General features: G+C 39.2%; 2 protein-coding genes across 4 annotated transcripts; one reads left to right on the top strand and one right to left on the bottom strand.

Annotated features, from left to right (window-relative positions):
- Positions 1-30,708: 30,708 nt before the first annotated feature.
- ck (myosin-VIIa ck) lies at positions 30,709-110,958 on the bottom strand. Of its 3 annotated transcripts, none has more exons than XM_065222149.1 (11): positions 110,875-110,958; positions 108,641-109,033; positions 68,278-68,324; positions 38,930-39,190; positions 34,735-38,864; positions 33,767-34,030; positions 33,567-33,706; positions 32,291-33,509; positions 32,079-32,225; positions 31,893-32,013; positions 30,709-31,828 (listed from the first exon to the last, which is right to left on the bottom strand). In XM_065222149.1, the coding sequence occupies exons 3-11, from the start codon at positions 68,293-68,295 to the stop codon at positions 31,622-31,624; spliced, it is 6,507 nt and encodes a 2,168-aa protein (XP_065078221.1). In that variant the 5' UTR covers positions 68,296-68,324; positions 108,641-109,033; positions 110,875-110,958; the 3' UTR covers positions 30,709-31,621. The 3 variants fall into 3 exon arrangements, with proteins under 3 accessions (XP_065078221.1, XP_065078229.1, XP_065078213.1); XM_065222157.1 differs by lacking the exon at positions 110,875-110,958 and adding an exon at positions 109,360-109,378; XM_065222141.1 differs by lacking the exon at positions 110,875-110,958 and having other exon boundaries at positions 108,641-109,330.
- Positions 110,959-127,505: 16,547 nt separating this feature from the next.
- On the top strand, positions 127,506-136,094 carry LOC135700945 (zonadhesin-like). The gene is made up of 5 exons (XM_065221616.1): positions 127,506-127,637; positions 129,149-129,723; positions 133,844-133,909; positions 134,074-134,244; positions 134,312-136,094. The coding sequence occupies exons 2-5, from the start codon at positions 129,411-129,413 to the stop codon at positions 135,868-135,870; spliced, it is 2,109 nt and encodes a 702-aa protein (XP_065077688.1). The 5' UTR covers positions 127,506-127,637; positions 129,149-129,410; the 3' UTR covers positions 135,871-136,094.
- Positions 136,095-137,928: the final 1,834 nt, after the last annotated feature.

Here is a 137,928-nt window from a genome sequence, read left to right as displayed (position 1 = left end):
CCCTTTGCTCTTCCCAGCATTTGAGTTCCATTTTAGCCTTACAGTATGGTTCTGGGCCAAAAAACTGTGAATTGTAACCTAACTTTGCCAGGTCGTCTGCCCTTCAATGCCACAGTGTTATGGTACCCTATTTAAGTTTGCTGAGTTCCGTTGGAACAGTTGCCGAAGCGAGACGATCTTTGATGTACGTTTGTAAGCACTCAGTGCTTTCAGCGCTGCTTGACTATCAGAATATTTGCACATCTGTATTTCCTCCTCAGACAAAAATGTACACATTCAAGTATTGATATATGGCTACAATTTTCGCTTGAAACACTGTTGGAAAATGTCCCATCGCAACTGAAATATTTGTCCCGGGGCCAAAGATCCCTGCACCTGTTCGTATTCCAATTTTTGAGCCATCTATCTAAAAATATGATTGAGCCTTGACGAACGTTAGGACCACCAGTTTCCCAATCCGAACGGGCCGTTTCACATACGTTGAAGCGAATTTCATAGTTGTTCTCTGGGTTCATCGAGTCTCCATTCATACTCAACACTGGTCCCATTTGGAAGTATTGTAAGATGCTTAGATGACCAACAAGATCACCTGGCATGACTTTTTTTTAGATCTTTTGAGCCTTAGAGCACTTCTTTCCGCTTCTAGTTGCACATGTTCATGCAAGGGCCGCAGCTTGAAGATAGCAATCTAATGCTTTTTATGGAGTGCTACGCATAGCACCCGTTATTGCAATGCATACTAGATGTTGAAATTTTGCTAGTTCCTCTTTTGATTTTGGCCACCACACTAACGAAGCATACGCTACTTTCGGACGGATTGTTGATGTGTAAATCCACATTGTCATTTCTGGTTTTAAACCCCACTTTCGTCCAATAGTTTTGTAGCCTGCCCACAGGGCACTGGTTGCTTTGTTAATCACATAATCAAGCTGAGCATTCCAATTCAACTTGGCGTCCTAAATAACTCCTAGATATTTGACCTGTTCACTAAGATGGATCTGCTCTCCTCCAAGGATGAATTTTTTTAGGTTAATCTTCCTCTTTCTAGTAAAGGGGATGATTATGGCTTTTGATGGATTAATACTTAGGCCCTCTTTAATGCACCAAAACAGGGTAAACTTTAGAGTCTCTTGCATTCTTTTAGAAATGATAACGTCAAACTTTCCACTTACTATAATGACTACACAGTTCGAAAAAGTAGTGTAAATTTCTGTTTAGTATGATGCACATAAATGGAGCGTCACATATCATATAAGCTTACATTATATATCATGTAAAGTTCTGAGACATTTCATAAAATGTAGCGTATATTGTATACAAAAAACCATTGTTGTAAACAACATTGTTTACAAGTTGTTCGGTTGCATGAAATGAAATACAAGTTTACGTGAATAAATGTTTACATTACTATTAAAATTCAGAATTTTTGCAAAACCCACAACTTCGAAGCCTTTTGATTCCAGGCTTCTTAGAAGATCATCTACAACTAAAGATCACAGCAATTAGGGACTCTACGTCACTGACATTTAAAACCTTCAGAAATCCGACAAATACGAGACGAGTTATACCAAACACTTCCAACCATTCTCACGAACATAAAGCGGCTAGATAAAACGGATACCCAAGAAAAATCATCCAGGCTATAATTGAGAAACACAGAAACAACGAATACAAAAGATCATTGACTACCTTAACACCTTAAAGTGTCTGTAGATTTCGATCATAACTCCGGAACCGGTTCACCGATTCCAAAACCGTTCAATAGCGTTCAATGGGACCCCAAGACCTATCATTTGGCGCCGAGTTTGTCCAAATCGGTTGAGCGGTTGCTGAGAAACGTGAGCGCATTCATTTCGTTACACACACACATACACACATACACACGTACACACACACACACACAGACATGTTCCGATCTCGTCGAGCTGAGTCGAATGGTATATGACAATCGGCCCTCCGGGCCTCGGATCGATGGTCGGTTTTTCAAGTGATATCTATACCCTTCTTTGTAAGAAGGGTAAAAATAAACATACACAATGAAAAAAAAATCACCAATTGTCATCGAAAAAAAAAGCTATAAAAAACTTCAATATCATAAAAGCATATTATTAAGATTTTTAACTTGACTTAAGCTTTCAAAGCTTATAAAAATGCTAGCTTTTCAGAAATGAACACTTCCAAATTTGACCTAAATCGTAAAACATAAAAACTTTGAACTTTTTTTTGTCATGCAATATGTATGTGATTTATGTTTAAGAAACAATTTTCTGGTCTTAAACATATGTTTTCTGCATAAAAAACAAGACACAATTATCTGTGGAAAATAAGTTCAAAATGTGTACTAAAAGAATATTTGAAGCGTTCATTGTGTCCATTTGAGAAAAGTTAGCATCTTTGATAAGCTTTCAAACCAACATAGATTTAAAAATCTTTAAAATGTCTTCAATAACAAAAGTTTTTAAATGTTTTTATTTCATTTTTGAAGAAAGTTTGTCCTATATTTTTCAATGTGTATTATACTTTTCACAATAAACAGGATTATCCAAAAATGCATTTCTATAATATCAATTATATTATATTGAATCTGTTGGAGGGTAGAGCCCTACTTCGTCGTAATCGTCCATTTCCGTTCTATCGAGCAGAAAACATCAGTATAATCAGGGTTGCTTCCACTTAGATTTTTAACAATATCTCAACAATCTGTGGCTTTTTATCGAATTCAATGGTACTTATGGAAAGGGGAATAAATTTAAAGTCATCTTTGATAGAAACATTCCATATATTGTTAAAAACCGTTCAAGAAAGAGAGGTGAAGCGTGGGTTGTGATTAGTAAGACGGAAATTAGACCAAAAACCCTATTATGTTGAATCTCTTCTGAAAATGTTTTGTGTTTAACTGAATACAAAATATCGAGAAAACTGGCAACTCTCCCGTTATCTTATCCAATGATGGTAAGCTCCAACCAATATTATCCTCGGATTAAGTCCCGATCAATAATGTCCTGCTGGTTGAATGTCGACATCAGAGTTAATCAACACGACTCTAAGCAAACACTCGGCAGATTATCCAAACAGGGTCGGTATTAAAAGTTAATCCGAGTTGGAGAAACAAGCACAATTGCGTCACCTACAGCTTAAATCAATACCATCATGTGAAAAGGGCATACAAGCTTTTTGTTAACAAATCTCCTTATTCCCTATTCTCGCCACCCAAATGGATCCTACGCAAACCATCGACATCAACGGCTTGGGGAAATCTTTCCCCTTCCCGATGATGTTGGTGGTTTGTGTGGGGGACCTTCGGTTGGCACTTTGAAATTATTACCGAACTCGGTAAATTTTTACCGAAATTTCCACAGCTGAACGTTCGGTAAAACTTTGACCTTCATTTCTAAAGTTGTTTCACTAAATTTAAATTTCAAACCACCATTGTGGTGATGTTTTACTAGTTTTAAAGGTTTAACACTAATGAATTAAACTGTCTTATTTTTACCGAACAAACAGATGTTGACAGTTCGAAAAAAATTACCGAAGTCGGTAATCATTTCTAAGTGTGTACAAACCTTTGTATACAAAAAAACTAGTACCGTAAAACGGGATATCTTTGATAATGCGGGTAACTTTGATAGTATTATATAAAGAATAAGTTTACTCGCTGTGCTTTTTCCAAATAAGAAACATTGGTTCCATATTGTAGCTTAGGGTATTTCCGTTGATATCGTATATAGTTTTTACATAGTATGTGTTAGATATTTAACAAAAATATTAAAAAACCATTTTCATGTTTTTCGCCTTTTTGAAAAAGCACTCAAACCATCACTTATGAAATGTATTTCCGATACAGCCATCATAAATTCAATGTTGTATTCTTATTGCTTATGAATTTTTCTGATTATATACTCATTCAAAGTTTCATATTTAAAAAACTAAATTGTTTGAGTTTCACTCACTTTTTTCTACATTCATCGAGCATTATCAAAGTAACCCCAAATCAAAATACTGAAGTTCGGCCACAAAACTAAAAAAATAGTGCAAATGCTTTGATGTTCGTTCAACATATTACTAACGAATTAACTCTTGGATCCTCAGTACTTGTTTTAAAAATATAAAATTTGAAAAACATTCATTGCTATAAAAAATATTTAGAATATACTTTAAAAAACTATCAATGTTACCCCGTTTTACGGTATTCCCTTTTCAGAAGTGGATTTAATAACAAAGATTCAAATCATAGAAGAGGTGTATACTTCCTTAGCAACAATTCCGGTTTTATCATGATTTCAAAGAAGTTTGCAAGGCTTTTAAAATAATGGAACCATTATAAAAGCAGGAATGTTACTTGGGGAATTTTCTCATTTGGCTATGTGCTGGCTCCGGCTTTGTTTCAGCGCAGTGATAATGTACCTGTCTCTTAGATTCTGGCAAAGTTGCTGATGTCATCGGGTTAATATTAGCTTTAACACATTACACGGAACAGTGGAAAATTTGCAATTTCGTGGAAGCTGTGAATTTTTGCGAAATTGGCCTAAAATTGTAAGATTTCCGAAATGCCGCGAAATTGGTTGAATATGCGTAGTCGACCATGACATATTTCGATGAATTAATAAAGTCTAGAATAAAATTTTGCTCTAAAACGTCACAATTTTTAGGTAGCAGTCTATCTATAAGACGGTACAGCTCGTGCATGAGATCAGCGAGCTTGCAACATGGAGGTTCTCCGTGCTCTGAAATACACCACCAAGTATTAGAAATATCACCAAAAAGAGGGTGATCGATCGAGATAGCATTTTCAAATCTTCTAAGCAATTAGTTTTCGAGTCATTTTCTACAAATGATCCGCGAACATCAATAATGTCACATGCTAATGAAGGCAGTAAATGACCAAAGTCGTGAATAATATATCCCAATTTATGAAGAGGGTGGTACCTAGTGGTTGGACATAAGTACATTTTAGACTTTAACTCGAGGGACAACAGTATAGTCAAATATGCATAGATGTATCTGTCCTAGGAAAATTTTTGAAGTTTTTCGCCCAGTGATTTTGCGTCAACTAAGAATCCTTCAAATATGGTCGGTGTTGAGTCAGACCGAACGGAGAAATATTGTTTTAATTTAGAGAAAAACGAATTTATAGGTTGCTTAGTAGCATTGTTTCTTTTGTTTTGGGACAACCCGTTTAGCTTCTCCATTCACCAAATCTGACAAAAGTGGAATGTTAAGGAGATTATCGATCCATTGCTATCATTATCTAATTTTTTTAATGTTGCTACTTAGTCCCCTCTGACTTAACGCCGACCATATGAAGTTTGGTTGAAGTAATGAAAATAATGTTATATACAGGGTGACTGGTAATTCGTGTTACACAAGGCAAGGTAGGTCGAAAAATCATTCCTAACCGAGTTTTTTTATTTTACATTGTGGAGCAACACTACTTCTTTTAGCTCGGGCACTCGCGAATATTAAGCCCACCAGAGAGTAAGCATTGCTTGGCTACTATGATCAATCTTTGCTTACTAACCAATCTCTATTCAATTGGCGCCACAGGCTTACTGTCGGATGGATTTGATCAGGTTCTAACCGGTCGTGCAACATTTTTAATTACTTATGAATACCCGAGCAAAATGATGCACTTTGAATCAGTAGAAAGTTAATTGCTCAATAACTCGGTAAGGAATGATTTTTCGACCTACCTTGCCATACATTTGTTTGCTTCAAATGTGGTCTACTTTCAACTCCTTGCGGGTGTAACACGAATTACCAGTCACCCTGTATATATTAACGATGCAAAATCGACGCGGAACTTCAAGTTTTTCACATTTCTGCAGCTGAATTCCGTTCATACATTTCATCGAAGAGAAAGAATTTTTACCCAATGAGGTATATGTAGAAATTTCTTTCTCATCGATGAAATTTATGCCCGGAATTCAGCTGCTGGTTCGCAAAATTTTGCTTTTTTGCCACAAATTTCCACTGTCCCTACACATTATGTTTTTATCCTTTTAACAGAAGGGTTATAATATTGCTTTTAGCAGCTTGTGTGTACGTGTTATGACATTTTGCAGGATGTTTTTCTCAGCTAATTGGTGGTTATCTACTGCCCACAACCATCTCGGTCACACCCGGTAATGCGACCCCGGTGAGGCACCCAGAATCTGCTTAGAGTCAAACCCCCTTATTCTGCGAGTCACGTGACTCTCTGTCACCGGTGAGGTGACAATTGTCACCTCGTCTGAGGTGACTCTCCATGTAAATCAAATGGAGAGTCACCTCACACGAGGTGACTATTGTCACCTCACCGGTGAGAGAGAGTCACGTGACTCGCAGAATAGGGGGGAAAGTTTATCTTGCGACACATCAGCTCATCTCTAAATTCAATAACATGATCTCATCCGGTAATATTCCGGAATATGGATACAATTTCTTCGTGCATTTCGAAACTATCGACTTCTCTTTCTGAAGACGCATTCGGGAGCTTATTTCTAGAACGTAAATATGTTATTAGATATTCAATTTTTTTTTTTTTTAATAAGAATAGAGATACAGTGAACCATCCATGAGTCGGAGTTTACATACTTCGAATACTTGGCACGTCAGCCACTTCTGCTGAGACATCAGCTTAATGCGATGCCAGGCACTCAGCTGGACCCGTCACATACTACGAGGCTGGTGACGTGTGGCCATTAGACTGATGCAAAATTTGAAATTTTCGCTCCACAGTGCTCAAACGGTTCCAAATTGGGTCCTGCTTAGCCTCCCAAAATTTGAACTTCTTTAGTAAGAAACTGACTTGGCACAAACCATTTCAAGTTTAAATGGGAATTACTATGGGAAAACTTATGTTTTTGTTTGTATTCATCTAACAATTCACCACATCACTGTGCTTTTAAAAATGATAACAGTAATTGTAGCAAATTTTCTCAGCTTCAACTTTGTTCAAAACCACTTTTCAATCAAATGCACGAAACAAAAGTTATTAAAGATTCAAGTCACTGATGTCTTATGATTATGCTCATTCAACTGTTCAGCAGGCAACATTGGTGTTTCTGGTGAGAAGAATACAGCACAAATATCATGGCTACTATGTCACACTGCAGAATACAGTGTTGCTAACAGAACAGCTGCTTGATCATGCCTTAAGATTATCAATCTCTTAAACAATTAATAACTATTCAATTCGACATTTAGCTGAAAAACGATATTGCGCAAAGTTGTAGGCTATTCAGGACCTGATTTGAAGCCGTTTGAGCACTGTGGAGCGAAAATTTCAAATTTTGCATCAGTCTAATGGCCATGGATTGAGTAGAGTGGAGACGACTTCTTCGGACAGCAGAGTACATCTAGGCACAACAATAATTGTATAGAAGACCGCTTTTGCAGACTGGGTTGAACCAGAGCTTGATTAACCAGTCAATTCTTCATAGCTAAATATTGATCATCGATGAATTATCAAGTGAAGGAGGATACAGAGTCACGAAGGTAAATTTATGAAATTTGTGTGGGAAAAGTCATCAAGCTAATTTTTACTGAGTTATGAAACATATACAGTTGTGTTTAATATAATAGCAGCGCATGCCGATTTCGATACAAAATGGTCAACTTTGACATGATGTAACTTTGATAACTTATGATCAATTGAGCTGAAACGTTCAAATATGTTCAAGTTTACGATTACAAAATACCAAATTTTTCTAAGCACCTGTTGGTAAGTGAGACACTAGGTAAACTTGTTCAAAATAATAGCAGTATTTGATTTGAATTTTTATGTACTGTAAATATTTTAAACATTTTTAACTATTATGTACATTTGTTAATTGGGTGCGGATTGTTATAATTGCGAGAAATGCAAAATTTAAAATCTCAAAATTGAGCTGAAATGCAAATTATTAGTACTGCTATCATTTTGAACAATTTTACCTATTGTCTCACTTTCCGGCAGGTGCTTCCAAAAACTTGGTATTTTGTAATCGTAAAATTTAACATATTTGTAGTTCTGCGGCGAACGTTTCAGCTCAATTGATCTTAAGAGAACAAAGTTACAACTTGTCAAAGTTGACCATTTTGTATGGAAATCGGCATACGCTTCTATTATATTGAACACAGGTGTATATTTAAAGAAAATATTTATAAAAATATGTTAATGACAGTTTAAAGTTATCAAGATCATAGACATTTTGAAAGTCATGGAGCTTGGAAATTTAAATTGAGATTTCAGATTTGTAGATAAATATAAATACAATACAACCTGGCTTTTCAAGAATCTTAAACTTATTTTTTTGTGATTTTGCACTTAAACTCTTAACTCTGAAATTTCAATTTAATAATTGTACATAGTGGTTAAAAACAGTTTTTAATTAACCAACAAATACGAACCTTCCTGCCTTACCTTTTCGCTCTAAATGAGTACAATCCAATACCAAAATCCGCTTACTTTTTAACTTCAACTTCATAATTACAGATTCAGCTCATTCCAAATTTCCCGAGACCCCCGGTCGCAGCTTAAAAATCCCATCATCAGTTATGGATTAAGATCACGCATCGTGACCCCGGTGGGAAAAGTCACCCAGCCAGACAGAAGATAGCACAGCGCACGAAGGAGAAAGGAAAAACGGCAAGGCCTTTGCTTTCCTCACAAGACAGACATACAAACAGCAGCCGAACGCAACCCGAACAAGCGTTGATAGCGCCCGCAATTCTTCATGTCTCATTCACGCTGCTCTGATTTTCGCGGGAATTTTCCCCCCTGGGCACACGCTCCTTCGTCTCGGTAATTTACCCTTCCCGATTGAACTGCAAACCCGAAGAAATGCATCGGACAGCACCCACGACAAGGTGAGGTGCAAAAGAGGGGGCATTCAACAGGCACATAATACATAAAAAAGCACGAGGTGATAATCATAATGAATTGGAAAACAAAAGCCACCAAGGCGAACCAAGGGAGAATGGTTATGTATAGCGCAGAGCAGAACTCGAGGGGTGGTGCTGGCAGTGAGTGAACTGAATCGGAACACGATCGCCGGATTCACCTGAGCAGCAGTACAATCAAAGGGGAGACCCAAGAAACGCACTCTGGATTAAATTATTTTTTTTTATTATGCGTGGGAACTGATCTCGTTTTGCTGCTTCCTTTTTTCCATTCAACACTTTTCTCTTGGACCTCCCGCGCTCGACTTGGCAAATTTTCCCAAGAAGGGGATCTTCATTGCTTTAACTTTTTTGAAAAAAATATTTGCGTTATGTAAATCACCGTTTCATGATAATTCTTCCTTTTAAATTTTCTTATTGTTCTTGCGTGTCGTTTTCCCCTTCGCCTCTTGCGCTATGTGTCTTCCTATTTTCTCCCTCGGCTATTACCTTTCGCCCATTTTTTTTTTGGGGTGGTGTCGCTTCCTTGTTTCTTCTGCTGCTACTAAGTCTACTTCTTCTCCGGCCAGGTGGGATGGATGGAAAGAGAAAGAGATGCCACCACACTGATACCACGGGGAGACAGACGGGTTCAAGAAGTTACTTCCGACCGCGATTGCTCGACGGATGGCAGTAGATCGCCGGATCGGAGCGAGGTAAGTTCTAGTTCCGCAACAAGCCGGGATCCCTATCGAGACTGGAATTTGCCTCGAGTGGAATTGTTGCACATACAGCAATTAGTCACTTGGTGTAATTGGATAACGAGAGGAACGTCTTGTGGTTTTCGGAGAAATTTCTGTTTTGTGAATGTGAAGTGACATCTTGGTGATACGGCGGTTTTATGAGCACTACAAAAGTGAATATCTACTTACGGCTAGAGCTAATTGGAGAGTTCTTGAATTGAGTTGTGAACTTTCATGAAATCTTTGATTAGGTCTGGTCGTGGTGATCACTGTCAACAATCGGAGATCGAAGCATCTGTTTTAAGCTGAAACGACATAAGCTTCTGTTGTATTATGTGATAAAAATGTGTTTCTTTTGTGATATAATATTATGATTCAGTTCAATAAAACAGTTTTAGCTTCAAATGTTTGCAGGCTGTTACATTTCAATCTCGAATTCAACCAATGACCGTGTTTATAATCTCAAATGCTTAACATCATATTTTTTCGATGAAGATCGTTCAATTAGCAGAGAACACTGATTTAGATGGAAGTTTTACTTAAGTTGTTCAGCACATTTCTTGTTGTTTAACTGTATCCTCAATTAGAAAATAGTATCAAAAACATGGTTCAAAGTCGAGTTTTTTTAAACAATGATCCAACTTGCATATAAAGTAAGCGGCGAACTCCGTATGGGAATGCAACAAGCTTTTTGAAGTACTATATTTCTCACTTCAATCACTATAACAAGTGAAATTTCTTCTTGAACGTGGGCGTCTATAGTGGAATACTTGTATAAAGAAAGAGAGAAGGATTAGTAATTTCATGTTAATTCCACTTACTTAATTGCTTATCCTTGACAGATATGCGTATTTCGTCTACAATGTAGAGACTTCTTCAGTGAAATTAGGAGACTGTTCGGAAAATCATGATGTCCGCAGCTGTCAGTTGGTGGTCCTCGATGAAGATGTGTTCTGCAACCTTTGATTTGAAACCGGTTTTGTCCTGTTGTTGGTTTTTAGCCTTATTAACCTCCGCTTTATGTTCTTTAAATCTAGTTGCTAAAGTTCTCCTAGTTTGTTCTGCAAACATTAATTAGGTCTTAAATGGGTCCTAACCAAGAATACAACAGGTTATGTCTACAAATAAAAACTAAAGGGTGATACGGTCAAAATTTGGTCAAGGGAAAACGCGTGTAAATCGGTGAAATCGTTTATTTAAAAAATCAAATTAAATTTCTTTTTCAAGTTCAATGAGTATAAAATTCAGGAAAAATATTCAGTTAGGCTTCCGCTTTTCCAAATCCGAATTGCCGGGCCTTACGCTTGACCCCTGCCATCAGATTTTGTACAGCCACCTTGTCCACCTTCTTCGCCGCAGAAAGCCAGTTTGCCTTGAACTGCTGCTCGCCCTTAGCAGTTTTTTGGTCTTCTTTAGGTTCCGCTTGACAATAGCCCAGTATTTCTCAATTGGGCGGAGCTCTGGCGTGTTGGGAGGGTTCTTGTCCTTGGGAACCACCTGCACATTGTTGTCGGCGTACCACTCCATGGCCTTTTTACCGTAATGGCAAGATGCCAAATCCGGCCAAAACAGTACGGAACAACCGTGTTTCTTCAGGAAAGGCAGCAGACGTTTATTCAAACACTCTTTCACGTAAATTTCTTGGTTGACAGTCCCGGAAGCTATGAAAATGCTGCTTTTCAAGCCACAGGTACAGATGGCTTGCCAAACCAGATATTTCTTTGCGAACTTTGACAGTTTCATGTGCTTGAAAACATCTGCTACCTTTCCCCTTCCTTTTGCCGTATAAAACTCCTGTCCCGGAAGCTGCTTGTAGTCGGCTTTGACGTAGGTTTCGTCGTCCATTACCACGCAGTCAAACTTCGTCAGCATCCTCGTGTACAGCCTCCGGGATCGCGCTTTGACCGTCGTATTTTGTTTATCATCGCGATTTGGAGTCACTACCTTCTTGTAAGTCGATAGTCCGGCTCGTTTTTTGGCTCGATGCACGGTTGTAGACGATACACCCAGCTTATTTGCGGCATCTCGGAGAGAGAGGTTAGGGTTTCGCTTGAAACTACCGGCAACTCTCTTTGTCGTCTCAGCGGCTTCCGGTTTTCGATTTCCCCCCGATCCAGACTTCCTGGCTGTCGACAAACGTTCCCCAAACACTTTAATTACATTTGTAACGGTTGATTTGGCAACTTTTAGCGATTTTGCCAACTTTGCGTGCGAGTAGCTTGGATTTTCGCGATGCGCGAGCAAAATTTTGATACGCTGCTCTTCTTGCTAGGACGGCATTTTGACAACTGAAGAGTGAATTCCAAAATCAAAATAGGAGCAACATTCTACACACACACACCTTCAAAATGAGGAGTGTTCAGGTTTTTTAAATGCAAAATTGAAAGAAATACGTCAAGTTGATATTGACCAAATTTTGACCGTATCACCCTTTAAATCCAAGCTGAGTTTTTTTCAACCGTGGTCTTAACTTACTAATAATATTTCGATCAAATGGTACAGGCACCCATTTCAGGGACTCAGAAACTGCGATGAGGGTTATACACAATATGCTATGTAAATTTTTCACCATTTTATCGATGATAGACTGGATTGTGCTATCCTTATATTCGTTGAGCCTCGCTGTTTCGAAGATATATTCCAATTCCTTATCCTTTCCCGTTTTGCTGAGTGCCCAAGTAACAATTTTGGTTTTATGAGGGTTCTGTAGACCATGATTTAGACTTGTAGAATGCTATAAAACCGAGATAAAACCTGCGATGTTACTTGGGTGAAAGAGTCTAACTCCGATGAATCATGTGATGGCAGCAGTGCTGCAAATATCAATAACAGTACCCAAGTAAAATTGTTAGTTTTATCGAGGTTCTATAGTATTCGACAAGTCTAAATCATGATCTACATAATCCTCATAAAACCCAAATTGTTACTTGGGTACCTACAAAATGCTGAATTTCACTAGCCACCTGATGTCAGTATCAGTTCACACAGCTATAATATCAATGTCATTCGCCTCAAAGTCAGTGCTAAAATGTCATTGACATCATAAAGGAACCATTAATATTCAACTTTCTACCGCATTTTGACGTAGGACTACGTCTGTGATTTCTATATGGAGGTACACTTTGTAAAAACCGAAAATGGAACATGTAACAAAAATATGAAAGATTTTGAACGTTAATAACTCAGCTGACATAATTTCAATAATTTTATCACCAGTCGATCAGAAATATACCTACGTATCTGTTAAATTTAGGACTTTATCATTTTTCAAAATGTCACTATTGAAAATTGCACGCATGTGCAACTGTTGCTATGATCATTAAAATTATCACCGATTGCCTGCGAAAAGCGATTTCCCTAACACAGATTTCAAAGTTGAATTCCATCCGGTCTCACCAAACGGTGTTTATTCAATCACCGCGTGGTGAGTGGTGGTTTTCTCCAGTACACAACGAAAGGCTGCCTGCAAGCAGCAAGCTGCACCCCACATGAGCATCCATAGAAGGAGGAAGAAGCCGCACCGCTATTGATCGGAATCAGTAGCTGTTCGTGAGTCGCTGTGGGCTATCTATGTCAAGCGCGTCATACTAAAGGATATAAACAGAGAGAACCCCGCTCAAATTCATATTCCTACACGAAACGCAAGCTCCTGCTGTAGTTAACAAATAAGATTTATTATATAAGACCACGTAGTTCTACGTCACCATTGCGTACAACCCCATAGGGCTGTCGCTTGTAGTTTTTTTTTTATCTTATATACGCCAGCTAATCGAGTACCGATCTTTAGAAAACTGATCAGTAATATTAAAACAATACACGGTTATACAAAAAAAAGTTGATTTGTTGAGATAAAAGTAAGATTTTCAACTTTCCCGTAGGGATATTCATATGGATAGATATCATGCTTACTACGAATATCAATGTCGGAAGTGAAATTCAGTGCTGGACTAATATCTTATGTCAATTGACTTTGTTGACAGCACGCAGCACTGGATGGAAGGCGACCATTTTTTTGCTGAAACCAATGATTGGAAGTATAGGGGAAAACTCTTTTGGTGCTTGTTAGTTTTTCGTAGACTTTGAATTTAAAAGAAGAAGGAGATCATGATGATTCCCTGATGACAAGAAGGTCGAGAAATGCAATTTTTCCGACTTTGTCTACCTCGTGAGTGAACACTATATCCATGTGAATCCTGTTGATCTAATGTCAAATTTGTGGAAAGACGCCTCCTTTGGTCTGTTTGTAGAAACGTCCTCGAAAAAAAAAAGCAGTTCTCTTCCATACAAAGACGAGTCAGCTACAGATACGTCCGAGCCTTGTTTCTTCATGCCGCAATCGCTCGTTGAATTAACAGCAATTCATCCAAAAGGTTGATTACTTCCTTGACCGTTACCCTGGGAAAAAGAACTGTGTGACATCAAAAGATACCATAGCCTCGTATTTGTTGATGTCTCCTGAAGATTGTAATTGCAGGGTGAAATCCTGGCTGTTACTAACTGTTTTACTGTCGAACTGTTTCGGAATGTTCTGGAACTTTCTTATCCACCATATTTCAGGTTTTAAGAGGGGGAACCAACTGCTGAAACGATCTCTTGCGTTTCATTTCCTGGTTTGTGGGGCAACCTTTCTAATTCTAGGTAGAATGGAATTTGACACCCTGTTACATCTCATAATATCGGCTTACACTCCTTCAATGTTTTCTCCACGTGGTTCAGTAGGGGGTCCATTGTTGATCTTCGTTGTCATCGTTGTTCGTCAATCAAAAAATAAGGCATAAAGCTACTTCAATTAGAATCTGGAAGTAAGAAATCAGCTTTATCTCGGGATTGGTTTGACGTATGAAAATATTAAGTAGTCAAAATAAAGCATGTTTATGCTGCTTTCATAAACAAAATATCATTAAAATCATTACATTGAGTTTAAAAAAAATCACGAATTTTTCTTAAAATCTCCAAGATTATCTCTTCCTCAATCTGCTGGTCAACATCAGCATGCCTCAGCGGCCAGTTTTTTACAAATACTTACCGTCTGATGATGATGGTGCCACCTCTACAAAGGTTTGAGCTGGACGATTTATCTTCAAGATAATATATTGTAACATTATCACCAGATAAGCAAACTGGTCACAGTTACAAATACAAATTGCCTCTAGAGTTTACAGTTGCTTCACAGCAATATAAATGTGAAAAAGCGTAGGCGTCCACCAAAAATATTCATAAGTATTACAAGCGATCAGCAAAGTATTCTAATATGCTAGCAACTCCGCAATTGTATGATGCTATACTAATCTTCAGCAATGTCATGAATGTTCACGAACACCCGGCATTCAGCCAGAAAACTTAGTACTAACGCCAGACATCTTCCAAATAAGCTTCAACGTTGCATTTTTGTTTTATCAAATGTTAAATTCAGTCCTCTATATCCGTAATACTCAAATTTTGTCTGTTTTTTTAAACTACTACTATTAAATCAAATATCAAAAATCCATCATCACCATCGTGGAAAACATTAGTTATTTTTGCAACAAGTTACCAAATGAAGATTTTTTCAACACGAATCGTGCATTTATCCAGCGAGACTTACCGAGTTGGAGACAATTCAAGAATATTTTTGTATGTTTTTTTGAATTTTAGTTACTCAAACGCATTTGTGGTGTGCAATATACACTAGAGGACATTAATATATGGACTCTGAACACTACGCCGGGGTCGCCCCTTCCTATATAAGGACACTTTAAAGAGCAGAGTTGCTCGCAATTTTAAGCATCAGACGAATTCTAAATCATGTGTGTTTCGAAGCCTTTTATCACGCTACAATATGAGTATAAGAATGAATCATTTGCATTATGTACGTAGGACTAATACATGAAAATGTGATTATCTCCTTCGGAAATAATGATAGGCCAATTTAGAAGCACGATTTAGCATGTCTAACATTATTTTAGCACCAAAATATTCAAAGAGCTAGTTTGAATAAGCTTTAAACTTGATTTTTGCAAAGCTTTAAGTAGATCCTATCGGTAGAAGTTCTCAACATACACAAAAACCATTAGTTCTAGACCAACAATTGAAATAGGCGAAACAACCGAACGTAAACAATGGCTTTAAACGGAAATTCCTCGAGAATCGAAGCACATCCAAGAAATCTAACACCATCATCTGATAGAGCAAACTTCATTTATCAAATGGCTTTGTTATTTTACGTGGGAGGGTTTTGATTCTCGAGAATTTTGTGTTTTAAGCCATTGTTTACGTTTCGTGGTTCTGCCTATTTCAATTGTTGGTCTAGAGTTGTTCATCAATGATGAGATACATACATTTAGGCGATTACCGGGATAGTTTCTGTGTATGCTTGTCGATTAAATTCGAATGTTCCGAAAGTTCTGTGTATTTGATCTCCAAATAATTTTTCAAAAATCAATCCAAGGATTATTTGAAAAAACTAATTGTTTTTTTTTTTTTTGCGTGCAACAATAAGTTTTGATATGATTTGAAAATGACTTAACTCCCGTATATGGGTCATTTTCAAACTATAATTAAGAATGTCTATTATGGCTCCAAAATAGCCGATGAGCTAGATCAAATTATCATTGAACTTGTTGTAAAAATTTAATAATTGATTGTAACTGATATGGATACTGATTAGCGTAACTAGTATGTTGGGCTGGGGTGGATGGGTTTCATGTCCCTAGCTGACAAGACTCATCGATAGTATGGGGATGGAGATTACTTTATTCTAGATAAAGGGTGATACGGTCAAAATTTGGTCAAGGGAAAACGCGTGTAAATCGGTGAAATCGTTTATTTAAAAAATCAAATTAAATTTCTTTTTCAAGTTCAATTAGTATAAAATTCAGGAAAAATATTCAGTTAGGCTTCCGCTTTTCTAAATCCGAATTGCCGGGCCTTACGCTTGACCCCTGCCATCAGATTTTGTACAGCCACCTTGTCCACCTTCTTCACCGCAGAAAGCCACAGGTACAGATGGCTTGCCAAACCAGATATTTCTTTGCGAACTTTGACAGTTTCATGTGCTTGAAAACATCTGCTACCTTTCCCCTTCCTTTTGCCGTATAAAACTCCTGTCCCGGAAGCTGCTTGTAGTCGGCTTTGACGTAGTTTTCGTCGTCCATTACCACGCAGTCAAACTTCGTCAGCATCGTCGTGTACAGCCTCCGGGATCGCGCTTTGGCCGTTGTATTTTGTTTATCATCGCGATTTGGAGTCACTACCTTCTTGTAAGTCGATAGTCCAGCTCGTTTTTTGGCTCGATGCACGGTTGTAGACGATACACCCAGCTTATTTGCGGCATCTCGGAGAGAGAGGTTAGGGTTTCGCTTGAAACTACCGGCAACTCTCTTTGTCGTCTCAGCGGCTTCCGGTTTTCGATATCCCCCCGATCCAGACTTCCTGGCTGTCGACAAACGTTCCCCAAACACTTTAATTACATTTGTAACGGTTGATTTGGCAACTTTTAGCGATTTTGGCAACTTTGCGTGCGAGTAGCTCGGATTTTCGCGATGCGCGAGCAAAATTTTGATACGCTGCTCTTCTTGCTTGGACGGCATTTTGACAACTGAAGAGTGAATTCCAAAATCAAAATAGGAGCAACATTCTACACACACACACACCTTCAAAATGAGGGGTGTTCAGGTTTTTTAAATGCAAAATTGAAAGAAATACGTCAAGTTGATATTGACCAAATTTTGACCGTATCACCCTTTACTTGTACTATTCGCAAAGTTCATTGAAATGTACCTATATTAAAGCTGTTTTAAGGTTTCCAACTTCAATAAAATTTACAGATTTTGTTTAGTGAAAAAATACATTTATTTCAGTCCAGATAAAATATCTTGACGAAAGCGTTTTTATCGACTTTCAAGTTTCACACGAGTTTTACTTTTCGGTTGCCTTTAACAATCATGTTGAGAACTTGTTCAAGAATAACCTTTTCTTTCACAAATTCATTTTCAAGGTTTAGTACCGCTATGATGAAACCCGTTTTGTAAAATAGTGGTTCTCAGCCTCGTTTTGATGCACCTCATGGCCGAAAAGCTTCTCTTACATCCTGCTGAACTGACAGGCAGACCAATGGCTGTTTGTAAGAGTTTGTACATCCCAAGTAACAATTTTTGTTTTATGAAGGTTCTGGAGACCATGATTTAGACTTGTAGCATGCTTTAAAACCTCGATAAAACTTGCAATGTTACTTGGAATTCCGCTGTTAGCGTGTTTGCATTTAGCAAAAAAATAAATAAAAGATGAGAATCAATTATCAACCATGAATATGTAATAAATTATCAATTTAAAATCACAGCACAATTTATTCAGAATAATCTGGAAAATAAATTGCTCTGATATTTATTTCTTCATTTTTCTGGGAGGGCAACCCTAGGACTGGGGGGCCTGGTCTGCCTATTTACGCCAATATGGATATATAAGAAATAGCTCGAAAAATTATTTGAGTGCATTTTGAGAACTTCGACCGATTGAATCTGCTTAAAATTATACAAAAATCAAGTTGAATAATTGCTTGATCTAACTTTTTGATTACTTTGGTGCAACAATAAGTTTTGTCATGCAAAATCATGCTTCGATAATGACCAATTTCCCATATTGTATGGCGTCCTTATTTTTATTCCCGAAGGAGTAAATCACATTCCGTTTATTTCTCCTATAAACATGATACAATTGGTTATTTCTTAGGGTTCATATTGTAGCAAAATAATGTGGCCTTGAAACACACATGATTGAGATTTCCTCTGTTTCTCAAAATTGAAAGGAGTCGTGCTTTTTAAAGAGTCGGTATACTAATTTCCAGTAGTGTATAGTATAAACACAGACAAACAGACATAACACTCGTAAGTTGTTCATCGAACAAGCATTTAACGGTTAATTTAAAAGTATCGTAGTTGGTAGTAATGCCACCTGTGGTGCGCATAGTCATTTTCCTTGCGTTTGACGCTACGAGAAGAGGTGACAATACGGGGGCGAAAATGAACCACTTTTCTGTCAAACGTGAACCAGCTGCTGATTGGCCGATTTCATGTGCGTAAGATAGAGATAGAGATAGATAAAGATAGAGATAGAGATAGAAATAAAAGAGCAAGAAGCCAATTGTCACCTCTTCCTCTTAGGTTTGACGTTTACACACTACCGCCATCTGTTCAGCGTACTACCCACCATAGTGTACTCAACAGATGGCGCCAATGTTTCAGCGACGATGTTTTACAGTGAGAAATATTCAATGTGTTATGTCTGTTTGTCTGTGGTATAAATATATGTATTGTGTATCTGAGATTCCATGGATCGCTCATTAAATGGAAAGATCACAAACAATGGAGGAACTACTGTTGAAGTGAATACCTGTAAGTCCTGGAGTATACAAGTGAAAATCTAGGTTTCTAGGAACACTGCCACAAAAAACATGCTCGATAAGCTCTGGTTTTGACATTTTGCTTGGCTCAAAATCATCCGGACCGCTTTTCTCGTCTCGACCAGTGATAAGTCCCAGCTGGAATGATTGGGAAATACCCAGAATATAACTTAAAATGACAATCGAACAGTTACAGCCACCAAAAGGTGGTTAGCTGCCATGGTGTACTGTCCAAGAGCCTTACTAGAGTATATGATAGAGTTCAAATATCAAATAATATGAACTGGTGGCAAATTCTCATGAATCGAGAATGCGTGTTCAGTCCAAGAATATCTCTGAAGGTTTTAGGAAAGTGAAGCATACAGCTGGGTGCAATACGCAGACAATATGTCTGGGACAATGAACTCGTTCCAATTTTATTCACTTTATCTCGCCAAGAGAAAGAAACCATCCTATAGAACAGAGAGCTTTGTTCTTTTTATGAAGCGACAGAGGATACGCATAGGGAGGCAAATTAATCGCAAAAAGATGATCCTTTGTTGACATTTTTGCCTCAAATACTTAATAACCAGACTCTGATGTCAAATACTACCAGTGCACTTTTCTGCCGCGAGAATTTTATCTCTGGATTTTTTGCCCAGGTCTAGCGTTCAGAATCATAAAGGTTCAACTGCGAAGATCGAATCTCTTCATCTATTTTTTTTAGGTAGTTTATCAGTACCTGATGACCATCAGCTTCCTTTAAGGATAAACAATTAAGATTGTTTACAAGAGCTACAATCTCTCGAAGAGTGGGCGGGGTAATTATATCTACCCTCCTATGTTAATCGTCTGTTTTTTAATAAACTAAGTTGATCTTTTGTGTGTGTGTTTATTGCAGGGTTTAATCTAGATTGCTGCAAGACACAGTCTAAAATAGCGATTGTAGATTTAACTGTAGACCGCATTCTTTGAGGGATCGCATCTATTCAGATATGATTCTTTCTTACTACTCTACGCAGTAAATAAATGCTAAAAATTTAATGTATGCCATTCCAGCATACAAAAAAAAATCCACCGAAAATCCAATCCACACAATGAAACCCATTTCACTGCATGCATGAGCTACCATGCGTGACGAAGCTCCTCCCACTTGGTTGTGTTTCGAATGGTGGATTTTCCCACTTGTTTATATTGTTTGCACCTCACATCCTTCACCACATACCATTCTCCTCCATCATCTTCTAAAAGTCAGCCCATCCATCAGGTTTTACTCTAGAAAAGAAATATACCTACATATGTCTTAATTGCAGCTTTGCAATAAGACAGTAGTTAAGAAAAGAAATGAATAACACTGACTCTGACGGAACAATCGAGATAAATGTGGCGAGATTTTCTCACACTGATTAACGGTGAAGACGTGCGGAGGCAATTGAATAACCTCTCTATTGAATCAATGCGATGACGGGTGTTTCAGTGCGGATGAAAATATGATGAGGCTTTCACAGGTTTTAAACGAAATTTTAAAAAACGAAAGAAAATTGTGTATTTCCGGAATTAAGGTTCAAAAGGGTACGCAGATTATTTAAAAAACAGTGCAGTTTTTTCGTTAGTAGTAAAATTTCTGGCTATGAAAAGGTATTTACGCAGAAAAATGGGCTTTAGTTTCAGGGTCTAATATATTTTGTTATTGATTCAAAAAATATTGTATCACTATTCCAACAAAACATATTTTTGAATCAACAAAATGGTTTTTAGAATCAACACACGGATTATTGACTCTATAGCCGGTTTGTTTATTCAAAAATATGTTTCGTTGAATTAATCGAATAATATATTTGAATCAATATCAAAAACATATTAGGTCCAGAGTCAAAAGTATATCCATTTGAATTTAAAAATCATTTCTCTGCGTATTCTACTGTATAATTGAAACACAGTTAATTCATTTGTACGACCATAATTTGACTATCTATCTATCTATCTACTGAAATCAAAAAAGGTATTTTGGATTTTTTGTTGATAAATGATCTGCGTATCTTCGCCTTTGCACCTTAAACTTAATTCTGGGTGCTTAAATGATACATGTGATTTTATATGATTTCACTTTACGTTAGCACAAGAATTATTTGAAATCATAATTTTACATTTTATTTTCTTGTTGGTGAACTTTGCGTTAAAAAAGGTTTTAAACGATCGGTAAGTAATTATCAATGGTTGAAATTATATCGTTGGTGTGGGTAGTTAATATGCCCAAAAAATAAGTTTACTTCTTAAAAACCATTTTTGAAAATCAAGTGAAACATCATTTATCAATCCCAAAGGTAAGTGGAAATTAGTACCGTTACGAGGACATAGAATAAAGTACAAACATCATTAGTGAAGTGATTCTTGATTTTTCCGAACATTCCTTCAACAGCTACAGCACGCTTAAATTGGGCTAAAACATCCGAATCAAATCCCTTTGACTCTTTTACAAAACTCCGCGTGATGTAGTTTCTCCTATCCCTCAACTTCCCAACTAACAAAGTTCACAAGGTAAACGCTTTACTTATTTCATTTATACAGCCTCAAGCTGTATTCAAACGTTATACGATATGAGGCAACCTTTGCTCAACCTCTATACTTAAAAATCTGGCGAACTTAGTCAGCTACTTATGGCTGTTGGGACGGTTGGGACAAGCTCTTATTGCATATCTATTTACGCTTATATACAGCTGCTCTCCTGCACAATTATGTGAATTTGAAAGGACCATATTCAACCTTTTGTCGGTTTTACAATAATCACTACACAGCTTTCTCTTGAAGCCGGATGAAATATTGTTCACGGATTTTTTTTTTGAGGAATTTATTGAGTTTAACCAGCCAAACTTTCAACTGACGTAAACAAATATACATTTTTTTCCTTTATTTGTTTTCCGTCGGTCTTGTTTTCCGTGCTGAGCACCAATGCTACCGACACCAGGGAGGCAGCCCCCACACCTGGACAGTTTATTAGCTGAGTACAGGTTGTTTAGTGGTTGAAAAAGCACTTTTGATGTTTATGTTATTCAGCAAGAGTGGTTGGTTGTGTAGAAGCTATCACATAAGTAATATATTCGCTTTATTAGCTTTGTTTTGAAGCTAAAAGTTAAAAATTGATTAATATTTGCATAGAAGTGACAATAGCGTTTATTGAGTGATGTGAAAAATTGTCATATTGAGAAAATTACAACTTAACATATTTGAATGATTTTTTTTTATTTTTCTGCCAATTCTAGTTATAAAATCTAGTCAAAATAATATCATTGCATCATAAACTTATCGTTGGTTGCTTAAATACATTTATAGCATTGGTTTTTCGATATGATAAAATAGCATAGGAGAGGATACGTGGAAGGAAACCAGATGGCTCTCATGTGCGAGTACATTTTTAGATGAGCGCAAAAGTACTCGCATATACCAGACCCATGGCTCATTTTCGGTTGTTTTGTTACCTTGATCACAATACCACGCCACTACCGTTGAACAACTTTGATCTTGTACATCGATTGGTATTCAAATTAATTCTAGCACCTCAATCTAGGTACTAGATTGAAAAAGTCTGTAACAGCAGTAGTCATCATTTTTGTAGGTAGAGAAAACATGTTCCAATATTTTTCATTAGTTTTCAAATTTTCCTAAAGATTGAAGGAAAAGAATTCACAAAACAGAACATTCCTGAGCCCATATACTCCCGATCATACGTTTGGGGTCACACTAAAAAAACATGCGATATGTTATGGTCATATCTCTGTCATTTTACGTCCAACATTCGTTCTGTTTAGGTCATTTGAAAGGTATTGAATGGATCTTTCCAAACTTTTTTTTTATTTAACGTCGGTCTCTGTTCCGCAATTTAGTGCCAATCACCGACGGACATCGATTGTCATCCATTTTTCAACATTTCAAAGTTTGAAACACTCTAAATTAACGTGTATAACACATCGAGCCAAGGGGAAATACACTTAAAGTAAATGTGATTCTGCATTTAAAAAATCAAGTGTTTAAACACTTCGATCAAACGTGTGAAATTTTTTGAGTGTAGGGTGACCCAAAACTTTAGATCGAGACCACTAAATTTTGACAACTGGAGCCCGTTGGCATTGAATAAGAGTTATACTACCATTTTCATTTCAAAATTTGGCAGACCCAATTTTGAGAGAATTAGTCATGATTATTCAGTGTAAATTTTGAAAAATGTTGTAATTTAAAGTGCTGTAATTTTAGTATACAAAATCTGAAAAATAAATTGAAATAATATGCACGAAGTAAGTTTCATTCAATCCAGATTTCCATGCTCGGTAATGGCAGCCTGTTTGTATGAATAAATGTGGTTTTTGACACTATCTGGATGTTCGGGTTTTGACCCCTCCCTTTCCCTCTCCCAGGAACAGAAGAAAATGGAACAACATACGCCCTCCAGTTAGTGACAACAAGCACAGTGAAGGATACATTTATTCATACAAACAGGCCGCCATTACCGAGCATGGAAAGCTGGATACCTTTCGAATGCAGTAAGGAGAACGAAAAATGGACGTAACTGACAGAGATATGAACATGAACTTGCATGTTTTTTGGGGATGATGCCAAACTTATGATCGAGAGTGTACATTTTAAAAGAAAAGTGTTGATACCAATTTGCATCAATATTACATAATAAATAATAAATTGAGTCGGGTTCATAGCAGACCTAAAAAAAATACGAATTTTAATTTTGAAACTGACTGCTATCCTGAGTTGTTGGTCATCATTGCATTAAATATCCTGAGGATAATTCTCACATTTGGGAAAACCGATTTCACTCATAATTTCCCTGCTTTTTGGTCAGAGAGCGTAACCCAAGTAACTATTTTGGTTTTATGAGGGTTCTGTAGACCATTATTTAGACTTTTAGAACGCATTAAAACCTCGATAAAACTTGAAATTTTACTTGGGTAAGGGCGTCGTTGTGCCAATTTGCTCGTGACACATTTCGAGTATGAGAGAGTGATTGCAGTTAGTTCAAAGGTACCTGGGAAACATTCAAGTACTTTCGCGGATTACCCGAAGTTGTGAATTTGAAGATATTATCACATACAAGCAGACATAACACGCTTAAAATTTTTAGTCGAAATCGCTTTTAACGGCCAATTTATATGTTTTTCCTTGAGTTTCACATTTACTCACTACCGCCATCTGATGAGTATTTTGCCCATCACAGTGTATACGGCAGATGGCCGTAGTGTTTTAGTGACGATGTTTTACAATGCGTTGTGTCTATTTGTCTGTGATATAATATTGAGGTATCGTTAGGATAAATCAGAACATTGAGAAATATAACGCATCACTTTCAGAAATACTTCATTTCGCAATCGACGAATCATTCTGACGGCCATATGAGTACCCAAGTAACTATATAGTCGCAATATAGCTTTGTATGTACTTACTTTGATTGAGTTTGGTTAGTTGGGGAATCCGATGAAACTATCATTTCTTAAAACTAATCCCTGTACGGAGCGCTCATTCCGAGTGCTCGGAGGACCAGCGACTTTAGTCGCGAGCCTCCTCTCAAATGACCATGGCAATGCAAGAAAATTTGTTTTCGTTGAAGGAAGTATCACAGCACAGGTAATTGCTATTAGACATTTTAAGAGACAGTGACAGATGGTGGACGTGAGGCCGATCATACTAACCAGCGAGAAAGGAGTCAACATCGAACCAAGAACGGAAGATTAAATTTTATCTCCCTCGGAAAACAAGAAAAACCCAGAAAAGGCGGAATCATGTCAGAACCGACCAAAGACGATCTACGGAAGGAAATCGCCGGTGGATTATGAAATTAAATACGAAGCGTTAGAGAAAAAGTGCACAGCAGTAACAGAAGCAATAAACCCCTGCAGACCATTTTAACATGGTGAGACCGGGCCAATTATTCATTATAAATAAAATTTTAAAATTAATCTAAATACGCTCCAGGTTTGAAAAGAATATTTTCAAATTTGGTAGTGTGTATGTAATACCAATATCCATTTGATAACGGTGATGCATAAATGCGGGACTTATTGTGAGTGAAAGTAACCTCGGAATGGACGTGACTCTCCAAACATTCTGAAATGGATTGCTGGATTTGCAATAGAGCTTTTAACTCCTGGACTAAAACTGTCCGAAAACAAGAAATTGCAGATGACATTCTTCCATAATACCACTACCGGCCAGTGAATACACACATACCCACACATATATGTGTGTCAATAATTATTGTGTACAGCAAATGTTGTCATCCTTTTCAATAAAATACTATTTATACTGTTGACGTTCACGAAACATGTTCACGACCTTCATGATTAATTCGAGCATAGTTATGATAGTTCATCATAAGTGTATCTTTTGAGACAGCGGTTCTCAAATATTTGTCGATTTCGACCTACTATGAGGAACTTCCTTAGCTCGTGACCTTTTTTTCTTTCTTCTTCTTCTTCTCCTTCTTCTTCTTTTTCACAGGTCCAGTTTATTGCGTATCCCATCTTAGTCCAGACATTTTCCAACCCGAAAAATTCCTAGATCGGACCGGCAATCGAATCGGTTCTTTGTATACATTGCATGCCCCTCGCCTAAATCCCTTTAATTTAAGGTGATTTCATGCCGAGTCCACAAATGGTCGCCACGAGGACTATACATCCACTTCGAATTTTAAAGTATACAAATCTCAGAAATTAGTGCCTCATTTCACTTTAAATTGCTACTTAATATATGCTGGATGCTGATATTTGTGGACTTAAAGTTTCGAATTAGTTACGAGTATTGAGATCTCACAGCGAATCACCTTAAAAGGACCTGGGAGCACGTTTTTCTGCTCAAAAGCAAGCCACTGCAACCGACGATCTTTCAAATCTGATACAGCGATTTATTTCAAATTCACAAATAGATTTTGGTGTTTGCTGCCATCTTATCTTACTGGCCGCCACTGTAAAGGGTGTATTCTATAAAAATGACACACCGAAAATCTTCTGTAACTTTTGAACCGTATGAGTAAAAAACCTGAAAATTTAAGTACAGTAGTTCCAGTAATTGTCCGTGAAAAAGTTTTGTGCACTTACAATCAAAATCCTGAGGCGTCCCACCGATGGATCGCTAAAAAGCTTGGAATTACAAATAAAACTGTGTCTCGTGTGATAAGAACCTTCAAGGAGCATCTGAGTGCCCGAAAAAAGGAAGGGAGTGGTCGTAAAAGTGGTCTAATAGACAGTAAAATGGCCAGAAAAGTGGTGTAACAGTTCAAGAACCGTCCAAACATGTCAATTCGAGCTAAAAAGTCCAAGGTAACAGTCAGTTTTGTGCAGAAAACCATGTAGCGTGCTCGGTTACATGTTTACAAGGTGCAAAAAGCCCCAAACCGGAATGAAAGGCAAAACATCACTGCGAAAAGCCGCGCCTGGATACTTTACACGAAGTTGCTCAACAAATCGTGTTGCATCGTGATGGATGACGAAGCTTACGTCAAGGCCGACTTCCGTCAACTTTCTGGGTAAGAATATTTCGTTGCCAAGTCTAATTTCGATGTTGCAAAGGATGTTCGAAAGAAGAAATGATCGAAATTTTCAAAGAAGTCAACGGTGCGATTTACACGGAAGAGTGCCTTAAGAAGCGTCTCTTGCCATTCATATGGAAGCAGAAATGATCAACTCCGTTTTGGCCTGATCTAGCATCCTGCCACTACGCTCGAAACGTGTTGGACTGGTACCGAGCCAACGGAGTCAATTTTGTGCCAAAAGATATGAACCCACCAAATTCACCGCCGAGTAAAGCAGGTGCATAAGAACGCCTATCAATGGTTGTTGGGTTCTGCCCTGACCGGCGATTTGCGGCCTCTGTGCACCTGAACTCCGATTCTTACCTCCACGCGGTGCCCGGTGGGGTTGCTGGCGGTGATATTTGCCGTCAGTAATGCGAACAAGAACGGGGGATCATCGTGGTCACCAATGCGCTATTGTCAATAAATCGGTAGTGCCCGTGATGACGATGACAGACCAAAAAGGTAATAGCCAACTCTAAGTAGCCTGTGATTATCGCTACCTGGGGATGCTAACCGGCTGGGTCTGGTTACGACTTGACCGTCCTGAATGAACTTTTTCCACCTCCTCAAGGTGGTTCGTTTAAAAGGACGTTAATAAATGGAAGCACCAAATTCACCGGAACTTCGCCAAATTGAAAAATTCTGAGCAATTATGAAGACGGAGCTTCGCAAACATCCCAAAACTATCAAAACAAAACTTGAGTTGAAGAAAATTTGGGTAAAAACAACAAAAACACTGGGTAAATCGGTTGTACAAAATTTGATGGGTGAAGTGAAAAGGAAGGTGTGGGAATTCGGGATGGGAAACAAAATTGAATAAAAAAATAATTTGTAAATCATAACTCATTAATAGTTTTTCATTCCCTGATAATTTCAAGAAAATCCGATAATCCGTTTAATTTTGGTGAGTAAATATGTGTGTGTGCTATTTTTATCGAATACACCCTTTACCATCTACCTGTCACCACTGTATGCGCCATCTACCGGCTGCCTCTGTAAGTGCTATTTTTTTCTACACCCACTGGTAGAGGATTTGTTTACAACTGTTACTGTACCTTTTCTATGTGCTCCATATTGGTATTTGAACCAAAGAACTTTGAAGTCCATTTTATTTTTGTATCTTGCGTACTTTGCCACTGGCTTCACCTGTACTTATTGGTAGAAGATGAATTAGAAACGTAGTGATGATACATACACGCGGACATGCATTTGGGCTTGAAAATCATTAGTTTCCAAGAGTTCATTGTATTTTGATTGTTTCGCTATTGTTTTGTATTGTTCTATTGTTTAGATTTTGTTTTACAACCGTGGACTCCAACTAATCTGAACGACTCTTCATTCATATTATCGTGGATCATTTTTAATTTGAACTTCTAGTAACCCTTCTTCTTCTTCTTCCTTGCATTTCAAGCTTATTGCTAATTGCATATTAGCTTATTGCGTGCTCTCAACTTAGTGTTCTAGATGCACTTCCACAGTTATTAATTGAGAGCTTTCGATGCCTGTACCATTTTTGCATTAGTATAATTGTGTGGCAAGTACGATCATACTCTATGCCCAAGGAAGTCGAGAAATTTTCCAACCCGCAAAATTCCTAGACCGGACCGGGAATCGAACCCAGCCACCTCCAGCATGGCCTTGCTTTGTAGATGCGCCTTAACCGACTGAGCTCAGTCTGGCTCAGACTGATCATTGTATTGCTCGAGCCCTTTAACAATATGCTGTCGAATTTCGGATGATTTCCTTATGGTTGAATTCGCCATCAACTGATGAGCATCCATATGACTGTCCTCCAAATAAAGAATGATATTTATTTGATAATTTGCAGTGAAATATACAGGGCTCAAAGGACAACAATTTAAGGATAGGATGATTTGTAATTACTTAACATTAGATTATTACTTCGATTGTTTACATTTCCATATTAAATAGCCATGAACAGCCATTCATCATGGATACAAAATTTCCTTGTTGGTTGGTAGAGCAAACATGCTCCACCACGAAATGGGCAATTTACGATTTCCACGCTTTACCAATGCTCGTACCACCTCTGATAGCGATGTATATGCTTCCACCTCGTTTGTCTGCTCAGAGCAACAAATGACATTCGATAGAATTATTTGCATCATCGTTTTGAATGATTTGTGTTAAGGGGCTGAGCCAATACCAAATTAATTTCAATTTAAGATGACTACCATTCTGCAGAGAGCATTACGCATTCCAACTGAAGGCCCTATTCTTTTTCATAACATACTCATCCTGTATTCGAGAGGAAAATCATCTGATTTCAAAACAACCGTCATCCGGTTGCAGCTATCATTCGAAAAGGCGATTTCGATGTTTTGATTTGAATGGTCTGAGGTTTCATTCGAACAGAGGACGGTGGTTTGGTACAGTGTAGCCTTATTTGCTGTTTTGTTTGATTCTACGTTCTGTTTTACAATGTTCCATTCCGCTTCACTCTATTCCACTAGCTAAATGACGTTTGAACATTTTTTTGTTTTCACGGCGTACAGATTGGCATGGTTAAAATTAAAAAATGATTGGATTAAATACGGTCAGGCTACCGGGAATCCACGGTATAAGTTTTAATATATTGAAACAAAGCCATAAAACTTATTTTATAATTATTGTAAGAGTTAAATTTCATATTCGTTTCACTAAACCCTTTGATCGCTGTGTATGACTATCAAATGAATCGACTATTTTTTGAAACGAAACATGCAGTTTTCAAAAGATTCACGATACTATAAATATAGAATGAAATTGATTGTTAACCATATTTCGCTTACAATTTGACCCATAAACTTTCACCCCTATTCTGTATTTCGTTTCGAACGAAATTCTCATACAAAAAAAATATTTTTTTGTATGAGAATTTCGTTCGAAACGAAATACAGAATAGGGGTGTTTATCATATATTTTTTACCCGGGTAGGACAATGAACCAAGTTTATGCCGAAATTCGGTCATTACGACTCACACCTAATTTTTCGAAATGGCGTATTCGGTAATTTTTCAATAAATCATAGCATGAAATTTGGAATATCTATTCGAAATGACGTCTGAGGCAGAGTTGTTTTTAAATGGATTGCCTGTAACAGAAAATATACACACTGAAAAATAATAGTCAAAAATTAAAAAAAAAACTTATCAACTTCAATAACATTAAAAGTGAATTTATAAGATTTTTAAACTTATGTTTATAAGAAAGCTTATCAAAAATGCTATCTTTTTTATCTCTATTTTATAAAAAGAAAGATATGGAATCTGAAAACACGGCATTCCCAAAACCTACACCATGTGAATGGAGGGACTTTTTCCTTCATTATGCGATACCAACATTCATTTTTTCTTGATTTGTTTTCCGTCGATTTGTTTTCCGTGCTGAGCACCAATTTTACCGATGCCAGGAAGGCAGCTCCCACACCTGGATTCTACCTATCGACTCATCAACTCATGAGCCGGGGACCAACAGCTTTACTTCCCTTCCGAAGCTTGGGGAAGCAGAGACATAACATCAGAGATGTTATGCCTCAGAACATCCCGGCGGCGCTGACTGGGATTGAACTCAGGCCTGCTGGGGTGGTGAGGTTATCACGCTTACCACTACACCACCGGCGCCGCAACCAACATACATTAAATGATATGAATTATTTGACATTAAATATTTGAATCAGTGAACAAGTATCTTTTTGAAGCAACAAACCAATTCCATTAAACATGGTGGTTATTCTCAAAACAAGTCTGCTAGTACGAGAAACTGTAAGTAATAATTTCAATTTTCTCAATAACCAAAGCTGAAAAGAGACATGCGTATCACTTGGAATTTAACTTAATATCGAGACTATTACTGATTTTTTTTTTCCAAAATCTCAATTAAATATCATTCCAGCAATCCACTAATCGTATTATAGATATTTAAATAAAAAATGTCCATGGCTTGTGCTTTCAACATCAATTGACAAGTTTTGTATTTTTATGAAAACAGATTATTCCTTGTTGCGACATCACTCATTGAATAGGAACTCCCTGTTTTCTGCACAGAAGCGTGCAGTTGTTTTGTTAAAACTGATATTTGTGCTCTTGAAATTTTTGAGGTGATAATGAGATTAATCAGAAGTAAGGTTTCCACAGCGATTCATCTTAAGTTTAATACACCGGGTCATCGTTCGGCTTTCTTGGAAAGAAACTTCATCACTTTATAAGTTTTATTTATTGTATGATTGGTCGTTAATAGATAATAGTTACGAAGGTATGCATAACAAAATACTAATAAAATTACAAAAATATATTACCCTATCTTAGAAAACAAAACACCTGGGATCCTCTTATACCAAACATCATAACAACGATGGACTCATTATTTGTGCAATTCAGCAATACACAAACGCCACATTCATCCAGTCAAAACCCACTCAAACGATGCATTGCAATGTTCTTCATTCAATCGACCACAGTTGGCATAAGAGGAGCTGAAATTTTGACGACTATATTCTTCCAATATTGCTGCACCGTTTTAAAACTAACCACTAACATTAAGCTTGAGACTTCCGACCACGCGGGACCAACACAAAATTTACTCTACAAATCTGTGGGGGGAAGGGAAACTAATGAAGGTGAATAAATAAAAGCATTTTCGGTGTTCTGTGTGAGTGTGCAAGGTTAGGTGCTGTCGAGTGTCGTAAGCTAAAATGGCTTCAAGGAGTTGAACAAAATGTTAAATGTGTTAAATAGATCAGAATTGTAAGAGCACACCTCAAAACTAAGGTTCGCAAAAAAGTGAAAGGCAAATGATGTGAGTAAAAGGCATCGTTTGGTGATTCAACATGCTCCAATGATCATTAATATTAGCGCAGGGAAAAAAATGGGATTCTCTTCTACAGCATCCCGTCGATTGAATTGAATTGGTTCTAACATTCCTATTTAAATATTCTTATGCCTTTGCATGCTAAAACAAAAAGCAAAGCTCAAACAAAATAAATATTCATAAGCCACTAACGAAGGAATCGTTAATTTTTAAAACAAACAAAAAAGTTGTTACAATCTTCGTCTAAGCAACTGTGCTATACTGTGCTGTTGCTGCGTTGCTTCGGGCTTCCGGCGCATCCTACTTAATCCTAATTGTTCGCTGTTTGTTCATATTGGTCAGCATCAGGGAAATGTACGAAGTGAGCAGATCGTCCATTTTGTATCCCAGCGACGTTTCGCACAGTAGCTTCGATCCGCGGACCAGATTTCCGATGGTCATGTGGAAGTAGGTGTTGCCGGAAGACCAGTTGGAAATTCGGGTGAACGGATGAGTCACCAGAATGTCCTGCGAATGAGAATGGAAAGTAAGGTCAAATGTGGTAAAAGTAGCACGCATCGATTGATGTTACCTTTGAGCTTGGATGGATCAGACTGACGCCATGCTTGTTGATGGCAATGAGTAGCATTTCCGGATAGTTGGGTTCAGTGGTTTGTTTCACCTCGAAGAATGCTGAGCCAAATGTGGGCCATCTGGGAAAGCGAGTTTTATTGAGTTAGAAACTTTTGTTCTGTAGTAAACGTTTGTCCTGAATTACCTGTACACTATCTTGAGGAAGGTGACCTTAGCATCTTCTGGAGTCATCCCAGCGTCTTGATTGTACGCTGCCACAATTGATCGTTTCCAGTCATTTGATGTTTGCAGTTTTATAAGATCCGATGGGACCAGTTCACGTAGCATTTGTCTGAAAACGAAATTTATGTTGAGTAATCAGTGAACTCTGTGTAAAGCTTCCTGTATGCTCCTTACGGTATCGCCTGCAGTTCCTGTTTGCTCTCCCCAAATCGCACCCGATATACCAAAGCCGCCAGTTTGACGGCTTCCTCCTTCGAGCACTTGTGATAGCCTCGCAGCAACTTGGGCAGCTCTTGGTGGTAGTGGAATATCAGATCCGCATTCTTGTCCTTACCGGGCACCGTATTCGTCCACAGCTTCTTCATGAAGAACACCTGATAGGTAAACTGTGGATTCGTCCCGTCCCGCGTCGGTCGCGCCTTCTTGATCCAATCGGTTAGATGACGCACAAAGTCGAAGAAGAAGTCTCCTTCTGGCACTGATATCACCTTGTCGGCTATTTTTACAAACAAGCTAAAACCTTCACTGGACCGCAGATTCAGTCGCTGTGAAATGTTCTGGCAGAAATCTTTCGCTCGGGTTGACGAGTCAACTTCGAATGCTTCATCCGTATCGTCCGGGAAGTAGACCTTGTGGAATATCTGGGTAGTTTTGTGCTGGATGGCTTCCACTTCGACCTGGTGGGGTGGGTACTTGCGTTGACCATTCCGGATGGTCTTCTGCAGCCGGTGGAGTGAGTCCTGGGATATGGGATGGCGACGTGTTCGAAGAAAGACAGTCAGTTCCTTCAAAAGCTGTTGACTGCAGGCAAACAGGCCGGTTGAAAGCCACATCAGTTCCCAACCGCGTTCCTCGGACATACGATTGCGGTTGTCGGTCAACTGTTTCATCAGTTGACAGTAGATTTCATCTCGAAGGATTTCATGTTTGAGCGGACCGTCGAAGATGTGGTCGGTGACTTCGTTGCCGATTCGGGGTCGTTTCGATGGCAAATCTCCCATGTACTTCATGATGGCGATGAATGCTAGACAAGACTCTTCAGCCAATTCTTCCTTGGCCAACAACTTTTTTAGTAGAGGTTGCTTTAGAGGTTCCCTCGAGTATCGCCATAGCTCGTCGCCTCCCCGTTTCGAGCTGAGAGTGCTGAGTGCCTTGGACATGGTGCGTTTCGGGGGTGGCCTAAAGTGGTCCAACGAATAGTCGGCCAGGGTGTGCGGTCGTTCACGCGTCTCAGTTCCACCGTTTGAGTGGATCGAGTTCAACCGTTTGCCGTGATGTGCGTCTTCTACACTGAACAGTGCTAGGATGTCTGGTGGGGGTTTGGTAAGCGAAGGCAGGACGTAGACTATTTCGGCTGGGAAGTCTCCACGCTCCTGGGTACGCTCGCAACATCCTGGTAATTTGAAAGATAATTTTGAATTTGTTTGGTATTATTGTGCACACAACTTACCGATACACCAACCGGAATTGAGTACACTTTCGCCAGTACTTTCATCTTCCAGGATGATCAGGTCTCCCTTCAGAAATGACAGGAAGCTGGTTCCTTCGCCAGGAGCTTTGTAGTCCTGCAGTGCTATCACAAATTTTGAGCTAAAATGAATCCTAGCGATTAGAACTTTCTTACAAAGATAGGCCTTAATCTGAGCTCACCGTTTTTTCAATCCTTCCAAGAAGTAAACCACCAGATCCCTGATATCTTCCGCGTTTGGACTTTGGAAGGTGAATTCCTCATTGCGCACCGTTGACAGGGAGAAGGTTTGAGTAAACACCTTGTTCGTCTTTTGGCTCGATACGGCAGTGATTTCCGGGAAGGACAATTCAAGCAGCACCTGTTCCTGATCATCGACCACGTAGACGCCGGTCCAGTTTACAGCAATGATGACGTCGTTCTTGGGTAGATTGGGACCGGAGTTTCTGTGAATTAAGCATAATAAGGAAATCAACACAACAGAGTTAATAATGTACAATTTCGATGAGAATTCCAATGGAATTTTGAGAAGCATGGGAAATCGGAAGAAAACTCTTAAGAAATTCTGGAAGTAATTCTTAATGACTTCTGAGGAGAATTCCAAAGGAGATTTGAATAGAAATCCAAGGTAATTATTGAAAAAATCAGTGAGATGTTCAGGAGAATTTGACGAGGATTCCAAAAAATTCTCTAGGCTAGGATTCCTATTGTGCAGAATTCAAAAGGAATTCTTGTAAAAATGCGTATTCCAAAGATAATTCCTAGGAAATTGTGGATATAAATCTTGAAGAATTTCAAGGATCAATTCGGATTTGTGAGAAATGCTCCAGGTGAATTGTAAGGAGGATTCCAATGCAGTTAATGAGTAAAATCACAAGGTAGTGCTGAGATGATTTCTATGAGGTTTGACCAGAGAAGTCCGTATGAATTATAACGACAACTCTATGAGTATTCTGCCGATAAGTTACATCTGTCAAAACCATTTAATATATTTTCTTATTAAAACAATGAATAATGATTGCAATAACTTGGAGAACCATGTATCCCAATACTCCCCTACTGGTCTCCGACCTGATCCACATCGTGGTCATAAATTAAACATTTTCTTAAAACAAACCCATTCATATTCACATCATCAAACGACCCTTACCTGTACGCCTCGTAGAATCGGGAAAACAGCAGTGGCCACTTATACTTTGCGTAGCTAACCACGTCCTCCTTCACCTTCAAGGCCGCTGCCTTGTCCTTCAGGTAGTAGCTCTTCTTGTAAGCTTGCAGCACGAGGGCAGCCCAACGGTCGATTGCCTTCTCGATCCCCGTCAGGCAGTAATCCGGAATGAAGTTCGGCAAAAGCGTATACAACCGATCCATCGACATGTCCGTATTGTACTCGATGTAGTACTGCTGAGCAGCAATCATCGCCAAGTCCTCCTCCTTATCGCACCGATATTCACCAAACTTAACTCCACGAACCACCTGCTGGTAGATCAGATTCGTAGCCACCTGATCCTCGATGGGATTATGCCACGGAGCGAAAATTTCCTTCCGGAAAAACAGCCGCCACGGGGCGTTCCTTTCTTGAGCACCTTGCTCCTTGGCATATTGTTCGCACTGTGAGATTGCATCCATTACGTGATCACCTCCGCTTCCCAGAGAGGACACCTTATCGAACAAGGCAATGTATAGCGAGAACCCGAACTGGTCTTTAAGGGCGATCTTGTCGGACAATTGGTTGCACAGTTCACGAGCTGTTGTGGCTGAATCGGCTAGCAGAGTTTTCGTGTTACCATCCATGAAGGTGATCGGAAGCATGATGGGTTTCTTGGACTTGGTTGCCTGCAGTTCTAACCACGATGGCGGTTGATTTCGAGTTCCGTTGTTGAAAGTGCGCTTCAAGCGTTCCTCACAGTACGGAGCGTAACCGGGGGGACCTTCTCGGATGAACGAACGCAGGTAGTTGACGAATTTTTCCGATGGAGCAAAGCATCCTACGCAGAGCGACAGAAGGATCCAGCCTCTAGCGTGCGAAGACTTCGAAGGATTGTTGGTGAGTTGTTTGCAAATTTGACAGTAGATTTCGTCCCGGAGTTCCGCTCGTAGAATACCATGGCCTATAATGAAGTGTAGCTTTTCTAGATTGGAGGTCGGTCGAGATTCAAGCCATGACTGGTAGCTATCGGCGGTGTACTCTTCGTCTTGAAGACGACGTCGTACGTCTTCACCCAGTTTATTTTTTCGCTTCAACGTTAACGATACGAGTTTATGACGGATGGATCGAGGTTTTTGCTTAAGGAATTGCTCCGGGTCTAGACCCATCATTTGAGCTTCCTGAAATTCTTTACTTCGAATAAAGTTTCGTCCTAGCGTGGCAGTTACTTTCGACATGACTGATGTATTGTCGCGATCCATAGTGTGATATCGTGGTTCCGGAAGATCTCCGGTAAACCGGAGAATAGTTATCCACAGAGCTTGTGCGGCAAGTTGATCACCTTGTGTGTGCAACGGTAAGAGTGGATGTTTCAACGGCTTACGTGAATAGAAATGAGTGATGTTGCCCTGGAAGTATGTTGCAGCAAATTTCTGGAATTTGAACTCCGATAGGTCTTCCTCGTCTTCGGAAATTGTGTGGATTGGTCCAATAATATCTTCGTGATTATTTTGATTCACCGGTAGGTCATTAAAAACAGAAGTTTCACGACCACCATGCGGAGTTGGTGCTTCACTACTGGAATCTGGCAGGAAATCGAACATAGCTTCTACCAACTTGCTATCATCTACCGGTTCATCCGCCTTTCTAGCCGCGTCATTGATTATGTTCTTCTTGACTTCGACCTGGCGACGTTCTTCCAATTCCTGCTCTATCTCCTTTCTCTCAATCTCATTCAGTCGATCCCGGTAGTGCTGTTCAGCAATCTCCTTGGCACGTCTGTTGCCTTGATGCTTCAACTCTTCTTCTTCCATTCTGCGTAATCTCAATGCCTCGTGATGTCGTCGGTACTCAAGTTTCAACTTCTGATACCTATTCATAGCAATCATTCTCCGCACGTGTGATTGAATCTTGATCACGGCCCACATCTTCAGACCATATTCCCGACGCACCAAGTACCCGCGTATTCTAGCTTGCAGTCGAACGATATGTCCACGCAGATGACGGAAACGATGGCTCAACACGCGCGATCGAATCAACGCCTGCAACCTCATGTACCCGATCCTCATCTTCTTGTACCGCTGTCGTTGTGCGTAGCCCTTCCAGAATTTCTGAACAGTGATTGCCGCTTGTCTCATCCTTAGGAAGCGTCTTCGATACACCCATCCACGAATTGAGCGCTGTAGGATAAGGATCTTTCTTGTCAGCACACGATCTCTTTCCTGTTCCAGGAACAAATCATGTGCATCCTTCAGAAACACCTTCGTGTGACCAAGTTGGTAGTCAGAACGTCCCAGCACCGATGCACAGATCTTCGATGTAGCTAAACGACAATCCGTCCTATGAGCCGGTGGAATACCACTGATGAGAAAACGGTACCGCTCAACAAAGTCTTTGAACTTGTGTCGAATTGGATATCCGGCTCGCCTAATGCGAATGGTCTCCATCATACCGGAGTAACGCAGCTGACGACAACACAGGGCTCGATCAAACATCATGGGCTTCTTTAGCTCATTCGGTTTGATACATCGAATGAAGAACGGTTGACACGAGCTCAGGGTCTTCATGAGCGAATCCAAGCTCTTCTTGAATTGAGTCGACAAAGTCGGAGTTCGCTTACGAGTCTCAGCGCCCATGCCGATATCCTCGGCAAATACCATTTGCAAGAATCTGTTGGTTGAACTTGAAATGAGTTGCAGCAGGTCAGCACTAAATGTATCGCGGTTCTTCTCCAAGAAGCCACGGGTGTCGTAGAAGACGACTCCGGCAAAGTGATTCAGACCGAAGCTGGTATTGATGTCCGACTTGGGTTTCAGGTAGTTTCGGTGAGTTCCGTGAGTTTTGTGCAATTTGGCCAACATGGTCTGATCCGTTCCCTTGGGGAACTTGGACTCCTCATCGATCAAGGCCATAATGTTGAGTTGCTTGATGGCAATGAGATCCAGAGCGTCTTGATTATCGACGAACTCGATGTGTTGCCAGTTGATGCTTTCGTGATTGTATTCCTCCTGTTCTAGTTTGAAGATATGTCGCACGAAGAACTGTTGCAGATTCTCGTTGGCAAAGTTTATGCAGAACTGCTCGAAGCTATTGTGCTTGAAGTTTTCGAAACCGAAGATATCCAGTACGCCAATTGCACTTCGGGTAGTTGACTTTGGCTTGAAGATTGCTGAATTGATTTTCTTCACTATGAGTACGAACAATCGCCCATAGATACCTTTCACAAAGGCATCCCGCACATCCATAGATTGATCTCGAGAAAGAGTGGACACTACCGTTTCACCATGGGCAAATAAGGTCTTTCGAGTCAGTGCATCTATAAACGGCTGAAATGGAACCTCCAACAGACTAGCAACTCGTTCCACGTTGATGTGCTCCGGGATTTCGGTTGCATCCAGGTTGTCAATCACCGTTGCTCGATATGTGATGTTTCCCGTGTGAAGAAGGGCGGCCAACAATTTCAAAATTTCCCATATTTCGTGATCTGAAAAACAGAGCACCTTCATTGCTGAACGAATATCCGCGAATTCAGCAGCATCGTTCCTCCCGTCACATCTGATGCAACCTCCTCCTGTCAAGTAACGAAAGTCGGAAGCATGACCAAGGTTCAGTTTGCGTTTCTCATCCGTGGACAACCCAGCTAGCAAACAGTAGAAGATGTGGTAATTCCGCTCATCCGCATTCTGCGATACTATTCGAGACTTTTCCAACAGATACTGCTCAATCTCAGCACCCTCGATTACCCCGGAGTTGTTGAAGTGAATGTCTATGTACTTTCCGAAGCGAGAGGAATTGTCATTCCTCACTGTTTTTGCGTTGCCGAACGCTTCCAGGATGGGATTTGCTTCGAGAATTTGCTGCTCTATCCATGAGTGCTTCCCGCTGATGGCCGCCAGATATTGGAGAATAAGCTTTGTACTTTCCGTTTTACCAGCTCCGGATTCTCCCGAGATGACAATGCACTGATCTTGGCCATAGCGTCGCATGTTTGCGTAGGAGTTGTCCCCTATGGCAAAGATGTGCGGTGGCAGTTCACCAATCTTGCGCTCCTTGTACAGTTTAATTTGATCTGCGGTGTAGATAGGTAGAATCTGGTAAGGATTGACCGCTACCAGGATGGATCCGGTGTACGTCTGGAAAATAAGATAGCAGTTTAGAGATTTTGCCCTGGAGACTTTTTATTTTGAGCGCTACTTACATAGATCAAATTATCATTGTAGCGGATGAGCAGATTCCGCAAGATGCCAGCTTCATGCAGGTCACCGAGGGAGATCATATCTTCCACACCCTGGACAGACGAGGCGTGCATGGCTTTGATGCGCCGCTCGGGCGTAAGCCATAGCTCGTTTCCGTCGTCATCGCGCACCTGAATGCGCCGTCCCTCGGCCGATACGACCCGAGCCCCGATGGCCACATCGAATTCACGTCCGGACACGGGCTCGATCCATATGTAGTCACCCTGGAAGAGAGCAAATGGAAGAAAAAATAGTCAGATGCACATAAGTAAACTGAAACGGATGGTCGTTAAAAAAGTAAGAAGGTAAGTACATTGAAGGAGAAGCAGCAGTTAAACTCTTAATTGTTATTTATATCTATAAACTGTCGGTTGCATGCTGCAAAGTGGCACTCAATGGCTAATTTCTCATCATCTGAAGGGTAGCCTTTATGGGCTCATTACTGGAATAAAAAACGTTTTAATTTAATTGCGCCTATGTGAAACTGTTGTTATACATAGTATGTAGATAAATTATATTTTAGGGACCGTGCATCAATTGCGCAAGACGATTTTTTGGAACATCCAGTCGCTGCCACATACAATCTATTGAGGTTTGATGTTTGCTCAAGTTCAGAAAATTTCACATTTAGCATTTGCGTCTATGACATATTTTTCTGACCACACGACTTATTTCAATTGACTAAAGATGTGACAGGAATCATAGATTTGCATTTTAAGAATTTGTTAAACAAAAAAACGTCTCTTCACCTTGCTGATAGTATAATTATTGCATGTTACTAGTGTTACAGGATAACAACAATTATTCGACCACTTTAAACTTATCGCCATCTAACTCTACTTCACTTTCAAAATCACAATTGCTGCTACGCTACCTATTGGCAACCATATACACTAAATTCTGTTTTTACGTGATTTTTATCTTTTTTTTTATTTGTCCCTCATGCTTTCATCCTGCATGAGTAGCATGAACTCCATTCTTCAGACACTGAAGAAGTATGCACATTGTAGATGAAATACACGATCTGTCAAGGATAAGCAATTAGGCTAGTGGAACTAAATGGAAATGAATAGTCCTTCTCTCTTTCTTTAAACGATAATTTGTGTTCATGGCTATAACATAAGATACAGATTCGGTTATTTTTTTACACAAATCTGTAAGATCAGAACCCAAGTCTTAACCACTTCAAACTAGAGAACAACAAATAGAAGAATAGGAATCACATAGACGAAGACTAATTCACTTTTTTCTTGTTTTAAGTTCATCCTCAGTGGATAAAGCAGAGTATTGTCACTATCAACAAGGCCTTTGATTACTGAAAAATCCTGTTCCCCTGGTTTGAACCAATCAGGACTAAGATTCGGTAGTAGATCTTACGTACCACGAAAAGGTGATCTACCCACGTTACGAGGAAAGTTGCAGCTTAAGATCACTGTTGATTTTTCTTCGCCGAATTGCGCGTTTTTTTTTTTAATCAATTAACTGATGGTAAGTGTGAAGCTTATATTCAAGTTTCAAAGATCTCAAAGTCACTAAAAGTGGTCGCTGGTTCAACTAGATTTTAAACGTTAGTGGAACGTTAGTGCTACTGAAAAATGAGTATAGTACCCTTGATAAAATGAAACTCACAGAAGAATATAGAAAAAAAAAAAATATAATTGCCGAATATCACAGGAGATCACAGCAAATTATCTACACGGCAAATGAGTATAACTCAGTGACTTAGCCGAATTCGACTCAAAGTGCAAAAAGTAGGGTTACTTATATCGTGATCGATATTGAATTGCTTTGTTCCGTAGTATCTACGAGAAGACACAATTCCATGTAATAGGTTAGTAAACGTACTAACTCCGAGCAGGCAGAATGCAATACAAAGTAACGATTATGGTGTAGAAAAGGGTGTTTGATTGTTTGCCGATTCATATCCTTCGCTACCATGAAACTTCTCAAAATCTCAACACAAAGTAGGGCCTAGTCGAATCCTGGCCAAAAATTGGCTTCTTGAATTATTAATGAGGAAAATCTAGAGATATTTGACGCAGTCTATTAGTATATTCATAGACTGAGTAAAATTTCCGTCGATTTCCCTCATATTCAAGCAGTTTTTCCTGGAAAAGTGAGGAAAATTGTTGCATTTTTGAGTCGAATTCGACTCAGTTACTAAGGGGCTGTTCATAAACTACACAGACAGTTTAGGGGGGGGGGGGGGTTGACAATTATCCACGGCCCATACAAATTTTAAAATTTTTGTATGAACAATTGTCTACGCAGGGGGAGGGGGGATTAATAATCCCAAAAAACTGTCTACGTAGTTTATGAACAGCCCCTAAGCTACTCTCATTGGCTGTGTAAGTTCATAAAATCATGATTCAATGGCCAGGAACGCTACTGACGTTAGTGGGTCATTAACTTGAATTTGAACTTTAAAAAAATGATTATTGGTCCAATTGTTTCAGGCGACGTACAGAGGAGTACCTAGAACAAAAATTTGGCCAAAAAAAAGAACTTTGATTGTGGTTTTATATGATGTTTTTTTTTGTATACTTAAATAATATATTTAAGTATACAAAAAAAACATAGTGGCTATGGTTGAAATACGGTAAATGATATTTAAAATTTTTGGGAAGTGTTTAAAAATTGTCATAATTTAGAGCTATAAAAACAACTATTTAGTAATAGCCCTTCCCAGACGTACACAGAATGATCAATGGTCAATATTTCTCAAAAAATTTGTTCCTTGTATTCAATTCGAACTAGTTGATGGATAATGGCCTACTTTTTACATTATGTCCATGACCGATATCACTCAAAACAGCAGTAAATAATGTTGGCCAGGTTTTTGCCCTAGTTACTTCTCTGTGCGACGGACTAAAGAACATCTTCAAGATTCTGAGACTTATAAAAACCTTTCAAATGTTGACTTTTTTATTAATATAAATATTTTTGAAGAGATTTCAGATTTCCAATATTATACTTATAAGATTTTTCATGTTTTTTCCCTATTTAGGAGATTTTCAGCCGCAAGCTGGTTCAACTCCGGGAGCCCCAGAAGGGGGCTTCCCTAATTACATAGTTGAGAGTTTGGAGAACCCAGAAAGGGTTCTCCTAGAGGTTGGATGGGCTCCAGATGGGAGTCCCCTTAGTACAGAGTATTTTTAAACAGAGTTCATTATAGTTCCTGTCTTGGTTCTTAGCGTGGTTGGCGGATCATGGTGTGAATGACGGTGGTCGTTGTCGAAGGCAGTCAGGTAATCGTCATGTGATATCCAGGCTTATTCCAGTGGTGTCCATGTTCGAGGCGTAGTTATTTTGTATATATTGATTATATTTTATAGAACAGTCCAGCATCATCTAGGAAAACTATTAGGGCTGCTTGCGTGGACGGGTCGTTAGAGAGGCGTTACGTATGCTGTTCGGTATTCCATAGAGGAGCCGGATGTTATGGAAGCAGGGACAGTTAACAATCAGGTGTTCAACTGTCATAATCGTGTTGCAGGAGTCGCAAAACTTCCGAAAAGAGTTAGCGCTACCCATGTTGTGGGTCACTCGGGTGTGTCCGGATCGAATCCGGGATAAGACCTGTTGTTCCCATCGGCTCGTAATGTCATTCCATTTGGAGGTGTCACCCTTTATTTTTCTCAGGAACGGTCCCCTTTTTGCGTACCACTCCCGGGCCCAGGCGTCTCGGAGGGATGCTTTCACCCATTTTTTTTACGTCCGGACTGGGTACAACTGTGGTGCCCAAGCAACACACATCCATCAAAATAGGTTGCTGCAACTTGACTGTGACTGAAATAAGGTGCATACAAGTAACCACAACAGTTAAATGACAAGTGTGCTGCTAGGGTGGCCATCTGGCCGTAGCGACCTGTGGCAGCGAGATGATCTGCTTCACAGTTGCCCCGGATACCGCAATGGCCGGGTACCCAAACAAATGAGGTGTTCGGTGGCGCGGCCTTTTGGATCCCTTGTATCCAGGGGTGTTTGGATGTTGCTGAATTCAAGGCGTATAAAACGCTGGCGGTGTCTGTTAGGACACATATGGGTTTATTGGCGGGTGTCGTGGTGGCGAAGTGGATGGCCGCAGCCTCCGCCGAGAAGACGGAGCACTGATCGGGTAGTCGAAAGAAGTAGCTATTGCATACATCCGCTACTCCGAATCCGACCTTCCCCAAGGCCTTACAGCCATCCGTGTAACGGTGTTGAAAATTTGCGTATTTAGTTCTCAGCAGCTCCGCTACGTGGGCCTGCATGGCACGGGAGTTGTTACCTGCCTTGAAGCGCTTGGCAATTGAAAGGTCAACGCATATGGTTGGTTCTGTCCATCCTCTGGCTCCGTTCCAGTGTACCCTGGACACGGGTGGGAGCTCCTGATGGACCAAGTTTCCGAGAGCTCTGTTCCCCTCCCTGAGGAGAAAGACCTCGTGGTTCCCGGTGGTCTTTTCCAGGTAGCTGGTCGTTCTGCAGCTCAGCGTTTCGGCGACTTGGTATTGAAACGGTAGTACACCGAGTACGACGCAAGCCGATTCAGCCGGTGTTGAAGGCAGAAGTCCTGCGACTATTCTGATTGCCTGGTTATACGATGGGGCTAGTCGTGTGGTAAGAGAGTCATTGGAAAGGCAGAACAGTTCGATCCCGTAGAATAATCTACTGTTTACGGTGGCTTTGGCTATTTTAGTAGAATCTCTCTGTTACTGCTCCGGTGTGGTTTGGAAAATGTCCGGAGGAGGTTTAGCCGCGTGCAGCAGTTGGCTTTGATTTCATTGAAATGTGCGTCGAACCTCAGCTCCTGGTCCAAGCGTACACCATGAACCTGGATGGTCTTCTTGTTGGGTATTGGAATATTGTTCGCAACGATGGCTGTTGGTGGAGGGCGATGACGGAAGTGGCATAGGTGGGAAACCACGCTCTTTTCTGCGGATAATTCAAAGCCGACCCTACAGGCCCATCTTGTGGTGGCTGATGCAGCAGCTTGTAAATTCCTTCGCAAAGCCTTGAGGGTGCGTCCGATAGCCAGCAGGACGATGTCATTTTTCATGTTTCTGAATCCAAGATATTCGAGATAGGGTGAATGTCCCTTGTATCAGCCTAGGTGTCCCTAATATTGAGCCCATATAAAAAAATTTGAAAGAAAGTATCGTTCTGACAGTTTTTTGTTAGCAACCAGAAACATACATTTGTATTGTCCAGATGACGCATTGTTCTGAGAAAAAATGAAGATCGGGACATTTGTTTCGATGGGCCCAATCGTTAGATCCATAGGCCAATATTAGAGTCATTCATCCTAGATCAGCTCAGATTAAATAAATAAATATCAGGATCCTTGACTTGGACTTCGATAAAAAATATTCTCGATTTCAGCAGTTTGTAGAGGCTTGCATAGAATATTTGAGGATTGAATTATTGGATTGCTTAAGAGAACTCCAAATGAGATCTGAGAAGAATTTCAATAGGAATCCTAGAAGTATTTCAATGTAGTTCCAAGAAGAGCTTGAAGGAGACTTTCATGGGAATTATGAGGGACATTTCTAAAAATTTCATCAGAATGATTTCATTGAGATTTTTACGAGAATTCTAAGAAGAATTCTAATAGGTACCTTAAAGAGATTTATTAAGAAAATTCCAATGATAATTCCCAACAATTTGTGGGGTATTTTCCTAGGGGATTCTGAAGGTAATTGCATGGGAATTCCTAGATAATTCCATGGTAACTTGAATTCCAAGGGAATTCAGAGAAGAACGGAATTTCAAGCATATATCTCAAAAATTTTAGAACCCAAATAGGAAATTCTAAGCAGATTCAAATAAGAAAACGCGGCTTTTTTGGGACGATTTCAAAACTATTCTAAGAGAGTGTTGGGATGAACTCGAAAAATGGTTCTGACTTCCAAAGTCATTTTGAAAATAGTTTCATATGAATTGACAATAATTTCAAACGAAATCGCATGAATCACTAATAAGAATTCCAAGAATTAAATGGAAATTATGAGGTTAATTTCGATTGAATTTTAAGAGTTTTTTGATAAATCTAAGGAGATTTAAAAGGGAATTCCAAGAGAATTGAGTTCTGAGGATAGCTCCAAAGGGATTCGAAGAAGAGTTTCACAAAAATTCCATGCGACCTCCGAGCAGTGTTCCAAAGGTAAATTTGAAAGGAATTGAAACGAGAGATTCAATTAAATTCTCAGGAGCATTTCAAGCAAATTCTGGCAGAATTATAATGACAGTTTTAGAAAGAATTAAAAAAATGCTGAGGAGAATTCCCATAAAACGATCAAGAGAATGCGAAAACGATTTCAGAGTGACAACTATGTGGGAGTGCCAAAAAGAATCCCAAGATGAAGTTTGAAAAAATCAGATGAAATTCATATTGAATTCTTATCAAAATTCCTAAGGTAAAGATTTCTAGATGAATTAACAACGAGATCCATGGCCCTGGAAGAATGAAGACTAGTAAGTAGAAAAGTAGACAAGATTTCGGTTAAAGAAAAATCTTCAAAATACTGGATGTAGAAAATATTTTCAACAATATGCGGACTTTAATTTTTTTTTTCATGATTCTTGAATATGAGAAGGGGGCGACCTCGGCATAGTGATTAGAATCCATACCTCTCACGCCAAAGTCACGAGTTCAAATCTCACCTCCAGACAAGTCACGAATGACCCAAGAGCGTTAAAGTGACTATAATACAAAAAAATAAATGAAAATTGTTCAAGCTTCGAAAATAACAGAAATATTCAATTTTTTTTTTTTCACAATAAAGTTATTCACCCAAGTAACCAAAAGTTTCGCATTCAACGATAAAACTCACTTCCAAGTTCCATAAAGTTCAAATAAAGATCCGACAGTACTTTCTTCTCAAGCAACCAAAAGTTCCACATTCAACTGAATAGGTGATGCAGTGCGTGTAAAAACAATAGAACCAGTTAAAATCAAACCATCATTAAAACCGCCGTTTCAATTTAGTTTACCAATACCATTTTATGAAATTTTAATGAATTATGGATAAAGTAGTGTCCCATAGTTCTACAAAATTTCACTCAATTTCATCACAAACTTCAATATTGAACATCTTTCACATTCTTTTTCTCTTCATGATGTCAATTACACACAAAATTTATCATGCACAACCTACAAATTGATAAATATAATCTCAAAATTTGACTATTACTAATTAACGCAATTATTTTTTAAATTAGATCGGACATTAAGGTACACCGGGGAAGTGTACCATCGGGGTAAGTGGAACATTTCATTTTATAAAATTCTACTGTTGAAATTTTGTACTAATAATTGCATAATAAAGATGTATTGGATCCTAGTGACCTACTAACACCAACACTACGATAATATCGAGAGCATACGTACACTAACGTAGCTAATTCCTTGATACGCCATTCTCAGTTCCGCAAAAAGTTGGCTCACATCGTAATAAAAAGCTTCGTATAGTTTTCAACCACCAGTTTTTGCAGTTGTTTCGTATTGCTGGTAACTATTATGATGTGGTTGTTGGGATCACTACAAATATTCAGTGCTTCAAACTACCAAAGAAATTAAATTTGCAATGATACACTTCCCCCAATGTTTCATAGCCCTAGGGGAAGTGGGACATGCTGTGTTTACATAAAAATGGACCATTGTCTGTGGGTTTTTCTCATGCTAATTGTTGTAATTGATTATTTATTTTATTGTTTATCTTATTTCAGCGACAATGACCCGGACATACGTTAGAAAAAGGCCAGTATCTACATATTCTAAAGTTACGTTAGATGTTGCCTTTCAATCTGTGAAAAATAAACAAATGACTTTGTCACATGCTGCAAGATGCTATGGAATCCCAAGATCAACCCTATACAAGCGAGTGAATGGCCAAAGAGGCGTAAAAAGTACTACGGGAGGTAGATCCACTGCGATTCCGATAGACGAAGAAGCCAAAATTGCCTCATGCATTAAAACCATGGAGAAGTGGGGGTTTGGCTTATCCAAGTCTGAAGTACTGCAGGCTATTGCACGGTACTTAAAAGAAAATGATGTTCCAAACCCCTTTAAGAATTCGATGCCTGGAGACGAATACTTTTACAGCTTCAAGAAACGCCATGGTTTGTCTCAAAAGAAGCCTCAAGCTGTCGAGGTCGCCCGCAAGAGATGCATTGATCCTTTTATCATGGCTGATTATTTTCAATTGCTCCAGAAGATAACTCGGGGAGTGCCTCCCGATCGTATTTACAATTTGGATGAGTCAAGCTGCTGTCTTGACCCAACGCGCGTGAAAGTTGTTGGAGCAAAGGGGACAGCAGCACATCGCGTTACAGCAGGACCTGCTAAGGAGAATATTTCTGTATTGATGGGAGCTAATGCAGTAGGTGGGAAACTGCCTCCGCTGATCATATTTAAAGCGAAAAACGTTTGGACCAGCTGGATGGCCTCGAAAAAGGACGAGTTTCCCGGCCTAAGTTACGCATCTACGCCGAACGGATGGATGGATACTGAGACATTTAACAATTACTTCGAGCGTCAATTGTTAAATGCGATCCCGAAAGAACGACCCGTTGTTCTAATCTATGACGGCCATTCGTCCCACACCAGTCTCTGGCTGATTGAAAAAGTGTTGCAAGAGTAAGTGGTGATATTGAAACTTCCACCTCACACAAGCCATTTGCTTCAACCCATGGATCTTTCCGTTTTCAAATCTCTTAAGCAAAGGTATGACGAACTCTTAATTGCTTGGCAGCGCAAAAACTACGGAGTCAAGGCTTCAAAATCAGTATTTTCTACACTTATTTCTCAAGCGTGGAACCAATTCGATAAGACGAACATTATCAGCGAGTTCAAGAAAGCAGGGATTTTCCCCTTCTCTGACAAAGTCATTCCTGATGAGAAGTACGAACCAGGAGCACTTGAAAGGTTTAATCGACTTCAACGTGCCACAACATCTGCTACGAACGAATTAACATGCCAAGTAAACATACAACATGCCAGTGTGCAGGTAGAAAACGCATCTGCAGCTGATGGATCTTTTGAAAAAGTTTTATTGGAATATGTTAAGCAGAGTTCATCAGCCTCGAAAGAAAAACGACGGAAGATCTGCGCGGGAGCCGAAGTAATCACCTCATCAGATGCTTTGGAGACATTGAAAAACTCAAAGAAGACTATCAAAGATTCTGCGAAGAAGCGTATTGGAATGTTCAAATAATAATCGGCACACTATTGCGGTCTCCCTTTGAAGAACATTTGATTTAAGGATAGGATTTTTTTTTATTGTCAAGTTGCTTATCGACTAGAAAAATAATTTGATTTGCTAAAAGTCAATAAAGGTGTTTGGAGATATTTTAATTCTAATTGTATATTATTTCTTCCACAATCTCAATGATAACAAACTCCCGATGAACCAATTACCCCATATCGTCAATGTAAATGCATGAGCAAGTCAGCTTTTAAAAATCTCGTATTTTATGTGTATAAAGGCTTGTTCATAAACTATTTAACGTTGAAAGGTGAGATTTTGAATACTCCCCATACTCGCTCGTCACTTTTTTCATATCAGCTAATTCATGACATATACCCCGTTGTCAGATACCCTTCTACAGCTACACCCTCTTGCGTTACGTAATATGTGAGCAGACCCTAATGCAATCAATGAGATATTGTGTGTATGTTATATGTAACAGTCACACATTAATTTTACAGTAAAGAAACCTAAAATATTGCAATTTTGAAGGTTGCACATCAAGTAGAAGTCGAACTTTGTATTGTATTTTTTCCATCGGTGTACTTCTTAAGAACTAAGGGCTGAAAATCTCGTTAATAAAGTCTGAAAAAAAAATCTTAAGAACTGGGTTTTCTTTCTTTATTTTAATTTTTATTACGTACTTATAAATGATTTCATAAGAAATAAGTCATTTAAGCGTGTTTGAGATATTCTGAATGCATTTTAGATCAATCACAATCGTTATTTCTCAATTATGATTACAAACATATCGCTGTTCCACTTACCCCGAACCACCGGGGTAAGTGGACCATCGAGTCAATTTTTTAAAATCTTTGGTGAGCACTAGCGAGTAATCTTAATGATTTTATTTTTATATTGTGTTATGCACAACACTTCCACATTCATTTTACAATCAACAGAATAAAAATCGATGCATTTTTAAGAGTTGCACATCAAGTTGAAGTTGAACTATGCATTTTCTTGTATCCACTTCCCCCGGTGTACCTTATATGTTTAATTTATTTTGTACTAATATTTTTTTTCAGATCGTATGTTAATTTTTGCTTTAATATTAGATTGTATTCAACGAATCATGTAGAAACATTTGAAAAGCTTTAATTGCTATATTTTTCATAAACTTTCTGTGCTAAATATAACAATGCTGTGATCAATTCCTTTGAAATGTTGAGGTTATATTCATCAGTGTTTTGATCATTCATTGGCAACTTTTTATTTAAGTTTATAACCACCATAAATACAGGCAACTTTTTCAGTTAGGGACATCCAATGCTACATATTCACCAAAGTCTCAAGAAGTTTTGCATTAAAATTACCTGTAAACGATGACATTTTTATTATTATTAGGAAGTCTCAAAAATTAAAATTGTCATGACAAGTACTGTATTACTTAATACGGGGTGCCTTGATATCAGTACCCGTACGTCAAATTTTCACTGAAAATAATATGAATGGCATTTGATATCCAGATAGACAATGTTAAGTAATATCAAGCTGAAGTATCAACGCTGCATTAGAAAGTTTTCAGTTAACAACTGTGTCCGTTCACGGACACTGGAGATGGTGTGGCAATCCTCGGCTCGGAGGATTCCAGCTGATTTGGCCAATTCCCCCTGTGGGAATGCCAACAGGAACACAACGAAAAGCTCGACTGAAATCCAACTCAACTCATAGCCCTGAAAAGGACTGTTTTGGCTTCGGCTTGTCCAAAGAGGAAAAACGAGAATGAATTAAAACTTTCAACGGCGCTATATTTCGGTGTTTGCTTTACAAAGCTTGTGGACTGTATGATCGCGACGCGCAAAATGCGTCGCTTTAAATGTGTTTAGCTTTCTTATTCTTGATTTGCATTCATTCATTTCGCCTTCATTCATAACCAATCAGCACTCGCTGCACGCTCGTTGGTTTGTGGTCGGTCGGTCGCTCGTCGCTCGGTCGGTGCTGCTGCTTGCATGCTCGTGCCAAGCCAGCGGCAGTGTAAGGAAATGATCAAAGCTTGTTTTCAGGGTCTTGATACAAATTACACATGTAGCACATTAGGGTTAGTTTCGGAAACCGATTACCCGCGGTCGCCTCGGGGTTAGTAGAGTTTTAAAGGATTGGGTAAGTGGTTAGGGCGATTACACAAAACAACTACTACTACTACTTCTACAACACATTACGTTCGCTTCAATCGCGAACATTCTCCCCCCGGGCAAAGAGGAACTTGATGAACAACAGAGGGCTGGGTTGAATCAAAGGGTAAAGGGGCCAACTTCGAGATTGGGCGGCGGAAAATACCATGAGAGGTTTGGAGCAACCTCGGATTGGATCGGAAACATGTAACAGAAGACCGAATGATTTTCCTGACAACAGAACGAGCATTCAGAAGCCAGAATCTCTGGCGGACCAACGAAACGAGACCAGACGGACCAATGTGCAACATTTCGCAGTGCATTGCTCTTAGCAACGATTCGACAATTGGGTTTTTGTCAGGGAGTACGGCTTGGTGCTTTGAACCATATGGCAAACATGAATGCTTCAGTCTTCCACCCACTCTCAACACACCATCATTCATAATAACGTTCAGACTACTGAGTCGACGCAAAGGTTCACCTGATTCAAGCCGACGAATTTCGTCAGAAAATGCGACTCCTTGAATATACTTAACAATCGAATTCAATGACTCTTTCAACTCTCGCACAGTTAGGTATTCCGAAGTGATGCGTTCCGATTTGGGAGACCTTGCATTCACAACAAATCTCCTGACGTATCCAATCACTCGCTGAAGCTTTCGGAATGAACTAAAGGCAGTCATAACTGGGAGGGTTTCAGGAACAAGAACGGCAGTAGACGCGGTAGTTTATCATCGGGAAGAGGATTAAGCTCATCAATCGGATAGCAATGACTTCGCAGAAACGGAGGTCCGTTCCACCAAAGTTCGTTCGAGGCAAGGAGTTGGGAGGGTTGACCACGACTGACAACATCAGCTGGGTTTTCGGACGACTTGATGTAATTCCAATTAGCATCAACAGAATGATCAACAATTTCTGCAACTCGATTGCGAACAAAAACGTCAAGTTGAGATAGAGCCTTTTTTAACCATGAAAGAACGATCTGACTATCCGACCAATAATGGATTGAGTGGAAGTTCATCTTAATTGCCGGAAGAACCTTCATGGCCAATCTGATTAGCAACAATGCAGCACACAGTTCGGATCGGGGAATCGTCAATCCTTTGATTGGAATGACCTTCGACTTACTACAGACAAGAGATACCTTTACCCCATCATGGGTTACAGTTCGGATATAAAGACATGCTCCATACGCATAGGCAGAAGCGTCGGCAAAGCCATGAACTTCAACATAAACATCATCAGGGGCACACATATACCGGGGAATTCTTATTTGGTGGATGTGATTTAGAGAATCACGAAATATGGTCCAATTTTGCATCAACTGACCATCCAAAACATCATCCCAATTCAGCTTACTCATCCAGATTTGCTGCATTATCACCTTAGCAACTATTATTACAGGTGACACAAGACCAAGGGGATCAAATAGTTTAGAGATCTGCGAGAGAACATTCCGTTTGGTAGGAGGAGAGTTGGAAAGACTTGGTAGTTCCACGTGGAATCGGTATACATCCTCAGTCGGATCCCAAAGAAGTCCAAGTGTCTTGATGGCCTGGTTAATATTCGCATCTTCAAAAGACAAGAACCTTTCCCTTTCTTCTTCTGGAACTGACTCCAAAATCGCTGAGTCATTCGCACACCACTTATGAATGGGAAATCCCCCTTTTCGGAGTAGCTCCGTGAGCTCGAGACGACATTGGATGGCCCCTTCTATGGTTTCAGACCCAGACAAAACATCATCAACATAAAAATCTTCAAGAACGATCTTGGCTGCAATCGGAAATTGATCACCATCATCAATAGCAAGCTGCTGAAGTGCCCTTGTGGCTAAGAATGGCGCAGAAGATGTACCATAGGTTACTGTCGTTAATTCCAAAACTTGTAAGGGATCATTTGGATTTTCTCTCCAGAAAATTCGAAGCAAAGAAGTGTGGATTCTGGCAAGTGCTATTTGCCGGTACATTTTACTAACGTCAGCAGAGAAGGCGAATCGATGCTTACGAAAACGCAGGTTGATCGTTAAGATATCATCTTGGACCACTGGTCCGATCATCAAAGCATCATTCAGGGAAGGTCCATTACCCTTCGATGAAGCATCAAACACAACTCTGAGCTTCGTTGAAGAGCTCGTAGGCTTCAAAACCGCATGGTGAGGGACATAATACTTCAAAAGCTTTGGAGGATCTTGAGACTCATCAATCTGAATACAGTGACCGAGGGATTTGTACTCATTGATGAACTCTGCATATTGTTTTTTCAGCTCAGGGTTTTTTAGGAACCGTTGTTCCAGCATGAAGAATCGACGAAGAGCAATCGAACGATTGTCTTCTACCCGATGAATAGAATCTTTCAGGGGCAATTGAACAATGTAACGACCATTCTGGTCGCGATGGGTTGTGGAGCAGAAAATTTCTTCGCACAACTGTTCTTCATTGATGAGAGGATTACATGAATCCACGGATTCAATCGACCAAAACCTTTCCATAGAATCAGCAAGACTTTGCAGACCCACAGAGTAACAATGTTGTGCAACATAAGACTCTTCGATAGAACCTGCAACAACCCACCCAAGCCGAGTTTCTTGGAGGATTGGAAGTTCATCAGCCATCTTGACTTGACCTGGCAGCAACAATTTGAAAAACAACTGAATTCCAATCAGCAAGTCAATTTCACCAGGAATATGAAATTCAGGATCTGCAAGTGGAAAATTCGGAGGGATGTTCCACTTCCTTATATCAAATGGAACAGATGGCATAGGGCCAGTAACTTTGTCAGCAACAAGACACTCAAGTTGCGCAGCATAGTTAGAATTACAAGAACGTATCTCAATTCTAACCATCTCAGATAGCGTTGAACGCTGACCATTTGCTCCGACTACCTCAACGTTAGTGGAGAAACGGGGTAGATTCAAAGACTTAACCAGACTACGAGAAGTAAGGTGAGCCTGGGAACCACAATCCAAAAATGCTCGACAGTATTTCAGATTTCCATCCGAATCCTTAATCTGAACCCTAGCGGTCATCAACAAACTATGACTCAGACGTGGGGGTTGCTTCAGTGAATACGAGACTGCACTATTGGACTGGGATTCCTTGGGAACAGATTGATATTGCACATTTGGGACATTCGATTTCAAGACAGACTGCGAAACATCAGGAAAAGGTTGAGACTTCGAAATTGACTGTGAAACCTCAGAAACAGACTGGGATTCAGCGTTCGAGACATTGGATTTCGAGGTAGACTGGAAAACCGGTTTATCCCTATGCAGAAGGTTATGGTGTCTACCCTTGCATTTAGAACACGTATATGACGATGTACACGAATTACTTAAATGACCCACTTTCAAACAATTAAAACAAGCTTTGATCTCTCTTACCTTGGCTTGGCGTTGCACGACGGTCATCGCTCGGAAGATCTCGCACTTGAAGTTCGGGTGGGCTCCAGCTCCACACACGTCACAGGACTCCTTTCCGGTGACAGCAAAAGCTTTGGTAGAGATGCTCTTCACTTGATTCTTGCTTGGTACAGATGGCTTCGTAACGGGCGGCTTCACGATCGCATCCTCGCACCGCTCCAGGATTGCGCAGCGCTTCTTTAGGAACTCCATCGTGTCCTTGTACGTGGGAATTTGCTTGTGGGGAACGGTTGATTCCCATTCCATCCGGGTTTTGGCATCCAGAGCTGTTGCCAAGAGGTTGACAACGAAACGCTCCGACATACCGTTCATCACTTCCTCCATGAGCTTCAATCCATCGATGTGTCGGGATACTTCGTCGACTAATTCCCGAAGATCCTTGGCACTTGTTCGGTTCATTTTCTTCAGGCTAAGCAGCCCCAGGATGTGTGTGTCTACGATGAGCCGCTTGTTTTCAAAACGTTCTTCCAGCAGCTCCCATGCTCCGGCATAATTATTCTCGTTCAAGGTGCAGACGTCGATGATTCCAGCGGCATTACCAATCAACGCTTTATCAAGGTGGTAAAGTTTGATGGCGTCGGAATCGGTGGATGTTCTCATGACGTCGAGAAACATGGCCTTGAAACGTGGCCAGTTCTCGGGTTTCCCATCGAAGGTGGGAATGGGAGCCTTGAGTGGTTGCTGCTGTACGATGATGCGAGGAATCCCTTCTCGCTGGGACGATGGCATCGGACGAGGTTGCGGCTCGGTCATCGACTGGATTAATGTTTCGACCAACATGCAAGCCTCGTTGTGTTGGTCTTCGAATAGGATGTACGTTTCATCCTGGTCCACTAGTTTTTCGGCGGGAGTCAAAGCGACGATTTGCCGATGAATATCACAATACTCCTGGTAGTGCGTTTCCAAATTGCGTGTGAAGACTTTCAGCTGCACCATACTCAATTGCCTTGCTCCAGCTCCAGATGCTTCTTCAACGGCCTTCCGGATCCTCGTCACTTTGGCCTTTGCTTGCCCACGAAGGTAAACAAGAGTCTTCACTTCAGCCATCTCCTCCTTTTCGTTCTTCACAGGTGTGTGTTGAATTGGCATCAAGCACAGCGATCACCTGCACAACGGTAGGCAGGAACGGACAGGAATAAACACGTTCCACCACTTGCGCACGACGTAAGACGATCGCGTACGTTTTGTTTTGCACACGCGACGACGAACAGGTTCGATTTCACTCGCGACTGTACTTTCGAAGAAACTTGCGGTTTTCCTTTTAGCCAAGCCACAAGAAAATTCTAAAACAAAACTCTGCGAGCTTTTCGTGAGGTAGCAGGAAATCCGATCGGCTGATCACAGCAACGAAAGGCAGGAACTTTTCGACAATCGTCAGATAGTCGAAACGCTGTTGCGGTTGCAACAGAAACGGATGGGATCACACGGATCCGGTTCGGCAGGACCAAAAATGTCCGTTCACGGACACTGGAGATGGTGTGGCAATCCTCGGCTCGGAGGATTCCAGCTGATTTGGCCAATTCCCCCTGTGGGAATGCCAACAGGAACACAACGAAAAGCTCGACTGAAATCCAACTCAACTCATAGCCCTGAAAAGGACTGTTTTGGCTTCGGCTTGTCCAAAGAGGAAAAACGAGAATGAATTAAAACTTTCAACGGCGCTATATTTCGGTGTTTGCTTTACAAAGCTTGTGGACTGTATGATCGCGACGCGCAAAATGCGTCGCTTTAAATGTGTTTAGCTTTCTTATTCTTGATTTGCATTCATTCATTTCGCCTTCATTCATAACCAATCAGCACTCGCTGCACGCTCGTTGGTTTGTGGTCGGTCGGTCGCTCGTCGCTCGGTCGGTGCTGCTGCTTGCATGCTCGTGCCAAGCCAGCGGCAGTGTAAGGAAATGATCAAAGCTTGTTTTCAGGGTCTTGATACAAATTACACATGTAGCACATTAGGGTTAGTTTCGGAAACCGATTACCCGCGGTCGCCTCGGGGTTAGTAGAGTTTTAAAGGATTGGGTAAGTGGTTAGGGCGATTACACAAAACAACTACTACTACTACTTCTACAACACATTACGTTCGCTTCAATCGCGAACAAACTGTGAAAATGGTAAAAGAAGAACATTATCGTAATTCCATTTGTGACGTAATAAATAGCCTAACACATAGTTTTAAACCGGACACTTGACTATTTCGGGGCCTCCCTTAGCTAAGTCGGTAAAGGCGCAACTACACACTTAGATTTCAGCAAAATTTATGTTTGTTAGCTGAGATCTCGGCAAAATTCCCGTTTGTTAGCTGAATCTTGGCAAGTTTTTCACTAAGGTCCAGCAAAATAAAATGCCGAGCTGCTCTGTGGTGCCCATCTCGGCAAAAAATCTAAGTGTGTACAAAGCAAGACCATGATGGAGCAGGAGGTGGCTGGGCTCGATTCCCGGTCCGGTCTAGGATTTTGTTGGGTTGGAAAATGTATCGACTTCCCTGGGCATAGAGTATGATTGTACTTATCACACAAGTATACTAATGCTAAAATGATACAGGCATCGAAAGCTCTATATTAATAACTGTGGAAGTGCATCTGGAACACTAAGTTGAGGACACGCAATAAGCTAATATGCGATGAGCAATAAGCTTGAAATGCAAAAAATGAGAAGTAGAACTTTACCATTTCAATATGTATTACGTGGGATACATTGAATGAAGCCTGTTGAACTGTGTAAACTCATCTTAAAAGCTATTGATGAATGAGTGTTTTGAAAAGGAATGACTTTGCACCGAATGCTATGAACTCCAGTTAGTAAATGCTAACAATTATGATTCTACAATCATCCCGTTGCAATCAACTTATAAAAAAGCCAACATAAATAACAATACATCCACGTAACTAGCAAGAAAGAAAACACCTCAATTTCGTAACTCCGGTCATGCCCACGGCCAATGTTTACACTAGCTTCCTCGTAGTGGATATTTGTGCGTCTGGCTGCTTTTTTTTTTGCTCAGTTGCCTACAAGCTCTAGCTGATGGCATACATAGGTACCTACGAAGTACATCGACTTCCATGTGCTCACGTGCGGACGACCGACTGACGACGGCATAGGTACTCAACTCATTTGCACCGATTGTGGTTTTAGCACGTAATCAGGGTGGGCTATATTTATTTAGTTATTCTGCAGGTTTGGCTCATGCTACTGTGTGTCTTCACTTATCTTTACCATACAATGCCTTATCACGTGCACAATGGTCATGAATTATGTTGGATCATCGGATAATAATACCTTTCTGTTGATTCGAAAAACTATATGAGAACTACTGGTTATGCCAGGCGTTAAGAACAAGTTGATAGAGTACTCATTGATCTCAATACACAAAACCATGACTACCTCAATCAACGGAATTGTCACTCAACAAGGAATGCTTCGTTACCATTTGACCACGCAACGTCGTAATGCGTGAGAAATCCGCCCGCTCTGGCAAAAGTGATAATGGTGCATTTAATTTATCATCCAATGAAGCGATGTGGATGGCGTTGATTACCGATTACCGACGAAATTGGCTGTTTACTGTTTGAAAAGCAATTGACCACAGCGCACAGCTTATTTCTGCTGTAACCGCCACCGAAATCGAACCGACAGTGACAACATTTCAAATATCTACGTGTGCCATTTTTCAGTCATTTACGCCATCAATTGATTATCCGCGTACACGGAACACTTCAAAACAATATCGACTAGGGTAATTGAGCCAATTTTTGACACTAGTGGTCCTATCTTAAAAATGGATTTTCTCATTCTTTAACAAATTTATTTTGACACAACGTTAGAACATACGTACACGCAAATAACACCAGATGTATTTTAAAAGCTGGAGCACTAGAATCAAAACTTGCTCACTTACCCTACCACCTCCATCACCATCATCATCGAAGCTCGTGAACCTCATCTGGGTGTACAAATTGAACATTTAAGAGTCCATATTTTTATTGGCTCTCAAACAGTATTTAATGAACCGTTAAATTTTCGGCATTTTCCCTGCATTGTTACTTCTACCTACTACTGTTTGCTGTGCGCCTCATCTACCTTTTCTTCGCTTGGCGTTTTTCTTTCAATTTGATTGAGGAGCCACGATAAGTGGATTGCGCTTGTTTGCGCGTGGAAAAAGATGACTCCGAAACAGATTTGCTTCCTTTTTTCCTATATAATTAAACGCCTTTCACGTTGAGGGTGACGCTAGTTTCGGCTTGACGATTGCTTTTATCGACGGTTGTTGTCAATGGTTGCTGTCTCTTCTTCCCAGAAGAAAAGAGAGCCTGTTAGGAATTTCAATGAGTTCCTCTATTGCTGCCGATTACATCATTAAGCTCCATCAAGTGTATGAATGTGTTAATATGGCCATTAACAAACAGAATTCATAATGCGCCAGTTGTAAGAATCCGATTAATAAACTGTTGCTGGCCTCTTTTAGATGTTGATGTATGATAAATCTAATGACCTAATAATCATGAATAAAAAATGAGGCCAGAGAGACTTGTGATAATAAAATCACACAACAGCTATGCTTATGTTCAGAAAAACAGAGTTGATCAAATACCTACAAGCGAGAAACAAAAGCTAATGCCAAAATTCCTGAAGAAATATGATCTCTTGGAACTCATGTATGATTCTTATGCGCTTTCAACCCTATTTCACACATAAGTTTTCGTTGTAATCCAATAGTATTTTAGTTTGTTTATCAGTAGTTTCACTGTTCAGTTTTAAAAATTACATGCAAGCGATTGACAGGCACACGCAGGATTGACAATGATGAGATGAACAGAAAAGTTGTCTACAATCAAAGGAAAAGTTCGCGAGTCATAATAATTTTTCGTGAACCTTTCCATCATTAGCTCGGAATTAACAACATTTTTCGTGAACCTTTCCATCATTAGCTCGGAATTAACAACTTCTCAGACCTCCATAAACTACTAGATAATATATCCATACTTGAGAATATTCATTGCAAATATCAAGTTATTTTACGTAACAGTAACAGTTCCCGTTTGAAAAATTATGTATATTTAGCGCACAGTTGTTAAGGCTAGATTTGGTGTATATTTATACGATATTTCATTTCATTTTTAACGTGGTATTGCATAAATTAGCAATGTTACAACCTTGTGAATAATTTCATTGTTTATGGGTAGATTTCGTGATGCTTAAAATTAAGAATTTTTTTCTGTGCGTGTAGACCACCTCTTCCTGGAGCGTTACGGTGTAAAATCAATCACATAAAACTCTGGCCCTGAGCTTTTCTTGTTGACGGTTATGTTACTCAATTTTTAAAATTACCGTAGCCAAATGTTAACCACTGCTAAAAATTGATCAGCTGGCAACTCCCTTTCAGTTAGCAATCCACATTTATATCTCAAAATAATTTTTCCTATTGCTAATCTTGCTATCTACTGGAACATCACAAACGAGTTACGCATAGGTCAATGTTATTGTATTTACGTTGAAGCGTTTGTTATGTACCAAGAAAAAAGTGCGCCGAAGACACCAACAAGATTTAACGTAAAAGTGCACTTTTATAGGCGTTTCAAACTTTTCATCACACTTATAATGCACTATATCACTAGAGGAAAAAACTTGGCTCGCAATGTTTGCTTGTGCAGACAGAATGGGAAAGTTCAACTATTAAATTCGTTTCTAAAATAAATGTCTTCGACAATATCGACATTGCATTCATCACTTTACGCGTGCCATAGAGTTAACAGACAGAGTTTTGGCATAGAAAACAACAGGTTTTTTTTCCTCGTGTAGTTTCTCTTGATTTGCAATTTATGTTCCTTTTAACTTTTAAATTACAGATTCATACAAAATATCAGACGACATCGGGTAAACAAATAGTTGAAAATTGTCTAGCAACGGCGATAACATTTTAACATTAAATATTTCTTAAGTATTTAAAGTATTTGTAATTTTTTCTAGGTATCTGCGATATAGATAAAAGTTTAGAGCGGGATGCCTCTAAAAATTTCCTATAGAAATCACCGAAGTTTATAGATCATTTCAGTATTTTGACGTAAGACTACGTCTGTGATTTCTATATGGGGGTACACTTTGTGAAAACCAAAAATGGAACATATAACAAAATTATTAAAGATTTTGAACGTTAATAGCTCAGCTGCCTTTCGACCAATTTCAATAACTTTTTCACCTATCGATCAGAAATATTTCTACGCATCAATTGACAATTGATTTTCAATTAGAAACTATTGAAAAAGTGGTAAATGTCAAGCGTTGTCCAATGTACAAATAAAAAGTGATAATTTTATCACTGTTTTCATGAAATAAACGTTCTTCCGAACCCAGTCGTCATAATCGAGTACCACTTGGTTGCACATCATTCCGCTTTAACCTCAAAAGATATAAAAGAGCACTGCTGTACAGCCTCAACTCATTTTCGCTTCGAAAGGCGTGGTGAGCAGGCAGCAGAAGCAGCAATAGCAGCAGTAGGAAGCTGCTGGCAGGTTAGGTTGTTCACTCTCCTACCTAACAAGCAACAATGACTGGTCGTGGCATAGGAGGAAAAGGTCTTGGTAAAGGAGGCGCCAAGAGTCATGGCAAGGTTCTTCGTGATAATATCCAGGGTATTACCAAGCCCGCCATCCGTCGTCTGGCTCGCCGTGGCGATGTCAAACGTATCTCTGGTCTGATCATCTGATGATCTCATCTAGTCACATAACCAACAAGGCAACTACCCTTGTGTGGAAGTAGAACCATCGCAAAACGGTAGTAACCAAGCTTCAAATCCTTAAGCAACCGGGCCGAGGCTCTTCAGAGTGCCCATTCGTCGTTGAGTTATCCTTCACTGCGTCCTTCCAACCCGTCGCAGCCACCTAGTCAACCCGTATCCAGTAGCAGTAGCGCCGAGAATCTTCCGAGTGCCCATTCATCGTAGTAAGGTTGAGGTTTTCCTCGCTGCGGCCTTCCAACCTGTTGCAGACACCAGTTCAACCCTGTCCAGCAGCAGACGGGCCGGGACTCTTGCGAGTGCCCAATCATTGAACCGAAGAATATGGGATTATCCTATCCGATTTTCTGATCCAGCTGCCTACACGTCATCATCATCTTCCAAAGGCTTCATCATCTACCATCGACCTTTTTCAGGGCCACCAATATTTTCCAAAAGAGTTAAATTTCTGAACATGCCCCAACTAAAATGCATATCAAAAGGTTCTTTTCAGGGCAATCATAGTCATACTAAAGAGTATAAACTTAGAGAACCCCACTCAAATTCCTATTCCTACACAAAACACAAGCTCCTGCTGCAGTTAACAAATAACATTTATTATATAAGACCACGTAGTCCTACGTCACCATTTCGTACAACCCTATAGGGCTGTCCCGTGTAGTTTTTTTTTATTTACTTACTTACTTAAGTGTCCTGAGCGCCATTCCTGGCGCAAAGGGCCAACGTGAAAGATCTCCATCCTGGGCGATTGTTTGCTTTCGCCTTGACCTGGGCCCAGGTCAAATTCCGGTCGACTTGCTTAATCTCCTTGTTTAGGCTTCGCCGCCATGAGCCCCTGGGTCTGCCTCTGCTGCGATGTCCGGCTGGATTCCAATCCAGCGCTTGTTTGCAGATTTCATTTCCGCTCTTCCGTAGAGTGTGGCCAACCCACCTCCACTTACGTTCCCGAATTTCTGTCGATATCGGCTTCTGGTGACACCGTCGATGGAGCTCGGCATTCGAAATCCAGTTGTGAGGCCACCAAGCACGAATTATATACCGCAGGCATCGGTTGATGAACACCTGCAGCTTCTGTGTGATCTCCGCTGATACGCACCATGTTTCGCTAGCGTACAGCAGTACAGATTTCACGTTAGAGTTGAAAATTCGGATCTTCGTGCGGAGACTAATCTGATTTGACTTCCAGATGTTTCGTAAACTCGCAAAAGCAGCCCTTGCCTTCTTGATCCGTGCACCTATGTCACTCTTGGTTCCGCCGTCCGACGCTATCTGGCTGCCAAGATATTGGAAACTTTCAACCTTCTCCACTTCCTGACCAGCTACCGTAAAATTGGATGGATTTCCCGTGTTGATATCCAACGATTTAGTCTTGCTGACGTTGATGTTGAGACCTGCCGCTGAGGAGCGTTCGGCGAGATCGTCGAGCTTACTCTGCATGTCAGAACGCCGTTGTGATACTAAAGCAACGTCATCCGCCAAATCTAGGTCGTTTAGATGCTCCATTGTAATAGGCTGCCAGAGCAACCCACGGTTCGGCACACGGTCGATCGCACCAACCATTATCTCGTCGATTACGATGAGGAACAGTAGCGGTGATAGAATACATCCTTGCCTCACTCCAGCGACTACCCGAATAGGGTCAGATAGGGCTCCGTTGTGCAGCACCCTGCACGTGAAAGCCTCATACTGAGCTTCGATGAGGTTGACGATTTTATCCGGAACTCCCTTGCGCCTTAGGGCGCCCCACAGGTTTTCGTGGTTGAGTCGGTCGAAAGCTTTTTCGTAGTCAATGAAAACCAAGTAAAGGGACTCTTGGAATTCGTTGACCTGCTCCAAGATTATGCGGAGCGAGACAATATGGTCCACACAGGATCTTCCAGCACGGAATCCCGCCTGCTGCCGTCGGAGAGTCGCGTCGATCTTCTCCTGTATCCGGTTGAGGATAACTTTGCATAGAACTTTGAGAACACAACACAGTAACATAATGCCACGCCAGTTATCGCATACAGTTGGGTCCCCCTTCTTTGGGACCTTCACTAAGACGCCCTGCATCCAGTCAGCCGGAAAAGTCGCGGTGTCCCAGATATTGCAGAATAGTTGATGCAACATTTGTGCAGATAGCATGGGGTCAGCTTTGAGCATCTCTGCTGATATGCGATCGACCCCGGGAGCCTTGTTGGATTTCATGGTTCGGATAGCAGCTTCGATCTCCGGTAGGGATGGCGCCTCAGAATTGACGCGAGTGATGCGTCGCACTCTTGGCGGTTCATGCCGAGATGTTGATGGCTGGTTGACCGACGAAACTTGTAGAAGCTGTTCGAAGTGTTCAAACCAGCGTTTCAGCTGATCAGTGGGGTCGGTGAGCAACTGACCAGTCGCGTCCTTCACTGGCATCCTAGGATTCATCCTTGCTCCACTCAGGCGTCGTGAGATATCGTAGAGGAGACGGATATCGCCTGTTGCTGCGGCTTTCTCACCTTCATCGGCTAGGGAGTCCACCCACGCTCGCTTATCCCGCCTACACGAGCGCTTCACTTCCTTCTCGAGAGCCGAATACAGTTGGCGGGCCTGGTTCTTCGCTCCTCTGGTTCTCGCCCGCTCTATCGCGGCTTTTGCATTTCTCCGCTCCTCTATCTTCCTCCAGGTGTCATCCGTGATCCACTCCTTTCTCTGAGCGCGCAGCTCGCCCAGGTTGTTTTCACTCGTTTCAGTAAAGGCATCCTTGATCGCCGTCCATTGCTCTTCTACGCTGCCACCATCAGGAATATCCGCAGCTCTGGTCTCCAGTTCCTCGACGAATGACCTTTTTACTGCTGGATCTTCCAATCGGCGTGTGTTGAATCGCCGTCCGAGCCGCTCCTCCCGCCGCTGGACCCGCGCGATACGAAGGCGGATCTCTCCAACGAGGAGATGGTGGTCAGACGCGATGTCGGCACTGCGTTTGTTCCGAACGTCAAGAAGGCTCCTTCTCCATTTTCGGCTGATGCAGATGTGGTCGATTTGATTTTCGGTATGTCCATCACGGGAAACCCACGTGACTTTGTGCACTGGTCGATGGGGGAAGAGCGAACCCCCGATCACCATGTCGTTATTGCCACAAAACTCTGCCAACAGCTCACCGTTTTCGCTCATTTCGCCAAGACCATGGCGCCCCATGACACGCTCATAATCCGTGTTGTCGGAGCCGATCTTCGCATTGAAGTCGCCGATGTAGATCTTGATGTCACCTCTCGGAATTTTATCCACGACTGCATTCAGTTGACTGTAAAAGTTCTCTTTGTCCTGTAACTCGGCAGCATCGGTTGGCGCATAACATTGGATTATGGTTAGGTTACGAACCCGCGTTCTGAATCTGGCAACGATTATCCTCTCATTGATAGGTTCCCACTTGATGAGCGCCGCATTTGCTTGGGCGCTAAGCAGGAAACCAACTCCACGGTGGCGGGGAGCGTTTTCACCTCGAATACCAGAATAGAGTAGTACCTGTCCCGACGGCAGCTTGTGTTCTCCAAAGTTTGGCCAACGGACTTCGCTTAGTCCCAGGATTTCGAGCTTCATGCGTCGAGCCTCGCTGGCGAGTTGTGCCAGCTTCCCCTGTTGGGCTAGCGTTAGTACATTCCATGTTCCAATTCTTGTCCGTTGTTTTGCGCTAAAAGTCGTTGCCGTAATATCAGTCCGTGATCTTTCTCTATTGGTTTCTGTAACAGTTGTAAAGTTTCGGGGACAGTAGGTAGTTAGCCTAAGGTCTCCTATCCGCCGTGATGGGGCTGCCATCTTGGGTATAGCTTTCGGGGATAAGCATTTCTTGTTTCAGCCGCTGGATGCCAGGCAGACGCTGTTTGAGCCGCACCTCCATGGTGGACAGACGCTCAGTTATTGTGTAGATGGGGCTGCCATCTTAGATTTAGCTGACACAATACAGCATTTCTTATTCAGCCGCTGGATGCCAGTCAGACGCTGTTTGAGCCGCACCTCCATGGTGAACAGACGCTCAGGCCGTGTAGGCCGAACCCGCTAGGGGCCCCCTAGCAGGTTAAACATTTTTAATGGATATTTTTTAGTTGATCATTTCCCTTGTTTTATGAAGAATATTTATAAATATAAAGGATGAAACGGTCAAGAATTGTTGGACTAAAATTTTGTGTTATTTTTTTTTTATCGTGCGCTTAAAAAACTTGAGCAACCCTCATTTGTAGGTGTGTACGTATGTAATATTGCCGCTATTTTGCTATTGCCATTTACTATTCAGCTGTCAAAATGGCGTGAAGCAAGAGGAACAGGGTATACAAATTTTGCTCGTTCGTAAGCAAAATCCCAATTTTTCCTACGCAGACTTGGCAAAATCGCTGAAGGTGGCCAATTAAAGTGTTTGGGGAACGTCTGACGACTGCTAGGATACCAGTATCAGGAGGAAACCGAAACCAGGATGACGCAGCGACTGGTAGAAGAGTGGCCAGCGTTTTCAAGCGTAATCCTAACCTCTCCATTAGATATATCGGATAGAAGCTGGGAATATCTCCCACAACAGCGCAAATAGCCAAGAAACGAGTCAACATACAAGCTCCCAGGTCAAGAGTTTTACACGGCTACCAGAAAGGGACTGGTTCAAGATAAGTTTAAGCAGAAAAAGTTGTCAAAGTTCTCGAAAAAATACTTTGTTCGGCAGGCACATGTGGGCTGAAAAGCGGATTTCCGTGACAACTGGTACTGTTAACCAAGATATTTATGTAAAGGGATGTTTGCAAAACCACCTGTAGCCTTTTTTGAAAAATTAAAGTTATTCCGTGCTGTTTTTGTCAGACCTCGCTTCCTGTCATTACGGGAAAATGACTCAGGAATTGTACACCCCCAACAACGTCCAAGTTGTACCCAAGGACCAAAAACCCTCCAAACTCGCCGGAGCTGCGCCCAATCGAAAAATATTGGGCAATCGTTAAGCGGAACCTCAAGAAAAACTCAGAAAACAGTTTAAATGAGAAACAGTTCAAAGGAAATTGACGTTCAGCCACCGACAAACCGACGTGACACTTAATTCTGACTTATGCCGAAAATCGTAAACGGTCGATTTAAATGTGCAGTGATCCGAACTGTCAAAACCATAGAATTTTTTGATCTAGATAAAAATATTTTGTCTAGAAAAGATCAGACACGAACCAATTCATAACTTTTACATGCGGGTTCATGGCTTAGCTAAACATTTCCCGCGAACACGGAGCGAGAGTCAGTAGTGTGATTTGGTCAGAAATTTTATTGCTTTTGCTATGGTCATTCATGTCGGTTTGTCGGCGGTTCAGTATCAAATAAGGTTGATACAACAGCGGTACAAAATCTGATGGAAGGTGTGAAACGTAAAAACCGACAGTTCGCATTTGGAAAATCCTGTATTTAAGAAATAAAGTTTGATTATTTATACAATAACATAATCAGTGTGCACTTAATCATGATTGACCAATTTTTAACCGGTTTACCCTTTACTGGCAATTTTACTTATTCATGGTGCCTCCAGATTTATTAATGAGCATTTTAACTTAAATATTGGCACATCTGCCTGTTTTTTTATCATAATCATTGATTTTTTATGAAGCATTTTATTGTTTCTATTGGTGCAAAATATGGGATTATATTTTATTAATGTCGAATTTATAGAAATTTTATCCTTAATTCTGGACAGTGACAATCTTTCAAGATATTGTAAGACGAAATAATTCATATTCCACTCATGAAAAAAACCAAAACCAATTATTATGAATAATACTCGATTACTTTTTCACATAGACGTATCGGCTTTTGTATACAAAGATTCAAACGCCAATTTGTCGAAACTCTTAGCACTCACATTCAAACTAACACCACCATTAACAAGGGTATTGTTTTCTCAACAAGATAGTGTTGTTAGTTCACGTGGGAATGTAAAGAGTTTCGGCAAATTGACGATTGAATCGTTGTTTACAAAAACAGATACGTCTATTTGAAAAAGTAATCGAGAATGCTTTGACTTATAAAGCTTGGGTTAGTTAGAATCTGGACGCAATTTAGCAGAGCCCCTGTTGATCGGGTCTGGAATGTTTTGATAGTCGTTTGTAGATTCATGTCGATTGAAAATAGATGAAATATGAAAGAAGAGAGAAAGAAATTTAAAATTTAAAAAAATGAGCGAAAACAAAAAGAAATAGATATGCCCCCGGTGAGTTTGAGTTCGTTTCTAATTCACCCGGAAGTTGATGATCTGGCAGGGGATCTGCAATTGCGGTTTACCCAATTTTTCACCCCAGGAGACGATGGAGTTAAAGGTACAAGCAAGAGTGCCTGAAAAAAAAACGCATTCTTGCGTTTATCAAGACAGACAAAGGATATGTGAAGTTATGACCTGATTTGACAAGCTGTCACTACACACTGAGCAATTCCCTACAAATTCGCAAATCGGGTTATTTTCGTACTTTTTGATTTGGTTGAAAATTCGCAAAAATGTTCCTTATGACCGACGATGCCATTTTGCATGTTCATATCGCCATTTTGAATCCATCCTTATTTTTGAAAAGGGCATATTGAAAAATATCAAGCTTATGTTCAGAAATTTTTTACTCGAAAACTGTTTGCCCGATCGATTTTGTGTCTTGGACAATATTGCAGATAATAGATGAGACAATTTGAAAAAAATATGCACTCAAAAAAAAACTACACAACTTTTTTTTTTATTTCAAATAAAATCTTAAAAACATTTTTTCCTCAAAAAAGGATTTGTATTTTTCAATTTGTTGATATGTTTAGGGGACAAAAAATGCCATCTATTGCAACCACGTGAAGTGATTCCCGTTTGATTCACACGGCAATCACGGCTCTTATTCTGAGTATCACTTCCTTATCACCGTGTAGTGACACCCGTAATAAGACCCTATATGCCCTTTTCAAAAATAAGGCTGGATTCAAAATGGCGATATGAAGATGCAAAATGGCATTGTCGGTCATAAGAAACGTTACTGCAAATTTTCAACCAAATAAAAAAAATAAACCGATTTGCGAATTCATAGGGAATTGCTCACTACTAAAAAGATCATGTAAATTTCGGTTCCTTGAGACCGACACATGTAAGCGGCCCTTTCGACATAAGAATCAGTTGAAAGGAACGAGAAAATCAATTCAATCAAATGTTATATTATTCGATTTGCTTGTGTTTCGGTTTGAGTACACTGAACTTAACATGAAACGTTTGTTTACATTGCATGATTTACTTCTTAGCCTTCCAAAAAATCAAAAAAATAATGTGAACCTGATTAATGTGCTGGACCGAAATCCGTACACCTCATAAAAAAAATGCCTCGTGTGAGGTGTACGGACTTCAATTCATTTCTTAGGTGTACGGATTTTGGTACCGCATGGTATCTGGCCAAGTCCAAAGTTTCACAATCATCTGGACAATCATCTGGACAATCCATGAAAAATATTAAACAAATGTTAAGATTTAATCTGCAGAGCAAAATTTAAAACAAAATACAGCAGGGTAATATGACCAACATAATTGTTATGGGATTATCAAAATAAATTCAAAGGTTGTTAATCCAGAATTGGAAGGTGTGCAATTTTCATATCAATTGGCTTGAAAAGTACGAGAAGAGACAAATTTTCATATTACCCCACTGGTGCGTATTACACCCAGTTCTCCTAGCTACAGTGAACATATCACGTGACTAACAATCATGAATTAATGTAAAACAAGTAAGTGTTTGTTTTATTCCAATCCCCCTTCTATAATGATAGTTGAAATGTTTATTCAAAATGAGTGGCTTATTTTAATGCGTTAGATGTAGTTCAATCCTGATTCACTTACCCGTGTAACGATAACCATCTTGTCGCCACATTGACTTTCGATTTAATCTGTAACAAAAAGCACAAAATAAAGCATAATTATTCATCACAATCAACAGGGGAAACAAACTATATAAAGATACTAAATTCTTAAGACAAATAAACACAATCGGAAATCTCACCACGAAAAGGGAAAAAAAAGAAACACCTGTGAAAACAAAATATAAGAAAAAAACTCTAATAATCAAGACAAAGGGAAAGTCGGTTGGCAGTATTATTTCTGATTATATTTCACACGACAAAAAGTAAAGTGGAAAACACGGCAGCTAAACGAAAGCAAACAACTAGACTGGAGGTTGGTGGGTGGAACCAGCATGGATTACTGTAATCATAATTTTAATCTCGCGCACAAAATTCACCCTATCTTACTCTTTCACAGCGATACAACATTTGTACAACGTGTCGGAATTATAGCTCATTCTTAGTGTCTTACCTTACTTTATTACTACTGTGTTGTAGCAATGGACCACTTGCCTGTGTTATTATACCTTCAACAACAAAAACAGCAACAATCTGTATCGGTGACCGTAATAGCCCTTTCATTTCAATCGTGCTAGAAAGTTGTTGGCAATCCAGTGAAAGAATCGAGACATACCTAGTGTTTGAAACAATTCCCATCAAATGAACATTTCAATGCAGGAAACATAGATCTCTCGGTGATGTTAAATACTAGTTGAGAAATATCGTGTGAAATCGTCAAAACCGATGTAAATCAAGTAGCAATATCAAACACTGTTGAACAGCTACGAATCGGTGCGAATGTTCGACACCGATTTGAATCTTACCCAGTAATTATTGCTAAATATTGAAAGAAAGAGCACATACCCTACACATTTGGATCCAATGGATGTGGATAGGATTGGTTACTCCACCTTTGATCCATATTGATTATGATTTTTTTTCCACTAACGAAGTACGATGACCTAATTCGAATGATACATCCAAAAGACGTTACGCTACAATCTCGCAAAATAAAAATGAATAAGCAAGCAGAATCGTGAAACGTAAACACGCGAAATTTGCCCGTCCATCGACTGGTGTCCATGCAGACAGCAGAAGACACAAAATAACATACAAACCCAAAGCTCCCAAGAAAATCAAAGTAAAAACATAAAATGTAAAATGATATACTAAGTACCGCTATGTTTAATGATCTCTTCATTTCATTTCCTCCATACACGTACGAATATATGTACAATGTACATCTTCTATGCCCAACAGCGCAACACATATGCTTATGAATTTCCCACACATGCGATCTACAAAGCATACCTACGCTGTTTACGTGTACGATGATCGCTTTTCCCCATAAGTTCCGTCGTCGAGACTTGTTTGTATTGGTACTAGGATCCCCCATATGATCAGCTTGATCCTCATTTCAGAATGGAACACTGACTGACAGATCACCGGACTGGGTGGTGGTCGTGAGTGTCCATCTCTCACAACTTCGGATCTCGTGGGATGGAGCAGCAAAAGGAAGGAAAAAAGGAAAGCCTACATTGCGTGTGTTTAATAAGCGACCGCAACTACCTCACAGACTAACTGACGGACGGTCTGTTGAGTAGTGTGACGTTGACCGCTGGCCGGTTACGGCGGTCGCACAGAAATGGAACAAACTTGTTACGAGCAATGGAAAAACTGGTTCAAGGTGTGTAGATAACTGAGATGATATAAATGAGTGACTTGAATCACATAACTGGACGCTCATAGACCAGTTGTATGTACACAGATGAATTAAATCCAGTATCGAAAAAAATATCTGGTGATTACAGTAATGCTAACAAAACCTCCAGATATGAGGTCATATACATTTGCCGAGTTGACTTTAATCCTCTATTAAGAATGACTGTGGAAAATTCAGACAGAAACTACTTCACTCTGGAATTTTAAACCCAAAATAATAGAAGCATATGCTGAGATTAGGTCCTGTAGCCTGTGAATCAAATGACAATAAATCATGGTAACTTCTAATCAGACAATGCATGAAACTTTTGGCAGGAATTCATGAGGGGACATTCAAAAAACAACATTTATTTGTTTTCCTTGCAAGTAAATGATGACTTCCTGAAAAAAAGTTAACCGAGCTTAGTTTTAGTCTCCTAATTGAGGCGTTCTTCTGTTAGATGGTTTAAAATATCTGCACGAAGATGTTAATTGGAAATATATGATCTACTTTTCCTCACGGCAGCCACCCTCCAATACGCATCTCTGTGTTAAAAAGGTAAAGATTGATGATAGTTTACGGGTCTCACAAAATTTGAAAAGATTGTATAGAAGAAACTGAGATGCAAATACACAAGATGTCCTGCTCAAAGTGTGTATAAACAAGATTACGAAAGAAAAAAAAAACATGACTTATTCTACAAGGATGTATCCGCGTTTTTCTTGTTTCTTGACAGTATATGTACTGTAACTGAAAAGAATGAAAAGTAACCCTCAAATATTATTGCAGATTTGGAAAGTGTGATAAATTACCAAAAAAAAAATTGATCAAGAGTTTATGATTTTAATAGCTCAAAATAGTTTGTCCAAAAATAAGAAAGTGAGTTTTTAAATATCAGTTAATTTGAGAACCACCCTAATGTCGACAAGTACCAGAAGAATTGATTTCTCCGCAAAAAAGCTTCACCAAAGACACCAAACATCCAAATATTAAAACAAAACTAATAATCAGGATGGCTCTCTGAAAACCATTGTAGCTTTTTTAATTCATATTTCTGATGAAAGTCACCTCAGAAAGACGTTTGAAGCCAACCTGGTCTATACAAGGTGTGTAGATCTAGCCCTGACGTATGTGTTGGTAGAGGAAAAAATGTAAACTTTGCGGGAGACGATGGTGAAAACGTCATAACACTCGAATGGAAATTTGCGAAATAAGGAGTAAAACAAATCCTAGCTATTTTTGCATGATGATTTTGCTTGGTTGTATTCTTTTGTAAAGTCGCCGCGAAATATCAGCTGGCAATTTTTATTTTATGATAGCTCCTTACTTGAAAACAGGCAAAAACTCACAAACAGGCTGCTTTTTCATGGTATACAGTGTGATAATTCAATAATCAATAAATTTTCTCAACATTTAGTGGCAGACCATTCATAAATTTTGGTAACATACATAGATTCTATAATCCATATTAATTTTCCTATGCAAGCGTCGATCGAAACAAACGCTATGACGTCACTACAAGGGTGATTGAGTGAACAAAAGAAACGAATCGTGCGAAGCGGAATGAAAGCCGAGTGAAAAACGAAGCGCACCAATACATTCAGGTCTTCAATTCCACACCTTGTATAGACCAGGTTGGTTTGAAGCTTCATGGGACGCATGAAGAAGTTATTCTCAATCGCATTTTAAAAAAAAATGAAAAAAGACAAACTGATCTTGCAGAAGTGAATAAACTTGAATTCGTTTAATTTTATGATATTATATACAATAATATCGAAGACATCATATCAAGCGACAGAAACAATAGCGCTGCGCTTGAGGTGAGGTGGAAGCAACGCATAGACAAATGAGCAAATACACAAACCTTTCTTCTGAGGATGTAATCTTTGCTATCAAATTCATTCGAAGCATTTACCTTTGAGCGGTAGATGACGCGATTGCACCTGTCTCATAGCGTTCGTATTAGAAGATGGAAGAGTTGCCAGTCTTCTTGATTTGTTGTCTTCGATAATATACTTGAAAAGGCGTATTTTTTAATTCTCTAAATACGTCAATTCAAGAGATATATATTTTTACAAAGTTGCTTGAAATTGGCTAAGTTACAACTTTTCCCATAAATGTATACCTATATATCCGCAAATAAAACAAAAAGATTCGAATTCAATAATATTAAGTGCCACTATAGTATCCATTGGCTTCAATATGCGGGCCAAACAGTGAGGAACAAGTTTCTAGAATACAGACTCTAAATGCATCTTTCCTGCTATGTATCTTAACTGACTCCGCCAGTGTTGTCGCAGCATTGAAATCACCTGTAACACGTCATCCGTGGATCCAAGGGATTCAAATGGGAGCCTCAACGAATACCATCTTCCTCTGGATCCCTGGTTACTGTGGGATCAGGGGAAAACTCAAAGTGGATCACCTCGCTGCCATGGGGAGTAGATGTCGCATAGTTACAACGAGCAGCCCCGATCCGGACGCAAAAAAGTGGACTAAATCGATACTTCGCGAAGCTTGGGCTAGTGAGTGAGCTTCCAGAACAGAGCCATTTATCCGCAAGCTCAAGGGGAAAACAAAAAGATGGACATATGTACCAAACTGGCGGGACCATTTTATCCTGTCCCGTTTGCGTTCCGGCCACACACGAGTCACACATAACATGGAAAGAGCACACCCACCTTCCGGAAGAAATGTGACACTTGTGAAGTCACAATGACGGTCGACCACATAGTGATCTACTGTCCCTGCTTTCAGGACATCTGGGACCTATATGGAATGCCATCTAGAAACCGGGACGCCCTGGGAAACGATCCCTCCATGGATGCGGCTATGTTTCATTAAAGACACCAGATTGTCACAACATTTTAACCACCTCAACCACATGACTTAAATTTTGCCAGCAACCAGGAACACAATTGGTATTTCGATCAGGAAAAAAACGCACAAGAAGGACACTAGACACTGAAAAACGATACTGAAAAAAACGATTTATTAATATGTTGAGAAACCTTGCCAGCTATCAGGAAAGCAATTATGCAATATTTTACGCTCCAATCCAATACTCTGTGTACCAAACTTTGTACTGTGGGGAATCCCGCTCTGGAATCCCCACCCCTACCACTCCGTTTTTTCGTGAGATCACCATCTGGAATCCCCACCCCAACTCTGTACTTTGGGGTCTCCCTTAGAGAACCCTACACGGAAACAAATCCGATTCCATTTTCATGAATAAAAAATCATGAAATGAAAAAGCTTGCCATCCCATGAAATCGTAACAATGATTCCTGATTTCGGGATGTAAATTCATGATTTCATAATGCAGAGGAATTATTTAAGACCGCTACAAGCGTTACACGTTCTTGGCAAACCGTGTTCATAAACCGCACTACATAGGTATCTCTTATACGCCTTTTGTCTCCCATCTTATACAAGAACTGATAGTCTAGTGGTCAAAGTATGGGTATAGGGATCTCAAGGTTCTTGGTTCGAATCCAGTCTGATGCTTTATTTAATTCTTTTACATTTTTTGGTTAACAATTAAACCCATGAATTTAGCTCATGATTTCAACTCTGACGATTCATGATTTTGGGAATGTTTGCTGCGTTACGCAAAAGTTGCTCATGATATCATGAATATTATTCATGGTGTATTTTCATAACATGAAAATACGCTGTGTTCATGAAATCATGAGTCATTTTTCTCATTTCGGAGTTCGGATTTTTTTCCCGTGTATTAAATTTAAAAGAGACGAAGCAGGGAAAGACAGAAAGTCTCTATAATAAAAAAATAAATATAAAAAATCTTTCCTGCTGAACCGCTTACAGCAGTAAAAGGGCCTATCGAAGAGTCTGAGGTGCTGCACTGAATCCGATCACATCAGCCACAAAGAGTTTGAATTGGCCAAGCTATCGATTTTTGGGGCATCTCGCAGGGTGGTAATAGGGTGTTTACATATAGGCTGGTTCCCTAACTCAACCAGCTCAACCAACTAGCACGAATTTCAGTAGCTCCTTAAATCTCATGCTGGTAGATGGTGACGCCCTGTTTACATTATGAGGACTACTTTTTAGTAAAGTTTTAGTTCACTAGCACCAGCACACCAGCACTGGAAAGCTGTCCGAACTCGAGGAAATGCAAGCCATCGTAATCGAAGAAGCAGATGCCCACGTAGTTAAGCGATTTCAATCGAATTGGGCAGCTTGAAAATGTCTTTTTCAAGATTCGGATCGTAACACACCCCAAGAATGCTGCGAAGTTGGAGGGAAATATTCCACGTTGATCAGCCCACTCCATATGCAGTTTGTCTCTGCATATTTTCACTAGGACGCTCAACAGAACATGTCATGACTTCAATATAAGGTATGGGAACGCAGAACACGAAGAAGTTACCCATACATTCTACATCGATTAACTAAAGGTCTATTCTGACAGTGTGGAAAAGACTAGACGTACACACTTAGAAAAATTGATGTATATTTAGGTGCTCTGAGACTGACATATACGAGCGTCAATTTTGACATAAAATTGAGTCATAATAGACGTGAAGTTCAGCTCAATCAAACGTACTTTCGAACTTTTCAGTCTCGGAACGCTTAATTTTACATGACATGTTTGTTTACGTCTCCAAGCTTCTCGACCGGACCGGGAATCGAACCCAACCACCTCCAGCATGGTCTTGCTTTGTAGCTGTGCCGTTACTGACTGAGCTTGGGAGGCCTTCTTATCAAATAAAATGTTGAACAACAGGGGTTGGCCAATGTGAGCATAGGCTCTTAATGTGACCAACTAAATGAGCTTGTTTGAGAATCTCAATGTATTGTTATAATGGAGTTTGGCTCTAATTTAAAACTGGTCACTCCCTCGGGGGTTGATCCAAATGTAATCAATGTAGTTTTTGACTATCGATATATCCCATTCCAACCAGTTCTAACTTGATTTGATATGTCACATCCTGAGTAGCATAAAATATATAATCAAAAGCAAATTTTAATACTAAATATAGGAAATCTAAAGCACTCTTTTTGCAATTGGTTTGATCGATATAAGAGGTAAAATATCACAAATAATAATAGCAACGTAAGATATAGGCATATCTTATGAAGAACAGAGTTTTTGAGCTTTATAATAACTAGCCAATATCATATTGAGCTATTACAGATATGTAAAAATATAAAGCCACAGTATGGATTCAACGAATCATGAACCCAGGTCGTTTGCGTGACTGTGCTGACAGCTCAGTTATATCTTCTTGTTGAAGACAAGCAGGAGGAAAAAAGACCAACAGTTTATTTGGTTGTCATGGTTATACTTTTCAAAGACAAAAATAAAGCAGTGCGTATGTTGCGTGATCTTTGCACAAAGAGTGATTTTCAAATTGTCAAAAATATCTCAATTGGTTATGGATAAGATATTATTATTTAGTATGCGATTATATAGTTTGCATAAATGCATATGTTCGTATTATTTGTAAATTCTTTGAAGTAACCAGAGCGTCTAACCCCTGAAGAAGTTCCGGGTGGAGGTATATAGGAAAATAATATCAAAGCTTGCTATCATATCTCATTGAGCTATTGGTTTGATGTTCATTAAATTAGTTCAATAACATAGTAATACAGTGCTTTCCCGATTTTGTCAGTTCCCGATTTTGTCTACCCCCGATTTTGTCAGTTTTTTTTCCCCGATTTTGTAAGCCTGAAGATTTTGCTGAACTTTTTGGCTTTTAAGCATGAATTCACAAGCATTTCGCTCCAAATGACACTTGATTGTTTTGTCGCAACTATAACAGGGGTAACTCAAACAAACTTCAATTATTGCGACACTGCACAGCTGTATCGAGTCCCTCCCGATAAAGGTAACTAGGTGGTGGATAGAGCTGGGATGGCTGCAAAACAATTTATGGGCAGATACCCTATTCAAGAAGAAGGTTTCGTGATCGCCGGAATATTCAAATGCAGTTGCTACGCACCCGATAGACGATGGAGCAGTTCCACGAGACGCTGGTTGGACTTACCGAAGAGCTGATCGGACGAAGACTGGTAGTCATCGGACGAGACTTCAATGCTTAGGCAGTGGAGTGGGGAAACAGGTGTACCAACGCAAAAGATCGCCGGGAATCGATTATCGACGTCATTTTATGCGGACTGCAGTCCGTCGCTGGTGGAAAACATGAATTGGAGAGTGTGTGAAGAATATACCCATAGTGACCGTCAGGCAATCTGATATGGCATCGGCCAACGGAATCCTGTGGCAGTACAGAAGACGAGAACTTGCGTCCTGGAAGACGAGTTGACTGAATCGTTAGGGAGAGCATGTGACACGACCATGCCGAGGAAACTGGAGCTAAATAACAGACGGCCTCCAGCTTACTGCTGCAACGAGGCAATTAGCACCCCATGTGCTAGTTGTCTCAGAGCCAGAACACGTGTTCAGAGAGCAAGAACAGAAGCAGACAGGGAGGAACGTAGAGGAATGTTCCGAGCACATAAATGAGAGATAAAGGAGAGCATTTCAAACAGTCAACTGGAGCTGGGTTGAGACGCTGCTGCCACCGACGCACACCGTGTCGGTGACGAAGATCAGATGTCAAGTCATGCCCGCTGAAATGTGTTTAGAGAACCTGAAAGTCATCGTGGAAGGACTTTTCTCGAAGCACTTAACTTAACTTACGAGAAGGCAGCGAAGGCCATCAACGCGGTAACCAGAATCATACCGAACATCTCGGGACAGGCAAGTGTATTTACGTTGATACTGAGATATGGAGGTTCAGCCTTGGTTGTAGCGCTGAAAACCAAGCGGAATTGAAGGAAACCGAACAGTACGTACCGGCTCAACAAACCGTACGCAAGTCGCAAACTTTTCGAGACATTTAGTGTACCCTTTGTTGTAAGAATAGTAATCAGCAATTCTATTAATAGTGGATATATAATGGTTAAACTTGATTTCAAAATCATTTTGATGGATAAAATATTGAAAAAGAAAACTGCCCGATTTTGTCAGCTTCCCGTTTTTGTCAGCCTAAAATTTCAGAAAAATAGGGAAAGTACTGGGTCTCATTTTGTTATCATAACACAATTTGATATTTTTATTATATTTGTAATTATTTATTTTCACACTGCCGTACTCTAGCAAAACTATCAACCTATCCTCTTCAGAGCTTGCTCTAGTTAATGAATTATCACACTAAAGCTTTATGTTGATATTAGTATAGCATTTCCATCCAAAACTGAAAATCGTAAACTTCATATATGAAGTAACAAAAAACACTATGAAGATTAGTGATAGTAAAATTAGATATTATTTTGCTCTGGTTTTGCTATTCCTCTCTACCCGAGATGATGGGTTTTGACCCTAGTCAGAAACTGGCCTTAAGCACGCGGATATCATTGCTCTTATTTTTAAATTCTGATTAAATTGAATCCTGCTAGTTAGGGTTGCTTTGACTCACTTCGCAATAACAAATGTTTTCTCGGAATGATTTTATGCTATGATTATATAGCATAATATATATTACATTTAATGTTAATTGCATTTCCTATCATCCTCCACAGCAAACACTGCAGAGAATAATATAAGTTGACCTTGCAGATGATGCAATCATTTTTTATCTTTTTTTATTTCGTGTTCTGTCTACGCTTTCGACGACACAAGCAAGTATTTTATTTCTTGTAGAACGACGCTTGCACCTGCCACGATTCTCTCTAATTCTAATTACCGTTCAAATGAAAAAGCATAGGAAATCGAGTTATCGTACTATGAGCACTTCTTATTCGTGTTTAGCTTATCCATGTTCCAAAGCATGGAGAGAGCAGTGGAGAAAGCACAGGTCTGATAGTTGCAACGTTCATGGTTCGAGGCCAGTCCGGCAACCTTTTTCTTTTCTTTTTTTCGGCATAATTAATTTTACTCACTACTGCACTCCATACTTGTGTTTCCATTTTCTTGCATTGGACCGCAGCTCGGTATATCTAATCCTCCGTTAATGCGGTCACAACTAAGATCCTGCGATGATGAATCCCTCATTATTGTAAGCTAATCTTACATCCCCCGGTTGGTGTACTTGCGAGTTACAATAATTTATTTGACACATAAAAACTGTAAATTTCGCTTCCAGAGTGTCAGAGTCAGCGATTTTATGATTCATGAACGCTCACTTTGAGTGAACGCTCAAGCTTCATAAAATCGCAGATTGTGATTCTCTGAAAGCAGTACAAAGTACAAAATATCATTATTGCATCATCTGATTCCATAATAAATAAAAAAAAAATTATAGTGAAGTGAGTCGAAGCTACCCTGCTTCTAGTCTTGTTCCGGTTAAATCTCCGGAACCAGTTGACCGGTTTCAAAAATATCTCATAGTGATAAATGGGACCTTTCATTGGCGGTTGTTGCATCAAATTAGGTGCAGTGGTTGCTGAGAAACACGAATTAATTTAATTTGCCATGGACGCACATAGACACATACTCACATATACAGACAGTTGCCGATCTCGTCGAGCTGAGTCGATTGTTATATAAAACATGACCCTACGTGTTTTGGATGTGATGTGATGCACCGAATATTCGGCCGAATATCAAGTTATGTGCTTTACAAATTTGGATAAAACGCGTTGTCGGTCACTTGTTAGCTGAAAAAAGGTCGAATATCAGATATCATTTTGGTGTAAATGCTGAATACCTGACTAAAATAGCAATATTCGGTGCATCACTAATATGTATACCCTTCTCTGTAAGAAGGGTAAAAAGACCATGAATTTAGGCATGGATCGATATTCTGTGATTTAACATTGGTAATAACGAAAATGTCAAATTTTCAATGCATGAATGCGCTGCGGTTCCATAACCAAAAAGTAGCGGATTTAGGACACCTACTTCTAGACATTATCATAAATGGAAAGAATTAACAAAGGCATAACTAATCCTAAATAACAATTCCAACGCGAGCATGACGTTGCTCTACTCCAATAACTTGCTCACACACAATTTGACCTTAAAGCTCACACCCACTTGGTTCCATTCTTCGACCATTTTTTGCAACTTCCTTCTATGAATAGCGATTTTTTTTTCTGTCTATGCCCAAAACAAAACACAAACTCTGACAACTTTTTAAGATCTCCTCAACGATGGTGCAGCACAATGAAATCGAAACTGCCTGCAAGCTTCTTCTTCCCGCAACTAATATCGTTTCGAATGATGCGCATGGGACAGCGCAGTTCATTCCAAACGTTTCATCAAACTCGGGTTTATGGGAGAAGTATGAAAAACCCCATTTAATAGAAATGAAAACAACACTCATTTCCTCCGAAAAATGATGCAATTTTGTTGCTTTTTGCTACCCCGCGACTGGCGGTTGCTGCCGTCACTGAGGCTGTTGTAACCAACGTCAACGCTGCTTTGTAACCGAGGAGACGAAAAAAAAAGAAGCATCATTATTTCGTCAATTTATATGGCCGCTTAGTTGGTTGCTGCTCCGCCTCATCTTTGCCTTCAATACAAGAAACGCTGCCAGTCTTTACAACAACAACAACATCGACGACTGACGGTCGGATTATATGATTGCTTTTCTCAGCACATTATATGTCACAAATGGGGCTGTTGGCTACACATCTTTCACTACAGTGGATGCATGTTTGCTGGGGTGATTCATCTGAATTTATATCCCATTCAAAAATAGACTCCAGCAATCAATCTTCACTCACGGGGAGCAATATATGAAAGCCCTTAAATGACTTAATCAAAAAAAAAAACCTAATCGAAGCGACGAACCCCCATCATCGCCACAATTCAAGATCAATGGCATTTACAAGGTACCTACATACTACATTGCAAGATAAGTCGTCTCATGCATACGCCTTCAGTTACAAGGCCCACATGAGGAGGAAATATTAAAAACATAACTACACTTCCACCTATTATGCGATGAACGGTTCACATCGACATTGATGGCGTGTAATAGGAAGACTAAAAATAAGAAAATAAATCATCAGTAGTCAGTACAGTAAGCAGTCAATAGTAAAAAAAAACCGCCGCCGGCCGGAACGGCAGCTCGCCGACAGTAGGTACCCTACACGAATTATTCGCCTATCGGATGCCTGCCGTTGTTGTCGTCGATAGTTGAGCTACCATTTCTCGGAGGCTCATATTACCGGCATGATGTAAACGGAGAACTTTTACAATGCTTCGACGTAATCGGATTTTCGCAGCACAAAACAATAGCCTCCGGGCCGTTTTGAGGGTGAGTTGGTGAGTAGTAACAGTAAGCATTCGGCATCCGCGCTTGGAAGTTCCAGCACCTCTCGGTTTCATGTTATCGAGAAGGTGTGGATATGAACTACAAAATAGATGATTTTTTTCTCTAATTTTTAATTTGAAAAATAAAGGTTGAAGTTCTCAGCCGATAGACTAACGCCACAAAGTTTCGAAATTCGAAAATGTTTACATTGTTTGTGGAAAAGAAACACACCCCAAAACATGTGCAACATTCCACATCCAACGGAGCATAATGATGTTTGCATAAATTTCCTCTTTCACTTGGCTTACGCCCATTGGACACTGAACTGACAGCTTGAAGCTCAACTGAAAAGTCACACCTACTGAGTGCTCCCAAAACATGCCAGACACGACCAGGCCCAGTGAAAGTGAATGACAACTAAATATTGGGCTGGTTGGTGGCACGTTCGATTGGTTGTTGCATGCGGATATGCCCATGGAATGTGTTCGAAGTGAGTAGTTATACGAACGTCAGCCACATCAAGATGCGGACAGTCATTTCCGAACGTAAGGCAATAAAAAGAAACTGTCGATATTCAAATTTCGCACGGTTGACAGTGGAATGACGACTCGAAGATCAATTTATTCAAATCGATCGCTAATTCGAACGTAAATGACTGCTGAATTTCGATTGAAAAACAAAAATGAAACCTGTTGCTGTCTTAATGCAAATTGTTTACTCGGTCTAGATGGAAAACATCATCATCATTAAAAAAAAAATGTTATTTTTGTCACGGCAAATTATTTCACTTTACTGCAGTCACATTTATATGATACACGTTACATAACGTTGCAGATGGAATTTGACGCTTTGCAGAGAGCGATATTACTCTCACTAGCGGGTTCAGTTTTTGGAGCAATTATTTTCAGATGGCTATTAAGCAACAGACATGACAATGGTAGAATTCCCAGATAAAACAGTTTTTGCTTAATTTCAAGTCGCGTATTATTCCACTGACTGTTTACAGGTCAAACTTGTCGAGAGACGTAAACTTCCTCGAATCGTGTTGTTGTGCTGCCACTGTGCATGGCGGCGATTGTATTGTGCAGTGGTGGCGTCAACAGCAATGGTGAAACCGAAAGTGAAAACAGTATTTTGAACTTGGCTTGGGAAAGTAATTGTTTTGAAACAAAGATAATTTAAGCGATAGCTTATCACACACACATTCCTTCGAAGGTTTTGATACGGCAGAGAATTTCGATTGAAATCGGAACGAAGAATCGCACGGCGGCTGATAACATTTAATTAGATAGGTACGTCTTCTTCTTCTTCGCATCTCAAGCTTATCACTTATCGCATATTAGCTTTTAGCGTGCTCTCAACTTAGTGTTCTAGATGCACTTCCACAGTTATTAATTGAGAGCTTTTGATGCCTGTCTCATTTTTGCATTAGTATAATTGTGTGGCAAGTACAATCCTACATAGGGCAACCCGAAAAAAAAACCGTGGATCGAACCCAGCCACGATGGTATTGTCTTGCTTTGTAGCTGTGCCTTTACCGTCTGAGCTAAGGGAGGCCCGGATAGGTACGAGCTCTGTCAATACTTCTGAGAAATGTGATTAGAGTACGAGTGTAAGTATTCATTAGATACTGAGCAACGAGTTGCGGAGAGCGTATGGAGCTATGTCGAAATCGTAGTGCAATTTTTGTACAGGTTATGTGACGAATTTTTAATCAGTTCAAACAGTAACCGGGATAGTGAGTAATGATTGATAGCAATAGCAATGAACGTAAATTAAAACATCTGGATATCAATTAGCTTGCTGTCTTTCAACCTACAAGAAGTTAACGGACCAAGTCTACTAATTAATACGATAATATTCTTAGCAGAAGACACAAGTTTTAAGGATATGATTCTAAATTTCCCCATCTTCTTCTTCACATTTCAAGCTTATTGCATATCGCATATTAGCTTATTGCGTGCTCTCAACTTAGTGTTCTAGATGCACTTCCACAGTTATTAATTGAGAGCTTTCGATGCCTGTACCATTTTTGCATTGGTATAATCGTGTGGCAAGTCCAATCATACTTCTATGCCCAGGGAAGTCGAGAAATTTTCCAACACGAAAAATTCCTAGACCGGACCGGGAATGGAACCCAGCCACCTCCAGCATGGTCTTGCTTTGTAGCTGCGCCTTTAACGACTGAGCTAAGGGAGACCCCAGATTTCCCCATGAGACTGGTATATCAAAAATAATTCTAAACCAGAATTTCTTTTTCAGAAAAAATACTGTTTCAGTTCTTTAAATTTTCGATGAACTCACTAAAAATTTTATTTTTTTCTCTGAATCATTAAAACTTTTCATGTCCTGGAATTTTGAAGAAACATCCCCCAAATAACAATTTTTACAACGCAAACGCTTTGCTCATTTCATTTATACAGCTTCAGGCTGTATTCAAATATTATACGATATGAGGCAACAAGCAAATCTGGCGAACATAGTCAGTTACTTATAGCTATTTTGGCGGTTGGGAAAAGCTCTTATTGAATATCCATTTACGCCTCTATACAGCTGTTTAGTTATGAGTGAACTTGAAAAAGGCGCTTATTCAACCTTTTCCCGAGTATCAAAAATACACTGTATGTTTAAGGAATTTATTGAATTTTATTTTGCTGCGAGAATCAAATTAATCGTAATTAGCTATAAGCAAGCCACCAAATTGTTACCCTGCACCGAAACCTGGATTAGAACTCGAGAAAACCACATCGGTAAACCTCGACACTACCAACTTAGCTACACCAACACATTGAGCTGAAGTAAAAAAATCTACATATCCTTCTACAACAAGATCGCTGCGTAAAGGCTTTATAATAGTGCACATGAATCACTTTTCTCGACTAGTTAATTCAGCTTTGTAAAGGAGCGGAGTAAAAGCTGTAAAACTGCAAACAGCTAAAAATAAACCTGACTCTAAAAATGCTTCCAAAGTAGCGCTAACACAGTTTATTAGCTGAGTACAGGATGTTTAGATGTTGAAAAAGCACTTTTGATGTTTATGTTATTCAGCAAGACTGGTTGGTTGTGTAGAAGTCATCAAATGAGTAAAATATTCACTTAATTAGCTTTGTTTTGCAGCTACAAGTTTAAAGTTGATCAATATGTGCATAGAAGAAACATTAGTGTGTGACTGACAAGTTGAATAATGGTTGTGAAAAAGCTCGTATGGGAGTGGGATGCCTTGGCCTCCTTATCATTTTCAAGAGTTGACATCTACGCAATTTAACTGAAAAATAACTGGCATCATTGATAAGTTCGTAATGTGGTGTAAGGTTAACGCTTCAGTGGTACCACCATGACAAATGCGGGTATATTTCCTACTAAAACCTTATTTGAATTGACTGCTAGATCGTGCGAAGATTGAGATTGTGAGTGTTATGTCTGTTTGTTTGTCGTTTAAGTAAAATCATTTCTATTCCCACCATGCTATTAAGGAACTTTTTAAGTGTATTCACGATTTTCAACATACTCCCTCCCTTAGCTCAGTCGGTAGAGGCGCAGCTACAAAGCAAGACCATGCTGGAGGTGGCTGGGTTCGATTCCCGGTCCGGTCTAGGAATTTTTCGGGTTGGAAAATTTCTCGACTTCCCTGGGCATAGAAGTTTGATTGGACTTGCCACACAATTATACCAATGCAAAAATGGTACAGGCATCGAAAGCTCTCAATTAATAACTGTGGAAGTGCATCTAGAACACTAAGTTGAGAGCATGCAATAAGCTAATATGCAATATGCAATAAGCTTGAAATGCGAAGAAGAAGAAGAAGAAGAACATACTAAACTCGTCCCGTCACAGTTCGAATGACGATATCTTAACAATTCTCGCTGTATTACCTGTATCCAAAATGCCCATGGAATCATGTTCGGAATTCCCTCTCTATTCCACGATTTTCTTGAAATGGTCCTCAGAATTCACCAGGAACTCTTCTTTGAGTTCTCTAAAGATGAACAACAGGAATAACCTTGAAGCTTTACAAAATATTACGTTGTAGATTTAGTCAGAACCCTCTTTGTATTCTCTAAGGAATTGCCTTAGAATTCTCCACATAATTCTCTTGTAAATTTACTATAAATCCGAAACAAACTACCTCAGATTTTTCCTTAAGTTTCACATTGAGTCTGGAGTTCCTCAGAACTAATTTGAAAGGAATTATCAGATATCACTTCCCTAAAAATTCACCCCCTAATAACTTCCTTTGAATTCCCTTGAAATTATTCCAAGGTATCCTCGGAATTTTTCATCAAATGTATTCATTAAATTAATGAATGTGTTGACTGGGACTTGTCAGGTATTATTTAGTTAAATGGCTTTCTCAGTCTTAAACACTCTAACGACTACGATGGCCGAAACTTTGGACAGATTACATCATAGTCGTTAGAGTGTTTAAGGCTGAAAGAGCCGTCAAACTAAGCAAGTATTAATTAAGCTTTGAAGTTTTTATTTTAATTTATTTTAAATCTGTGGCATTGGAATTTTTCCTATGTCGGTAGTCTTGAATATTTATTTTCGATCAAGATTATTGAAAATTTCTCCAACACAGAATTCCAGGATTTTCCAGGTTAAATTAAATTTAAGTTATCATGTTTTTTTTTATTACTTCATGCGTGAAGCTAACGATCTACATAGTTGGAGATGCTTTACGTCAAATATCAGACTTAAACTGGACATTTCATACTACAGACGAGGAGATTAAAATACAGAGTTGATAGTTCCGTTAGAGTACGGCAGTGTGAAAATTGTATATACAGTGTATCTCAAAATTGAGCGTACACCTGAATGGACAATTCTTTGAAAGACTGTGAGTAGATAGATTTTTGAAATTTTGGCTAGTGCAGAGTTTCCCAACCGGTGGTCCGCGGCCGATAGGGGGGCCGTGAGGTTTTTTCAAGGGACCGCGAGGGTCTTGGTTTGTTTAGTCTAAAAAAAATATGCCAAAAGTGACAATATCTTGGCTAAAATCAAAACATTTTTTGAATCGGATGGCTTACAGTGGGAAAAAGTAAGTGAAGTTAATATCGATGGCGCTCTAGCAATGCTTGGTAACAAATCAAGATTTCAGAAAGAGATTATAGAGCTTGCTCCATACGCCACAGGTGTTCGTATGCTCTGCAGGAACTAGTATTAAAACTACTGGATTCTGTCATCAAAATTGTTAATGATGTCAAATATGGAGCTTTGAACACCTGTTTATTCAAAGAACTCTACACACAAATTAATTCAGATCGCGTGGTTCTTCTTTTCTATACTGTTGTGCGCTGGTTGTCCAAAGGCAATGTTCTCAACCGTGCTTTTGAATTTAAGGAAGAAATCAAAATGTTCTTGGAAGGTCAAGGGAAAAATGATTTCATTGCTAATTTTAGTGTGGAAGGTTGGCATAAGCGTCTCGCTTGTTCAATACATGTGTGTGCATTAAAATTCGCTGGACTTGTAACTACGGGGCAAGTAAGCTAGCAAACCCATCTTCCCAGATGATCTTCAAGCATTCAAGCAAAACTGGTCCCGAAAGGTTAGTATTGGAAATGTTGCCATGTTCCATAGACTCTGAAGTATGACTGACAAAAGAGCGAACGAGCTAAAATCGGATCTTTAATCAGAAATTATTGCTCATTTTCACTCACTGGATTATCAATGTGAGCTGAGTTTCCCTGAGCTGATACAAGAAGATGCTGATGTAGTCCGCAATCCGTTTTCTTCCTCAATGGATGTGGAAGTCTTGATGAAGCACAGGATGAAAATTTGGACCTGAGAAATTATTCCTTATCTCGTGGTTTTTTTTTCCGTGAAAAAGATTTGAACCAGTGGTTCTGGCGTGCCATGTCGTATCCCAAAGTCTCCAAGCAAACATTGAAGATCCTTGTCCCATTTGCATCTTCGTAAGTACGTACGAGAGCGGATTTTCAAACAGATTGAACGTTGACGAAGATATGAGATTGGCATGATCACAAACGCAGCATTGTAACTAGATTTGAGATCTACAACATCGAGTTGTTGGCTGTTGTTAACATAGTATTTTGAAATGAAACGAATAACTTACAGATCAAATGAATGGTTTTTATTCATCTCAGCGTAATTTATACAAGGTACTTTTCAGTGGGCCGCGGAACATCCAATTGTTCACAAAGGGTGTCGCGGAGCTGAAAAGGTTGGGAACCACTGGGCTAGTGGTTGAACAACTATTTATTGAATTATCAGTAAAGCTTTGGACTTTATTGACCCAATGTATGAAGTTTGAGTAATTTAAGTAAAACTGTCGATTTTCAACTTTTTTCATAGTAGGTGGATATTAGTAAAATTAGCGGCATTTTAAAGATCATTATTATGACTACAGATTAGCACAATTTCAATATGCTTGGCTCATTGTATTTCAAGAAATGTATAGGAAATCTAGTTTTTCTAAAATAGCTCTAATTTCTTACACACTCATCCAAATAATTATAATTCTATACCGATAACCAATAAATTGTTGATGAGTCAGCGGCCAAAAATTTAAAAATCTATATTTTTAAGTTGTGCTCGTACAGCTGTTTTCTAAAATGTACGGGCAGCTGTACGCTCAATTTTGAGATACACTGTAAAACAGTAGAGAACGAGCAAAGGAAAATATTGAGGAAATTACGAATCGGGTTGATCGGCCCCTTTACTAAACTTATCAGTCTTTTAAAGCTATTTCAAGCGTGGTTCTGTTTTCAGGTGTCTCTGACTTTCTCATGGTCCTGCTTCATTACGGGGGTCTGTTGTCGTGCGTCTTGGATAAATTGTGTCTCAATAGTTGAATTGTATCGTAGCATGGTATTTGTTATGGAAAATCCTGAATCCTTCAAGAAAATCAGTAGAGCCCCCATGCACTCCAAACAAAACCCCTGGTCCATGCAAAGATCTGCCATTAGCCGCCAGTTCTCCTGCCTAGTATCCTATGACAGTGGAACCATCACAAAGGTTGTGTTTCGATCGGCCGCCGTAACTTATTTCTTGCATCCATACATTGTTTGTGTCTTAACCATTAATTTAACGTAAATAGTATCTACGAGAAACTTTATTAATTTATTTTAGTCATTCTATTGAAGGTACATTAGGGTGATCCCAACGTTTAATGAGTTCTAATCGTAACGGTAAAAGGAAAACGATAACATTGCTTGCAATATTTGTTGCAACGATTGCGTTTGACAACATAGCTTGATCGGAACGGTGAATTGGTAGCCCCTTTTCACTTACGTGCACCATCTCCTGCGTATGTTATGAAAAAGCTTGCAAACAATTAATGTTACTTGTTCTGGCATTTTGAGATATTTTCGATTTCCTCGTTCTAATTATCAACTTTCAAGTTATTCGAAATAGACTGGCCTAATGTATAATAAAGCTGTAGAGCAAGTTACTTAAATCAACATTCCTGAAGAAACTAAAATGCTATCTCTAACGTTTAACGATGGTTTTAAATTTTGCAGGTGACCCCTAAAGACTCGGGTCGCATTTCACCAAGGATGAAACAACGAAAAAATAGTCTTCTATGTTACTCCTAATATTCAATTCGTTGTTCTCTAGTTTGAAGTGATTGAGACTACACAGCAAAACATTAGTTCAACTGTGGAAATAATGCAAATATGAAAAAGAAAGTTTATATCGATCTAATGACAAATAATATTACATCACATTTTCACCAAGTTTGAAGTGCATCCCCTTTGCCACAAAAAATCAAAAATCCTTTTTAACTCTTTAATCTCTATAGAAATGAACTCACTCTGCAACAACTGATTATTATTTCAAGTAATCGACACGACCTTGCGCAAGGTAACAGACGTATTAATAGTTAACCCTTATCATACCACGAGTAGGAATCTTATCTTACCCGTTATCTCTAGACACATACCATACTCAATAAACGCCACCGCACCCAAATGGGCTAAGTGTGTGGGCGACATCATTACTTTCCAGCAGATGTACGTATATTTAGTTGTAGTACTACGCTTTGACTGATAGCAGAATTACAAATGCGTTCCATGCTCTACATCCTATCGTGCGAGACTGAAACCGGCCGGTACACCCCATCACCACCCTCCTTCTCCCCCTTTTGGATTTTGTTCCAGGTAATCGCTCGAACAAATCGCAACCTGGAACGTGATTCTTAAGCAGTGACTTTCTACGCTTACATTAGTGGCTGCAGCTGTGAAATTGCACTGGAAACCGCTACTGTATTCTGCTTCGATTCATCTCCTTAGTCGTCTGGTTATTTTAACGCTCTTGGATTTCCGTTTCTTCTGCTTGAGCTCTGCACGTGATTAATCACTTATTTCTCTCATTATTACCTATGTGTTTCCTCCGACACGGAGGTACCTTACTACACGGTACGCGATGCATCAAAGCTCATACGGAAATGCACGGGCCATGCTCACTGCCAGAGCCATTACGCTCTCGCTTCTATACTAATATGCTATCCTCCTCCATGTACTTATTGTGAAGCTACATAACTCGCGCTAATGAATTAATTTATTTTAAAATGCGTTCACTCCTCTTCTCATTGATGCCGCAGCGCAGCGCTGGTCTGCTGGTGCTAATGTACGGATAGGAGCACCCTCATCAGTTCTCAAAACACGTATGCGATCATCGTCTCTGAAGAAACTCCTGGAATGGCCATCATCGCAACGTTACATGCTGCCAAAATTTTACTCTGAGCTGCTTATGCAACGCATGTGGCACGTGTTTTATCTTGATGATCGAGGTCGTTGGATAACTCTGAAAAGTGATCCGCGGTATTGTAGGTAAAAGTAGGTTCTGTAACTTATTTGCCTAACAAGGTATTTAATTAGCGCAAAGGCAATGAATTATTTTCCAATAATACCCATCATGCGTACACCCAAATGCGGCAAATCTCATTGTTTCAACCTCAGTGTACGGAGGTTTCTCATTACACGGAACGCCACCACAACGTATAATGTTTTTTCGTTGGAATGTCACGTGAAAACAATACACGGCATACATTTGCATAATCATAGACAACGGAACCATTGTTATTGAACCTTTATGGCACTTCATCATCACCAATCTCAGACTCAGACTGGAAGCCTAACAGATGCCACTGGCAGTAGTAGCAGCAGCAGTAGCAGTAGCAGTCGTCAATACGTGTGTAGTTAATTATCAGCATTTCTATTTTATTGTCTAGTTCACACCGTACTTGCTGGAATTCCGATTTATAAAAAAACAGAAATGGAAGTACATCGTACCACTGAAGTAGTTCAGCTACAACCATATATGCTACAGTATTCCCACATTCATGTGGCAACCATGTAAACGATACAGTGACTTTTTGACCGTCTGAAAGGAGAGCCGGCCGACTTAATTTAGATTTTCACCCAAGACAAATAGGCACACAATTAAAAGGTGTCGGCAGCTAGTGCGAGAACTGTACAATTTTTTGGCATGCTTCTAGTTTGATCATTTTTGGCAATAATCAAAATTGTTTCCAAAGCCATACAATGCATTTAATCTTTATACATTGAAACATACTTTGATCCTGCAGGTAGATCCGCATCGCTGATGGCTTTCCAGCTGGGCACTATTGAATGCATTCTTGACATCTATCGTTATCACGGTGCAATATCGATTTCCCCTGCGTTTTGTATCGACGACTTCTTATCTCTCTCTCTCTATGCCACTATCCAGATTGCATCGACCATAGATCTTCCATTACGGAGTCCGAACTGCAATTTCTATAAGCCATGCTCACTCTCCGGATATGTTATCAGTCTTGTTGAGGATAATCCTCTCCAGTGGTTTTCCAGGTATATGCAGCAATAGGCCTATAGAGGCTAGATCACTCAGCGGTTTTCCTGGTTCTGGCAGCAATTCTAATTTCTGTATCGTCTATATGTCTGGGCATGACCTTTATCTAGACATTTTGGAAGCACATCCTGAACAATGCCTGGATCGCCGTTTTAACAGCCACGTTGGGGATTCCATTCGGACCGAGCACTTTCTTCACTTTTAATCCTATCGCTACTGAGCACTACGAGTTCCTCATTTTAGAGACTTGTATTCCTTCCTTGTCGTCTCCCGCAGCCTCGATGTACGGTGTAGTTAGGTCCTTCAATGATTGCTTTCATTTTGTCAAGGCACATTTCGGAGAGTTTCGTTGAGCCTTCAGATTTCGTCATCGTATGCGTCACCCAGGAGTTAGCGTCAGCTCTGGGGCAACTTGCACGAAGGGCGTTGAGTGCCTCGTTCCACCGGTATACTGGTTGTGTCGCATGTCCTCGCCAACGTTTCTGTGAACTCGTCCGCGTTCAGGATCGAGAGGCAACTGTCTACACAGAGAGCTTCGACATAGCGATCCTAGTGTGTGCGCGTACGTGAGATGAAACTACGTTAGTCGTATTTATCAGCAACCACTGCACCAAAATAGTCGCAGCATATATTGGCAGAAAGGCCACATACGTAGATGTTCCAGGTGCCCCTGGGAGAATGACCCGTTTCAAATTTGGGCCAAAACACATCATGCGACACCTGAAATTACCAAAAAAAAACCGCTATGCTACACGCTGTGTCTGAAAGTAATTATTTTCTAAGATGCAAGCAAAGTCTGGTCCAGGTAGAATCAGGACACATAAAACCAGATGTTTTTCGGGATGGATTTGGCGTAAAAAAATTTAATTTAGTCAAAATGAAAGTATTTGGAATTCACGCCATCATATGCCACACACTGGACTGGTCAACCTCAGCGGCTAATTTCAACATTTTCAACATCGAGCCACCTGTGCAGCGTCCAGAGTCGTTTTTCCAGTTTTCTTTAACTTCTGCTTGATAATAGCCCAATAATTTTCGATTGAGCGGAATTACGGGCAGTTGGGTGGATTGTTAGCCTTGTCGACGAAATCCACCCTATTGTCGCGGTACCACTGCAGCACACCCCGGCTGTAGTGGCAGCTTGCCAAACCTGACCAGAACTTCTCTGGACCGCTGTGAGCCTTAATGAAAGGTAGTATACATTTCTCCAGATACTCTTGCTTATACAGCTTCGGGTCCAGCGTTTTGTTGGTAATGAAAAGCTTGGTTGTGAGCCCGCAACTGCAAATTTCTTGCCAGATCAGGCCTGTTTTCGGGCTAATTTATCAGCGAAAACAAACTTGAATTTGCTGAGGACATCACCCCGTGCTGTGGCCAAATAAAAAATTTAGTCTGAGAACTTGCCTCAAATCGGCAATCTTCAACTTTTTCGCAATATTTCGAATTGACCACGTCGGGTTTTTGACGTGGGTGTGCAGGATCCATTTTCTTTTCTGGTCTTCCATCTAGTACAACCAACCGGTGAACACTCGTGTTTATTTCAGTTACCGTGGGGACGTAATTTGTGATTAGCCCCGGTCCCTTTCAAATTGTATCATTATTTATGTACGGTCCTTATATTTGAAATGACGTTTCACATTCATCTAGTGATGGCCGATTTTCATTTGAATAATCGATTAATCGATTAACGAACCTAAAAGTAAAATATTTGTAATCGGTTATATCATGCTGATATAAGCATTAACATCTCCAGAGGATCATCACCGATCGTTTCAAACATGTGCTGCACTCTCATTGGTGGAAAAATGGCAGCACAGCGAACAAAAAAATAATCGATTAGTTGTTAATCGAGTAATTAAAAAATGGGACATCTCTGATTTTGGTGTGATTGTTTTGATAAAAATGAGCGCAACATTTCATCTCTACCGAGGGGGCAACAAAACCACAAAATTACCTTGAATACGGGGGGTATTCATTGGATGAAAGGGACCGTGAAAGAGGACACTAAAATAGAAAGTTTTTCTTCCGACAGTTTCATCTTAGTATTCATCTTTGGTACAACTGTTTTAATACTGCAAATATCTAGAAGAAAATTTTCACTGAAACACGTGTACTTTCAAAATAAATCCCTGTAAAAACATTTCAAATCCGACCACTAGAGACGCTGCTATAGAATAAATAAAGTGTTCGGAATCTAAGTGGATTCGACTTTACCTCAGTATATTCTTCACAGAAATTTGGCATTAATCTTGAAAATCAAACCTTTGAAGGTTTAAACTATTTCATCATCGGTTTTTCCAGAAAAAAGTGTTTTGAAGTTTACATAGCCGTTGTTTGGCGTGGATGGATACAAGGGTATAAACCATATTTTTTTAACACGGCAGCCACCATCCAGTTTGATTCATAAACCCAAAAGATAAGCCTGTTAAAATAATCGTAAAGATTTGTGATGTTAGGAGTCACGCAAAAGGTTTGATGCATATATTTGCGAATTACTATGGGAATTTTAAAAATTTTACCGCTCCGAAATTTTCAGAAAAGAAGTTTTCTGGCTTGGGAAATATCTTTTGAAAAATTGTCAATTGCAATGATTTTTCCTGATTTACTTGCGATTTTCCTTTCGTGGATATTTTTTTTCCTTGGTTTGTTTTCCGTCGATCTTGTTTTCCGTGCTGAGCACCAATGATACCGACGCCAGAGAGGCAGCTCCCACACCTGGACCCTACCTATTGAACCATCAACTCATGAACCAGGGACCAACGGCTTTACTTCCCTTCGGAGGAAGGAAGGCGTGATCAGATATGTTATGCCTCAGAACATCCCGGCGGCGCCGACTGGGATTGAACCCAGGCCTGCTGGGGTGAGAGGTAATCACGCTTACCACTACACCACCGGCGCCGCTATAGATAACATTTATCAGATTATATTTTTTTATGGAATGCTAAGATAATTTCTTATAATTATTAAACTACACAACGTTCTTTCTACAATGCCTTTTTTATCACTGCAACCATTTTTCAGATCTATTGTGATACATTCCCCGTTTTTTTTTCTTTAGCTATATCAAGATGCCGTATCACTATTATTAGGAGTGATCGCCATCGTTTGACTAATAGCATTATCCCAGAACGGCCTTTATACTTCGAATAAAGTGCACTACCGTACTGGGAGTTGTTCCCCAAATGTCAAAGGGTTCTATCAGCCCCTTGTTGAAGAACTTACGCCTTTTATTGAAAATTGCCGGACAGTGGCATAGCAAATGTTCTGAGTCTTCCTTTTCTATGCCACAGAAGCGACATACATCATCTTGAAGTTTTCCAATCAGCTTCAAGTGATAACGGCTCGGACAATGCCCTGTTATAAGACCTGCATATATACTAAGATCTTTCTTAGAAAGTTCCAGGATTGTGTGGGTCACAGAAATGTTTGGATTAATGAATCGCTTCGACTGCCTAGCAATAGAAGTGTTCTTCCAGTTTTCCTCCACTTTTGAAAATTCCACGCTTTTAGCTCCATTTTAAGAGATGCAGCCGATAAGCCACAAAAGGGCTCTGGCCCGATGAACTTATGAGAAGATCCGAGTCTTGCTAGTGCATCAGATCTTTCATTTCCCTCAATCCCGGAATGACCAGATGACCCAATATAAGTTAACTTGATTATGACAAGACAATTTTTGAAGTGATTGGACACACTCCCAGACAAGTTTTGATGTACATGTCGCCGACTTTAAAGCATTTAGAGCAGCTTGACTGTCGGACATGACGTATATATTTGAACTCTTATAGTTTCTACGCAAACATATAATGGAACACTCTAAAATTGCTTGGATTTCAGCTTGGAACACAGTTCTACAATGCTTAATTCATGAGTTATGAATTTTAAAGGTACGTGATTTCTTTCAACAACATTGCTCCGGGAAAGTTAACCACCCCGAAACTATTGAAATTTATTTTCGTTCTTATAGTCATTAACTCCAGCTGTGGACAACATTTCATTAAATTCTGAGATCCTTCAACCCAAACCTGTCCGATAATAATTAAAAATCTCCTAATACATTTTCACTAAAGACAGCCACAGTGCACACAAATCAAATGAGAGTGAAGAGGAGAGCAATGAGATCGATAAATGCATGATATGAACTTTTTACTGTGTAGGTAATGCAGCTGGGACCAAGGCAATATACTATCGACTAAAAGCTAGAAATGTACGGATTGTGTTGATGTTTCACATCTATTTATTGTATCTTAAACGCAAAAACACATAAACTGTCTATAATCGCATAACAGTCGCATATGGATTTTTGTCAAGTTTGAGATAACAACGATATGCACTAGCAATTTGCACCTAATTTCATATTCTTCTTCTTCTTCTTCTTCGCATTTCAAGCTTATTGCAAATCGCATATTAGCTTATTGCGTGCTCTCAACTTAGTGTTCTAGATGCACTTCCCCAGTTATTAATTGAGAGCTTTCGATGCCTGTACCATTTTTGTATTAGCATAATTGTGTGGCAAGTACAATCATACTCTATTGCCGAGGGAAGTCGAAAAATTTTCCAACCCCAAAAATTCCTAGACCGGACCGGGAATTGAATCCAGCCACCTCCAGCATGGTCTTGCTTTGTAGCTGCGCCTTTACCGACTGAGCTAAGGGAGGCCCCTAATTGCATATTATGTATTAATACTATGGACTCATATTCATTCTACAATTTAATTGTCTAGAGGACTGCCATTTTCCATAGAGTAAAGTAAACACAGCAAAGTGTTGTACTACCCAAAAAAAAACAAATCAAAGTCACAAATAAGCATACACATTGAATAAATTCTGTATAGCAGTGTACAATGCTGAATAAAAAAGCGATGTAGAATTATGTGCTGAAAAAAGCTCATTGAGATCGATAAATGCGCCTTTATTCCGCCGTTTGCTCTGATATGATTAATTTCCTTATTAAAAGCTTTATAAACGTTGACTGTCTTCCTTATTAAGAACCAGAAGTTTGATCTAATAACAAACTGAATAAGTGTAATTTGCACATACATTGTCGCTTTAATTCGACTGTTTTTAATTGATTGAATAAAATGCTTTATTCAACGTCTTATAAATGTTTTCTAGCTCCATTATTAGATGTCATTGCATTGATTTACAATACTGCTGTATAAAGGTGAATACACTCAGCAAAATAGCTCTTATACCACCCAACAAACAATTCAGAGTCACAAATAAGCATATATATTGAATAAATGCTGTATAACAGTGTACAATGCTGAATAAAAAGAGTTGTCGAATTATGTGCTGAAAAAGCTCATTGAAATCGATAGATGCACATTTATTCAACTGTTTGCTCTGATCTGATTAATTTACTTATTAAAAGCTGTGAAAGCGTTAAATGTCTTCCCAATTCAACGCCAGAAGTTCGATCTAATAACAAACTGAATAAGTGTAATTTGTACATACATTGACACTTTAATTCGACTGTTTTCAATTGATTTAATAACATGCTTTTTTAGACGTCTAATAAATGTTCTCTAGCTCCATTATTAGATTTCATTGCATTGCTTTAGAATATTGCTGAATAAAGGTGAATACAGTCAGCATAATAACTCTTATACCACTATACGTCCATGTAGCAATCACATGATTTGTAAATGCTTCATAAACGACGTATTAGATTCAAGATAACACTGATTCATTCTTACAACAAGGCGAAATCAGTATAGTAGTGGTTATCGTTTCCGCTTTCCAATTAGAAGGTCGTGAGTTCAATCCCAAGCTCAACCCTTTTTTTTTTATTTGTGTAGAACATAATTAATTTAAATAGTAATCATCGATCACATGACTAACGATAATGAATGCATTAATCTAGCTTAAAATACAACCGAGCATCCTTTCTTTCGACTTGGAGATGTTAAGAGAGGCAACATTGGTCTCATTTCAAACAACGATGAATGAATTAATCATTCCCACAGGGCCTTGAAGGAGCTAGAGTTGCGATCGGGAGTGCTGATAGGTATTTACTTTCATGCAAGCTTTTATTGATTATTGAGTTGCCCATATGATGAATTCTAGGATAGCTCAGATGACAAGGCAAGCGGCTGGTGATCGGAAGGTACAAGGTTCGAATCCCATACAACGACATGTATAAGTATTTAATAAATTTTCTAATATCTGTATGGTGCCAGCCACGCCAGAAATATTGAAATACAATACACTTTAAGCAAAGTAACACACCCTTCCCTGTCCCCGTCCCTCTTATTTTCGGGTTAATTTTCCCACAGTTGAATAATCATTTAATAAATGTATAATAATGTCTAATTAAACGTTACTTCACATGAAAATCAAGCGTATACAGAGCATCACTGTTTTAAGGAAGCAGTGATGTCTAATAAACGCTGAATAATCAAAAATTGTATCGTATAAACCTCTGTTACAACTCCATATAAGTCGAATAAAAGCTTCTCGACATACCTTATTCAACACCAAATATTTCGATGTTGTGGTTGAATAAATTCTCCAGATTTGTGTGAACAAAGCCTGAACAGAAGTTATTATTAAAAATAGTACAAGTACTATTAAGCATGCAGTTGAATAAAATGACCAACAAGTCGTTTATTCAATAAACGATTTTTTGTTGGGTATTTTTAATCATTAAATTTTAATTATGATTTTGATGAATTGATCAATATAAATTTCTTTGCAAAAATTTAGTACACCGAACATTCTAAGTAAATTGAAACTGACTTTATGATGAATTGATTGAAACCGTCTTTCTTATTATATTGGCTTTATTACGTACCTAATGGAACTTTGCGCTGACCCTCAACTTAGTGTTCTAGATGCACTATGTTATTTGTTATTTGAGTTTATCATGTTATTTAAGAGCTTTCTAATCCGACTACCATTTAGGAATTTAGGGCAGGAAAATTCAACCAGGTTTGAATATATTATGATCACTTGAAGGTAAGTTTGAAATATACTGCTCTAACACATAACGTCATAGACAAACTGATATAATACTGTGAATATTATTGACTGTAAACCATCGCCCAAAAAGCACTATTACCATCTGTTCACTACACTTTGGGGTGCACTGTGCTTAATGGCGGTTGTGTTTATACGACAAACTGTACAGTAGACTGCCAGACTATCAATTACCAAAAAATAAAATGTTGGAAATTATAAGAAGATATTGAGAAGCAAAGCACACATAATCGAAAGGACATCCCAAGTAACATTGCAAGTTTTATCAAGGTTTTAAAGCATTCTACAAGTCCAAATCATGTTCTACAGAACCTTCATAAAACCCAAATTGCTACTAGGGATGTGAGTATATTAGAACATATACAAACGCATACATATCCTTTCGATCATGCATGCTTCACCTTCATCTTCTAATTATTTCCAACACCTAATTACATGAATACCAGTGCATTTTGTCTGTTTGCCTGTGATAATTGACTGTAGATTAAGACGATGGAGTAAATAAGAAATAAAAAATTTAATCGCTCGAAAGAATAGGTCTGGAGAGTGATTCAATTTGCTTTGATATAAAAAAAAACACCTTCTTGACACGTTTTATATTTTTCTTCCAAAACTATATGCCACAGCAACTACACTTTGAACTTATGTTGTTTAATCTATCTTATATGTTAAAAAGTCTGGGGAACGCGATGGTGCTATCAAATCAAATATTTAAATAAAAAACTTAACCTTGAAATTTGGCAACACTTTTTATTCATTATTATTTATTCTCGTTCACTATTATTTTTCATGCTGCAAAAAACATCTGAAACAGTAGGCGAGAAAAAATAGTTTTTTCACTTAGAAGAGCGGACGAAAAGAAAATTAAAAAGAATATTGTTTCACATAATTTTTAAAATGCTTTTCTTCAATATACTCTATCTCAAAAAGTACGCAAATTAGTTTTTGCTGATGAAATTTTCTAATGTGAAAAAGGATGAGAAATACGATGGTGCTGTCTAATTGGAAATTTAAATATACTCATTCTGAGAGATTTTCGATTGTTGTATTTAAACGCAAATATATAATATTTGGCAACACTGTAATAAATAAGTAATAAATTCATATTCAGATTTTTTGTCTAATTTTCTCATAAAAACACACTATAATGTGAATTGTAGCTTTATTTTGAGGTATTGATGAAAGAAAGTAGTGCTTTCTTGAAAATCGCGAAAAGTAGAAAATACTTCCCTGGACCAATGTGCTGCGATCGACTCAAACATTTGGGTTCATAAAATTAGAGTAAAATTGTATAATAAACATCTCAATGTGGTTAAATTTGGAAAAGGTCAATTACATCTTTTTATTTTTTCTCGGTTACTTGGCGCGAAATGACCCAGAGGGATGTTCGAATATTTTAATTTATTTTAATTAACTACAAGAAAGTTAAAACTTAGGCGTGTAACTAAAATTGTTCAAATTTCACAGATTTTAAGTCCAAAACTACATAGTTGGTAAACCCCTGCCAAGATCTAAGAAATCTTTCAATTCACAGTGTTTTAAAAAGTAATCCCTTCAAGTTATATTAGGTAAAGTGAGGTCATAGAAAAAGGTTTAAATGCATTTATATGAGTTCATACCAATTGGCGATTTAGCCAAATACCAAAAATATCCTTGAACCTCAAAAATCCACAAAAAAAAAATAAACAGAAAATTAAGCAAATTTTCGACAAAGAATTCAAAATAATCTACTTTTTAAAGCTGTATACTTTACCCCTGTTTTTATCAATCTACTTAAAGTTTATTATTATTGTTATTTTGCTTTTATTTCGTTATTTATTCAGCCTTAGGATGGTTCATCTTTCTAAACTACTGAAAGATTAATATGATATCTAACACAATGAAATTTTTACAGTGATTAGACAACACATATTACAAAAATATGTAAGGCTAAAATCACTATCCGTTCTGGTTCAAACCTTCATGAATATCTTGTCGTTTGCAATATGATGTTGCAAATCTATAAAAAGAAACGTAAACTGAATACGCGAAACTAGCAAAATTTTTGGCAATTTATAATTATAATTAACTGTTTCTGAATGGACAATGCATCACAAACGCGCCGTGGCGAAAAAAAAATCTACGCAGCACAACAATCACTGTCGTAATGTGCAGACAATAGTACACACGAGTTGTGACTAAACTTACCAGCAAGTGGAACCACGTGAAGTTAATCGCATTAGCAAATTTCCCATACACTAAGCTGTCATCCGTTACCACCACCACTGTCTCGTCGCTGTTGCATTTGACCTTCAACCGAGGCAAATTGCGATGGAAAACAAAGCGCGGTCGATGTCATATGACATAATTTACAATGCCCCCATGCTACCTGAGTAGATGTGTGGATGTAATTTTGCATGCGTTTTTTATTATTCTAGAGATCTTGAGTGCGACCCCTGAAAAAGCCACTCAGCTAATGATGATGCGCCATTGACCAGCAACTGCACAACAACGATGGCCACGATATGAGCGGTGGAATCAGGTCAGAGAGAAACCGTGTCACACACGCGTGCGATGTGGAACTCCCTCCCTGAATCAAGGTTTTATAGCTGTACTTCAGGAACCAGTTTGATGCCTACGAGCGGCAACCGAACCGGTCCCTTCTTTAGGCTCCTGGAAGAGTTTTTTTTTTCTCTCTCTCTCTCTCTCTCTCTATGAGGCGTCAAATCAAGAAAGCGATCACTAAAACCTAGTCCGAGGAATGTCACCATCATCGCGCGAAAGCTGAATCTCCAAAGTCGAAACAGATTTTAAACTTTTACCAGGTTTGGTGCTCACGGTACAGGTGAAATGATATGCATCGCAAACCAAATTCCCTTGGATGGTCCAGGTGGCATCCACGGGTTTGCGTGTTTGTGTATATGCTTGAAAAGAGGAAAGAGAAAAATCTCCCATTGGCACTTGTGATAACGGTTTTCCAGATTCCAAGGTGTTTGTACTGAAACTGGAATCAAAATAAAAGCAACACCAATGAAGCCGTCTGATGGCTGAAACAAGTGATGGCTTCACCGTCATCGGGAAGACCGCATATTGGACCTCGCTCGGAGGACGCTTTGTTTGTGGCAATATTAAGTTGCGTTTTGCTCGTGGGTACAGAAGATGATGAGATCGGTTGAGGAAAAAATGTGCTAATCGTCAACGAAGCAGAAATCAGTTGACTTCATCGTCGGTGATGACGGTGATGATGGGGATAATGCTGCAGTTGCACAATAACAGCAGTAGCTGTAAGGGTGATCGTGACATCAGAATGAGAAATATAAATGACACTATCGTTTGAATATTTTGGACATAGCAATCTAACGGAATCAGTTTTATCAAGGCATCGATCAATTTCAACATTTCCGAACCTGCGATCAAATTATTGTTTTCTTTTCGCAACAACATGGCTACCTCCTCCTATAGGTTGCACTAATTATTTGTATTCTGCATGCTCCGTTAAGTGTAAAAAAAGTAAAGCTAAACTGTCAATAAATTGAAACTTTTAACCAAACATCAAATACGTTTTTACTCAAGTCAACTATATACAAACCCATTTTCAAAATCCTTCTCAAGCGCATCAGCTTGTGTGCATGTCTATTCAATTATCACGTTCAGTGGTCTTAAGTAAACCATTCGAAGTAAACGCAAAATGCTATGGTTCAGTCAACAGAACGTACGTATAGATATATGGGGATTTGGCTCTGAATCGCAAATTGATTTGAGTAATGATCCGTGAAGAAATAGCCAATGATAAATGCTGTTCTGATCGTACCGCATAGCTGAAAGTCGGGTAGCAACGGTGCGAGAGTGATGAATCAAATAATTTCACACGTACGTTTTCTCATTGTCATAAATTTTAGAGATTGATGCATGCAATCGATCATGCACTTCAACAATATGCAGGAATTTAAAATACGCCATCAACGCCACTCCTAAGATAATAATCTACTAGAACCCGATGTATTTTTTTCATTTGAACAGGTTTGGATAAATCTATTTTTAGGTGAAGCTCATCATTTAGGTGGGAAAAAACTTGCTGACACACTCAAAAGCGCATTCCCCTCTTCTAGTCCAACAACGTTGGAAATAATAAAAAAAAACCATAAAACCCACATCCAAAGGCCGAGCCATCCAGCGAGCACGGGAACGGCAGACCCTCATTAGGAGTTCATATACCACGAAGCTCGGAGCGTGCCTATTACAGTTTTCGAGAAGCCTTATATAAGCGACGAGAAAATGTCTAATCCCAGTGGCAGCAGTAGTCACTCAAAGTGGGACTCTCGCACGACAGTATGACCACCGGAACATGTGGTTTACATGATGATTGTAATATTGTGTGAGCATGATGAAACTTCACATTCGACATGGGGCAACCCTCCTCGCCTTGAATACCTTTACATTGTATTTTACAATTAGAAAAGCACTCATCATCATCATCGTCGACTACAACCTTCACGCCCTGTGACACTGAACCATGAATTCGTGCTCTATTGACAGTTCTAAATAACACGTCCGGTAAGCTTCTGTTCCCGAATATATTCTTCTGGACCTGACTCACCCATCACTATCACGTATATACGGAGGTAAGTACCTACACCTCTGTTATTATTTCGTGCCCATAAAAATGAAATTCTCTCAATGTGGAACGACCATACGTGGTGGGTTCGCCGTCTGTTTTGTTGTTGCAATCGTCATCAGCGCTTTCCATTCTTTTCCATGTGCACAAGCTGTGTGTGCGTTCCTGCTTTTTCCCATTTTTCCATTCTTAAGTATGTGTTAGTTGTGTGTGCAGATAGCTACATATGTGTGTGAGTATGTGTGCATATTCATGAAACCTCCTGTACCGTGACGATGAGAAACGAATGCGAAAGAATCGGGTAAATGTGGCACTACCGGGTACCGTTTTGTACAAACCTCGATGATCGAGTTTGGTTTGATTGGATAGAGAAGAACTTAGAAGATTTTTTTTGCTGCTACTTGACGGTGGCAATATGTATTATCACTTAAGCCATCCTTAGCCTAGTCAGTAGAGCCACGAGTTATAGACAGACCATGCTAATGAAGTGGATTAAATTTTAAGTCTGGACACTTCCCAGAGTGTCAACTTGAAATGCTGCCTGACAAATCCTAAAATCGGTTGAAAACACCAACACCAAGCAAACGCAAAATAGGTACTGAATTGGATCATTCCAAATAGTTTTCCCCATACAACAGAAAGATGTTAATAACTGCACCAAATGACATGTCATTCGTTGAAGCTGCCAATTTGGGTACCGGTTTTTCAGATCACTTATAAATTAAAATATCGATCAAATACGTATAATATACAAATATTACATATTCTACATTATAATATATGTAAATACATTGTATATGTATTACAATTACACCATGTTTGATAATATCTGCTGGTATTATTTTTCAACTTCAGTTCCTTTTGTGCAGCACATGAGCAATGTTAGAAGAACAATTTTTTGAGTTCAATATAAACACATTGATTTGGAATATTTTGAATTGCTAATACATTATTTTCATCGACAGAAAGTAGCAACAACAAACTAAACCCATCATATAATTGAGCTCTTTAAACGCTGGCTGAATAAGCATGGTCTTAGCTGTATAAGGCAATATTTGCCCGTATAAGTTGTTCTGTAGCTAAAACTTGTGTTGTGACGCCCTATTCGTTTAATTTTAATGGTTTTCTATTCTTGAAAATTGTGATAATACAGTATGTATTGTTGACCTATTGTGGAAATAATATCATAATTTAACCAATACATAACAATTATATTGGAAGAAATTATCAACACTAGAATGACTAAAATTTTATTGTTATTTCATTTTGATTTCACGGTTGTTTATTCTTTAATGGACTGCAACACCCACCGCACTCCCCAAGAAACCATAGGCACGTTATTTCGCCTTTTTGGCTATATACAGCTGAACAACGGATATACCAGTGTTTGTAAGTTTTGATGAGGCCCGTATGTAGCCAAAAAGGCGAAATAACGTGCCTATGGTTACTTGGGTCTTCGGAGAATTTTTGTATTCCCATAAAAGTCCTCAAAAGTTTGTTTTATGCATGAGTATTATTGTGTTTCATTTTGAAAAACAAAAAGTATTGTCAATTTTATAGGCTACCCACCAGTTTGATTCATTGCCCTAAATATTTGTGTGTGCAAATATTAGTATTTAAAAACTGATGAAGGTTTAGAGGTCACACAAATGGATTGAAGTTTATGTGGAGATTATGGCGAATTAGTATCGGATATTTTTGAATTTCAATCTCATCGCTCTGACTTTGGTTCTAGCTTTCCAAACGCTGAAACATTTAATAAGTGCACACTCAGAAATAACTAATATTACATGTGACAGAATCCGTCTTTGACATAAACGATGAGACGTAAACAAACATGTCATTAAGTGCTCCGAGACAGAAAAGTTCGTTGCTCAACGAAAAGTACGTTTGATTGAGCTATATTTCGCGTCTGTTATGACTCAAATTTATGTAAAAATTGACTCTACCATGACAACGAATAACATTGTGACCAATCTTTTAAATTTGTCGAACCTCTTAACGGAATCCCTTGATGAAGAGCTTTGAGTGTATTGGTTTATTTCCTTTTAATTCCGTCATAATTGCTTACCTTTTTACAAATAGGGGAAATGGATGTAATGTCGGCCTAAGTGCCTCTAATTTGGGTCCATACATAAATTCAGGAATCAAATAAATTTTCAATAGCGACCAAAAATATTCATTAGTACCGTCCCAATGACGCATTCATCTAGATAAAATTAATATAAAGAGAGAGAGAAGGATTAGTAATTTCCATTTAATTCCACTACCTTATTTGCTTATCCTTGACAGATACGCATATTTCGTCTACAATGTGCAGACTTCTATAGTACCTTGTACTCGACTAGTATTAGTACAAGATACAAAAGAAGTCTGCACATTGTAGACGAAATACGCGTATCTGTCAAGGATAAGCAAATAAGGTAGTGGAATTAAATGGAAATTACTAATCTTTCTCTCTCTCTTTATACAGGTATGGATTAGTGGAACACATACATAGATAGATAGATAGGATAGATAAAATTGATAAATAACAGATTTTTAGCCATGGGCCCAATCTTAAATCTATAGGCCAACATTAGAGTCATTTCACCTACGCGTATTTCGTCTACTACTTGCAAACTTCACCACTGTGGTGTTGAGTACTTGGCACTGATAAAGTCTGCAAGTAGTAGACGAAATACGCGTATCTGTCAAAAGATAAGCAATTATAACGGGATTAAAAGAAAATAAACCAACACATTCAAAGCTCTTTTCTCGGATTAAAATCTTTTTAAAAGTGTTTCCTTGTAGAGTCCATTTTCCATCACACAACTTCATGAGCGCACAACTCAAGATCTACGAGGTTTATACATCTGCAAATTAAGACACTACTTGCTTCAGCAAACAACAAGTAGTAGTTTCAGCTACGTGCATTCACGTATTATAACCTTATTATTTTTACATGTGAAATTGCGAAGTGTAACACAAAAAAAAAGACGCTACAGGAAATCACCTTGAATTGCTGCCAAACTGACCATAACAACAGCATTATTATAGCAACCACATATTCATTTTTCATCATTTTAACAACTGTGACATAAGTGAAATTTAAAATGCTTCCATAATAATTCCCATATAATTTTTTTACAATTTGCACAACCTTTAAGGTTCCACAAAGGGTAAGTAAAATTGTATTCATTTTCTTTTGAAATATCATGCATCGTCATCATTTGTATACCCATACACATTATTGATACACAAATTTAGAAGATCTTGAGAGGGCCACGCTCCTGTCACGCTCCTTATCATTCTGGATTAGGTCAACAAATATCAAGAGTCCCTGTATTTCGTATCCATCGACTACGAAAAAGCTTTCGAATGGCTCAATCAAGAGAGTCTGTGGAGCACCCTGAGGTGAAAGAGAGTCCCGGTTTTAATAGTCAACCTCATCGAGGCTTCAACATGTAGAGTCCTGCATATCGAAGTCTTGGTCTAACTCTATCCTATGTTCAACAAGGTGTGAGGCAAGTATTGACACATTTTCAGAATAATCCCAGCAATTTACCTCAGATGATCGCATCCTATTTCATTTGATTTCAATGACGTACAATCATCACTGCCCTTCATGAGGCACGACCGTTCATTGAAGTAGGCAAACGCCGCGTGGAATTTAGGGCTAATCTGTAAGTGGTGTTCCTGAAATGCCGCGCGGCACATTAATCTATCAGTACAGGGTTAAGATCTAATTTCCGTCATATTAAGCACCTGCACTTTACCTCTATGTTTCGAATGGGTTTGAGCAAAAAAAAATGAATGTTTCTATCAAAAATGACTTAAATTAATCTACCATTCCATATGTACCATTTGATTTGATAAAGAGTAACAAATTGTTGAGATATTGTTAAAAATCTAACACTGCTTCTTGATTCCAATTCCGTCCTATGAAATTAAATCCCGTCCACACAAATTGTGTAGCTTTTGTACTAAACTATCGATTCGTTCACATCAGAATCATTGATAAAGACGGCTAACTGAAACAAATTTCAATTAAAGGACATTTATCTGTCAAAATTGAGCATTTCAAAACATCACGAGAACACGAGGTTGCACATTGATTCATTTTAAATGCATTTGACAACTATGTAGTTCGACACATGAAATGCATTTCAGTGAGCGAAATCCGTTCGCCTAGTGAAAAGTAATAATGTTTCAGTGAACAGTCAGTCAAGACGATGCGACTGTTGGTTCCGCGTTTTTGACGTTTCCCGGCACATGGACTCTAGTAACAATTACAATCGGACTAAATTCAATTTCACTGTCTTCGCCGTGATAGATATCAAGTTTGTAATTTTGCTGGTTCTGGTCAATCACAGAGTAACAACTACGAATTGGATTTTCTTGTGAAATTTCAGAATAAGGTGGGACAAAAGTTCGCTTTGAGATTTTCGAAGCCTGTGAAAAATAAAACTCAATGTTTCAGCAATTGTTCAAAAGGTCTTTTAGAGACAGATTTCCCAAAGAGACACATACATTGATGATGCTTACGAAAAGTTACAGCGAACATCGTTGATATCGAAATTAAAAGCTATAGCACTTGTAATAAGTTTCATCTCTTGAAGATGTTTTGAGGAGAATCAGACTTTCGATTAAATGCCTGAAAACCGTTTATCCACATTAGACACACCATAAATGGAGCAGTGTGCATCGTAAAATGTGTGTCCTATTGTAGTTATTGAGGATAATCACTATTTTCGCGTAGATTTCAATTTCTGACCATGCTCGGTCACGGTGATTCTGAAAACGTTTATTTAGCATGATTACGTCTTCAGCTAAGTTTAGAGTCATTGCTTCATCTTCATCTTTTACTTAGATTAAAAGTACCTGAGAAAAATGCAAGTACTTTCGCAGATTATCCGAAGTTGCGATAGACAGACAAGCAGATATAACACTCTCAAAATGTTCATCGAAATGGCTTTTAACGATAAATTTAAATGTTTCTTAGTTGGTAGTACCACCACTTGTGGCGTGCATAATCAATTCCCTTGCGTTTAACGTTTACACACCACAGCTATTTGTTGAGTGTATTTCCCATCACAGTACATTCGGCAGATGGCGGTAGTGTTTACAATGAGATGTGTCTCTTTATCTGTGTTATAATATTGAGGTAACGTTAGGATAAAATCAAAACATTGAGGAATATAACGCACCACTTTCAGAAATACTTCTCTTCACAACCGATGAACCATTATGACGGCTATATGAGTACCCAAGTAATCATATAGTCACAATATAGCTTGTATATACTAGTTTGAGTATGGTTAGTTGGGGAATCCGATGAAACTGTCACTTCTTGAAATTAATCCCTTACGTATTTCTTTCATTCTCTTATCGCACTTTGCATTTAACACCATCTCATACTAATCTTTACATCGATTCAATGATGTAAGGCCTGCTCATTCCGAGCACTCGGTGGACCAGCAATTACCAGATGACCATGGCAATACAAGAAAATTTGTTTTCTTTGAAGGAAGTATCACAACACAGGTAATTGCTTTTAGATATTTTTGCAGACAGTGACAGATGGTGGACATGAAGATCCAGTGAAGATGCCGGGCAAAGGTGTTATAGACAAATGATAAGTTCCGAATTCGCTGTTGTCATCGTCGTACACCGTTTGTAGTGCCATTCGAATATTTGAAATTAACCATCAACCGCTGAAACTATATGAATTATCGCGTACCAAGTGGAAACTTAATCATATTTTGTCGAGTTTGGTTTAGAGATGCTAGATTACTATACCCTGGAGGGATCGTTTTTGCTTACTGTGCAGAAAATCATGGGTAGTATTATATTTTTATATTCTAAATATTTTCATATAAACATATAAGTTCATTTTGGTAGGGATCGGGCGATTTGGATGAAGAGAGTGGAATAACATTTCGTGAATTGAAGGTGGGCTATTTCTCCAACTCATTGAAACATGCCCTCGTATGATGGCTTGTTCTGTATCGGGCTGTAACATTGTTATCATTGGAAGGAGATTCTTCTTGCTCCCGTGGATCACGCGTAAGTGTATCTGCTTACATGGCCACTCTTCTTTTCTGGCCCTTCATACAATGGTAAATTGAATACATCCAGGTATCGTACTTGATCAAGTCATACGAGGTGGACAGTCCACTGTCGAATGGCTGTGCCCTGCAACTATGACTTCCTCTGGCTATAGACTTCCCTGGCCATAGAGTATCGTTGTGTTTTCACACAATATACAAATTCATGGATTCGTTACGATAGAACTAACATTACGCTGCTTTAACTGCATTTGTTTATTGTAGTGACCATAAAAATTACATTTGATTTTCGACATGATTGAAGTGCATCCTCTTGGATGTAATATTAAAATTTATTTTTTGCAGTGTATCAAGAACGAAGTATTGAATTTAGGTTGAATATGGACTTCGATCGGGGAGATCCTAGTATGCATAAAACCAACTAAAAAAAAACGCTATTCCACTAACATAACACGTTCCTCAACAACAGAAAATATCCAAAATGACACATAATGCAAGCCACACATTGCTCGTACATAATGCACCGCTTCACTTATTCCACACGCCAGGTGATCTATTCCTCTAGCTCACGAACCTTCAGCAACCGTCAGCCAGCCATGGCCATCCCAAAGTGGTACAAAGCAATAATGAGCTCATTCGCTTCTTCCCAAGGCTGGCTCTGGATGGGTGGCTGGCTGGCTGGCTACCTACAGAAGCAAAAAAAAATAAAGCAGTGAAAAGTTCCACGTATGTATCTGCTTGCTGGTCTGGATCTGGTCTGCTGATGGGATGAAGCAACATCAACGACGACGACGACGATGTCGGCGACGACGATGATATTCCTTCTTCGTATATTGGAAGGCAACACGGGCACCTATACTCCGGGAGCTTACGGAACTTGCACTATAGGAAAGAGGTGTAGCTCGGCGAGAATAAATGAAATTCATAAATTCAATTCAGTCAGGAAGGCTGGAGCAAATCCGTTCGGAACCAGTAATTTTCGTTTCGCAAACTTACCGATTGAGTAGATGAGTGCGCACGGTCCCAGCGATGTTCCGCGTTCACGCAGGTGGGGAACTCACGGAGCGATGAAACACGATCAAGGGTGACTGGGATCCACGTCCAAAACTAGGTTGAATTCCGCGAGCTTTTTGTACCACTGGAATACGCACGTATATGCGGATGTAATCCAATTATCTCTTAGTAATCCATCAGCACGATTGAAATGTAGTTAAATGTTGTGATCACCTCATTCAGCTTAAACTTTTCCAGCAACTACTTCCGAACTTCTTCGTATTCTTCTTATTCCCTTCTCCCTGTCGAAACTTTCTTCAGGTATCTTGACTTTCTTTACTTCAGCTCTTCTTAACTCTTTCTCCGCTTCTCCTGTTTCACTGTTGAACTTTATTTCTGAAGATAAAATGCCGTTAATTACACTCACACATGCAACAATCGAAAAGCAGAAAAAACTAGTGTAGAAACATTTTTCTCCTAATTTGAATAAATTTTCTTCTTTCTTTTGCTGTAACATAAGCTTCCACTATCACGCACTTGCAATCGGTACCGTAAGAAAAACACCAAATCTGTCACATACCCGGAAGAACTTCACAATTTCGATCACTTTTTGTTCACAGCTATGCCCATTTTTCACTCATCCAGACAAAAAGAAAATGGATGAAAATCAAACAAACCGAGTTGTGCGGTAGCAGCCACTCAGGAAAACTCTAGTTTTCAACCTGGTTGAAGCAGCCACAAAGCTCCTGCGGTGGCAGGAAATTCTACTCAGGGGCAAACTGCTCCGGTTTACGTGTACGCAACGCAGGAAAGTTAAACTCAGACTGGTTGCACTGGCACTAGCGAGCCACTGAACTCCAGCCATCAGCACAGAGAGCTCTCGAAAAGAGTGGATCTTGTTGATGGTGCTTACTACTACATACCAGTTGGTCGTCGAGAAAGAGCTTTCGGTGTAGGGTTTGGCAATGGTTGTGTGATGAAATGGGTGAGCTTCAAATGCAATGTTGCTGGAAAATCAAAACATTGCAAAATTTAAGCTCCCCGGTTACTTTGGATAGTGGTCATAGGGTAAATTTATCAAAGAATTATTTAATATGATTTAGAGAATAAATTCGAGTCGTTCGATCAGGTTACATGAAATATAATTGAATCAAGTGCTTTCAATAAATTGAAGATACATAAGAAGTTGAATCTTAAATCTGAAATTCTACAAGGGGTTTGCCCTTTATTGTTATTTATATGAAAAACAAAAATCAATAATCATTAGAAAATTTTCCTGGCAATAATTTGGTTGACTTCTAGCAAACTAAACAAAGAAAACAAATATTTTTGCTTTTATTTCCAACGGTATCAAAATCATATTTGATATACATTTGATTACAGCATTTCTCATCATCCTACAGCTACTAATTACACACGTTTAATTGTTAATGTTTGTTTTGCCCTACATATAGTTGCTCTTCTGCTTTGAACGGCGTGTTTTTAATTTAAAATTATTCTGTAACCTGTAACTAGTATTTTATGATCCGAACGAAACATTTTAACATTTGCAGTTTTCATTATATTAATATCATAATATTTTATTTTGACTACTTCATAACTTCAAGACCCTAAATATTAAATTAGACTTTTTTCACACTCTAAACTTCATCAAAAATTACAAACATTTGGCATCTCTCGCTCAATGAAAAATACACTCCCACTCGAGCTTTTGAGCAAAAGCTCGCCCATAAACACCTGCTATGTGTGCAGCAGATCACTCAAAACGAAACACCAAGCCAACCACACAACCTTCCTTCCTTTCTTCATGCGTATACAAGTAAGCCGGAGAAGCAGCAGCGCTCTATCATCCAATTGGTCGCTACTGGAACCGACAAATATTGAGAGACACACAGGTGTTTTCTCCACTACATCACATTCCATCTACTCTGACGATATAGACCCTCTCTGGTACTGCACTTGATCTAGTGGAGTAAACTTCAGAAAGATAGTGGTAATGATGATCAACTTCTCCCTTTCTGTGCTTCACGCTCGAGTGACCTGTCACTTTGCATCCGGCCGTAATTCCAACCAACGCGTACTGGCCACTGTCGCCGATGGAAGCAGTAGTGGGGACCATGATTCTTTCTACACAGTATAAATAATAGTTCACATTATCTTCCACACTTTACGACGGTTGCGTGTCACTAATTTTATGCTGCCCGGACTTATGCATACACCTGATAATGCTAATATACCTATGGGGAAGGGTCAAACGAACGTTACACGTTAAAGAACGTATTGGTGAAAGCACAACCTGTGAACGCAACAGGTTAAACAGGACTGACGACGCGACGGTGCGATACGAAAGATACGAGCTGTTATGCCGGTAGGGTGGTATAGAGATCTACAAGTCAACTGTGGTACTATTGAGCCGCAGCTTTTTTACCTGCCCCAGGTGTGTATGGAAGAAAAAACCTACACCAGTGCAGCCTAGTTTACCTGTTGCTCACCTGTAATGTGGAGCACTCTGTTGGTAGACACTTAAAACTGTGAGCAGAATTGATGCTTTGGCAAACCGTACTCGATGTAGACTTGTTCTAAAAGGAATGTTCTTACATGATGATGTTAAGCTCAATTCACATTTACATTATAAGTATGGGGCATAGTATTAAAAATATCAAATAAGCTTTTAAGCAAAATTGATCAGTTATAAATTTACTAATTTCGCATCACTAAACTACAAGTAAGCTGTCACAAGTCCTGGAAAAAAATAATCTATCAATTCACATAAAGTATGTCAATTCAAACGATGAATCCAATATTATAGAGTTAATTCTATTATATGCAATTATGAAGACTGTCCACGATAAATTAGACACACATAAACAGCTGCAACTTTCTAGCTGTTATAGCATAGCATAGCATAGCATAAACCAGGTTGCACAATGTCGTAGGTGGTACGAGCTCCAAACTGTTGTTAAGAAGGAGACCCACCTTCATCCGTTGCTGTTAGATAGTAATTTGTGATTAATTACTACCTCTTAGATAAAGGATGTGTCTCCCTCCAACAGACCAGAGCTGTCCTGGCCACGTCCTTGCATCTGGTGGGGAAAGGGTAGGAATGTTAGTCCGACACTTACTTAAGAGAGATGCAGAGAACTCTACGACCCCTCATAAGTGTCACGGGAGGGTTGGATTTTTGTTAGTAGGGAGGGTAAGCCATAGGATACGCTTAGTCGGCGTTGCTGGCAATCGTTATATCAAGCATTTAATAAATAGAAGCTGTAAGTAGTTTATCTGTCCGTTGTTGCTGCCCATTACCTAAACATATTATTCAAAGCAGTCTTCAGATGTTGGAATTAAGAAACGTTATCAGCTCGATCATGTTGCTCTTTTGGGCCTGAAAATGTTTGTTGATCCTAAATATATGCACAATTCATTCTGATCGATTGGAGGTTCTCACGTGTAAAAGGTTATTAATAGTATGTGGAATCGTAGATTAGAATGAAGATACGCCCTTGGCCTAACTCCCACTGTCTGGCAGTGGTATTATGGATAAAATCTGCCTGCAATCATTTCGTATGAATGCAAGAAGCTTGAACCCGGGAGTTAGAAGGTGACAGCTCTACCGCAGCTACAATAGCCAATTTCAAGAACGCAAACATTCCGAAGCTATTTTCATTCATGATAAGCCCCGCTCCAATACATTATCGATGCAAATATACACCATTGATAATGTACTGAAACTTTCAATCAAGCAGTAGTGCAATACTCGATTGACACGTATTTAGTATGTTTTGAAATAATCGGCTTGAATTAGATGGATATTTCCTATCGAGGACAGAGGAATGAAAAGGCAAATAAACTTAGCTGAACGTAACTACGCGTAGGTTAGAACAGTCGGCACCACATGCAACGGATAAGAATTTCAAAATTTTCACTTAATGCACTTTTCAACATCACTGTACTTTCAAATTAACACTTTTTAAAAATGAAATTGTAAATTTATAACATTTTCACTAGAACGAAAACGACGTAGCAAAACAAAAACACGTCATTTTCGCAGCGTGGCCTACTTCGATTTTTTCAGCTGCAACTTTCTAGCTGTTATACCACATAAATTGAAATTACAGTTTTGATTTTTTAGAGAGTAACGTCAAAAGGGGAACTTTGAAAATTACCATGCCATTATGTGAATAGATTTCCTAAAATCATTGATAGCATACCAAGCTTCCGTGGTGGTAAACAAATTTTAAATGGCATTTCTCTGAGGCATTTTCTTACTACATTTTTATGAACCTTTGAACATAAGGATCCTATCAGCAATCCCCCAAAGAATCCCTCTTCATGGACATGGAGGTTGATGGTACTTGAAGCAAAGGGTTATGTTTAATCTCTTAATATTTGCAACGATGATGATTTCCCATAGTGACACATATCACCTTCATAATGCTTCAGTATGCCTCAAACGATTAATTCTTGGTTGTTAATAGAACGTCCTTGATGAAATCGGCTGCTTCATGCAGACTGAGCAATTCTGATTATAGTATCAGATTTGTTATGTATACAGAGGAACTGGGAGGGCTTATTAGAAACTTCTCACCAATAAAGTAATGATCTTCTAGTAAATTTTGCCTATAATTTTATTAATATTTTATTTTATTTAAGCATATTATTTTTGTTACAGTCAATTAGCATTAGCATACGATACAAGAGATTAATATTACATGCTCGTTTTTGGGTAAAAAACGAAAGTTGAAAGTTTTTTTCAAGTTTTTTTTTTGTGATCTTGAAGTTTTCCCAGTTTGGTTAGAAGTTTCGAAGGTAACGTATGTCCACAGGCCTAATAGAAAGATAGGCAGAAAAAGTGTATCATGAAGAATGGTTGCATGCAGGGTTGTTTCCACTCACTTGCTATAGATGAGTGATTTTCGGAGTTTTGAATTCGTTAGATGTTGTAATGGAGATTTGTGTTATTGGATGCGGGAGGAGATTGGAGGGCGGGTGTTTGACGCATAGAGCCTGTCAATTTCGCTTTCAGAGTGTCACAGTCAGCGGTTTTATGATTCGTGAGCGCTCGCGATTCGTAGAATCATTGATTGTAACTGCAAGTGGATTTGGCGGGTTTTGTGTGTCGGACACTTGCTTTTTGGCCTCTTCTTGTGTCTAACATGTGCAGAGTATCATTATAGCGTCTAATGGTTTTGAGATTCCTGGTTGCGTGCAATATATTTGTGAGAATATCTTTTGAGATTTTAGTAGTCACGTTTTGTTTGTAGTTTATATTTTATTTCTTTCATGTAATTATCGTAAATAATAGTTATTCAATAATAGATAGTTCATCCATATATTCGTACTTTGACGCGAAGCGCTGTGGATTATGAGATGCTCGATGACCCTGGAGGGATCGATTTTGCTTACTGAGCAGAAAATCATGGATGTAACCCCAAGCTCTTCCACAGCACAATAAATCGCCACCATCATTTATATTTGATATTGAACATTAACTTCGGAAACTATTTGCATATCAAGCGAAAACGTAGTCCTGTATTGTCACGAAACGTTATAGTTCTAAGATGCTCGATGACCCTGGAGTGATCGTTTTTGCTTACTGAGCAGAAAATCATGACTCTTAAAATTCATGATTGCTAAACAAAATGAATATGTTTTTTTCGATAGCCGGCTATCGAGAGGTTAAATAAACAACAAATAAACAATACATACCTTTGGTTGCATCGCCAACTTGAGGTGAATCCTAACCAAATACCCTACCCAACCCTCCAACTCCTTAGCACTTATAAGGGTGTCGCTATGTCGGTGGCCTCTCGTTAAGTAAGTACTACATCAACATTTCCTTCCCTATCCCTAGTTATGGTAAAGATGGACGTGGCCGAGAATAGCGTCAGTCATGCTTCTGTTACTCTTGTTTAGATTGGAACCAATGTTTACTCCCCAGCATTATTCCTGAAAGTGGTCTAACTGAGAATTTCAGAAGAGACGTGAGTGTCGCTAGTATCCAATCTACGAAGTATATCATAACAACGCTAACGCTAACGCTATCAGCAATCCCCCAAAGAGTGCGGTTACCATTTACGTTAATCTTGAGTATTTTTTTCCACCCGGAACATCCCGGGATAGTGTAACCGATAAATTCGCCAAAATTCACATTTTCTGATTCCCGAGAAACAGCTGTTTAGAACAGAAGCCATGCTTAACATACGTTTTCACCCGGATATTTACTTATTTGATTAACTTAAGGAAATTAAAAGAACATATTAAGGTGAATCGCTGTGACATCCTTATTCTCGGAACCACTTCAAAACTTTAAGTGCACAAATACTGCTTCTTCGACACGTGTAACATTCAAATTGTTACTCCACGTTTGCTGCACTGCAGCATACATGAAGTAGCAATTTTAATTGAAATGGGGGACCGATTTCCGAGATTTGTGTAGTTGAGAATTCGAAGTGGAAGTGCATGTATAGCCTACGTGGTGGTCATTTGTGGACTCTACAAGGATTCACCTTAACAGGAGCCGGTAGAAACATCCGATGGAAGGATGTTGGAAGAAACTTCCAGGAAAAGTCCAAAGCAATTCTGAAAGAGCTTCCCGAGTAAATTTGAACACTCTTCCAGGGGAAACTAAAAGGACTTTTGAGGAGGTCGGAAGACACTTCACGGAGGAGTCGGGGATGTCAGATGAAACTTCTGAAGAAAAAAAATTTAATACATATCTAGGAAGTACGGAAGATACTTTCAGAGGGGGAGACTATAAGAAATTTTCAGGGGATGTTGAAAGAAATTTCCGAAGAAAGTTGAAGGAAGCTTCCGAGGGAGTTGCAAGAAACTTTTGTGCGATGTTAGAAGAAGCTTCCGGGCGAAGTTAGAAGTAATTTCTGTATCAGATTTCTGGTTCACTTTCCGGAGAAACCTGAAGAAACCTATGGGGCAAGCTGACCGCAATTTTCGATGGAATTTGATAGAGACTTCCAGGAAGTCTGGAAAAATAACTTCCTGAGGAAGTCGGATAACATTCCAAAGAAAGTCAAAAGCACTGGGGAAGTCCGAAGGAAGTTCCAGTAGAAGTCAGATGAGATTTCGAGGGAAGTGAAAATAGGAAACAAATTCCAGTCCCAGAGGACTTCGGATGATGGTTTGAAGAAACTTCCGAGGAACATTCGGATAAAAAATCCGGAGAAAATTGGAAGAAACTTCCGAGAAAATATTGTAGAATCGTCCAGGTCAAGTTGGGACAAAACTTCTGGGAGATGATAACTTACGTTTTTAGAAATTCCGCTATCACCTTTTATTTTCTCCCTCTGTTCGGGTCATAATCATTGCGACCAATACATTGATCTTTTGTGATATGTTCATGTCCTTTGTTTAGTGCATGTCGTAGTACCCCATTACTATGGAAAAGTAATGAGATATTCGCTTTCGATACAGTTGAATCATACATACTTGCTCTTTTCACAAGAAGCTCCATTCAATTGTGATGTTTCGCAATATTCGAAGCGTTCTAGGACCTTTCCATATACCCACCCTCTCATCATTTAAAATAGGTCTTACATGAATCCTCCTTCAATTGTAAGGTTCCGTATCATTTTAGGAGTTCTGGGACCTCTGCTAATCAATCAATCAAACAATCAATCAATCAATCAAAATGGGTTTTACATGAATCTTCATTCAATTGTGATGTTTGGCATCATTTGAAAAACTCTGGGATCTCTTCAAATATACTACTTCTCAGCAATCAAAATAGATCTTCTTAGTGAGAAAAACAAGCGATTATCGTGATATTTGACCATGCATCGGAACCCTGGTTCGAACCATTTCTTGTATCCAATCTCCAAACCGAGGTTAATAACCGTCAACAAGAAGAACTTCGGGCCAGAGTTCGATGTGGTAGATCTTACATCTCTTAACGTACCACGAAAAGGTGATCCATCCACGCTACGGGGCACGCTTTCATCTTAATAGAAGTGACCCAAGTAACAATTCAAGCTGAACAGTAAGAACAGAAGCTGATTATTGGTTGATTGAAGGTGTGAAAGCTGATTAACAGCAGGCTGAATATATAGTTGATTGGTAGTGCGTGAAGCTAATTGTATCCCCATAATTCAACCTCAATAAGTTAGCTGATCTAAAGATTGAACAAGCTTTATTTTAGCTTAACACTACTCCACAAACCAGCAATGCACAACACATATTTTGATAGCATGATTTGTTAAATGTAGTCAGTGTCACGTTGGATTTTCGGCATTTTAGTTCTTCTAAATTCACTGCCTACCTTTCTAATCCCAAGCATCGGCATCAGTACAGAGGATAGAGGAGCTTTTAAGGAATATCTCCAGGTGGTATAAGTAAGCGCCGTAAATAGTAATTCTGGAAAAACTTGCTTATATGCTACAGTCCATTGTAAGACCTGTCATTACATTTGTTATAAGAAACATATAAAGAAGTTGTAAGAAATCCACACTTACATTTGATGTTCATGCCATATGTTAGCGTGTGCGTTTATCACGAAGAGCCCCCGATTCCCCTGTAGTAAGCCGACCCAGCTCATTCTATTAGGAACAGCCAGTAGAGTTACAAAACAAATTCATTTATCTTCGATCATTGTTCCGATCTTCAATGATGTTTTCACCCTTCTCCTTTCGCACCGTCACCGTCACCAGATCATCCACCACGACCATCACAGTTGAAATTTGACGAAGGGTCTTGGCATGACATCCCCCAACTCGTAAACCATGGTGATGCGCTTAGTTCCCTGATGTAATACTCTCCAAAACGTAGAGACCAGCTTCACAATTGGTCATCGTAGAACTTCAGATGCTGTCCGGACTAAAGCCTGACGGGATCACCTGTCGAGTCTGGAAATAAATTCATCAACGCGTCCTCGACGTTCGGCTTGCTATCAACACCAGATTCCAAACGCTATATCCCGGGGCTTCGTCGAGCAATTTTTCTCATCGTGAGATGACTGGTAGAGATCCCTTCATCCATCTTGACCTGAACTCGGTGGTGATGGCTAGGGCTAGCTTTCAACTGCTCTACAGGTCTTGTATCCATTTGTGGATCCCAACAGAAAGTGGTTGGCAGTAGGTGCTTCGACTCGAGTACGAATGTAGGTGAGTGGTCACGTGTCATCTAGATTTTACTCAGATGTTAGTTGTTTTTGTTTTCAATGCAGTGACATTTGCAGATTCCCAGTGTTGCTTTAATACCACCGGGAAATTTCTTAAAAATTGCATTGGGATTCAAATACCCGAATGAATTTAGATCGAATTCCTCGACACAATTGCACACTGCCGTGCCCTAACAGAACTATCAATTCAGTCCATTCATCACTTTCTCTAGCATAATATTTTATAGATTTATCAAGTACCTATTATCTCCATTGTGATCATTTTTTTTTTCTTTTCCTCATTTGCTCGTTTACTTGTTCTTCTAGTTTTCTATACTACTGTTTATAATCCTCACTTCTTCACTTCTTTCCACCGTGTCCTTCGTGCTCTGAACAACTGGATCGATGCATCCCGGTTCAGTGTTTTCACACGATCTGCTGTCCGTCACACCACCCCTAAACCAGATCCAACAGGATGTGCTCCAACGCAATAAAATTAGCATATTTGCTGTTGACATTTATTGATGCTCTGTTATTAATAGAGCACCCAAGTTATATTAGAATCACGTGCTGGAGACAAGGCCCCGAAGCGGTAAATTTTCCCCTCCAATTTGATCGTGTTCTATATGTTAAGCCATACATCACCATCCATGTAATTGGACTACTGAAAGCTTCCCATTCGGTTCGAATAATTTATATTCCACCATATTGCGGCTTTGTTTGTGTCCTTTTGGTTGTTGTTTTCTTTCTCTAAAGGTCGTTAGAATCATTGATCTTCTTCTTTCTGCTCCTCTCTCTCTCTCTCTCTCTTCCTTTCGATTTGTAGCCTAAACACAGCTCGTCGGTGGTCGATTGCCGGCAATCGGGATTCTCCTCATCGTTTACAATTCTCATTAGCATACAGGCTTAGTTTGCATGTTTTATTTTGACGCTCCGCTGTCTGGCTAAATCCGCTTGGATATAACAGAGGCTCGCGCGAAGCGAGAGCAGTGACTCTATTATGCGCGTGAACACTGAACTTGGTGTGAGCTTACCCAAGTGAAACATATTTATGGAATTATGTTGAGTAAACTTCTTTACAACCAAAACCAGTCAGACAAAGCTTATATAAACTGTTTTAGAACTTATGTGTTGCATGAGTTGTTCATTCAGGAGGATTTTTCATCAAAGACAATAAATTCACAGTTCCTTAAATACAGTGTTTTTTAACTGGTGGGGAATACTAGCCTCAGTGGGTGCAAGCGTGCTTTTCTGGTAGGGGAATGAAACGGAAAAGGTTGAAAACCACTGTTTTAGTAGAAGCCAGCAAGTCTCGGCCATTGGTACCAGGTGTGCAAGTGTAAAAAAAACTCAAAACTTATGACTCATCTGATGAATCCGACAGTCACCAAATCATCAGAAACATCAATAATCTGACGGGTAACAGTAATTTTTCAAGCCTATCGGTGTATCAAATTACTCAAGGATATATGCGTTTTCAGACGAGTTTTGTGATACGTGCAAACACAGAGTTTCAAAACTGTGTCGATCTCTTCTGAAATCAATTGTTCGCTTTTTTATGTAAGCGGTATCTAACGAAAGTTTATAATGTTCAACGTGGTAAGTTATAGGGTTAATGTCCCCATTGTCAGTTCAAGTGTTTCTAATATAAGGTCTTTATGTCAGCATCCAAAAATATCCATTTGTATTGTCCATATGACGCATTGTACTATGAAAAATTTAATAACAGGAGATTTTTAACGATGGGACCAATGATTAGATCCACAAGCCAAGATTAGAGACATTTCTCCTAAATGAAAGAATATGTAAAGAAATGTTATTTGAAGGAGTATATTTAAGTAAGAGAAAACTGTGATTGTTTCTAAATTACATATCACGTGGTAAGCCAATCTTATCATTTTTTAAACCGTCCTATTGACATTTCAATGGTTTCTCCGTGTTTTGACCAGATGTTAATAATTAACGTTTTGATATTGATATCCTTGCCAAGCATGAAACACAAAACCAAAGCTTTGATCTTACTCCGGTGAGACCCAGTGAGATCATGGAAATAAATTTCCAATTCGATGAGCTACCGCATCTCACCGCATTATACTAACGACCACATAAATGTTTGTCCTCAGCAAATGCGCACGATTATGCCGTCGATTGATATCCTAGCTTCTGCGGGCGGCACGGTGAAAAGTTAGATATACCGGGAGCTAACGTGTGACGAAGAACATGAATGACGAAAGCGATACCGATCGTAAACACGATGTGATCAGCTACGTGTGATCAACACGGATTGATGTATTTTCTTTCAATTTCTATTTTCAGGATTCGCGGTCCCGTGCGCGCTTTCATGAATTCCGGAATGGAGAAGAGCTTCCCTCTTGTAAGAGGGTAGCAAACAATAAAATTACTTGCTTGGTTGAATTAATAACGGATTATCGTCAGAGGGGGAAAGGACCGATTTCATGCATACCTAACGAGATGGATCATATTTCTTAAAGAGCTCGTCGGCACTCAAAATGAGTCACCCACAGGTTGATGTACGAAGGAAGGATGTAGCTGTTGAAAGAATTGTCAGTCATGAATCTTCAACGTGATTTTGCAAAACAAAGTTTTTTCATAACATTACTGGATGAAGTTATACAAAATGAAATTTTATAGAGGCATGTGTCACAACAAAAGTATTCGACCTTGATTCATAGTTGTCATGCGAAAATTGTGCTCGCAGTTTCAGCAGTTGGTTCAAAATGCAATTTTTACCATGGTTCTGAAAAAGTCAACTGATCCTACACTTATTTCAAAATTTTAAAACCGCGGACTTTAGTTCTTCAACTGAGTAATTGTCCTGCACTTGTGATAAATTCTCAGGACCAACAGTAAGTTCACAAATAAACTTCTACAATTCCAGGAATCCCGATTGATTTATAATTATATTTTATAATACTAATCAGATCAAACATCCCAAATCGAAGAAAAAATCATAAGTTTAAAAGCCGTTTCTACTTGTTGTTTGTTGCAGAAAAGCAAACAATGTCTAAAATTTACAGATTTACAACGTTTGATTTTTTTGGCACCACCGAGCATTTTATTTTGTGTGAAAAGTGAAAAACTTGCTAAGTTTCACCTAACAAACAGGATTTTTACCGAGATCTCAAATAACAAACAGAAATTTTGCTGATTTCTCAGTAAAAATAAATGCCGAGCTGCCCGGTGACGCCAAACTCGGCAAAACAAAATCTAAGTGTTTATAAGATTCATAAATTTTTCAATTTGTGCACCTGAAATTACGAAGTGTGATAAAAAAATTGTTTACAAGGAAATACCTGAAGGGAATATTATAGGGCTATAACATAGATATTCTACCAAGATTGCAGGTTGAACATATATTATGATGTTGTTGATCATAAATTTCAATGAAGTCCTCTAATTCATTTTTCAAGACATTAGGATGTTCAAGATGCTGGCCTTAAGATGCTACTACCACGAATCTACTGTGTCTGACATCGTACATTACGCAAAGTATGGTTGAAAGGTCACAAACAGACGTCATCTACACTGACTTGTCTGCTGCTTTCGATAAAATAAATCACGCCATCGTGATCGCCAAATTGGATAGACTTGGGATTAGCGGAAATGTCTTGAGATGGCTTCGCTCATATCTCGCCGATCGTCAGTTGGTGGTAGCCCATGGTGACTGCCAGTCCGACATTTTCGCAGCTACGTCAGGAATACCTCAAGGAAGTCATCTGGGACCATTGATTTTCTTACTCTACTACAATGACTTGAATTTAGTCATCGAAGGTCCACGACTATCGTATGCAGACGATCTCAAAATCTACTTACGGATCTGCTCGATCGATGATTGTCAATTCCTCCAACGTCAGTTTGAAGCGTTTGCCAGCTGGTGCCATTTGAACCGAATGACAGTAAATCCTGCTAAGTGTTCAGTCATCACTTCTACCCGAAAGAATGAACTAGTTATTTTTCACTATGCCATACCATAATTGAACGTGTGAGCCATGTAAAAGATCTAGGAGTCATCCTGGACTCTCAACTTACATATAAGCAACACATCTCGTCGACAAGTCGTCAAGGACATTGGGCTTTATCTTCAGAACAGCTAAGAATTTTTCCGACATCCATTATTCTGTGGTTTGGAGACCGAACTACAACAATGGTACTGAGAGAGTCGAGTCCGTTCAACGCCGCTTTCTGAGATACGCGTTGAGAATATTACCTTGGAGAGACCCGTTACATTTGCCCAGCTATGAAAGTCGTTGCCAGCTGATTGACTTGGGGCCTCTTCGCACCAGAAGAGATACTTCAAAAGCCCTGCTTGTCGCGGACACGTTACATGGCAGAATTGATTGCATGGCAATCTTGGAGCAAGTAAACATTAACTTCGAACCCCGAATGCTTCATAACAATGTTATGCTGAGAATGCCACTACGTAGGACAAACTATGCAATCAACGGTGCAATAGGCGGACTGCAGCGAGTATTTAACCGAGTTGCATCAGTATTCGATGATTCACCTGCCACGACTAACACTTCGGAGACGTTTCTCTTCATTCTTCTCCAGAAATGGAAACAGTCAATGATTATGTTTTAATGTTTTGTAGTTTTAACTTATGACTTTAATTTTAATTTTAAGTTAAACCATCATTGACACCATATCGAGTCTGTTTTTTTTTTTATAATTACTTTATTTGTACAGGCTCAATCGAATAAACTTTACAGAGCCGAGTTATCCTTTGCGTTATACATTATTACTGTCTTAAATTTAAAATTAAAGGAACTGGACCGAGTACTCGCGGTTGTCTCGAGGTTAGTGGAGATTTACAATTTTTTGGATGGGAAAAGGGAAGAAGGAGGTTTGAAATGTGGTTTACGATACAACTATTTAATTAATCCTAAAGCATGAAATTATTTCTATTCATCTTGAAAACAAACATTGAAAAAAAAAACCCACACGTACAAAATACAAACTAAACACACGGTTAATCAAACTTACAATCTAAGGTTAATATCCTTAAATTAAACATATATGAGTTTCATAAACTCCAGATCGCGTCTAGCCAAAATATCGAGTCTGTTGATGCTGACAAATAAATAGATTACGAAAGGTAGTTTTGATACTGACCGCTCAGATATTCACAATTTCAAATGTTTTCCTATATGGCGTCCCTGCCCGTCACGCAAATAACGGTAAGGCAGAAATACTTCACCGAAGAGAGCAAACGCCTAAAACTTAAAACAAAAGTAATAGGACTACTTCCCTGATAAATTCCCATCCTGGACAACTGAGCAATGGTAGGAATATATATTGATTCCTGACAAATTCACGCTTTTCACGTTTATGAACACATAGAGCAACAATTGAGTTCCCCAAGTCATACCTAGTACTGTATATTGATACTATTACGAAGACTTCGATTTGTGTAACAGAATAATTAATATGATTTTAGTTTATAGAGCAGAGGCTCTCGAAAATGGCTTTCATGAGAAATTTAAAATAAAAATGTTCACTACAGTAATGACCCGATTTTGTCCATCCCCTCAGACTTTCATCTTTCAATAATTTTTCATAGCCGTAATTTCAAACTTTTCTCATTAATCTTCAAGACTGGTGTTTAAGGTATACTTTGGTGCAATAGGACACTTGAAAAGCGCATGGGTAATAGAGTATTTGAAAAGATGTTCAAAATCGGGTCATTATTGTATTTTAAAATTTTGCAGGTACACCCTAAATCAATTCCGAAAAAATGCACGCAAACAGGAACGTTAAAAGGTAGAGAAAATGTTTCTTCAACAAAGTTGCTTGAAATTAACTGAGCCACAACTTTGCTGAAGAACATATGTCTTTACTTCAAAAATAAGAAAGTTAGCATGTGAATAATGAGATAAGCTAGCTAAGGACTGAAAGTCTCCATAATAAATTAAATGAAACTACCACCAAAAGAAGACACTTTTAATGATGCATGTTAGTGGTCTGCCACTTATTTTAGCTCGGAAACTAAGTCCGACAGCAGTGGGCTCTCTTCTCTGTTTGCCTTGATCAAGCTTAATAACCTCTGATTGTCCTCAACATGTCGCTGTATGAAGGGCCAAAAATGGATTGGGTGGATCGATAGGCAAAGTCACCTGAAGAATCTCCTTCAAGAAACATGATCGCACAATTGGTCAAAAAGACTAGCCACCAAACAAGAAGATGCCCCAATGAGTGGGGAGCAAAGCCCATCCTTTATCCACGAAATGTTATCAACATGGAGTTGGCATTCCCACTCTCCCCGTCCAAATCGCTTCAATCGGGTGCCCTGTTAGACCCTCCCTTCCCTTTTGTATATGTATTTAAATGTATATTTATATGTTATATGTAATGATCCTTCGCTTATGTGAGTCGATTGAAATCTGCTGAAAATAAATTAGGGCTTAGTTGATTCTTAACATACAAGCGTAGATGCATAAGGGAAGGATGAGAGAAAGGATATTCAAAGGTATTGGCATGCAGAATTAGAACTGTCCATATATGAGAAAATGACTAATATGCCTTTTTTGTCAAAATCGAGAAAATCTTGTTACACGATAGGTAGAAATCTTGTCAAGGTTAGCATTAGCATTAGCATTAGCATCGAACAAGTTGCACAAAATCGTAGGTGGTACGAATTCAAAACTATTAAGAGCAAGACGGATATCTATTACTGGACAGATAGTAAGTAGGGAATCATTACTATCTCCCAGATAAAGACATATCCCGCTCCAACAGTTAAGGATTGTCCTGGCCACGTCCTTACAACTGGTAGAGATAGGTAAGGTATGTTAGTCCAACATTTACTTAAGAGAGATGCAGAGGTAGCAATCTTGTCAAGATTAGCACTGCATAAAATAAAAAAAAAATATATATGCATTTATAATTTACTTGAAAAATAAAATGGCTGATTTGCAATATAAATAAGAACTTGTCTAAGATGTATGATAAGTCTTAAACCGAGCGCAGCAACCAGTGTGCTTTTTAAAGAGATTTTCTTAAGAACAATTCTACTGGCCTTGCAGCCTAGTGGATAAAGGTGTGATTTTAGTAATGATGAGGTTCGGAGTTCTAATCCTGTTTTTTTAACTGATTTTTTTAGCACAGCTATAATATCAAATATGCAAATAATTTTGCTAAAATATGGGTCAATAATGCGTAACCATGATTGTCTGTAACTGTTTCCATGTATCTCACAGTGCGTTCTTTTTTTATCCATGAGAAGGTCCACTTCACGATTGTGGTAGCTTTTCTTATCGCTACTGTTGTTGCCCTTCGACTCCTATTCACTTTGGTGAGAGCAAGTAACGCAACGTCATTTAGTGCAGACATTTTTGACACGATAAATTAAAAAGCATGCACGTTAGCCAAAAGATCGCATCGCTTTTCAGATCTTGTTAAGCTTTGTAAATGAAGATGCGAGCGTTGAAAACTATGCTCAAATGAAAAGTGGCTATTTGTTTTCCAGTTTTTATTCAACGGCTTGATCTCGGAAAAGATGGAGAATATTATGTACACTTGAAAAGTTAAAATTATCTAGTAAAAGTTACTGTGCCGACAAAATCCATAAAGTAGCATTTCCTAGCTTTCATGTGCAAGGCACATTAGCCATTTTCTCTTTTATGGGCCGATAAGTCGTCGACATTGAATGCGCTCGTTTCCGGATGCATGTTGATTCAGTTACCTATCATTTTTTTAATATCATCTAGTTATAATTATTGTCAATAATACTTACATTTCGATGAAGATACTGCTACCTGTTTTAACATTTATGTGATACCAAACATCACAGAAGCCATCTTTGAAGCGCAGACAAGGTCCATTCACAATACACTCGGCTCAACTGTATAGTCTTCTTCTTATTATTATTATCATTCTTCTTCTTCTTATTCTTCTTCTTCTTCTTTTTTCTTCTTCTTCTTCTTCTTCTTCTTCTTCTTCTTCTTCTTCTTTTCTTCTTCTTCAGGTTCGCTCACCACCCAGAATTAACGCTCGGTGCATCATAGATTTGATATGGTTAGTAATATCAAATAGTGTTACATGCAAACGAAAAAGAGATACAACCAGGCTTACCTTTTTAAAGTATTGATGAATTCCCAACTAAACATACCATGTCTCAGTGACATTGTCTCACTCTAAACCTACATTTAAAGTTATTTACCACCAAAAGAAGAGACTTTTTAAGCACAAAAACTTTACCAAAGACACCAAAAGCCTAAATGTTTAAACAAAAATTCTAGAACTACTTTCCAGCTAAATTACCACCCTAAACCACGTCAATGAAATATGTTTATCAACAATGAATTAATTCAAAGTTATAACTAAACGTAACAGTACAAAATATGCATTTTACACATGTAGCATTTATGTATTTCTTATACTACTAATGTTAAAAACACATGTTTATTTCATAGTGAAAACATTTAAGATTCGGTTTATTTTCGATGAAGCTTGGATTTTACTAACCTCAACTTAAAATGATTTATGCGTGATTTTTTTTTGTTCTCTTTTTAGAGACTTAAATAAAAGAAAAAAAAAGAAACCATAATGTCAGTAAACAATGATTTAAATTTAAATAAACGGTTAATTCAAACATTTTCCTTCCAAATAATAATATGTTTAGAATAATGTGTGATAAATATGATCATTTATTGAAACGTGCACATATAAGGAGGGTCAAATTACAAAATATTGTTATAAGTGTTGAAATCATTAGTAAACAAAACGTTGATCTTCAAAAATTGTGTGATGAAATTTCTACTAATCACACTGCTCTTCGCTTAGGCCTTACTCGGCTAAATATCGTCAGTTCAGAAACAAAAACAATCCTAATTCGTCATTCTTCAACCGCAACTTCAATAGCATGGTATGACCAGTTTAAATGCTTTTTTTTTAAAGCTGAATTGAAAATATTTCTTAAACGTGCAGAACAAATTATGTACAATGTAAGTTTAAGTAAAGATTTCGGTTGGTAATTTTTTTTACAAGCAGTCACATAAATTTTCCACTGTGATTATTTAAATTAATTCCATGTTCCGATATTTTCGATCATATGTCTTGTTCTCGACCTGAAACATCTAGACTAACATCTTTGTACATACCCTTTGAAGTGTAATCCATTGTCAATCAACATTGGATTACTTAACGATAATATCTAGCTGATATTGACCAATCCTTAAAACTCTAGTCTTAACCAACATAAGCTATAGAACATCGGATAGAAAATAAGTAATCATATAGAAGATTATAGCTCATTATTTTCTTGCTTGAATATCCTCCTCTGTGGATGTGACCCGAGTTTTGTCACTATCGAGAAGGCTTTACACGCAACAAGAATTTTTGAAGTATTCTGCCATGTCTCCTACCAACTTAATTAGCACCATTAGCACCAGCAAACAATCAAGTAACAAGCACTACTTATTTTAATTAAATAATCTATTCATTCTAAATATATTTGGTCTTCAATAGGTATTAATTTTGTACACAAGATTTTTTTTTTTTTTTTGAGACTAAATCCGTTATAGCACATGTCAAAACAGCTATTTACGCCTTCTTACGCCAGAATGAACCAAACTGAGCATCACAATGAACAACGATCTCTCGCAGCATCCGCCGTGGGGTGAACCAACCATGCTCACCGACGACGAGCACGCGAGAAGCGTATATATGGAAAGCTTTTTTACTCGCACCGCTCCATTCGCCGCGCAACGGTAGATAAACCAACATCACTCGTTTCGTAGAGCTTCGGGTTTGATCCTTTCGCCGTGAATAATACGGTAGCCGGTATTTCAACAACACTCAGATCCGGTCGCGAGCTAGTTTTTCGATTGATACCGATCGATAATGGTGTTGATTAAGAGTGTAAGGTTTTAGGTGAGGTGATTGTGCTAATAGAATGTGATTGCTCGCGTGCATTGCCCTGGAGGCACTTAAAACGGCGCAGTGAGTGCGAAAGATTCAATCTAATACCGGGATCGAGTACCCTTATTTACCTGCAGGGGAAGAAAAAGTTTTGTCTTGTTCAGTGCAAATATTAGCACGAATCGGCTGTGTTTGAACGGTGAATGTAGCACGCCAACGGCATTGGAACCACGTGAAAAATAATGCAATTCAATGCGGATGTTGTGATTAATAACAGTTTTTAGAACAATTTTGTTGCTCGTTATAATGCTGATCAAACGAACAGTGGATTGAATAATTAAGATGTTTTGCCCATCGAACAGTCGTCATCTGGTAGGGTGCATCAACGGTTTATAGAAGGTGTATCGGTGTGAGATTTTTGTTGTATTAGATAGTGCTTGTTAGTCGATACTCTAACTGTAGGACAATCGTGTAGTTTCCGATAGTAAAATCGTGTGATAATTTGAATGTTTTGTTTATGATGTTGACCTTTAAAAAAAACTATATGCATTGGTGAAGCAATTTGAAAATGTCCTGTGTGTTTGAATCTATGGAAAGCTATTTATTTAGTCTTCATATTATGAGAGACTTCAATGCAAAACAAGCGATGAACGTTTTACAATTTTTGTGAAATGTTTTCAAATCTATACCACGACATCCGACTTGAATATTTCTGGATATTCTCACTACTTTTACAACAAAAGTTCTTAAATTTATATGAAAAAGCAACACTTTAATCAATCTCTATCAAAGGTGTGCTAATATTGCAATGAAAACTATACAACAGACTTTCCAGCACGACTCAAGCTACACCAAATCCAGGCATCTATATCAATACAGCTGATCAGTCTCTCGTAATGACCGGGCAATAAAATTCACTATCATCTTCTTTTGCTATCTCACCGTGACCTTACCGGCGGCTATTTAACAGCTCTCTATGACTACCGACAAAAACTGCCGTGCTGACGTCCTTAGCTGGCGCTTCTTAAGAGTTCAAACACAATCATTCGATCGCTTGTAATTGCTGCATAAACAAGTTCCACTGGCTCGTTAAATCAAGTAAACAAAAAACGTGACCGTTACCATACCGTTCGGTGAGATGAGAAGACTCACCCTCCTTCTCCCACGTCCATGCTCGATCCTAGATGAGATCGTTCGCTTATATTCGCTACCTTCCCACTTCAACCGGCCAACCTTGACATATTGAGACGGCAGTTCCGCAAATCAACCTTTTGCTTCCCAATCCCACCGACACAATTTGAACCTCTCACGGGGTAAAACATTTAAGAACATTTACTGTGCAAAAACAACTGTTTTGATTCTCTCAAAACAAATCAATCATGTTGAGTTAATTACCTGCGCGAGCAATCACATTCGACGCTCCACGTGTCGGCAAAGCTGCTGTACCTTAGCTCGTTAGTGCGTGAAGATTCTCACAAGCAGCGCGTGCTAATTGCAGTGTATCATCCTACTCCAATCAACAGCTACAACGGCTCTTCAACAATCACAACAAACTCATCCACGCCGCCAAAGGAAGCAACTGTAGTGAAAACAACAAAACATTCTCAAACAAAATAAGTGCAACCCCCTGTCGTAAATCATGTCCAGCGAATAATTAAACCGTGATCTGCAACAAAAGCGTATGTTATCTCGAAAGCTTGATCGCATTTGCATGTCTAGTAGCCCTTGGAAAGTAGCTAATTATAGAACACGAAAGAATTTATAGCTACGCACGGCTGTAACCATATGATTATGAGAAAAATGTCTGATTATGCGGCACTATCCGCACCGTTGCCTCCGCCAACAACAATAGCAACAACAACGGTTCTACAAAATAAACAACACGATCGGATTCCGTTTAAACGGTTCGCTGAAAATAGCTACTGGAACAGCAGGTCAAACACCTTAGGACGACGAGAGCGTTGTGAGAAACCGCGAAGGCATCGATCACGTATCAATCGATCGAGCTGGACGACGATCGGTGCTAGCGGTTTAAGGGGAAATCTGCTCGTATTAGTCACGGCGGCTACCGCCGCTGCCTTGACCGTGCTGGCTTCGGGTAAGTGACAATAATTAAGATCTCTGTTATGTAATAAGTTTGTGAATATGAGTAGAGGGGTTAGGGAAATCATACAGATTCCAAGATTTGCTTGGATTTATCATTAAATATTGCAAGTTTTAAAGACACCCCAGGATGCTAATGACCAGATTGGCCACAACCTGGAGTGGCACCCTTGGGTGTGGCTACAGACACACATATGTTTTAGGTATCTTCATGGAAGTGACCAAAGTTTATTAGAATACACATGCTCCACACAACGCAGTCAACTCCAAATCAGATTCTGATCAACCTCCCAAAATTTTGTAACTTTGATGTTTACATGAGAATTACTATGAGAAAAGTGAACGTTTTGGTATATCCTCCTAGCATTTTGTTGTATTGCTCAACAGGTGAGGGTCTATCAAGTTTTTTTTCAGGTATTCTTATTCTTCATCTTACTGGCTTTGACACTCTTAGGCAAGCTTACGCCTGCTCTCAACTCTCTTTGAAGCATTTCCACAATTATTAATTGAGAATGTCCTGTGCCATCCAATACTACTTGAATTTTTTTAACATCAACACGCTCAATGCAGCGTCGCCGGTTTTGTAGTGATAAGTGTGATTATCTATCTGTATCGTTGGTTGCTTTACGTGTTTGGATTTGCTGATAATAACAAACTGAGGATCTTTTCAAATTGATCAATTTGCAAATTGATGATCACGGAAACTTTATTATCATGACAAAATTTATGAGCTTGAAAAATTAAGGATCGAAACAAATTTATTATCAAGGCAAATCAATTAGCATGGCAAATTGGTGATAACTGTAAATTAATGATAATTACAAAATGATGATCATAGAAAAACGCTAGGGGAAGAGCCTGGCCTAGTTGTTAGTATCCATGCCTTTCACACTAAAAGTTTCGAGTTCAAATCTCATCCCCAGGCATGTCACAAATGAATTAAAGCTAAAAAAATGTTAAAGTGATTATAAAAATAAAAAAAGCAATCAAATTGATTAATGATTACATTAAAAAAATTATTTAGTTAAATTTAAGATCCTGACAAATTGATGAACATATCAAATTAATGATGATAGCTAATTGATGATCACAGGATATTAATGATGTGCCTCAGATAGCCTGGTCATTATTAGTCACGGTATTACCAAGCCGGAGCTGGCCGGTTCGATTCCTCGTCTGGTTGAGTAAATCTTTCAGGATGAAAATTTTATCGATTTCCCTGGGCATAGAGTATAATTTTACTTGTCACAAAATATACAAAATCTTGCATGTGTTGGCATAGAAAGCTTTCAATTAACAGCTGAGGAAGTTCATCTACTACAGTACGTGGATAGCCGGCAATACGCTCGCTACAGTTGCGTAAAATGCACAGAATAAGAAGAAGAAGAAGAAGAAGAAATAATGACCCTGGAAATTTGAGAATTTTTTCAAGATAAAGATAATGACAAATTAAGCACGGTTTCCCTGGCAAATAAATGATCATGGAAAATTGATAATGAGGCATTGATGACGTACCATTTGTAGCTGCTTCTCCGCGATTGACCTTATCCAAAGAAATTTGCGCAAATAACCAAATTAATGGGACGCTTGACAACCCAAGTAACCAAAAGTTCCGCATTCAACGATTAAAATCACTTCCAAGTTCCGTAAAGTTCAAATAAAGTTCCGACCGAACCTTCAAGTTCCATAAAATTCAAATAAAGTTCCGACAGAACTTTCAAGTTCCATAAAGTTCGAATAAATTCCCGACAGAACTTTAAAGTTCCATACAGTTCGAATAAAGTTCCGGAAGAACTTTCAAGTTCTATAAAGTTCAAATAAATTTCCGACAGAACTTTCAAGTTCTATAAAGTTCAAATAAAGTTCCGACAGAACTTTCAATCCAAATGAAGCAATCCGCACAAGTCTTTATTAGTAACAAAATTTAATGTTGTGTTTCGTATTCAAGTCAGTCAGCTGGCACTGAAAACTCCAACAGTAGGTGAGACAACAATTCACTTTATTATATCTCAGATGACGCAGCGGTTCGTGCTGGGGCTCTCACGCTGAAAAGAACTGGGTTAAATTCTTCAAACAGCTCCCAATTCTACTACTAATGCTGATAAATCAAAACACATTAATACCTGCCTTTAGAAATAACTTTCATAAAAGTGCGAACTCTAAATATGGATTTTTGGTGTAGAGGACAAAAACCATTTTTAATTTTTTTTTTCTAAAAGTTCCGTTCAAGTTCCGCCAGAAGCTGCTTAGAATGCTCTTCAATTATGATACCGAAACTTTCAAGTTCTTATGACGACTTAAAAATGAGGCTGCTTAGAATTCTATAGACCACCCCCAACCAAGCTGCTTAAGCCACAAATAGCCTTTTATCAGAACTTTTAGTTACTTGGGAATTTATTCGTAGTGTGCTGTGAGGCAGTACTTTCAAGATAAACAATGACACCAGCCACACATCCTTATCGTTATCGGGGAGAGGAAGGACTGTTATTTCAATATTCGTTTTTACTGAAGATCGAGTATAACTTTGCATCTCCACTAAAGGATGATTTTTTTAGTGGGAAGGTTACATTAGATCTGAATTCACTTTGGAAAGAGATGTGGTCTTTTCAAGCCTAAATATCAAATAAAGCAACCATATCGCCTCAGTACTGCAAAGCCTTGGAAAGAACCCTGGTCTTGCGCTTCGTAAGAAAAATCGGCCACCATTAGACACCAAGACGTATACATCACAGTAAACCACTGTTACCATCTTTAATCCCAGTGACAAAAAGCTATAAAAATGGCGTCCGCGGTAAACATTTTACCGAGAATATGACTTGTTTACACACAGTTCCAACCGTGTTTTTTAGTACCAATATTCTACAGTAAAACAAAAACTTTATTAATAGGAAGAAGACTCTTTCCGAAAGAGCTTGAGATTCAACCCACGATCGCAATCGATTTCATAAATAATGTGGTCACCAAGTCTGTAAGTGGTCATGTTTAGAAAGGCGTGAATTTTTCATAGAATTCTGACATGGAGCTTCAATATTGTAAGGTCTTGGAAGCACTGAATAATGCTGATATAGGCTTGTAAGCACTCGCAGTGCAGAAAAGAAGTTGATTTATGGTTCTTTTTCTTCTTCTTTGTCACATTTCAAGCTTAATGATTATCGCATTTTTGCTTATTGTATGCTCTCAACTTTCAACCCGAAAAATTCCTAGACCGGACCGGGAATCGAACCCAACCACCTCCTTCAGCATGGCCTTGCTTAGAAGCTGCGCCTTTAGCGACTGAGCTAAGGGAGGTCCAAATTGTAAGGAAGGCTCTGCAGTAATGTAAATGGATACGTGGGAACATCAATGCATCGAAGCGATCCGATATGAATACTCCGAAACCCGATTTGAAACTGAGGAACTGTATGACGTTTGAATGAATCAAAGTCCACTAGATCACACCAAGGCTTGCAACGAGGTACTTCATAATTAGGATCAAAAATCATTTAGTTGAACCAATTTCTACACTCATGATCGACTGATTTAACGTTCAGCGATGATGAATTATCAATTTAAATAAACCGAATCGAAGTCTTACTCGTACAGTTCATTCAAAATCTATATAATGTCATGTAAATCGATGATCATCCACGATAACACTAAGCCCCATACCATCAGCAAAAAAAACACAAAATCATCCAGATGACCAGGATATAGCCTTCCAGATTGCATCATAATTAAATGACATAAATCTCAGCTACCATTCACAAGAAATATCAAACAGCCGTCAAATCCAATAATCGGTCGACATATTCTGATTTATCACAGTATTGATTTAACATTTTGTCTTCCACGGCCTGCCTCAACCGATCGTTCCTCTTGCAAGCGTATGGGATCATCGTTGAATTAAGCGGGAAAGGCACATAAAAGATAACGACTTGTTAAGTCCGGGATTATACCATAAATAAAATTCTCACCATTATCGGGCCGAGAAACGAATAATCGTAAAAGCGAGAAAGGAAACAGTCACAGATACTTTAGTTAGTAGCCGTTAGCTCTCGGATCTCCTAGAAGATAGTCAGCTTGATGTGGAAGAAAATGACGAATAATGTGCGAATTCTATATTTGACATTTTACAGAACGAAAGCTGCAAATGTCTGGACGAGTTGTTTTCAAGATGTTACGTAGTGAAGTGACCCAGTTTGGTGAGTTGGAGTTGGAGTCAGCTTTCGCACTGTTTTTCTTACAATTTGCACTTAATGTTTGCTCATTTGCACCTTTCGTAACAAGCGTTAATTATTTATTTTTAAGATATTTTTGTAGTCAAGGATATAAAATATCAGTTTGTTACAATCTTATTTACTTACAGGAGCCACAGCAGTTCAACTGAAATGTACTCATCATGATGAATTATGGTATGCAAGTCCTGCAAGCAAGTGTTCTTTGTACTACCGATGCCATCAAGGGGAACCGATCCGTTACAAGTGTAACGAGAAATCAGTTTTTGATTTCTACCAACAAAAATGCGTTCGTAGCGAAGGTAATAATCTATCTCAGCGAATTTTCAACAGATCTAATTTTAAAACTTCAACATTATCATCTTTCAGGTACCTGCTACGAACCGGTATGCACAGGTAAAACGAACGGTTTGTACGCTGATACGACTCAGGCCTGTCGGAGGTCGTATGAATGCCGAGGAGGTAAACTTATTGCGATGGACAACTGCCCACGGGGTCACCTGTTCGATGGCAACAAGTGTGTACCCCAACATGAGGTCAATTGTGAAAGTCCTAAAAATTCCGCTATTGCTTTTCCCTTCAGTGGAGATGACCGGTGCTACGGGCGGCAGAATGGGAATCATATCATCGATGATGACCAGTGTAAGAAGTTTATGATATGTCATGATAACAACGTGATTCATGTGCTAGAGTGTCCTTTCGGGTACGTGTACAACGAGGTCACTAGGAGATGTACATTCACAGGGGGTATTGGATCGCCCGGCTGTGTGAGCAACTTCATGGACGAAGGGGACGACGCATGTTCAAGGCTTCCCGATGGAGCTCATCTGGATCCAACATCGAAAACTTGCAAGAAATATATCGAATGTATGGATGGAAGGCTTTCGTCTAAGCATGAATGTCCTCGAGCAACTTTGTTCAATGGAATTCAGTGCGTTCCCGATGTCTTGTACCATTGTCCAAGACTTGCTCTTCCAGGAGATATTTGCGATAAGAAACGAGATGGATTCTACATTGACCCGAGAAAGGGCTGTTCTTACTATGTTCGCTGCGAAAATCAGCAGACTCTCGAGAACCATTCATGTCCTTCAGGCTTCTATTACAACCCGTCGGAAAACATGTGCATAGAACAATACAGTGGTGACATCTGTCTCGAATCTGGCTATTCCAGCGATTGCATTCAGCGCTCAGCTGGGTACTATCAAGACATCTCAGAACAATCAAAATGTTCACAGTACTTTTACTGCTTCAATGGAAACAAAACCACATTCCGATGCAGTTCAGGTGAAGTTTTCGATGGAGAAAACTGCATTAGCTATATGCTGTATTCGTGTCCAAGCGCAAACTCCAACTCATGCTTGAGAAAATCAAACGGTTACTATCGAGATCCAACCGGAGGCTGCCGCTCGTATTTCTACTGTTTGGAGGGAACCAAAACTTCCTACGTCTGCAACCCAGGTCAAATATTCAGGAACGGCCATTGTGTCGATCGCCTTGAAGATGCATCCTGCCAGGATGACCTCGTCTGTGCAGGTAAATCAGACGGATACTATCAAGATCACCAGTCCAACTGTCGAAACTACTTCTACTGTCAAGGCGGAGAAAAGCTTCAGACGCTTACCTGCCGAGGAAGCAAAATCTTCAACGGGAACAGTTGCGTTTCGCAAGGTTCATACATCTGTCCACGAGAGGGAACCGGAGCCAATCCGTTGTTGAACTGTCTTCCTCGATCTTGCACGTCAGACTGCTCAAGCAATGGATTTCAAAATGACTACGACAGCGATTGTGAACATTATTTCTTCTGCATAGATGGCAAAAAGACGATCCTATCCTGCTCGAACAACTATGTTTTCAATGGCGAAATTTGCGTTCCTAGAGATACATACAACTGTCCAAAGTACTGCGAAGCTCCGGTTTCCTGCAGCTGATTGAAAGAGCCGGTTTGAGGAAAGATTCTATACCTGCAGCAAAAATAGGGGAGGTCTGCCCGATGGATGCATCTGACTAGTTTCTAGTATTTATTTGCTTATATAGAAGTACGTAGAATAGAAACAAAAACCGTTACAATTTACAACAATACCGTCTCTCGCCTGTGCCAACAAAGTAGTGATGTTTACCTGGCTGCTTGGGTACGCATTTTGCTTTAAATAATTACGAGCCCATACCAAGCAGTCTGCGAAACTAATTACATACACGTAATGACGATTTTACTGTCAGCAACATATTTTGAATGTTTCATCACATACACTGGTGTTCTCGAATGAAAATAATTCGAAGCTCGATAAAAAAAAACTAAACATTCAATAAATTCACAAATAAACCGCTGGGTTCAAACAAAATGCATTTACAATACTCATAGCAGTAAGTTCTAAAAACTAAGTCTAAGATACGTAAGAGAAAGGTAATCTCGCCGGGAAGCAAAATGAGTATCGTTAACTCATTGAAGATAAGTACGTTTGAACTCAAACAACCATTCTGTAATCTTCTTAGGCCTCTTTCAAATATTACCTGACGCTAAAAATTGCGTTTTTACATACGAGAGGTATGTAAAAGTGCCATATTTGCGTTACTTAATATTTGAACGGGCTCTTAATGAAAGTTTAGCATTGTAAACTAACTTATTTAATAAAGATTTGCATCAAAATAGCTGGGTCAATTATGAAATGTATCACACATCCACGGTATTGTCACATTTACACCTATTTAGACTTGCCCGAATCACAGACAAATTTTGCAAGTTGATTTCACAATGTCAAATGTATGCAAGCAAAGTTCTTTTTGTATATGGTTGGTTCAAATATTCGCTCAAATAGTCAAGTGTAGCACCCTACATGAAAAAGTGGCCTTATTGAGCGTCAAATTTTTACTGTGATTATTGTCAAGTTTTGGCAAATTTCGCAGCAAAATGATGACTGACACTCTATGTAATTATCCTTTTAATTCCGGTAAACATATGTACCTATATACGCGTAAAGTCCCTGGCCCAGACCTCAAAAAGTGGATTTTTTGCATCACTTGAGAAGCCTGGAATAGGGACTGCATTAACTCTTGCGACCTCTTCATCAGGAAAATCAAAGAAGACACGGGCAAATGGGAGTATCCAGCAGACTATCGCTCTCAAATTGTCCTATCCCGCCTAAGACCTGGCCACACTCGCCTTTCCCACAACCATAGTGGAAACGGTGATCTCCACAATACCTGCTCCCTATGCCACATTCATCACTCTGTTGAGCATTTCCTATGTCGTTGCCCCCAGGGAGCAAGAGAGCTTTACGGGATTCCAAGCAGTGTAAAAGAAGCACTCAGCAATGACGCAAGCCTCCGAGGTTTTCTTTAAGAGGCAGAACTCTTCCACCTAGTATGATTACTACCACTTCGGTGATCGCTGATGGCAGCGAACCCGTCACTGAAGCCTGTTACCGGTGGAACCCTCCTCTTCATCATGGACTGACCATCCGCACCATCACCCAGATTACCGACCCTAAACTGACCAATGATTCAACCAAGACCCATGCGCACCATAATCCGGACTACTGACCCCAGCAGACCTACGGGACAAGCAGACCCAACCGCAAACAACCATTGACCCTCCCTGACAGCAAACTAGACAGCATATACAACACTCTGTTTTAACCAACTCTATATTAGGGGGACCCCCTTCTGGGGCCCTATCCTCTTTCCCGGAGACCCCCTCGAAGATCCCCAGAGACGAACAAGCCAATGACTGAAAGTATCTTCAATAAAATAACCTAACCAAACCTATCCCAGAAGTCTAAACATTCATGAAAAGCACAATATTGTTTGTATTTTATGTACACAAATCTTTAGTTGGGGAACGACTGTGACTCGATTTGATTTTAAGGATACAGGTTTTTCGAACTAACGATGGATCAAACCAAGAGAAAATTTAAAAGTCTCCCATAGTAATTCGCCAAAATATCCATACAAGCCATAAACTCCTATTGCGCGACCCCTTAACCTTCATC

Source organism: Ochlerotatus camptorhynchus, unplaced genomic scaffold, assembly GCF_037179485.1.
Source record: "Ochlerotatus camptorhynchus isolate MF236.1 unplaced genomic scaffold, CSIRO-AGI_Acam_v1.1 ptg000014l, whole genome shotgun sequence".
Taxonomy (NCBI): domain Eukaryota; kingdom Metazoa; phylum Arthropoda; class Insecta; order Diptera; family Culicidae; genus Ochlerotatus; species Ochlerotatus camptorhynchus.
The sequence above is the reverse complement of the archived record's forward strand: the minus strand, read 5'-3'. Positions and strand labels throughout refer to the sequence as shown.

Coding starts and splice junctions, on each gene's coding strand:
- ck (XM_065222149.1), bottom strand. Junction 32,014..32,078: donor TTCCTCAAGATAGTGTACAG/GTAATTCAGGAC, acceptor TCGCTTTCCCAG/ATGGCCCACATTTGGCTCAG. Junction 31,829..31,892: donor TGATCCATCCAAGCTCAAAG/GTAACATCAATC, acceptor TCTCATTCGCAG/GACATTCTGGTGACTCATCC.
- LOC135700945 (XM_065221616.1), top strand. CDS start 129,411: ATGATTATGAGAAAAATGTCTGATTATGCGGCACTATCCGCACCGTTG. Junction 129,724..133,843: donor CTTGACCGTGCTGGCTTCGG/GTAAGTGACAAT, acceptor GACATTTTACAG/AACGAAAGCTGCAAATGTCT. Junction 133,910..134,073: donor TAGTGAAGTGACCCAGTTTG/GTGAGTTGGAGT, acceptor ATTTACTTACAG/GAGCCACAGCAGTTCAACTG.